This window comes from Rhipicephalus microplus, chromosome X (genome assembly GCF_043290135.1).
Source record: "Rhipicephalus microplus isolate Deutch F79 chromosome X, USDA_Rmic, whole genome shotgun sequence".
NCBI lineage: Eukaryota > Metazoa > Arthropoda > Arachnida > Ixodida > Ixodidae > Rhipicephalus > Rhipicephalus microplus.
Window position 1 is genome coordinate 119,671,644 of NC_134710.1, and position 144,179 is coordinate 119,815,822.

At 45.2% G+C, this 144,179-nt stretch overlaps 3 protein-coding genes and 2 pseudogenes across 4 annotated transcripts; 3 read left to right on the forward strand and 2 right to left on the reverse strand.

Moving 5' to 3' along the window:
* The first annotated feature begins 33,700 nt into the window (after nucleotides 1–33,700).
* On the forward strand, nucleotides 33,701–43,518 carry LOC142776961 (paired box protein Pax-1-like). Its single transcript, XM_075881275.1, has 2 exons — nucleotides 33,701–33,967; nucleotides 43,081–43,518. Exons 1-2 carry the CDS (start codon nucleotides 33,715–33,717, stop codon nucleotides 43,389–43,391), a joined length of 564 nt encoding a protein of 187 aa, XP_075737390.1. The 5' UTR covers nucleotides 33,701–33,714; the 3' UTR covers nucleotides 43,392–43,518.
* Nucleotides 43,519–47,828: 4,310 nt separating this feature from the next.
* On the reverse strand, nucleotides 47,829–48,839 carry Tcs5 (TP53 regulating kinase). The gene has a single exon (XM_075877524.1). It carries the CDS (start codon nucleotides 48,654–48,656, stop codon nucleotides 47,973–47,975), a length of 684 nt encoding a protein of 227 aa, XP_075733639.1. The 5' UTR covers nucleotides 48,657–48,839; the 3' UTR covers nucleotides 47,829–47,972.
* Nucleotides 48,840–49,557: 718 nt separating this feature from the next.
* shrb (charged multivesicular body protein shrub) lies at nucleotides 49,558–88,972 on the forward strand. Of its 2 annotated transcripts, XM_075877526.1 has the most exons (7): nucleotides 49,558–49,880; nucleotides 53,250–53,427; nucleotides 59,474–59,588; nucleotides 61,019–61,142; nucleotides 72,465–72,597; nucleotides 86,490–86,645; nucleotides 86,734–86,936. In XM_075877526.1, the coding sequence occupies exons 1-5, from the start codon at nucleotides 49,697–49,699 to the stop codon at nucleotides 72,539–72,541; spliced, it is 678 nt and encodes a 225-aa protein (XP_075733641.1). In that variant the 5' UTR covers nucleotides 49,558–49,696; the 3' UTR covers nucleotides 72,542–72,597; nucleotides 86,490–86,645; nucleotides 86,734–86,936. The 2 variants fall into 2 exon arrangements, with proteins under 2 accessions (XP_075733641.1, XP_075733640.1); XM_075877525.1 differs by lacking the exons at nucleotides 86,490–86,645; nucleotides 86,734–86,936 and adding an exon at nucleotides 88,668–88,972.
* LOC142775093 (uncharacterized) lies at nucleotides 86,601–99,485 on the forward strand (annotated as a pseudogene).
* Nucleotides 99,486–128,641: 29,156 nt separating this feature from the next.
* Nucleotides 128,642–129,964, reverse strand: LOC142776962 (uncharacterized; annotated as a pseudogene).
* Between the last annotated feature and the right edge of the window lie 14,215 nt (nucleotides 129,965–144,179).

Genomic DNA, 144,179 nt, shown 5'->3' on the forward strand with positions numbered 1-144,179 from the left:
CTCGCTGTCCCAACAATCACATGTGAGGAATGGGTATATTTAGTACTCGAAAGTTACATAATAACGCGGAAGCGTGAGCTATGACGACTGCCACTGGGGCGAGCAAATGATTGCACACAAACACTATCAAGCTGCCATTCACTTTCTTTTTAATATTGAACATACGAGTATGTATAGCGCTAAAAATTATAAACGGGGGGACGATGTCCACTAACACTACCAAAGGGCACGCCTCAGAAACAGGATAGGCGCTGAAGGAAAACGTAAAGTTGCACTTCTCACCAAGAAGCTTATCGAGCTGGGCGAACAAGTCCTGCTCTGATAGCTCCAACACCTGATCGAGCACAGTGATCCCAGCGTGAATTTGCACTAAAAGCAGCTGCAGATCCATTTGAGCGCAATGCCACAGTCAAAGTTCCCTGGACAGTTGTCACGCATAGTTAGGAACCGAAGTTGCGCCCACAGAATCCAGAGCTTCTTCAGACTCCAGGAAACCAGCCGACGTCGCCCAATCTTCGGAGGAGTCCGCAACGCAGCTCCGAGCACTCCGGAAGCCTGGCGAATGGAGGTTCTTCCGAACATTCCTCTCATCAGCTCTATTCTCCTCGTAAAAAAAATCACTGCGTAAACAATGAAAACGCATACGTGCGCTCTCGTTGAACTGATGTTTTGTCGTCTGGAGCCAATGCAACGTACTAGTTGAACAAAAGCTTGATGTAGCTGCATCCTCAACCTTCTGCTTGCATCGGCCGCTGTTCCGAAGCACCTGAAACCTTCAAAAAGCGTCGTCAACATTTCTTTGATAGTGCGCTTGAAGGCGTACGCTTTGCCCTTAGTTTCCTGAATGGTCTTAACGATCACGAAGCTCCGAACTCGATTCGCCTTGAGACTTCGGTAACCAAGCAGTCCGTAGAAGTAGTTGGACTCGGTCTCAGGCGTGGTGCACCGGTTGTCTGCGAAGCGAACACCATAGCCGATGCATGTCATGTGCCTCTGCGGGCTGAAGAGGCCCCCAGCCGAAACATTCCCCGCAAAGACCGCCGACCTAATGGAGGAGAGCAAGCAGAGAACCACCCCGTGTCACCTCGAGGTAGTCAGCCACGACAGTGCAAGCCTGACCCATGGATGGAAGCCTGGCGACCCACTGGTGCAGTTCTTTCATCATGACGCAGACCACTCCGGGGCGCTCTTGCAAGACAGGCATGGCGGGGGCTTTGATGGCACCGCCCGCTGCCCCGGAAGAATAGAAACCACCAAGAAGCGTCGTCAACATCTCCATGGTAGTTCCCTCGATGGCGTACGCATTGCCCTTAATTTCGTCAGGGGCCTTTACGAACATGAAGTTCTTATCCTGCTTGGACGCTACAAGACTTCGGAAAAAAAGCTTTCGGTGGAAGTGGCCATTCTCGGTCTTGTAAATGTGGTCGAACAGGAGGCACCACTTGTCGAGGAGGCGAACAACGTTGCCGGTGCATGTTCCATGGCTGTTCAGGCTGAAGATGCCCCCAGCCGAACTGTCTCTGGCAAAGACCGACGACCCAATGGAGGAGAGCAAGCGGCGAATCACCCCGTGGAGCACCTCGAGGGAATCAGCCACGACCGTGCAAATGAGACCCACGGATCGATACCTGTCGACGCGCTGGTACAGTTCCTTCATCGTGAGGCCGACCGCTCCAGGGCGCTCCTCGAAAACAGGCCTGGTGGAGGCCTTGCTGGCGCCACCCGCTGCCCCGAAGACGCTGAAGCCTTCAAACAGCGTTTCTTTCGTGGTGCGTTCGACGGCGCGAGCATTACCTTTTTCGTATAGGGCCTGGATGAACACGAAGCTTCGTCTTGAGGATTCATCAAGCTTGCTACCCATGGATGCAGAACAGCTCCGCCTCCACCTGGGGTCGAACACTAGGCGCCGGTAATCCTCCTTGGGAACAGCACACATGGTGCCAGCCTCACGGCCGACCTTCGGGCGCACGCGCATTGCCTGTCAACCACCGGACAGCAGGCCCAGTCGTTCGTGGCTTGCTGGTCGAAGACGCAGCCTTTTTGGAACGCCTCGTTCAGTTCGTCGTCGATGAGATGAGGTTGTGCCTCACTTCTGCTGGACTTACAGAGGGAGCGGTGGTTTTGTGGATCGGCTGGACAGGCAGCGGTAGTAGAAACGAGCGTTCGATCCAAGACCGTTTGCTCTTCTGCTTCTTCTCCTTCGCGTGCCCTTGGCACGTTCGCACGCGAGGAACTGGCCAAAGGTAATGACGATGATGATTATGAACATTTATTCCCCGGTGAGCGCCCACTAAGACGGATAGATTAATGTTACCTTTTAAAGCGTCAACTGTATAGAGCTCCCAAACGCTTCACCGCAATAATCCTTCTAGAATCAGAATTTGTCCGGTAGTCGGTGTCGGCCAGGCGCAATTAGGAATAAATCAGCACAGACAAACGGCTAGAGGTCGCGAGAGTAAACGTGGAATACTAACCTGCATCGATATCGGCGTGTAGTAAATATGTTTCTGACCTAAAATTTCGAAGCCTAAATGTATTTATTGATTCGCACAAGTAACTTGGTGTCACATAACTATCCTGGAGGAGCGTCTCCTCTACTTTTTCAATGCCTGGGCGACCGCTTTGTTTAGCCGTCAGCCTTCGCTCCTCCTCCGCTCGCCGCTGCCGCATGGTGGCTCGCGCGAGTAGACTATGGCACTTGAGATCTATCGAACATTTAAGCATGAAATTGCCAAGGAAAGAATCTATGATAATACTCGGGGTACTTCTCTACTGTTTGAGGCCAGGACGGGAGTGTTGCGAAGCAAGACATATCGGGCCAAATACGAAGTGGTAGACACGGTATGCAGTGCATGTGGAGAGGAGGAGGAAACTGCCGAACACTTGATAATGTTCTGTAAAGGGCTTCACCTTATAGTTCAGGATGATGGCGCAGAGTTTTTCAAAGCACTGGGGTTTAGGGACAGGGAGGGCAAAATAGACTTTAAGCGGGTAGAATTAACTAGAAGAAGGTTATCTAATTGGTGGCTAAAGTCAAAGCACGAGTTAAACTTAAACCCTTCACTGCAAAGTACCAGTCCTCAACTTCACTATTTAAAAAAAAGATAAATCTAGTGGTTAGTTCACGTATTATGGCTAGGTGGCGTTAGCCGCCGCCCGATCTAAAGGGTACAGCCACATCCATCCATCCATCCATCCATCCATCCATCCATCCATCCATCCATCCATCCATCCATCCATCCATCCATCCATCCGTTCGTCCGTCCATCCATCCATCCATCCATCCATCCATCCATCCATCCATCCATCCATCCATCCATCCATCCATCCATACATACATACATACATACATACATACATACATACATACATACATACATACATACATACATACATACATACATACATACATACATACATACATACATACATACATACATACATACATACATACATGGGGAGACATGGGGAGAATTTTCGCTCAGCCGCCGATCTCACGACGACACGCCGACGACAGGTCTGCGGGTGCGTTTTGCTGGGGTTTGCGGTCTCTCTATCATGTTACACTACGATGAAATGCTGTCGATGAGGCGTCGTCGCCGCCGTCGTCGCCGCCGGCTGAGTCGGCGGGCGACTCGTCGGCTGATGATTTGCGTCTGCCTCGTGTTTTCGTCTGGTCATGTCAGTGACGTGTCGGTTTAGTGTAAACGCGCCTTAATATGATGAGGGACCGAAAACCCCAGCATTACGCATCCGCAGACCTGTCGTTGGTGTGTCGTCGGCAGATCGGTGGCTGAGCGGAAATTCTTTCCATGTCTTCGCTTTAAACGACCACGAAGCGGGTAATCTTGGGGGAGTTAACAATGCTCTCTCCGAGGCTCCCGCGGCGTCTGAATAGGCAGCTCGAGCACCCAACAGAAGACTTTTCTTCGCTTCCCTATTGTGTGCACGACCCCCTTCCCTCGTTACCATGGATTATGAAGGGGGCTACGCGGCGTAGCAGGAAAGGGACAATGACACAGTAGGGAGCATGGCTGAAAATGAGGTGCGGGTGTGCAAGTTTAGTTGGTGTCATTGCGTATGCCGCCGATGTGACTGCAGAATTGGCCAACGAAAGACTCTGAGCACGACAAACCGCGGGTGGGGTTTTTGCGAGACCACCCGCGGACTGTTTGTTTCTTTGCAGTGTACCTATAGGCCGATGACAAGAGAAAAGACACTTCTAAAGACCGCCCGCAGACTAAAATCAGTGTCTTGTCTCTCTAGTATAAACGCGCCTTCAGAGTGCGGTTCAGGCGCTCGATGAGCCCGTTCGTTTTGGGGGTGGTACGGGGTAGTGATCTTGTGCTCTGTAGAACGGGAGCGGAGTAGGTCATCGACAACCTTCGACAAAAACTAACGGCCACGATCCGTTAGCAGCTGTCGAGGGGCGCCGGGGTGCAGGATGACGTCACGGAGTAGGAAGTCGGCAACAGCTGTTGCGCAGCTGGTCGGTAACGCTCGACCAATGGCATATCCTCTCGCATAATCTGTTGCGATGGTGATCCACTTGTTCCCTTTGGTAGAAATAGAGAAGGGGTCAAGTAAGTCGAGGCCCACACGGAAGCATGGCTTTGGAGGGACTTCAGTTGGCTGAAGCGAATCAGCAGGAGGTAATACAGGCGTATTCCATCGTTGACACAGGTCACAATGAGTGACATAGCGACGCACCGAACGATAGAGACCCGGCCAGAAGAAGTGGTGCCTTACGTGGTCGTAAATGCGAGTGATGCCCATGTCTCCAGCAGTAGGGGCGTCGTGAAGTTACTGGAGCACGGCCAGTCGCAGGTGCTTGAGAACAACTACTAACAGCTTATGATTATGGGACCGAACGTTGCGTTGGTATAAAATGTCATCATGCAATGTGGACATTCGGAGTGAAGGTACAACGCCTTGAGAGCTGCCAATTTGGGCTACGTGCGTTGAAAACAAGTTTATGCCAAGAATGAGATCGTGCGGGCACTGTTCGAGTACAATATATAGAACAGTGGTGTAGTGGCCACCGACGGCAACACGGGCTGTACACATTCAGACAACTGGTGCAGTGCCACCATCGGCGACTCGTACTGTGCTCGTCGCGGCGGGTGTGGGTACCTCCTTGAGCCTTCGGCGGAGAGCAGCGCTCATAGCTGAAATGTTCGCCCTCATGTCGACAATAGATTTCACATGAACACCATCAACTTACTCGTCCAGTAGGTTTCCGCATGTAGGCAAGATCGTAGAGGTTTTGTAGGCCGGGTCGTAGTTGCAGCGTCATTCCCGGGAGCGGCGCTGCCTAGTTTCCCGAAGTGTGCTTTATGATGGGGGCGAAGAGTGGTGCCTGAGCGGTGAACGTGTCCAACGAGCTTGCGGACACGTGGAGGGGCTGGACCTTGGCGGGACACTGTCGACATAGGTGCTCTGACTCGGCGTGTAGGTTGAGAAGGTATGATTGTCCGGCAGCTGGTGGGAGTGACTAGGAGGCGACCACGTAGGAAGTGGCGAAAAGAGGTGTGGCAATGACGGGTGACGTGTCCAATACGGGAACAATTGAAGCAGATGGGTCGATCATTCGCGGTGCGCCACTCGGCTAAGTTGCGGCGGGACGGACGAAATTGTGGCGTCTCAGTGTGAGTGGTCGGGGAAACCTGGTCAGTGTTTACCAGCCGGACCGAGCAGAGTGACGACAAGCCCAAGCTTGGGGTTTCTTCCCGAATGACTGATTGAATAAGGAAGATGGAGGTCACGTTGCCCCTGAAGTCAGAGCGGACAGGTGGAGCGGGAGACATGGCCTAGAGCTCACGGCGAATTAGTTGCGTGATGTCTTCAGGTGCTGTTGGTTGGACGAGCCGTGGTGGGTCGTCGCATTACGAGGTCAAGGCGATATTCGGCAATCCGTCATACACTTAGGCAACCCGGCGGCTTTTAACCTGTTCGAAGCGCCGACACTCCTTGATGATTACATCCACCATTGTACAATCTTTGCACATAAGGAGATTGAAGGTACCTTTTAAAATGTGCCCGATCTTTGTATATCTCGGTGACGCTGTCGTCAGCTTTGGGGCAGAAAGCTAGCTTTTCTTGTATATAGACGACATAGGACTCTGTCGAAGTCTCAGCACGGCCCGTAAGTTCTTACTTTGCTGCCAGCTGACGACCGACCAGTTCGCCAAAGAGCTTAATTTTTCTTTTTTCAGACATCCCAGCACGTGAGGTCACCTTCATGCGTCTCATATTATTGCCGCGCAGTTCTCTTGAGATAGAAAAGCAGGTTCGCTAGCATGTAGGTCGGGTCCCACCTGTAGCTGTCACTCACCCTCTCGTATAGCTTTAGCACCTCTTCGACGTCCGTCTTGTCCGTGCCACGAAATAGCCCAGGGTCTTGCGGATGCGTGAGAAAGACCACTGGCATGAAATGTTGCCATCGTCGCTGGCCCAGACGTCGATGGTTGATTTGCCATCGTAGCGGCAGGCAGATGACGTTCGCTGCGAAGTTCCGTACTGGCACCCCGCACCTCCACCAAATGTTACACGAAGACAGTAGGCACACAAGCGCAGAGCTGGTGTATTTAAGGCCAATATAGCTGCTGCCCAAGCAGCTATAAGAGACGCCGTCTTCTTGTAGTCGGAGCGAGCTTTCTCGTGCTCTTTGCCGCAGCATTATAAACATTATCTGGAACCCCGCTGTTTTGAAATGGCTTTTCTGCATGCATATTCAGCGTACAGTGAAGCAACATTTACAAAAAACGTTGTTGGTTGGCGTTTTTAAGCTTTCACGCTTGCTACGCCTGGAGTTACTCAGCATGACTCCTTGATGGAACCTTCGATGACGGCAGAATAAATGAGAGCTTGAAAGCTGGAAAAGGCAGAAAGCAAGCTGTTACATTAGAATGAGATTGAGGAATCTGCGCCACATGGAGTGGATTAGTGTTTGGCTCACGTGTTGATGGCAACATTGTCTACAAAACACTGAAATTTTCTTACCGTGCATTTTACCAAATATTTCGCATTGTTCCTCTCTCTCTCTCTGTCTCTCTCTCCCCCCTCTCATTCTCTCTCTCTCTCTCTCTCTCTCTCTCTCTATATATATATATATATATATATATATATAACTATTTACCGATGCACGTACGATGCCTGCCGAGTGAGATTTATACAAGAGCGCGGTGAGTGCACGAGTGAAAAATAATCACTGATGCAATAAAGTCAGGGGTTCGGGCCTGAACCCCTGACTTCTACGTGGCTCAGGGGTTCGGGCCCGAACCCCTGAGCCACGTAGAAGGCCAGGGGTTCGGGCCTTCTACGTGGCTGTCAGGTGTTCTACCCCAGAGGCACGTCAGTGCCTGAAAGCGCTTTGAAAAAAAAAAAAAACGCGTGTCGGCACCATGTAATCAAAAAGTTACGTTATGAAATGTAGTATTGCGTTGCAGAAGCGTAGAATTTAGAACCTTGCGTCACACCTTGTGAATTGCTCAACGAGTTGGTAGTTTAAACAGGGGGCGGAAACCTTCTATACCTCCCATTTATTTGCTCTCGGCAGCGACAGCGCCGCTTTTACCACTTGCGTTTGTCGGGCATCCTACTAGAAATAAATCACGAACAGAAAATTTCTCTCATGACGTAACTGGTGACGTCCCGAAATAGAGAGAAAGGATGAAATATCGAGCGGAGGAGGGTTGCCGTGGAAACCCTCCTTTCTCACTTCGCATGCAAGTGGAATTCGCTTGCTCCTCGTTTGAGATCCGCTAGCCGCTTGAGCGATGCGGCCCTTCGCAGCATTTCCTTAATCTTTTTTTTTTGTTCGTATTCTTTGAGGAGGCGAAAGTTAATCTAACTGGTTTCTCAATAAAACAAAACTCGATTGGCACAAATAAAATGAACTTTTCTATCGCACGTTTCGTATAAAAAACAGACATAAACGTAGTGGGAAATTGTGAATGTATAAAAGCAGCTTCAACTTACAACTGACATAAAGACATAATGACCAAACGTTGAACTCCGAATATCCAAACCAACGCAAAAGTTATCAACAATCGTGAGTAGGACACGTCGTATTTGACTTAATCACGTTTGTCATGACAGTGCGCATGGTTTTCTTACAGAACTTGAGTGCCAAAAGAGACTGGAGTTCAGAGGCATGAAGAGGCTTGAAGCAATCTGAAGTTTTTCTAGAAAGAACGTCGCTGGCAACAGGGTTTGGGCAAGTTTACTTTTCTTCGTCAGGGTAACAGCGTTGCCTTGACAAAGGAAAGTTCACTTGTCAAAACGTTGGTTCCGTCGACATTCTTCGTAATAGTTTGTAGAAGCATTTAATTCATCACGGGAACTTGAATGACACTATGGATTACATGTAAAGACTCAGAAATTTTCAAAACGCGGTAACAAAAATTTTATGAACAGGAAGCAGCCCTTAATTACCTCACATCGAATGAACTACACGCCAAAAGTAAATGAAACTAATACAATGTAGCCAAGGCAACTCGAATTGAAGCATTTCAATAAACGCATTTTCCCGACAAGAGCTTGGCTGCCGTCGCCACGAATTAGTCAAGTGACACTCCACTTTTCTCAGTTCTGTCAGGGTAGTCAGAGTTGCAGAGAACTCATATGTACTCATGAAAATTAATACCTGCTCAAATAATGGGTCAAAATTTTCGTGCTCATCTGTTGCATTCAGGAAACGCTGACAAACCTTCGCGGAACTGGAAATTCCCGGATTACCACATCACAGAGCCGTGGAAAACATGTGTTGCCCTTTTAAGCCACATTCGACGAGTGCACGTTTTACTTTTTCGGTGTAGCTCATTGTGGTTTCCGTTCTCTGCCCACCACAACTTGCTGTCTTTATCTTTCCCATAGCTGAGACGGCAACCAAGCGAGATAACTGAGCCGACTGAGCGCAATCGAACTCCCAATATTGCTGAGCGAGGGGCGAGAAGGAGCGGCAGCACGGTGTGGAAGCAAGCGCTATACGAACGCAAGTTAATAACTTCTCGTGCTCCACTTGATTTAAAATTCTCAAAATAAAAATAAGAAAAGACATATATAAACAAAAGAGTAGTTATTTATAGGGGTATAGAATTTTTTTTATTTGTAAAAACTTATGAAAACCAATAAATACGAAGATTTACAACAACGTCACTCCGTTCAACCGGATCTGAGGCTGTCCGGCAACTGCTACGAGCGTAAATGTTCCTTGAAACCGGAATGATGAAATATGTCGGGCACTATGCCACTGTAATTGCAGTTCAGTAACATGCACGCATCCTGCAGTAAGATAATGAACAAGCACGTATAGATGTGGTTTAATAAGACATGTTAAGCAACGTGCGTTTGGGTTCACACTTTTTTATACAATTTTGTTTTTTATTTTCCATTATGCTCTTGCACGTCCACGAAAATGCAGTCGTGTGTATTGCGAGCAGTCTCTACATCTTCTTACGATCTCGTTTACAGTAGTGTTGGGCTTTGCTATACGCCCTCGCTTTAATACCGTACTTCGCGTCAGTGAACGTGCTCGCTTCTAAAAGGCAGTAAAACTGAACTGGGTTGAAGGTTGGCGATATTTTCACGCAACGATTGTGGGTATAGTAGGGGTGAAGGAGACGATGGGAGAATGGTTGTTCAGGGGTGATCCGTTGTCGAGCTATTTGGACGTTGGGTCTCGCTCTCGCCGGTCGCTTATAAATCGGCGTCGGCTAGGAGCAACCTTTCTTGAGTGCAGAGAAACAATCGGTGCTCGAAGGTGCACAAGTAGCGGTGTGCGTCTTAAGGACCCGTTAGTGTCAAGGGTCCACACATCACTGGAGCCATCGGCCGCGGGGTGACGGCACTTGGACCCCGAGAGCCCAAGCACTTCATTGTGAAGTGCACACCACGTACGTAACATTGTTGTGGTATAGTGGAACTGAGGAGGAAGCGCACAATGATCGAAAAGTGCTCGCTATTGGAGATCGACGAACGATGGCAAAACACGAAAACTGTGACGTGAAAATGGTCGTCATGTTTCTATGCATATCGTGCCTGCATTCTCAAACTTAAAGAATAGCTAGAAAAAATTCATCTTTTTTCCTCTGTAGTTCGGCGCATGTCTTAATGAGCCTGCGGTGACGGAAACAACTAGATATCAAGCTTTTTGTTTTTGAAAATAAACGAATGAATGAAGCCACGCCTGCGTGCAACAAGCGTCAATGTTTCAATGCTGACTTCCGAAGAACAACTAGAAGCAGTTTCTTTAACCGCATACCCAGAGCTAATGACAAATTATGGAGCTTTCCGTGCGACATGTGCGAATGAAAGCAAAGTGTGTGTCGGTGGAGGGACAATGCTTAAAGACCTGTCACTTGCACTGTCGATCACACAGCTACTGCTGGAGAATGAAATGGCAACAACTTTGCTATGCAGGCAGCTCGCCGCAAAGATGTCGAAAAACGGGTCGTGAGCGTGGAAAAGAGGGAGACTGTACTACTTTGGCTCATTGCTTCACGGATATACTCGGGGGATCACAATCGTGTCGGATATAGAGCACGCTGACTGCGCTCACATTGTCGAGCGCTCATTCCAAGCTAGTGACCTGAGCCGGAGACGGGCTATCGAAAGCGCGCGTCAGATCACGATGCGCCGCACAGCCGCATCGTGCCGGCAAGCGGGCGGGGGCCGCGGTTAGCAGGCGCGACGTCCTCTCACTCTGACGGCGCTCTCGGATCGCCGCCGACGCCGGAAGATGACGATCAGCGCCGAGGTGGGAGTCTCGGCTTCACCCCAGCCGCAATTTCCTCGGCGGGCTGTCTTCTGGAAATTGAAATATCTTCCTTGTGCGGCGGTGCGGATTTGGGGATCCGCCGGCGCGCCGGTTTGGTTTCTGTTTTTCCGGCCGCGAGCGCTGTCGTCTTTCTCTCGCGGCTGTGTGCCCGCTTAATCCAGCGGCCGGATGAGTCCGGTTCGCCAGGAGATTGGCGCGGCTGTTTGCCCGGCCGGCGGGATCTGGCGCCGCCCCTTCCTTCCTCCTCCGCCAGCATGCGAGAAAGGAGGCGCGCGTTTGAACACAGGAAGAGAACTTCTCACTGTCGCGCACTCTTCCTTCGCATACCACGGTGCGACCTTTGTCGGCACACCGAGTGACAAGGTAAGTAGTATCAAAGAGTTATCATACGCGAAGGATAAAATATGAAAATGTCAAGGAAAAGAAAGAATTGATGACAGCGGACTTGGAAACGGTAAACAAGGAGCTCTCCGACCTTCTTGCTTCGAATCGGTTTTGTTGTAAATATCACTTTTTTTTTTCTTCGAATCACCGATCCTGTCAGAGAATTACTCTCCTATAGACTCGTGCCACCACTGTTTTCACGACAAGCACAGGGGTATACGCATTCGCGGAACGCTATCACCTTGTAGGAGGGACAAACAAACCCGACGGTTCCCGCAGAAGAACTAACCCAGACCGTGGGCGCTATTCCACAACATCCGTCATCTCAAGAAGAGTTAACGCTGAAAAAAAAAAGTTTTCATCACATTTTTTTTTTGGTTTTTCATAAGAAAATTATTTTTGTATTACTGGAGATATCGGAGTTATGCTACAAAATAAACAGAGAGAAACAATATATATATATATATATATATATATATATATATATATATATATATATATATATATATATATATATATATATATATATACATATATATATATATATATATATATATATATATATATATATATATATACATATATATATATATATATATATATATATATATATATATACATATATATATATATATATATATATATATATATATATATATATATATATATATATATATATATATATATATATATATATATATATATATATATATATATATATACATATATATATATATATATATATATATATATATATATATATACAAGCCATTGTAAGCGCTGTCGGTTTTATTTGTTTAATCCTATGTCCAACGGAGGCCTGTAATTTGTTCCGACCACCGCTAAACAAACGTGGACGGAGCCTCGTTAGTGAGACCTCCACGCCATAGTTCCGAACGGGTCGCATGCATGCACAGCGCACTAAAGTTTCCGCAAGATCATCGGGCGCTCAACGGCCTGGTGGACGGCAGCGTTGGGCGCGCATTCTTAGCGGGAGTGCCTCTTCTCCGAAGGTGGAAGGGAACACGCAGTCGAGCGAGTCTGGCGCGGAAGGGAGGATGGCCACGTCGCGATCGCTTGGCCGTAAAGCGCGCCAACCCGACGTGTCCTCCCCAAAGGGAGAGGAACCGAATTACAGCCAGCCGGAGGCAGCAGCAGCAACAAGAGTGAGAGATCTAAGGAAACGGAGACGGAGCGGCGCAGGAAATCTGTTCCGAGGCGCTGAATGCGAAAAGTTTCTCAATCCAATTACCCTCCGCGGCGACCAGATGGAAAGCCACAGCATCTGACGCTTTCCCACGCCCCGGACCCCTATATAAGGAAAAGATGTCGCTCGGGATTGGCGCTTTGTTTGGGACATGTCCTCGACCGGCGCGGCAGCCACCGCTGCCACGGAGACTGCGCAAGCACCGCCCGTCGCCTCCAACCGCAACGGTGAGCGGCGCGCGCTCCTGACACCGCCTTCCGCGGCGCGCATCGCCGTTTGCGTCTCTTTGCGTCATACTATACGCCGGGCGTCAGCGCCTGCTCGCTTCGGTTCATGTGCCAAAGGCGATGGCACTGAGTAAGATTCACGAGGCTTCGGATATCAGACGGAAATGGTCGCTCTGTCACACCTTTGGGAAAGTGAGAGGTTAGTGTCGCGTTTATATTTGGCATCGCGTACAGCCAAAGTGTGAGCGACCTCGCGTGCACATCAGGTGCGGTGTGGGTTAATGCGTGATGCCTTATTGCATATACTTTGCCCAAGAGGCTGGAGTTTTCTAGTGACGGCTGAGGTTCGTTCATGCGAAAAAATTATTCGTGATGTTTGTGTTTTCTTGTTGTGAGTTATTAATAATAATAATTATATCTGGGTAATTCTCACAACCAAAAACAACGATATAATTATGAGAGACGCCGTAGTGGAGGGCTCCGAAAATTTTGACCATTGGTGTTCTTTAACGTGCACTGATATCTCACAGTACACGGGCCACTACCGCTTCACCTACTTGGAAATGCGAACGCCGCGTAAAGGATCGAACACACGACCTTCGGGTCAGTAGCCGAGCACCTTAGCCACTGTTCTACCACGGTGGTCTCCCTCTTGCAAATTGACACTTTTTCCCCCTGTATAAATTACTCGGAGGGCACCTTGTGAATACGACTCAGGCATGGTATAAACAGTGAATGTCACATGAAATAAATGTTTCGGGTTTAATTACCTTGGTTATTACAACTAAATATCCACTAAATGGCATGCGTTGCTCGTTTTTTTCGCATATTTTTTGCATTATTTTATGCATAAACGTTTCTTGTTCAACAATAAGCGTTCATGTGAAACGTACTGTTTTTTTTTGTATTGCTTTTGCATCGTACATCACCGGCATGAGAACGTATTCAAGTAGTTAGGCATTACACGCTTTTAGCTGAGTGTTTGTGATCCAATTTGTCAGACCTGCGTGTGCTAGCGATTTACTCGCGAACATAGGAGGAATTGTAGTACGCGTGCGCAAATGGTCCTGCGAGCAGCAGAACGTAGAACGCATCATCTCGCACCCCCCGTGTGAAATCAAATGAGCCGAGTGTGAAAGTGCACCCATAGGGCTTTGTTTTCGGTTTGCAGCCCACCTGACCAAGTCTCGACAAGACGCACATGTCCAAAACGCGAGATCTGTGCAGTTCTCTGCATTGGCTCGGGCTGCAAATGATGTGCGAAGAAGAGTGTTAGTGATGCCCAAATAAGAGTGTCTGTTGCTACAAAGAAAACTTGTTTTCTGTTCACATGAGATGTTTAATAATGATTAGCGCTGCGCTGTTCCTCCACGTGAAAAAACGCATTTAATGTAGGCTTTCAAAAAGTGATACTCATGACAATGTTTTAGGGGCGAAGCTCCTAATGCTGTGTGTCTATCCATGCGTGCCTGTAACTGGTTTGTAGCCACCTAGTTGTACTGCTCACTTAGCAGGTGGCGCTCGTGTGAGTGACAGACTAGAGTTACTCTATATGCTACCTTTAGGTAGCAAAGTTGCACCATCTTGGGTTCAAATGTCTTGCGGGAAAACCACTCACCACCCGCATAGGGGCAACGCTCGCGCTTCACAGTACTTTTTTTTTGCTTTTTTAAATTCTTCGCTTTTTTGCTATTTTGTTTCTATGAAGGTACGAGCAAAACTCGGTTGCTCCGGTCACGTCTAGAAGCCTTTATTTTATGTTTACGTTCTTCGTATGTAATAATGAAACAAAGTGATCGGCATATATATATATATATATATATATATATATATATATATATATATATATATATATATATATATATATATATATATATATATATATATATATATATATATATATATTGATTGATTGATATGTGGGGTTTAACGTCCCAAAACCACTCTATGATTATGAGAGACGCCGTAGTGGAGGGCTCCGGAAATTTAGACCACCTGGGGTTCTTTAACGTGCACCCAAATCTGAGCACACGGGCCTACAACATTTCCGCCTCCATAGGAAATGCAGCCGCCGCAGCCGGGATTCGAACCCGCGCCCTGCGGGTCAGCAGCCGAGTACCTTAGCCACTAGACCACCGCGGCGGGGCATATATATATATATATATATATATATATATATATATATATATGAGAGAGAGAGTTGTTATAATTATATAGTTGGTCACACAGTAGCTTCATCTTCTTTGCCGCTGTTTTTTCCATTTACAGATGGGAAACTATCTTTGCACTTTTGCTCGTGATCGAGCAAGTTAGGGATGGATTTTTTTCGTCGCATTGGGCTCATTCGTTAACTGTGTGAGGAAGCCAGCTATAGTTCTATAGTCAACTGAACCGAGCTGGATAGCGATCGAGAGTGGCCGTGAAAAGCGTAATACGAGAGCCGCGTTACACAATCGTGGCTCACAATTGATGTGAATCGTTTTTCTACAGCCCTGTCGCGTCCAACATTCCTTTCGCTTAAGGTTTGAAAGCTGCCTTAAATTCACGCACTAGCAGCAACACCTCGCCGATTCAAATAGTTCTAGTTTAACTTCTCCTTTTATTTTCAGCGTTTTACTCGTCAGACCAATTTGGACGTATACAGCCGACACACGCTGACCAACTCTGTTTGTGCAACATATTCATTACAGCATATATGGGTGATACAAATAGAGCAAGTTTTGCAGCGCCGTGGATAGATAAATGAAGCCAAGCGCATGGGTATCAGCAGGGAAGTACAAAAGGGGCACTTGCCCCCCCCCCCCCCCCCTCGATACACAACAGCACTTGCCCTCACTCAAGCTACACCAGTGTTTTCCCTCTCCCTAACCCAACAATGTTTTGCACTTGCCAAGAGAAAATCCTGCCGACGACCATGGCTAAGCGTTTGTTTTCATCACTCAACACTAATCTTTCTACAGCAACACCCGCGTCTATTCACATAGGCTGTACGTAGTACAATTCAACACAGAATGCGCTCCCTACCTTATTTATTGTGACCAACAGGCTACAGGTCAATAGACACTACCCAAGAAGCGCGGCGAGAGTTACAAAAGCCGATGTCAACCACGCTTGATCTGTCGGGAATCTTAGAAGCATCACCGTCGTATGCGTAGCGTTGGCTTCTCCACAGTGCAAATGAACCACCTATGACCACGTGATGGCACTCGGCGAATAGGGGTGCTGAACTCCTGCAGGATGAGTAAGAGGCACCTGGAAAACAGCAACGCAACTCTGCTACCTAAAAGTAACATAACATATACAGTAACTCTATGACAGACAGACGGACAGACAGGCAGACGGATGGACGGACGGATAGACAGACAGGCATACAGACAGACCGAAAGACAGAGAGATGGACGGACTCATGGACGGACGCACGGATGGAAGGATGGACGCATGAACGGGTGCACGGATGGTCGGATGAACGCATAGACACGCGGATGGACGGACGGAGGGACAGACGGATGCATGGACGGACGCTTCGCCCCACTCATAATCATTCCCTCTGTGGATATGCTATGATTTGTTTTATCTCTATTCTTCTTATGTGTGTGTGTGGTATACAGCTTGTTAAGTGGCAGCTGAGCAGCTGTTTTAATAATTTTTTCCGTTATTTAAGCGATTGATAGTGAAGATAAAATCAAGGGGTGACAGTCAACTTAGTATATCCCAAACTAGTTTTGGAAACATTGTTTGGTTTGTCAACGCCTAAATATTACTTGACAAAAGACATCATCTGTATGATTTATACAGGGTGTTTCAGCTAAAAAGCACAACAAGCAATAAAAAAAATAAAAAATGAGTGCTACGCCTCTCCAGCTAGCACAGTATTGGTTTTATCTGTATGTAGCACGTCAAAATATCTTTATCTGCCAAGCACGGTAATGAACAAAGATTGCTTAATGAACTTTTTAAATACTGAATCTAGAGAAAAAATTAATACAAGACTTGTAGCTCTTATCCAGGAATAACCACATTTTGAACTTACGGTAAGATAACAACGCTGGTTACTTTGTTTCCAGAGTTTGTTTAAAGTGCGCGAAATAAAAAAAAAATACCATGTGATTGCCGCTTAACACGCGGCGCTTTGAGTGCCCTCAAATGTAAGTTGAACAAATTAGCGAAGGCTTTTCACGCACGAAGGTCGCTTGAACAGGCTTTCGGTGACTACGATGGACATTAAGCGATGGTTGGATGGTACCATGAAAAAAAAGGGGGTGGGGCGAAAGAAAGAAACGAAGACAATAAAGTTCGACGAATAAGCTGCTGCCACGTGCATTGGGATACCAGACCAAAGGCAGCATTTGGCGCAACGCAGTTTTTTTTTTCTTTGCGGGCTAACGATAAACATAATGGTGGGGGAGAGGGTGACAGTTTTAGAAAGGAAAGATATCAGAAGCACGATGGGAATATATAGTGCGCAGTTTTTTTTCTTTGACACGCTTCGACAAGGGAAAGTCATAGTGTGGAACGATGCGTTTCACTAATGAAGAACGTGCGAATATGGTTATCACCCTAAGCCGAGCGAACGGAAACAGGAGAGAGGCAGTAAGATTATTTCGCAGATGGTATCCAGAAATTCGGGTAAATAGTTCGACATCGGTGCGTAATTACGAAATGCTCAAGGAGACAGGCACGCTCAAAAAGCAGCGTCAGCGCAAAAAAAAAACTGTGACCGAGTCTTTTAAAACAGTCATTTTTGCTTACATGGGAGCCCATCCTCACGCAACGCGACGTGAGTGCTGAGGCCGGCGTTTTCAGCAGCAGTGTTTGGCGCTTACTCAAGAGCGGAGGATTTCACCCATACCATGTTCACCATGCATCAACAGCTGGAAGACAGAGATTTGCAAAGCCGTCTTGGCTTCTGCAACTGCATACTCATACATGAAGAAGGTAATCCCGGCTTCCTGGAGAACATGGTGGTGGTGGTGGTGGTCTGGTCCGCTGAAGCTCACTTCTCTCGCAATGCCTAAGTAAATGTTTACAATGGTCATTACTGGAGTGCTACAAATCCCCACTTACTGTTGCAGTCACAGCACCAGGTGCAGTGTTTGGTGCGGCATATACGACGGCAAAATTGTTGGCCCGGTCTTTTTCGATGGAACACTCACCGCAGAACGCTACATCAGCAAAACACTAAATGGGCCACTGAGTGACTTCACCGGCAACTTCCCTCTAGCACAGCTCGCGAATATCTGGTTCCAGCAAGACGGAGCTCTTTCGAACAGCTGCGTGCGGGATCGAACGTGGCTTGATCGAGAATTTCCCGAGAAATGGATCGGCCGTCTTGGACCTGTAGAGTAGCCCGCAAGATCCTCAGATTTGACTCCGCTAAATTTCTTTCTTCGGGGATACATTAAAGACCACGTCTACACCGAAGCGACGACAACGCCCGCAAGACTGAAGTCTAAAATAGCAGATGTGTGCCACTCTATTACTTTAACAAAGTGCTTGATTGAACTTGTTGGTGCTGCATGGTAGACAAAGAAAGTGCTTAACAGCGCAAACGACAGGAGGGGATAGAAGAGACGAGAACAGAGCGCTGAACTAAGAACCAAAGTTTATTGCAAACCAACTGCAATATATAGGAAAACGGAGTCTGCGCATAACCACGCCACATTAGCGAAATCGCACATACATGTGCCAAACGGCCTACCTAATCAAGAGCCAGTCATATTAGTTGACCCTATATAACTAATTTCACAGCCGTAAGGAAAAATAGAAGGTGCGCTAACACAGGAAGCACCAAATTGTTGAATGTGGAAGGCTTCGCTAATCTCGCGCTCGCACTGATTTTTATATTGCCCCATAATCACACACTTGTCAAGAATTGGCTGACAACCACACGTTTTACAATGGTCCGCCAAGCGGCTGGGAACGGGGCCTTTTAGAGAGTAAGCGTGCTCCCTCAAGCGATCATTAATGCATCGTTTGGCCAATGTAATTTGGCCTGTTTGGCCAATGTAACAGAGCCCGCATGTAAACAATATCTTATATACAATCGCTAAAACACATTTAACATTGCGCGTAGCTTGTTTCTTAGTGCATGCTTCTTTCTTAGGTCCTTCACTGTTAACCCTGCGACATAGCCCTGTGAGCTTGTCGCGTGCGCAGAACACAACTCGTACACCTATTTTGCCAGCGACCTTCTTTAGCCAATGGGAAACCTCGTGTACGCAGGGAATGGCAGCCGTGCTAGAATGTGGCTTGTTGAGTAGGCTGTTGCTTTATCCCTTATCAGGCACTTTTAATGACGTAAGGAGAGTCTCGGCGATGGAAGTTAGCAGGGGATTAGCAAAACCTACTTGTTGGAGGCGGTGAACTTGGTGTGAAAAACTGCATTCTATCTGGTGGTGACAAGAGCGAGTTAGAGCTGCCTTTAGGCAGGAAAAAGCGATGCTACGCCGGACTATATAGAATGGCGGACGTAAAAGGAAGAAGGTTTTAGCGCATCGACCAATTTGACTCACGCTGAACCACCGGAGAAATAGTTGACGTATTTCGGCATGAAATGAGGCAACTAGAATTAATGTCACAGCTTATTTTTGATGATAAGCTACGATTTCTAGACTTAGAAATGTTTTTTTTTTGGTAGACCATGTCTGTTGGTGGTACGAGCCACGCTCAAAGAAAAGCCTTCTACCTTTTACGTCCGCCAATTCTACGTGTCCAGCCTATGTGCACTTCTTGATTTCAACCGTCATATCCTTAACCATGGTTTGTTCCCTGAACAACTCTGTTCTTTTTTGTCTTTTAAGGTTACATCTATAAAGCGCTGCACCTAAAGCAGACATGTTTGCTTTTTTACTTTACAACTACATGGTTGGGCTACTTTGCGTGAAAAGGTTTTTCAAAAATACTCCTCAAGTGTTTCTGCTATTATTCATACGGGCATTGTAATGCAGAAGGACTTGTATTATTCTTACGGGTGTTGTATTATTCACGAATTTTGTTCAGTTTGGTGCTTTATTTTACATGAAATTTAAAAAAGTGTGATTTGATTGATATGTGGGGTCTAACGTCCCAAAACCACGATATGATTATCAGAGACGCCGGAGTGGAGGGCTACGGAAATTTCGACCACCTGGGGTTCTTTAACGTGCACCCAAATTTTAGCATACGGGCCTACAACATTTCTGTCTCCATCGAAAATGCAGCCACGGCAGCTGGCATTCGAACCCGCGACCTGCGGGTCAGCAGCCGAGTACTTTAGCCACCAGACCACCGCGGCGGGGCTTAAATAATAGTGGTGTCATCTTTCATCTTTAACTGGTGATTTACAGAGTTGCTAGATTTTTCCATATTGTAAAAAGAAACTGGCGACATGAATAAGAATCGCGCTTCCGGCTGCCTCGAGATAATAACTTATTCTTTTATATTCTACGAACCAAATCAGATTCTGTGTGACAGTTACCGAAAAAAAACGGTTACTTCGTGGTTGTGTATATCAAAAAAAGCACTCGAGCTAAAGCCTCCTTTTAACGTAAGGCGCTTTTTATTTTGCGTGGTACGCAACCACAACCTCATGCTGTTCTGCGTGAACGCCAATCCCGGAAAAATGTGAGGATTTAACAGTGTCCCCTTAAAACGATGTTTTCATTTCCTCCTAAGTGAAGGACTTACGCTTATCGATTTTTTTTTTATCGCGCGACTTACATAAAAATGCTTTTCATAAATTTATATTTCAAATTATCCATATTTCAAAGGTTTCGAATGCAGGTAACGAACGATAGACGATTGTGGGAGTCATATGGTGGTTTTGGGACGTTAAACCTCACATATCAATCGATCAATCAACGATTGTCGGAGTGCATTACAGAGACAAAAATTGTCTTTTTTTATTTTAAACGCGGTTGAAAATAACGCATGCTCTGCGCACACAACAGGCGCCTGACTAACGCAATCACTACCATGTTTTTTGATTAAAAAGACACTTCTACAAGTTTTTCTGCCGTTTTATTTTAGTCCTACCCGGTATCGAAACACCGTGAAACCTTGAAGCACATGCGCAGGCTTTGCAATGCGCATAAAAATTCGCATTTGTGTTCTTGTTCAAATTATTCGCTTGGCACCTCATTATTTTATTGATGCAGAAACTATACGTGCGTTTTTTGGCGCTCGCTGATAATTACAAGAAATGGTCACATGGTGAAACAGTCATGAAATGAATGTTTGCTCACGTCCGTCATCAAACAAGCAGACAGAGGAAGCAGCAAGACTGCAAAATATACGCAATCTTTAACCACTTTCTTATACTTTGGTAAGCTTCGTTCATTTTGTCGTTTATTTCTCTAAGGCGCATTAGTGATTAGTTCATTTTCAAGCTCTGTGTAAACTAACGATGTTATCATTTTTCCACCAAAATAAATGCGAGAGGCCACGCTGACCTACTAGCTGCATGTGTGTGACTAATAAGGCACATGTGAAAACGGTTAGCAATGTAATTTTTTGGGAAGAGGCGTGGAGCTGGACTACGTAAGCTCAGTATGTCATTGATGTACAGTATTATTCAAAGCTATGCGAGCGTATGTCATTGTGTTAATTTTTGGGAGAGCACCACTAAAACGATTTCGTAGCTTCTTTGCACTCCCGTGCAATGGAACATGTGACAGCCGTTCATCAATGTGTAGCCATAAAAAAGTTTTTTTTAATATTTACTCTACTTCATTAGGCCCATTTCTGACTTTGCATTACCACCAAGGTGGAAAATTTCAATATGTCCTACCACAAAGTGCACCTAGAATGATGCCTTTTGAGACTGCAGTACGTCCGCCATTGTTTATAAAAGTAACATATACGTTGCCAGTGATCATAACTCGTGTGCATCTTAATGTGTTTGCACCATAGGTCGGCAAAAATGGTGGAGCTCACTCAGACTCACTCATAAAATATATTTCTTATTTGGCTCCCTCAGACTAGCACACGTATACATTAGTTTTCCTTAGCCGCCCTCGATCAAACTCACACTAATGGTTTTTTTTTCGACTGGATTCACTTGGACACAAACTCACAAAAATATTACTCACCCAGACTCACGGCTTGATATTAGTCTGAGCGGGTCCGAGTGAGTCAAATCATGAATATACGTTATCCTAAAATTGTGTAGTTTTTGTCCATGTTTTCAATGCACATTAGTACCAATATCTCACCTTATCAGGGCTATTTTTGGTGCCTTTTGATATAGTACATTTGAATACGTGATATGAGTGGTTGCAAATCAGTAAGAAATCTTTCTTGAAAGAAATGACAACATAAGATGTATTTATCAAGAACCTGTGTGGAAGAGTTCCCGGGGGTTGGGGGGGGGGTTATGCCACTCTTTGTGTAATTTACGCATCTGATCAACAAATATTAAAGCCCCGCCACGGTGGTCTAGTGGCTAAGGTACTTGGCTGCTGATCCGCAGGTCGTGGGATTTCGATAGAGGCGAAAATGCTGTAGGCCCGTGTGCTCAGATTTGGGTGCACGTTAACGAAACCCAGGTGGTCAAAATTTCCGCAGCCCTCCACTACGGCATCTCTCGTAATCATATGGTGGTTTAATACCTTAAACCTCACATATCAATCAATCAACAAACATTAAAATAGTGTGTCGACGGTACCGTGTTAGAACATGTGTGAGTAGACGTGAGTATAAACGTGAATCTAGGTAAGGCTGATAGCAAGGCTGAAGATGGATAGATAAGACCGTAGGTTGGCAAAAAAGTGGGACTCGTTCAGACTCACTTATGAAGTATATTTTGCACTTAGGACTTACTCGGACTCAGGCTCACAAAGATTTTCTTGAACCGGACTTACCCGGAATCACACTCGCGAAAATTTCCTTCAACTGGAATGACTCGGACTCAGACTCACCTATATAAAGCTCACGCGGACCAACACAGACTGACTCGATTTGAGTCGGAGTGAGTCCAAATGAGTCGACTAATGGAGGAGTTCACCGACCGATGGCTCGCACACTACATCTGATAACGTAGTGTTGCGGTTGCACGTGCCTGACTCGCTCCTAACCGCTAATGACAGTGACTGTACGCTGTCAGTGGCACGCGTTCAACGTGTGTGGAGAAGGCCCGAGGAAGTCTCCTGGTATTCACTGAAGCATGGTTAGCAGCGAAGGCTCGCTGGCCAGGTGGGCGTGATGTAGCAGTTTTGATCCTACAGCAAAAAAACAGAAGTGCTAATGTGAACAAGCAAGAGATAACACGACTGTGAACTACATATTTCGGTACAACATGGCTTCACAAGAACTTTATTTTGATCTGAAAAAATTGGGGCTCGGAACGAAAGTACCAGACTAAGTCGGTGGCTCTTCCCACACAGACATTGGTAAGCCAAAGGCTTTCTCGATATAGGGCTCTCCGGACACCCATGAGTTGATCTTGGAGGACTTCGCCGGGAATGCGCTGATTCCAGGCCTTCTCGCTGTAGAGATCCGAAGCCCTTTGGTTGGGGTACTTATAATAATGATTGTTGGATTTTAACATCCCAAAAACACAATATGATTATGAGAGACGCCGTAGGGGAGGGCTCCAGAAATTTCGACCACCTGGGGCCCTTAAACATGCATCCAAGTCTAAGTACACGGGCCTCGAGCATTTTTCACCTTCATTAAACGTGCGGCCGCCTCGGCCGGGTTTCGCTCCCGCGATCTTCGGGTCGGCAATCGAGCAACGGTAACCACTAGTCTAGCCCTAGCCAGAATATACAATAAAATAGACATGGAGTGTGTCCACAGCATGTATATATTCAACGGAGAAAATCCCCGTCATTTTTCGCAGTGTCTTTTTCAAGCAGTTTTCTTTTTAAATGCTTATAACATCTCTTCAGCTACCTCCATTTTCATTTGAACCGACCGAACGACCAACCGACCGGCCGGTCGTACAACACCTACTGAATCGTATATGGTGCCCTATTAACTAGATAGCGTGTGTAGGTCGGGTGTGGTGTAGCACGTATGAATCTTCGGTGTCGCGAGAACGGATAGCATCTTCATTGTTAAGAGGGTGGCATCGGTACGCATTATCGTGATGATGTTCAGATTTCCATTTAAAACAAATCATACATCACACACACCTTTACAATACACAATTAATGTCTAAGCCAAAACAGGAGGTAGCGTGGACCTCATCTTCCCATGTAAGTATTAAAAAAATAGAAAAACATTTAATTTCAATCTTTAGCAATCACTGTGCCACGATTGCGGTCGTGGGTGCAATGAATAGCGTGGCTGTTGAGGTTAATGAAAATGTGCATAATCTTTTGTACCATCAATGCTATACGACCATATTACAATCATTGTTAGGGGGTCCCTTCCGCCATCTTTTCTATTGTGTCTCTGATTGCGTTCTCGCAATACTGTCGCGCACGGATGATGTTTTAACCGAGTAATTAAGTATATCTTCGCATTCACTGTCCCGAAACTAATAATAATTTATCGAGTATTACATCCCAAAATCACGATATGATTATGAGGAACACCATAGTGGTGGTCTCCGTAAATTTTGACCATCTGGGGTTCTTTAATGTGTGCTTAAATCTGAGTTCAAGGGCCTAACACAAAATTATGTCACCATCAACAAAGCGGCCGCCACGGCCGGCATTCTATCCCGGGATTTTTCGCGTAGATAGTTGAGGTATATATATTATATATATATATATCAGACAGAGCGCTCCAGCTATCTTTAGCCAGAGTTTTAAAAAATATGCTGACACACGCAATGACGACGCGATTAAATGCATGTTGCTGACTGTTGCCTGGAGTCAGTCACACTGTTTTTTTGTGTTCTGAATAAATTCCTAATTAGGTCACTTTAATTAACTAACTTTTAAAACAACGATACTTGGCCGGAAATTTCAATGAGAAAGTTGTAGACCGGTTTGCAAAATGTCCGATTAGATAGTTTTGAGCTTTATATCAGTTAATTTTTAGTGTTTTTCTACTAACTGCAAATGGCCGCGAAGTGCAAAAAATACGACGTGAAAAGCCCGTTCGCGCTCCAGTGCGCATGATTCAAGTGCTCCCTAACGTTCAGCGCATGAACGAATATCTGCCTGATTGTGCTGTCTCGACAGGGCCGCGACGGTGGCGGTGGCTTTGTGATGAACACGTTTCGCTATCGGCCACAATAACCGCTGTGACTGTGTTACCACTGTCATGAACCGGTGCGAAAGAAGCGTATTGTTCGTACGCGGAACGTTAGGGAGCACCAGAATGATGGCGCGCGTATAGGTGGGCCAATAAATTTGTCCCGTCGTATTTTTTTTTTGTATTTCGCGTGCATTCGTAGTTTGCCGAAAAGCACTGAGAATTAACAGATATAAAGTTCTAAACCGTCTAATCTGACGTTTCGCAAACCAATCTACAACTTTCTCATTGTAATTATTGACACATCTTCGTTCCTTTAGGAATTAGTTGGTTAAAAGTGCAATTAACAATTGATCAGAACAAAATAGTCTGATTCACTCCCATCATTGGCCAGCAACATGCATTTTATCGCGTCGTAATTGCGTGTCGACATATTTTTAAACTCTGGCTATAAATTCTGGCGTCTAGCCAACCTTAAACTCTGGCGTCTAGCCAGCCTCAAGTTACCCATGCACTTTGATTTGTGGGGTTTAACGTCCCAAAGCCACCATTTTGATTATGAGAGACGCCGTAGTGGAGGGCTCCGGAAATTTCAACTGCCTGGGGTTCTTTAACGTGCACCCAAATCTGAGTACACGGGCCTACAACATTTCCGCCTCCATCGGAAATGCAGCCGCCGCCGCCGGGAATCGAACCCGCGACCTGCGGGTCAGCAGCCGAGTACCTTAGCCACTAGACCACCGCGGCGGGGCTTACCCATGCACTTTGTCCGTCTGTACCTACGTTCGGCACGACGACGTATTGCGTGAAGTTTCTCAAGCTCGATGTCAAAATCGGTGCGCTTGTAACTAGTCAAAAGGGAATGCGTGGTATTCTGCAGGACATGTTTTATCGAGTTGTCTAGGGGACAGGATGAGCCGTCGCTACAACCGTCTTTCATTAACACTTTGAATTTTGGCCAATCAGTGTATTTGAGGTCTCTGGAGAACTTGGAGCTGGTGAAACCTTCTATCCTCGGGTAAGTTAGAATACGGTCACTGCCCCGCGTTTCCAGATTCGAAAACCAGTCCACTTTTCTGGTAAATGAGTTAGAAACAAATGTAAGGTCCAGGCAGCTGCTATAGGCTGATCCGCGTAAATATGTAGGGCTTCATTATTACAAACGCAAAGTTCGTACTCCGAGGCAAAGGACACGAACTTTCTTCCTCTACAGTCTCTGGAGCTTCCCCATAGGAAATAAATGGTGGGCATTAAAGTCACCATTGATTTCAGTTAGAATACTTGAATACATTGATGTTAGAATACCGCGTAAGCGCTCGCAGTCGAGGCGGCTTCATGGAGATATGTAAGCTCCGAGAATCGTGAAAGTAACCTTATTCTTCTTCACAGTAAGGCACACATATTGATTCTCTTCATCAGGCGAGACTGTGTGGTGAACGTGAATGAGTTCACAGAGCATAAATACAATAACCTTGCTGCAGTCTCTGTAAGTGGAGGACATAAAGCACTGACATCCTGACAGTTTCATTGAAGCAGATAGGTTGGGTTCGCAAATCACAATCATGGGTAAACGGTTGACAAATACAAACTGTCTAAAGTTAGACATGCGCCACTTGAGACCTCTGGCGTTCTATTGAAAGACTGATGCATTCTTGACTTCCACTGGAAACTACAGTGCCTCGCTGGCCGTGGATTTACCCTAGAGCTGCAAGCACCAGAATCAGGGTGTCCAGCAGTTGCAGTGTGGTCTGCGCAGACGGAGTCTTCATATTGCTCAGTAGGACACGCATGGCACTCATCAGTGATTGCAGCAAACTTATCACTTGATCCTCATTCGTCGCATCACTGGTTCGAGGAGTCGTCGAGGGCGGCGGGATTTGATGCAACTCCCAAGTAGGTTGACTTCGTGGAAGTGAGGGCCACTGTTCGTAAGGTGCGGCTGCGGTTCCTTTCTTCTGTTTGGCAGTATCCGTCTTCAGTGAGTTCGGTGTTTGTGGGCCAGCCACTTTGATAGAGAATTGCATCTCTCTATCGGTAGAGCAGTCTTGTCGTGATGGTCTTCGGCTTCGACGCCATCGTCGGCGAAGTGTATCGGCAGCTTCTCTGTGCGTTGAATATCCCCGCACCATACGCTTGAGTACCGCGTGCTTGTTTCGCACCCACAGGCAATCTTTGGATGAGGCTTCGTGAGCGCCGTGGCAGTTTGAACATCGTCACATAGTGGCACCACAGGCGTCTTTTGAATGAGATTCAGCGCACCACGGGCACACAAATTTGTTTTCACAGACACCTTTTACGTGTCCTATTTTGAAACACTTGTAGCATTGCAGTGACTTCGGTACGTATGGACGTACTGAGGGGCGAAAATGGCAACCTTTGACGTAAGAGGGAAGGCTGTCTCCCTCAAAAACAAGACTCAAGCAGCATGAGTTGCCAAGTCTGGCGATGTGCGTAATGCGAGTGCTTTCTGAAGCTGGCTTTATTAATATTGGCAGGTCATTGGCTGGGTTGGAAATATTCACATCATAAATGATGCCTACAGGGCCATTACAACCTGTAGCGACCATTGGCCAAACTTTCACGTAGCCAATTTCTGTTAAGTGCCGAAGGCTTTGCAGTGCACTATGGTGCATCACGTCTACGGCAAGGACATTCTTCCGTGCATTGATCCTCACCTTGAATTCAGTGAGCATGTTGTGACGAACGGCCGTTTCTGGCAGTCCAACATGAGGACAGGCGTAGATGCGAGGCTTTCTATCGCGGTCTCCGGGTACGCTAGTATATGTTGATCTAAATTGACTTTCTCTTCATGATCACTTGATAGGAGAATGACAGTTTTCGGGGTGTGGTTAAAGACGCGGAACGATCCTTCGTAGGCTTGGGTTAAAGGGGGAACTGGCCAGATCAGGGTGAACTAATTTTGTTTTGTAATGAAAAAGTCGGGGTGTAGTTGACCAGAGGTCCTGAATGCAGCCTAGGAGATGTTGCAGGGTTGTGGCTGGGTTTGCAGCTGCGTTGATGTAAAGACGTCGCTAGGGAGTGACGGAGAACTGCACGATATACATATACTCTGCTACTGAGCACTGTAGGTCTGCGCGGATGACAGCCCGTAAGTACAGGAGGGCCAAGGGTGAAGTATAAACCCAGGTGGCACGTTTAGGCGGTTAGTCATGACAGTCTTCAGTTGTCAGTGAAGGCGTTCCAGTATGCCGTTGATACAGGAATGATGCGCAGCGTTACGGCGATGTCCGACTCCGAGGATGTGATTAAAAGAAGCGAACAGAGAGGATTTAGATTGATGTGCTCTGTCTATTATCACTGTGTCAGGACAGCCGAAACAAGATACCAACGTAGAAATCAACACGTGGAGAAGCACTTCACTAGCGATATCATGAATAGAAGCAGCCTCCGGCCAGCTCGTGAAATGATCGACCACGGTGAGTATAAAACGGTAACCTTTAGACACTGGTACCGGGCCTGAAATGTCAAGATGAAAATGGTCGAAACGATGGTCGCGTGGAAGGAAAGGTCGGGTAGGCGTCTTTGTGGGATGGCAGGCCTTTCTTATTTGGCAGAGTCGGCACATGCGCGTTCAAGCGAGTACGCGACCCTTGATTCCCTGCCAGAAATAGCACTGGTTAGAGAAGGCGCCGAGTAGCCCGAATGCCGGGGTGATAAATGTCATGTATAGAGTGAAAAATGGTGCGTCGTAATGAAGTCGGAACAAAAGGGCGGGGAAGGTCACCTGATACATAGCACCACAGGGGGGTCAAATGATAATAAACGGGGCAGAAAGCGTCGTCGGGGCGAGTGAGATTATAATGGATTGGACACAAGGTGTAGTGGGAGAGAGTGAGTGAGTTGGACCGGAGAGGGCGTATATCCGGGAGGATGTGGGATGACCCAAAAGGTCCATTCGTTTCACCTGCACTTTGTGAACCGGTTCACGGAGGGGCTGTAGTTCGGCATTCGTTTCACAAGTTCAACACGGCGGCCACGGCACCGCAGTACTCGTTTATAAAAAAGTGAAGCTATCGTGCAAGGCTAATTCACAAATTCTCTGCGCCTGCTCGTGAGGTAGTACCGAGTCCGTGCAGCACAAGGTGGCTGCGGCTGCAGCAGATGACACAGCCGATTGCATTCGTGTCTGTTTTAGCAACGTGCGACAAGTACGACAGTGAACATTTACCAATAGACACATGCCAAGCAACGTAAACGGTGCCCTCTTTTACGAATCACAGCCTCCACAATCCTCGAGATAGTCGACGAGTAGCATAGGGCTTGCACGACATCTGCACTCTCCTATTCGTTACCGCGTCTCGTGACTCTCGTCGCTGCTGCTTGCTGAAAAGTCACCTGCATGCCCAGACGGCACCACCGTGAACTAGTTCTCGAAGTGCAGGGTCAATCGAATGGACCCGAAAACGTGAGCGTGGATGCGCCGAAAATACGTTTGTAGGCGTTCACAACAAGGTAGCACTGCTGTAGACGTTAAAACAGAGCGCGTAGATGTTGCTCAGGACCTTCAGGCAAATGGCTGGCAATGACGCATGAAAACACACTATAGAAAGGCACCGTGTGACTTTAGAGACAAACCGCTGGAAGGTTTCGGCTGAATTGAGGAGTCCAAAAAGCATGAGCGCGAACTCAAACAAACCAAAGGACGTCGTAATTTTGACAGGCTCAAGCGGAATTAGGTGGTACGCCTTAAGAAGGTCCACTTTGCTGAAAATGATGCAGCCGTCGAAGCGATGAAAGGGAGGTAGGGGATAGCTGTCATGGACAGTCTTGGCGTTCAACGCTCGATAATCTGACAAGGACGCCAGTCGCCGGGTTCACGCTTTAGCACTAAATGCAGAGGAGAAGCCTAAGCTCCTGACCATGAGCGTGTAATGTTGAGCGGCAGCATGTGGTCAAACTCCCATTTGGCGATAGGTAGGCGGTACGCAGATAAGCGGCGGGGTCAAGCGTTTTCTGGTGAACCATGAGCGACCGTGTGCTGTGTCACGGCATGCTTAGGCGGTTGGGTAAAGTTGCATTGTTTTGATAACCTCGAAAAACTCGCAAAGATATTTTCGAATGAAGTAGAAAGTATTAGAATCTGGATGCCCTTAGGAACAAGGTTGGACTGGACTCCAGAAATGGAAAGACGAGTCTGACCATCTATGAGGCGGCGACGTCGCACAATGACGTCCAAATTGAAATATGAGAGAAATTTCGAGTCGATGATCCTTTGAACCACAGCTGCAGTTACGAAAACCATTCGGAAAATGCAGTGAAGACTGGAGTCAAGGGTGAGAGATCGGAGTCCATACGTTGCTATAGATCAGGCGTTGGCAGCCCGAAGTGACTGTCCAGGGGACTTGGAACGATCAACTCTTGTCTGGGGCATGACGTAAATTTATGCACCTGTATCTATAAAGATATTGGAACCAGATAACTGGTCGGTTACCATGAAAAGCGGCTGAGACGAGAATCGAGACCACACGCACACGTCAGTGATTTCGGTGGACGTTTCCCGGCTACGAACAGAGAGGTGTGCACTTGGGGGATTTTTGTATGGTGTAATAGAATGGGGCAGTGTATCGTCTGCCGCCGAAAGCACGGCTCTTTTTGCGATGACGGCCAGCACTGGTGGAGCTCACCGTACTACTGTGGCGCCACCTGTGGGCCTTCCCTAGAGTAGTTAATGAGAAGCTGAGATACAAAGCCTCCAAGATTGGCAGTTGTAGTTGCCCTGCTGGTCGTAAAATGTATAAGAATAATTAGTAAAACGTGTGAAGAAGTAGCAAAGTATTCGTCATTGGGCCATTTTATTTAATATCGCGACTACTTACTCTTCTGACTCATGCTGGCGAAGGGACGATCGTCGTGAAACTCACCTGATGATGCTCACGTTATCGTTCTGGTCTTCCTCGTTCGTTTCGTCGCAAAAACTTGGATTACACTGACAGCTAGGCAGGCGTACATATGTATGGAATGAACAGCGAAGTGCTTTTTTATTTCTTATGTGGTTATTTCATCTGCATCTTATTTCTTCTACAGTAAGCAAGCACATTATATGTGTCCCCGTTCTGCAATAGGAATTGTGCAAGCTCATACGACGCGGGAACAGCTTGATTTGTATTATAATGCATATAAATGGGTTGAATATGTTTTATTCTTGCAGATATTTTTAGTTTCAACCGTGTGATGTGGCTATTTTACTCAAGAACTGCAGGAAGTTTTGCATTGGTAATTCAAATTACGCGCGCGGGGCACTCCGTTCACTAGGGGCGCCCTTCTGGTGGCATCGTCGCAAAAGCAACCACCACTTTCGCATTGGTTTGCTGCGAAGGCGGCACACTGCCCCATTCTAGTACACCATACTTTTTGTGAGAAACGCCGGTGGTATCGGCAGGTACATGGAGTCGAATTCCAATTTTGTCGTGTGCGTGGAAGAGCGCGATGACTGGAACGATGTGAGTGGGTCAACTGGAGAGAGCACCGTTTCTTTCTTTCTTTCTTTCTTTCTTTCTTTCTTTCTTTCTTTCTTTCTTTCTTTCTTTCTTTCTTTCTTTCTTTCTTTCTTTCTTTCTCACAGCATTTAGCATTCTCGCCAACTGCTCAACATGTTCTTTCTTGTAAAGGTAGCTTCACTGCAAATTTGTTATGTGTGTGGGGAAGCCACAATAAAACAGCTTGGTCATTATAAGTGCTTTTTAAAAGGGGAAAAAGAAGAAATAAGCGCAGTTTCTTTACTGACTCTCTCAACAGAGGGCACCTCCACAGTTATGCACAGGGGATGGGGGTAAGGAAGGATTAAAAAGGATAGGGAGGAATGAAAGGTATAGATATAGGGAAAGGCGCAGGGACAGAGAGAGGTGCAGGGGCAGCCACATACGGAAGTAAGGAGAAGGCAAGAAATATGGACACGGTCGCAGAAGTCCGAGGACGGGGCACCACTCAGCGAGAGCTCTTGTCGGTGTCACATGCCGGCCAGAGCTGCGCTGTCGTCGGAGATCGCGGGGGCACAACCGGTCGGCACGAAATCTAGCGAGTGACTCAGCTTGGTCATTCTTAAGCCCAAACCACATAAGCGCGAAAATGCACGCGACAGCGGCAAGCGACGCGACGTAGATCGGCTTCGCGCGATCAGTCGCTAGCGCAGGCAAACCTCATTCACGCGATGGCTTCAGCGAGCGAATTCCACTGTTGCTGGCATGAGGCCGTCTACTCGCACCAAGAAAACCGCGTAGCGAGCGGTATACAATTTAAAAATAAGATATATTGTTGTGTAATGAAATGGAAAGTGTTTATTATTGCCTTGCAGCACTTTTTTATATGCACATGCGTAGTAAACATTGCGTTATTTCTTGTTGCGCATAAGTGACTCGGGCAGGGTCACGTGCACCTATGTAGTCTTTGTCTTTTCCGGTATTTCGCTATTGGCTGCTTGAGCCCAGCACTTCCGGGCAATGAGCGACGGTTTCCAAATCTGGAAAACCGAGCGATCGCGCGAAAACTACCCCGCGACACGTTGCGCGAACGCCATGTTTCGTCGCTCATATATTGCGTCGCTCGTCGCTGTCGCGTGCAGTTTCGCGCTTATGTGGTTGGGCCCTTACTGTTTCCGTACGGCTTTTATGATATTCATATGCAGGTGGTCTAGATTAAATAAAAATACAGGCACAATAGAGTCCCAAATATTTAAATACTTCAAATACTTAATACTTGATTCAAAATTCGCAGGTACTTTTTTTAACATATCACACATGAAACACGTTATTGCACGTACTTTTCTTTTACAGGGCACATAAAACATCACGCCGCAAATACCATGATTGCAGCATTGGCCATAAATATATTATTTGCAGTGCTGAGGTAATTAGTTAATCAATTTGTGATTCATGACTGTTTATTATACATGTCTGCAGCCGCTCTAGGATGTGTTGTCTCGGAGACGAAAAAACAAAACGAACACAAAATATTGCGATTTCTGAAGCAAAGAAAAGCACGAAGGAGTTATATTTCAAACGCGGTTTAAGAGCAACGCAAAAGAGGCATACTCATACTCCCTGCTGTCTCCATCTCTTAGGAGTATCTTATGAGAATGACTGTGGGGGTGTTCAAAACATCCAAAGGGTGCACAGCGCGTCCGTCATGATTGGAGCTACGGTGAAGTACTACAAAATTCATCTTTGCGTCGGGCTTCTGTAACGAATACTTACATACAAAGTCTTTACGTATATTACTCCTAAGTAATTCAGTTATAAGTCCAACCTGCATTTAGTATCCGCTGCCGCACCCTGAGCGGCCGTGGATGCAAAAGCTACAGCTGATCTTGATGAAGACAATACGCTTGTCGATGGACAGAAGAGTGGGCAGGATGCTTATTCAATGGGATCTTTGATATCGCGTACAGTCTCAACCATAGGTGTTCGCCTTAAGAGTGGGGCAGGGAGGGGGGAGAAGCAGGCGGAATGGCCTCCCTCCCTGCCTCCCCCATTATATAACAGAATGGCGCCTTTTCTACTCCATACTATTATTTAGTCGAATTGTTCAAGTAGATTATAATGCACGGGATTAAAGCGACGCATGTTTTCTTTATCATAGTGGTGACCAAGGACACCTGATTTCGCATTAAATAACTTTCTATGGCGCCTTTACTCTGGATAGTTGAGTACCAACGACAAGCCTTTGTGAGAAACAAGTCTTCGTTTCATTTTTTTTTTTTTTCATTCATTGCGGTGGGAGCAGCTTTCTTTCGAACTTGACCAACTCAGGGAAGGGGGGGGGGGGGTCTCTGCGTTGAAACTCTTCCCAGCCCCCTTTTACGAATAGAAAACCCTTTGCACGCCCATGAACTTCACATTAAAATGAAATCGTTCTGAAAAGTGGCAAACCCTTTATGCAGTACTCATTGGTTTCTGATTGGTGCGACGTTAGCGAGGGGGTGAAATTCCAGAACTCCTTGTCTGCCGCACGCAGCTGCAGTCGAGGTCCGTGCGATGCCGCGTGGTGTGGGAGGAGGACGGAGCGAGCCGTCATCGTCAGCCAGCTGCGGTGGCGTCAACCAGCTGGGCGGCAGTTTTGCCAATGGCAAGCCGCTGCCCTTCCACGTGCGCCTCAGAATCCTGGAGCTGGCCCTGTTCGGCTACCGGCCCTGTGACATCTCGCGACAGCTGCTCGTCTCCCACGGATGCGTCTCCAAGATACTGGCCCGCTTCACCGAGACCGGCTCCATACTGCCAGGGGCCATCGGTGCGCTCACTCGATCATATCACTTCAATGTTTTTTTTTTAGAAAAGACGTTGTGCACTAGTTGTTACAATCACTTGAGTTATGGTTTTCGATCACTTTGCGAGAAGGACTCACTTCCTGCTCCTGAATAATTGTTTGATGTAACCATAACTCCTCCAACCCAATATGTACCATCCTCACACACTTCCTCCTTGCATATCAATCCATCAGAAAGTACCTCACATAAAACGATTTTACACAACACATACCTGTCTAGTAATGTCACCGAGGTATAGCGCAACCAGAATCCTAGTAAGCAGCGGTGGCGCGCTCAGCTTTAAGGGCCGTTCCACGCGCTTCCCGCACAGCCGCAATGCACGTGCCAGGACCCCTACCGCACGCAAGCGGGGGACAAATAAGCCAATTGGCGACGCTCTTTCACAGTAAGCAGCAAAACACAAATGCCCACATTTGTGTTTTGCTGCTTACTACACGGTAAGCCCGCGTGCGCGCCTAAGTGCGCCATGACTGCAGTGCTTCCTAGCGTTCCTCGTGCAAACAATATGCTTCGATGATATTGATTGATTTGTGGGGTTTAACGTCCCAAAACCACCATATGATTATGAGAGACGCCGTAGTGGAGGGCTCGGGAAATTTGGACCACCTGGGGTTCTATAACGTGCACACAAATCTGAGCACACTGACCTACATCATCTTCGCCTCCATCGAAAATGCAGCCGCCGCAGCTAGGATTCGACGCAGTGACCTGCGGGTCAGCAGCCAAGTACCTTAGCCACTAGACCACCGCGGTGGTGCAAATGACATGCTTCCCTCGCGATGGTTCATGACAGCGATAAGCAGACACTGCTGTTATCGCTTGTGTTGCCGCTAGAAAAACGTGCGTCATCGCAAAGCCACCACCATCATCCTAGTGCTGCCGTGGCAGCACACTCAGCCATTTACTAAGGTCGTTTGCACGTGGAATGTTAGGGAGCACTGCAATCGTGGTACTTATAAAGCCCCTTGATCTTTGGACAGTACCGCAATCCACTGTACTCGCCGCCTTGCGCGCGACCTCCTTTCTCCCTCCTCACTCCTTCCGAGTTCCTCCCGTTCTCCGCCGCTGTCTCTGCACGATTATTGGTCTCCTTCGCGGTTACCTGTGGAGGCGCGCAACTCATGCGCTGTGGTGCAGATATTTTTTTTTCTTTTTCGCTCGCGCCATTTTTCGCCGGGGCTATGCGTACCTCGGGTAGCGAACATTGCGCACGCTTTAGTTTCTGCGTTGTTTGTTGGCGCTATGCCTTGTTGTTGCGCCTATAACTATTGCAACCAAAATACAAATGGCTTTGCTTTACGATATTCAAGGTAAACGCGATAGCTTTTGTAAGAAGTAGTATTTGCACTACATCGTCTGAACGAAACTTAATTGAGCCAAAAAACATGTTTTATGCGAGTTACAGCGCTTTTTTTTATTGCTCGTACGAAAGTATCACCGAATGCTGTATGTATTTGGGTATTCTTCCGGCATAATAAAATTAGTTTTTTTTTTGCGGCTAACTGTGCGTTACATAAAAATAGGATTCTTCAGAATTTGGTGAGTATTCTGCCGAGACTCTGTCAAATCGCACGTCGGTAACTTTATTCATTCTGAAACGAACTACAGAAACTGATTTCCACAGCGAACAGTTACCTGCCATAATACAGCTTCTCGATTGCGCCTATCGTGATCGTTGGGATATCTGTTGAAAATTAATGCGGAAAAAATAAGAGAATGAACATGAATATTGAGGTGACACTAGCGATTATAACCAAATGGTGTTCTTTTTTTTTCTGGAGGGTAGCAGGTATTTCACACGCAAAATAATGACACCAGTGTAGAAAAAATAAAAACAAGCACTACCGGAAAAAAATGTCGAGAAACAACATTAACTTCCTAATAGCGAAAATGAGTCCTTATGTCATGTGACGTAAGTTACGTCAGGTGACGGCACTGTGACGTTATTGTGAAACCACAAGTTTCGCGACATGTAATAAATTTACGTCATGTGAGACATGACATCTGGTGATGATTTTTTTTTTGCATCACCTGTTCTTGATGACGCGAGACGCCGACAGTCATATTTTGCATGTGATGAGGCATCTAAGGGTTTTGTATAAACGATAAGCACGCCCATGATATCGCTTATGAGCAGTGTCTGTTGGCGAAAATTGCATTTTTCTTTCAGTTCATTTTTTTACTTTTGAATTTGAATGCCAGCGCGCACATCACTAGGTGCCAAATATTATTTGCTTTTCTCGCAAATACGGATGACGTGCAAGAAGTGTTCACGTGATTGCACTCGCTTGCTGGTGATATCAACTTCGAGGCAGAGGCCTAGAATTCTAGCTCGCTCAATGAGTGCTTTGAAATCACCTTTCTGCCGTTTTTGAGTAACTAAATATTCATTGCAGTGTTGTCTATCTTATGATGACCATTTTTTCCGAATTAGCTACACTACCGGGGTTCACAAGTGGCGCGAAATCACGCGCCTCAATCAGAATTCGGTGGTGCGACGTGGGAGCCCCGGCGAAAAATGGCGTCGGTTGCAGCGCGCGCCGAAGGCGGGAGAGGAGAATCAAGGAGGAATCGAGTCCGCGGAGGAGCGTGTAGTTACTTTCCTAGATCAAGGCACTGCGCCGTGCTCCCGACCGGGTTGCAGAAATTAGGTGCCTTTTCTCATGTACTACCACCACCGGATCGAGGGGCTTTAGAATCCAGTCGGCCAGAGCTGCGCTGACGTCGTCGTAGGGGACCGGTGGTGGAGGTGGCGTATAGGACCAACCCAGTCGGCCAGAGCTGCGCTGTCGTCGGAGATCACGAGCGCACAACCGGTCGGCACGGAATCCAGCGAGCGAGTCGGTGCGCATCAGGTCCCTCCATAGTGTTAGGTGTTCTGTGGTTCCCTCTATCTCTCAAAAATGGCGAAAGGCCTTGATCCAGCTGCCGCGCTCTGCGATAGGCTGGGTGGCGACACGCGACCCTTTCTCCGTCACGCCCCGCTCTATAAGAGTTCAGCGGTCACAGCGCTGTGCCGGAGAGAGGTGCGGATGACTACGCCTTCAAGCGTGGAGTTGGACAATTTCAAAAAGGCGAGAGTACTGCACGCGCCTCTGTTGCAATGTTTACTCGAACTTCAGCAGAAGCGGGGATTAAGTGTTTGAATTGAATGTTTGTAGCGTGACGGGCTAGAATACCGGGTCTCAATGTCTTCGGGTTGCCTCACCGCGCGAAGAACAAAAAAGAAGTTTCTTTTTCCTGTTCCTCGCGCTGACAAAAAAAAAATGCCAAAAGAAGGTATTGCCCCATAAAATCAGTGTCAAAATTTTTACCCGCACAAAGCAGCCGGCTATGCAAAGGAAGTGATTTTTCAATGCTCAGTCCAGCTTCCTTTGTTTTACCGGGGTGACTTCATCATTAGAAAATATCTTAAAGAAAGAACAATCTGTGATTAGTTTTTTAGCCACACCTTGCCGTTTTTTGTCGCGCTACTGCGCGCGCAAGATTGATTAAGACTTTTTCGTTTAAGGATTCCGCGTGATGTTTTCCTTAGGGGACCATAATGCGTTTGGTAAGCTCGAGCAAGCAATACTGTGCCAGGGCGTAGCCGGATATATATCTTTGTTTTTCATGGGGGGGGGGGGGTGAACTGTATCCCCTAACACTTCCCCGCTGGGTATACGCTTCTGATACTGCCTGACAATGGAAGCAAAAAAACTCAGACTATATTTGTGCCGCGAACTTCCAAAGGCAGAACGAACGAACGGAAGCCGCCATGCAAGGGGGGAGGGGAGATCAGTGCTGACAACAAACCCTCGAAAGAAAGAACTGTTATGAATTCATGCAATATAAAACACAATTTTAAAGACGATAGTCTTTCTTGGGGACGTTCGACGGAAAAGTTTGGGACTGTCTGTACATTTGTCTGTTTGTCCGCCCTAACAATACCTCAAACGGCCAATCCCATCCGCAGCGCCCACCAATATTGTTCAAGGTTTAGCGCTCATAGAGTTGTGATTGTCAATTAAAAAGTAATGATTGCGCATATCTGAGGCGCCACTACAACGCTTCGATGTTTTCTATGTCTGCCTTTATACCAGAAGAGGCACACACGAGTAACTCTAAGGAATGTAGCGTTTAATCGCACTACGCTGACAGTGCAACGCGATGCTCAAAAAAGGTGTTTCCAACGCTTTGCTACGACGTCACGGTGGTAGCACGTGCCCGGCGCTTTGCGTTCTACAGCTTATCACCTCCGAGACTGACGCGCATCTTTCTCCGCGGGCTGCACGCCTTCGTTTTCGAACATAACTTCCAGATGCCACTTGTGTCTAACGTGCCTCGATACGCTCGTTCGCCTCTGCTACATGCTCGAGGCACTCTAAAACGCAGCGCCTGCCGAATAACATTCACCGTTTTTTTTTTTTTGCGCAGAACATCAAATAAACGTTTTCTTCACTCTCTCCAGACGCAAGGCTATCGTCTTTCGATGACATTTGTGGTGTAACATGCAGATTTAGAATCAATTTTTTCAATAAGTGCTCTTTTATACTCTTGCAATTACTACGAAAAGTGACCCAAGTCAGCTTTTATAGTTGCATTATGATTTTAGGGCCAGTAACTGTATGCATACCTTGAATTTATTAAGACTGCGAATTAATTTCAACGCCCCTCTACATCTGCGGGCCATCGAGGTGGCGGGGTTAGTAAAACGGGGAATGCTTTGAATAATTTCCTTTCTTTGAAAACAGATAAGCATTAAAATGTGCGAGACACTGGTAGGCATACTGTGTTTTTTTAGGCATGCTGAATTTTTTTCATATATTGAAAGGCGTTTTTGTTGCTCATATTCTACACATGCTGTGCGACGCTTGCTCATAAATAAGCTTATTAGAGTGCCTTATAAACAAAATAGGTGTAATTAAAAATACCGTGTGTTAGCGGGAATCCTTCTAAACACTGACAAATGCAATGAAACCTTTATATTTTGCACTGCACACTACGTGGTACGTGACCCATGAAATTTCTTAAAGTAGCTGTATGCACCCAACTATAGCCCATTTTTTTCTGAACTCGGAAAAAAAAAAGCAGTGCAGCTACTTCAACTTCCGTTGAATTTGAAAACACGCAAAGAACGAAAATAAAAGTACGCTGCATGACAAATGCTGTGGGACCTCGCTCATAAACTGCTTCAGAAAAGCACGCGTTTTATTTCTATAGGTTTAGGGTATACTCCTAGATCGTTAGTTTTTCTCACTGTCGTTTGAAGTTTCCTCAATAGCTTACGCCAGAAATGGCAATAGTTAACCGGTTCAAGCGGGCACAGAAAGCGATTTCAGGCGCCCGCAAAATGCACGCGAGCCAGTGGAGCGTCGTTTGCTAGCGCTGCTTCTTTCCGCGCACAAGCAGGCTTGCCTGTCACGTGGTATTCTATTATTTCGGGGGTATCTCTAGTAAGCAGAAAACACTGATACATAACGCATATAAAATTAGAAACTGTATAATCAGACGTTTTGCTAGCCAATCGACAACTTTCTCATTAGATTTTCTCGGTAATCTTTGGTGCATCAAAGCTTAGTTAATTCAATAGCTAGTTAGGCAAAATGTAAAAAAAAATGCAGCTTACTGCAAGCAATAGTAGTCAGCATGCCTTTTGTTGCGTGTTCATAGAGTGTGTCAGCATATTTTTAAACTCCAGCTAGAAATAGCTGGTGCACCCTAACAGTGATATAATGTCCGGGGTTTTACTGATATGATTATGAGAGACCCCGTAGTGGAAGGCTCCAGACACTTTCACCATCTGGTTTTCTTTGACGCGCACTGACATAACACAGTACACGGGCCTCTATATACGATTTCGCCTCCATCGAAAAGCCACGACTGGGATCGAACTCGCGACCTTCGGGTCAGCAGCCGAGCACCATAAACATACACTGCCCCACCATAGTGGACTTAGAGCACCCTTTATGTGCAGCCGCAATGAAAGAAGTTTCAGTGTTTGCAAAGGCGCAACCCAAGGAAGTGGCTATACGGCTGGCTTCGACGCAAGAATTTGGGTCCGTCTGTCTGTGCGTTTGTCTGTTTGTCCACCCTTAACGGTACCGGGTATTCTAGCCGCCTGCGCTCGGAGCTCAGCTGGTCACGATGTGCCGACGGGCGCTTATCTCTGACGCGTACTTTGCCTCACGCATGTGGAGGGGGGGAGAGGGGGGTTAGATGCTTGTGCGCGCGAGCTTATCCTTCGGTGGGGGGAAAGACGATAGTCTTTCTTGGGCACCTTCGACGCAAAAATTTGGGCCTGTCTGTCTGTACATTTGTCTGGTTATCCACCCTTAACGGTACCGGGTATTCTAAACGGCACCAGCCGATACCCCTAACGGCCGACCCCATCTGCAGGGCCCAACAATGTTGCTCAAAATTCAGCGTTCATACTTGTGTGATTGTCGAATAAAAAGCAATTATTGCGCATATATGAGGCACCATAACAACACGTATATGATCTGCGTGTGCGTCTTTTACTACAAAAGGCATACATAAGTAATTATAGGGACCGCAGTGTTTATCACGCTGCGCTGACCATGCAACGCTTGCATGAAAAGGCGAGCGTTTCCAACGCTTTGCTAAGACGACACGGTGGTGTCACCTATCCATCGCCTTGCGTTCTACACCTTATCACCTCTGAGTCTCGAACGCGCAACGTTTTCCAAGAAAACCGCCAGATGACACTCATGTCTCACGTGTGACGTGACTTGATGCGCTCGTTCGCCTCCGCTGCACGCTCGAGGCACAGCGCCTCCAGAATACCATTCACAGATTTTCTGGTGCAGAACATCAAATAAATGTTTTGTTCACTCTCTCCGCATGCAAGACTATCATATTTCGACGACATTTGCAGATTAACATGCAGATACGGGGCCAATTTTGTTTCCCTCTAGGGTACAGTGTGATGGCAGGATAAAATTTTGAAGTGGGAGCTGATATGCCACCTTCCCTCCCGCCCTCGGCACTACCGTTGGTTGCAGACAATGAAAATACCAAAAACGACGGACTGCTTCGTGTGCATGGGACCCACAGCGATAAAGCGTCCTCTACGGGGCGAGTGTTTGATGGCGGCCATTTGGTTCGGGCAACATCTTGACTTTTGAAAGCATGCGAGCGCTGTTTTCAGCACTTTCTGATTGCCAAAATGAGAAACATGCCACATTTTCTGTTTGCGAATCATGTGAATAGCAGTACGACATTTTCTTCATCGGACAGTTAAGGAACAGTGCATGCTATGCGACATGATTGCATAAGCATCTGCAAAGTAATGCTGTGCTGTTTTGGATTGCATATATGCCTTTGAATTAACAGAAATTCTTCGACTAACTTTCAAAAACATCTTGTAGGCCACTGCTTTAGCAATGTTTCACTCCTTGCTCAACAACTCAAAGAGGTCAAGGTAAACAACCTGCTGTCATGTCTTGCACTATATGCAGTAGTTGATTTAAGGAATGCGCTCTTGCATCTTTATGACAGGCATGGACGAATATTCGAATGAATATTATATCCTTGATTTTGGTTCGACACGACTTTCGCAAATCTCTAACCAATTTTAGTTACGAAAATTTCAAGGTATTTGAAATGAATACAGAGATACTTTTAACCACATCTAGCTTATTGTAAAGGTTCTTTCACTGCAGCTCGCGTAGGCAATGCCGTAAAGTTATCTTTTGCAAGAAAATTTCGAAAAGAATTTTGCGTCGTTTTGAAGTTACGCGTCGAGGTTAAATATACATATATTACCGTCATCTAGAGTAATAATAATTCAATTTTAAGAATGTGTTATACAAGCTTGTTATACAAACTTGTTTGGGCTAACACATAACACCTAATGTATTTTACTGCTTTTAATTTGTACCTTCAAATTTAATTTGCCATATTCAAATATTGTAACTATTCACTCTTGATTCCACATAAATTAGAACCAAGAAAGTGAAATTTATACATGCCTTGAGCCAAATCTCAAAAAATATTGTGTCATAACAAAATACTCATTTTTTTAATATTATATAATTTCTACCATTCAAAATTATTCAAGCAAATTGTCAATCACTTCAAATTTGTTTCAAATCTCGAATTTACTATTTGCGCTGCACACTCCTACTTTACAACTACTTTAGACATGACTATTTTTACACATGGCACCCATCTAGAAAATAGTAGTGAAGTCTTTAAAAGCAATGTACACAGCAAAACTTCAGTCATCAGAACGCTGCAAGCATAAGAAGCTTCTGCTATGGTGCATGGCAGTTACGCCATGGTCATCCTGTGACATCTCTAGTGGCTCCAAATGTGTGGAGTGCCCAGAGCAAGTTCACATCACTTTACTGATACTTAAAGCTTTGGGTGTATATAGTGCTATATAAACTCAAGTACATTGCTGAGCATCTATTATCGTCACTTGTGGAAAAGCCTAAGAGCCTTTGAGTGTGATTGCAAATCAAGAGTGTCCAATACAAGTCTTTAATTACACAGTAGTGCATATCTCTTTAAAGTAATGAAATCAATACACTTGTTGGTTTTCACTTGCATACTTTAAAGTGGATGAACTGATTAATAAATAGTTGACAAAAATTAACTCACAGACTTGTAAACAGTTCTTGCATCCTCTTGCGTAGATGCAGAAGGGGACAATGAGTGGTGGATGCAAAATTTCAAATGAATATCAAGATAAATCTCAAATAACATTCATCAAAGCTTGCTTTCTCAAAAATAAGGGTACTGTTCTGCTCTTTAAATTTACTTTCAAAATATGGCACATTTTTCTTTTATGACCACTAAGCTAGATGAAACTACAGATTACTGAGCTGCTTTAGAAATGTAATAAAAACTTACTTGCTTTTTACTTGCTACTGATTGAATTATTGCTAACAGGTTTATTTCAATGCATGTATCATTTTGGTTCTATGCATCGTTTTAGTTTTGTGCTCTATGCATAAGTATTTATCGAGTCATTCACATTGTCATCTTGTCAATGTGAAAGTATCCTTGAAAAATCTTAACAGTAACAAAACGAAACTGGTAGATACTGAAAATTGCAACACTGTTGCAGGTGGAAGCAAGCCCCGTGTCTCAACACCTCTGGTGATTCGCAAAATTCGCGAGTACAAGCAAGAGAATGGTGCGCTATTTGCTTGGGAGATTCGGGAGCGACTACTCTTTGATGGAGTTTGCCCTCGAGACTCTTTGCCCAGCATATCGTCTATCAATCGGATCCTGCGGCGAACACTGGGGCGGTCAAAACCACAGCGCCTCATGGCACAGAACCGCATGGACACTGAGCAGCACCCACCTGCTTCCATGGGATTAGACACACAGAAACGAACATTCTTTATTAAGGATATCTTAGGCTGGCACATGTAACCATGCCACAACTCTTTTCAAAATGTAGATTAGCAGGAGATGATAAAGCCAATGTGTTAGGCACAACTAATTCTGTTCGTTTCTTTAGTTGTACCTGTGATGTGAAATAAAGTTATAAAAAAATGTTGTCCCTGAGTTTCCCAAAGAGAAGCATTAAAACTAAGCTTGTGCGAATAGTGAATTTCGGGTTTGAAGTGAATTCAAAGCGAATAGTGATTTTCGTCATGTAGTTATGAATCAAATCCGAAGAGTATATATTGCATATTACAAAAGAAAATGCGCATATTTGTCATAACCTAACTAGCCTGCACAATATTTTTATAAATTGTAACAATGCCTGTGTGAATTCCCCCTTTTTTTATTCAAAGAAAATGGAAACAACTTCTAATAGATGGATTTGACTTTCAGTAGAATGTAAAGGATAACTTGTAAAATTTGTGATGTTTTAAAATTTACGATACTTAGAGGAGGTAGACCAAGCTTTCAAACTTTAGAAATGATGAATCTTTGAGGGTAATATCTTCACTTAAACTTAAAATGGAGCTTTGTGGCAGTCTGGATTTTTATTGGCAAGGTGATTTCACAATTTAGCTTTTTTTTCTATCAGTGAAACCTTTTTCACAGAAGAATATACACCTACCTGTTCATTCGAATACCTTGAAATTTTTAATATTTTAAATTCCAATCAAGGCAAATTCAAATACTATAATATTCATTTCAATATTCAAAGCATTCGAATATTCTCAAAAACCTAATTATCACCTATATGAATGGGCTCGAACATTCACTGTTTTCAATGTGCCTGGAATTGAACCTCTAAGCAACATAAAACTTTTACGATTTTAACCTACCAACAAATATTTTCAAGCAATCAGGATGTGTTCATTTCTACTTAAAATACAATAATTAGTCGCTAATGCACTAGCAGGTCATGTGGAAATTTATGTCATTGATAGCTGGACAGTTCAACAGTTGAGATGCATCGAAGAGTTCATCACATAACAAATAATAATACTTTATATATTCTGCAGTGTGTACTGGGATTTAAAGGGAGGTCCATGAAGCAATAAGAACTTGGCTATGCTGTTTGGGCCAAGTGATGATGATGCATTCTTCATCATCAGAGCTGATTTTTATATTTGCCGAATATTTTTTTAATAAAAATTTATCAAGAAAGCTAGGTGACCAGTGTTCAGGTGTAAGTCCTGAACTAGGCAGTTGCAGTGCCACGAGGTGAACATTTTCTTTGTTTACCTACCCAAATGAATGAAATAAAATAAATGTAATAGAAATTCTGAAAATAGTTCAATTGATTTGATAAAAGACCCTTAGCTTACTCTTAAGTATAAAAGTAATAGCAGGTGGTAATAGCAGGTGTGTACCAGTTTAGTGCATACCAGTTAACAGTTTATAGTGTACCAGTGTACAGTGTGTATATACAGTTTGAATTATGTTTTATACAGTACTTTATAACAAAATTGGAGGCTAGAAAAAAATACATGATCACTGAAATTTTTTGCTCTTTTTCACAACTCTCTCCTCTTTGCTACATGCAATGTGCAGTAGTAAAAGCAGGAGGTGACATCCACACACTAGAAGAAAAACTTTTCCGCAGTCCGTCTCTCATTGCCCCCTCAACACTGATTGAATAGAAGCTCCATAAAAAAAATTAATGGTGCATAATGATTGTGCCCCAGATTCCTCACAATATCCAGGCAGCTTTTGTAATGTATATATGATCATTTGTTATCACTTGACCTACGGAAAAGTTTTGGCACTATGACATCAAGTGTGGAATCCCTGCTGGCATCACGACAGGTAAAGAAGGTACAGTTTGGAGCAAAGTGTCAGATTTGTTTTTGAATCAGTAGTGTTTGTGCAGTATATGGCGCTATTACAACGTAGTGAAAAATCACTGCCATAGTGTACTGTACATGCTGCATGTATGAGATGTGTAAAAATTTGATGTGGTTTAATGTCTACTGAGAACACCATCCTATATTAGTTAGATCATCAGGAAGACTTTTGAACAATTTAGATTTTTTTTCAAATGCTAATGGACCGCAATATTTTTCTCAGGTTCTGTTTTGGTAAGAACAAGGTGAACAACGTCATGAACAGAGGGCACTAGGGAGCATCCAGCTTTCTCAGCAACAGCCTGCATGATAACACGACAGTCTGTCGCTTTCTGTACATATTACAATCCTGTTTTGTTGGGAGTACTGATACTGTTTAGCTCTATTGTGGTAAAGTTTATTATTGTTCCTTAAAATGTTGTAACCAACTTGACATCTGTTATGTATGCATAACTGTTGTTTATTAGCAACTGATTTAGCTGGGTGTAAGCACTGCCCAAGCCAGAAGGTGGAATGAATAGTCCGTCAGACGCTTCTGTCCATTGACTCTAAGGGTGGTACCCTGGGTGCTCATGGTTTCTGACCACATTCTCGAGTGAATACACTCGAGAATGTGGAGAATGTGGTTTGAAAAGTCTGGGCATGTTGGTAATTCATATCAATGCAGAAAACAGCGAAAAAACAAACAAATGACACAGATCTTGTCTTATCTCAATCATGTTTTTTTGTGTGTGTGTGCTCTGTCTTCTACAATGATTAATGACATAGTACTTGGGCCGCAAAATATCACAAACACAGAGTAAAGAAACTTAGTCTACTTTAATTGGAAGAGCCGCTAGTGCTTGTCATTGTGTGTTCCTCAACTCTGTGTTTGTGATATTTTGTGGCTAAAGTACGTCCTTAAGCAAGTACCAACTAAGCCAACAATCAGTCTTGATACAATATATTTATACAATGATATTTTGCTGATTCAAGGAGCTGCTGATTATTTGCTGATTCGAGCAGCTGTTTCACCTCTTCAACAATTACCTCATGCAGTGGTGGCTAATGTCATCTAGGCTGCACACTTAAACATGCAAATTTTGATCAAACAGAGGAGCAAAACAGCTGTGGCCCATCTTGGTACACAGTGCAGCAGCAGAAGTTCCTGATCATGAGTTAGCTTGTTGTACCATACCTTTCAATCTTAACATCATGTATGGCATGTGGCATACAGTAGTTACACTGAAGCCGTGGAGTGACAGAGGAAGAAAGGCTAAGATGGAGAGGTTAACGAGAGAATATCTCCAGTTGGCTACCATGTAGTACTTGGGAAGGGGTATGAAAGAGAAGTCTATTATGATGCCATAATCAGTATGCCTATGGTAGCGACCATTCTAGCAAAATGGTCAAAATATGTGGCTGTATAAAATTCCCATTAGCCACATTCAACCATTCATATTCATGAAATGTACATAAGCACTGCAGCAGCACGTTTTCCAGATTTACCTCAGTGAGTTGAAACCACTTCAGCGTCGCTGAAACCTCACTGTGGAGTACCATAACAACTTCGTAGAGCAGTTCCTGAGCGAACATCTTCTCATGCAAATAGTTGTCTATAATCTTGATCGACTTTACTACGTGTTAAATGGAATTGATTTATGCGCAAATACATCCATTTTTACTTATAATTTCTGAAAAGATGAAAGTAAGTTACTGCTCAGTGTTTTGCGAACAGTCCCAAGAGCCGTCACCTCGGATCACCTAGCGTTTTCCTGGAATCTACTATATATTTGTGAATGAATACGACTTTCCCTGCCACTTCAGTTACAGTACTGCAAGCACGAGCAGTGTAAAATTTTGATGCATTTTGTCTATTATGCAGAATTATTGTGATGACACTCTTACCTTCAGAACAACCTAGGGCTTCACTGCATGGTGAAGTGCCTGTGCTTTATAGAGACAATCATTAGGATCCTAGTTTATGGACAGTTAATACAATGCAAGATTTAATAATAGGTCCTTTGTGCTTAGCATCAAATTTATTCTCCACCAAATTTGTAGTAATAGTAGGCTTTGTATTTAACTTTACTTCATATAGATGGCATGCACGTGACGTCATCAACACTGCTTCTGAAACGGACAGGGACTCCCCGATGGCAACTTGGATTACTAACAAATTGCATCCACGTGAAGACGACGTGGCAGGAATACCTCTGGGCATGAGTAATGAAAGTACCTGCATATGGTATTTTGATACCGTTAATGCGACATCTGAAATGTCTCGTTCACACATGCTGGTGCTCCAACATGGCTGTTTTAACAGCGTCAGTGCAAGCATCTATTTAACACTAACTGTTGCTGCGTTGACAAATAGAACTGAAATACTAGGACGCTAGGACAGCATGTTTTCTCAGCAAAATCTGTCTAGTGATTGTATGGGCAGACATAACTTATAAATTGAGCACTGTGCACGGACTTACACAGAAATATATAACAACAAAGTGTAATTTAAAGATGAACAAAGAAACAATAAAAAAATGTTCCCTGTTCAAGCACTCACATAATGCTCATTGTAGTTTATCAAATCAAAGAGCTTGGCTTCTAGCTTTTCCCACAACAGTTGGAAGCTGTTTTATTCATCACAGTTTTTAACACACTAGGTGCATCGTAATGCACACATAGGAAGCAGGCGAAAAGTATTTATCTTTACTGGCACAGCTTCTTCTTGCAAGCCTGTTTGCGTTCAACCAATCATGATCCTTTTTCTACCACGCTGCTTCACTTCCTCGAACTTTTTCCTGACGTTCGCTGCGTTTTCCGGGTAGATTCTTGAGTAGCTGTCCAGAAGTCTTGGGAAAAAGCCTTCGATTCCAGGGTGAGAACCCAGGAATGCCCTTTCTAGAACGTACAAGTCGACACCCTTGTCTTCAACTGCCTCGCTAATAGAACTCAAGCCGAAATCGATCACATAAATTAAAGGTGATTCCGCTTCGCGACGCTGTACCATCAAGTTGGAAGTGGTGAGGTCGCCGTGGATGATGTGACTTTTATGCATTAGTGCAACAACTTCGCCGATCTTGTCCATGAGAAACTGCAAGGTTTCCGCGCGGTACGACGGTTCTTCTATTACCAGAGAAACGATTTTCTCGCGGACTGTCACGGCATTTTCGATGAGTCCGGTCACAATGATTCGCGACGTCAAGTCAATAAAGTAGACGGGCGGCACTGGCACACCAACACTTCTCGCCTTTCGCAGAGCGCGGGCTTCAGCTCGCATGCGCTCAAGGGTGAGGAGTCTGTCCAAGTTGGGGTGCTTGTATTTCTTTTCAAACCTCTCCTTGTAAATAGCGGGCTTTCCAAAATATGTGCCTTTATAGACCTTTGCTTCTGCACCTTGCGTAAACAGAACTGCGTCGAACGCATCCATTACGACAGCAACGCAAAATGAACAGATAAGTGACCACTCGGATAGTCGCGAACGCTTTATAAAGTCGTAAACCGAAGACTCAACGACCCGCACGTGCTTGCACTACGCTGTACTTGCGCTACGCTGACACACTTTTCGTGGCTGCCTCCAATTCATGCTGCCTCCCGCCACCCGGGTGTAAGCACGCTTTTATGGTGGCTTCTGTGCCTGCCGAATGAGCGCGAAACGCCAGTCATCTATGGCGGCGCTGCCTACGTAGGAGTAAGGGTCTTTGTACTTGGCCTTTGAGATCGGCAATTTTGACGTTTGCTACTAATTTTAGAGGATACCTTGTATTAGAAAATTTGCTTGCTAAATGACAATGTGACATAAATTATAATTACGTTTACGCCTTTTTAAAGCTTTTTAACGTGTTTTTGTTGCATATAAGCTCCAAAAAACGTAAAAACTTATTTGTAGACACCCCTACTTGAGTGGCGCTACCACCGTAGTTTCGACGACCGCCGCTTTCCAAGTGACCGCTGATAATCCGGCAGGCACAAGAAATCTAGGAGGCGTTGCTTTAAGAAAAAGCTGACGGCTAGATCAACGTGCGACGAATGTGACGCTGAAGAAAAATAAATTGATGAAAAACCTTGCACATAGGTGTTATTTAAGCTATAAATCAATTGTATATTTTTTGCAGACGTTTTTTAAAAATATAGTGCTTAATACATTAGAGTTGATTGTGCCTGGTACTGTTTACTAAATGAAATTTCAGTCATAACCACAAATAGACTGTTATAATGTATTAATAAAGCATGTATATGTAAACGTTTTACATTTACGTCATAATTTTTTGTGGTGACGAAATCTCATTGTATACGATACTATGGCTAATGTACCGGCTGCAATTTTTAGGTGTAGCATAGGCAGAGTCCTTGGGCGAGTCGAGTGCCTCTGAGAGACTTCGGGTTTCGCTAAAGCTGTCGATTATTTCTCTGTAGTAATAACGTGTCACCACTTCCATCCCCGAGCAGAGGAGCTGCACTAATCCCACAATGAGTTTCTTCGCGAAATTGTTCGGTGGAGGAAAAGCTGGCGAGAAAGCGCCTTCGCCAGGCGAGGCGATTCAAAGGTTGCGCGAGATCGAAGAAATGCTCAATAAGAAACAGGATTTTCTTGAGTCGAAAGTCAAATTAGAGCTAGAAGCTGCCAAAAAGCATGGAACGAAGAATAAGCGAGGTAAGTAAAGTGTTGCTTAATCGGTTATTTCGTATTGGCTCGACATGGGGGGTACCGCTGGTGTTGTGTCATCGCGTTGTCAAGATGCTTGGGACGCAGTTGCCGCCCGCCGCTGTGTCATTGCGTACTTCGTAGCGTTTATGTTAGATAATAAGCCTAAGAATACGAACGACCAGCTGTAGTTTTCGTGTGGCTGAGCGTTGCATGGTTGAGCGCCTCTCATGCGTCCGGTAACGGTGCATTTCAAGCTACACATGACTCACGACCTTTGATACGGAAACAGGTTCATGCGATCAGCGGTGGTCCTACGTGTACGGAAGGGGTTGCCTGCACGGGAAGGGGCTCTTGTGGAGCGAGTTATTTTTATTGCTAACGGCTAATCAGTGTCGTCTCCTCATGTTGAGCTTACAGCTGTTACTTTGGGCGAAGCCGTATGAAAGGTGGAGCCGATGCAAAATGAGGTCACTCATCTGAGCGTTCCTCTCATTCATTTTGCTGAGGACACTGCAAATTGCGGGTTGGGTGAAAAAAAAATAAACATTAAGCGCTTCATTATTATGTGGACATTGTGGTGGTCAGCTGTCGTGTTTACGAACCAGGAGCGTTTAAACGAGGTATTAGGGTTTTTATACCATGTGAGCGGATCGTCGCTGTGATTTCTTTTTTATCTTAATAGCCCATGAAACTTTATACTTGGACAAGTGCGACCATATGTGAAACTAAGTCACTGTCGCCGCTTCTCGTTGAGCTAAACTCTGACGTAATAAGAAAAGACTCGTCACTGATAAGCGAGATTTTTTTGCAAGTTGTGAGTGGGAGCGCCACAGTAACGGCTGTCAACATGCTTAGTTTTTGATTACCCTAAAACTTCGAGCTGTCTTGCAAATATCATTTCCATGACAGCTCGAAAACTCCTCTTACCCCAAATTTATGTTATAGTTACAATTTTTGCCCATGTTTGATGCTGTGACATTAAGACATTTTACATAATTCATAACATCTGCTGCCGGAAGGCTGAGCATGTCACAAAATCATGAATCAAGCTGAATAAAAAAAAAAGCAAATCTATGTCAATTAACAAAAAGGCCAAGACAATAAAACATTGTATTGGTTAATAGCCTACTAGTGAACTTTGTATATTGAAAAACAACTGAAAACATGATTTGAATGGAAGAATGCTAGTACATTATCTCAATGAAAGTTCTTTTCAGTGAACACGGCCAATGTAATATATTTAGCCTTGTATGCAGCACTTGGTTAAAGCATATTACTGTATTTTCTTAATTTGGAGAAAAAGCTGGTTTTGATTTACTGCAGTGTGTGTAATTTAAAATGAGTTTTACACATACAAGTATAAAAATGCATTCAGAATATTTGGACCTATAGCGTATGTGACTTGGGGCTGGTCGAACATAGAAAATATATAAAAGTTAGCAATGTACATAACCATGAACAAGTTTTAGCTTATTAATTTAAATTTGCTGGGTGGGATGTGCTTACATGCACGTTCACTTGTTACTCCTTTCACAGGCACTCTGTTTTATGTTATGGCAACAAAAATTCTAATCGTGCATCATAGACTCTCTTTAAAAAAGGAGATTCAACTTAATTTTACTTGCTTGCCTGGAGATTGCATTTGGGAAGTTGTATTTGGTGTTTGTTAGTGGGAATTTGCAAGTTGTATTTAGTGAACTAAACACATAATTTTATAATTTATTTTAGAGCTATAAAAATAATGCAACATTTTAAAGTGTATTACTACTAGGGTAATGAGCAGAGAAGAATATTATTTTTTTACAGCATGAGTATGTAACTGTAATATAGGCATTGGGTTCTGCAAATTAGGTCCCATACCCCACAGCAGTAACCTAGGTGGGTATGAAATAGAGAAAAGTAAGTCCAACAAAGAACGAGGGAAATATTGCCAGGAACATGCCTTAGCATAGCAGCTTAAAGTCTGTCTTCTATAGGTGGTAAGGGGCACTAGTGCACATGTAGCCATAGCAATGGTTGCGTGCATGGTCGTCACTGTACGACTACAAGTTACTTGGCTGTGCATGTTTTGATATCTTTGCTCATGACACCAGACTGTCTATAGTCCAAGGTTGGGATCAGGCAAGGAGGTTCATTGGAAGAAATAAAACAGGCACTCGCCTTCTCCAAAGCAAAAACAAACATATATTGATTGTTTCGGGCTGTTATGGCCCACGGGTCCTTTGTTTGCAATGAAGAGCATGCAAAAGCATTATGCTGGGTGCTAGACTTCTGCATGGGAAACACATATTTTATTTTGTGAATGGACAATTTTACAAGCAGCAGTTTGGAACAGCGATGGGGGCTTCTGTTTCCGTAGCCTGTGGGAACATTGCTCTTGAAGCACTTCAACATTGCGTGCTTAGCTCATACAAGGTGGCTTCGACATTTTTTGTGTGATACGTTGATGACTGTGTGATCCATCGCCAAGACATAATGCCTCTCCTCAAGCTCTGGAACTCTTTTGTTGCAAGCATCCAGTTGGCTGGCAGTAATCTTTACCTGGCACTGCAAGCTCAGTAAATACTTACTGTAGACAGTGTCAATGCATTTTTTCCAATGCTAGTGGTTCTTAAAGATGGCTCCTAAGTATTTTAATCTATCAGCCCGGTCAAGAATTTAGTTTTTCAGAGTAATATTAAGGATGGTATTGCATAACATTTTCCCACTGAAGTGATATGCAGCGTCTTTAGTTTGCTCAGTGTTTGTCTAGTCTGCTTTTTATGAATCGTTTGCTTATTACCATTTAACTATATCTATAGTGTCATCTAATGGTAAAAGTAAGTCACTCACTTGAGTTAACATGGTGTTTTCAGAATACATTAAAGTGTTTGTAAACTTAAATGTAAGTGATGAGTCACTTATGTACAATGACAATGTAACTTTGCAATACACCACCTATTATGTAATTTAAAGTAGAGGGAAATTTCTTAATTACGTCCTTGTTCTCTATGCGAGTGAAAATAGCCCTAGGTGAATTGAGGCGAGTTTACAATATCAAAGGTTTGTAGCTTTTTAATTCTTTTGTGTGACAGATTGTATGGCATGCTTTTCTATATCAAAGTAAATTTGTGCTTATGCTTTGTGCTGAGCAGTGGTAGCAGATATTGTTTGTGTCATCAATAAGTGGAGAAGAATATTATTTCTATTTACTTCCACTCGCTTGAAGATGTTCTTTCTTTGGTAACTATAATAAGGATGTTAAGTATACATCCTATTTTGATTTTTTCTGAAATTTCTTGTGTTTGAATATTTAAGTAGAATGTAGGGCTGGTGCTAGACATTCAGAAATGTGCTTTACGCACTGTGCAAATGGGTCCTGTTGTGTTTCTTCAGCTGCCCTGGCTGCTTTGAAGCGGAAGCGTAGGTATGAAAAGCAGCTTACCCAGATCGATGGCACACTCACCACTATCGAGTATCAGCGAGAGGCGCTTGAAAATGCCAACACCAATACAGAAGTTCTCAAGATTATGTCCCTTGCTGCAAAGGCCCTCAAGAATGCCCATGAGAACATGTGAGTTGGTCATAAGCAACATTTCATCATTTTTTCAATTCCTATTGACATAATTTTGCTCATTAAACTGGTTGACCTTTTAGTTCTGTAAGTTATACAGGCAAAGAGACAGCATAGATATTTTATTTGGGAGCGTGTAGATCCACAAAATTGGCTCACTTTGCCCCAGGGATTTATGGGACATTTCAAACCTTGACAATTCAAAATGAAAGATCATCATCATCATCATCTGACTATGTCACTGCAGGACAAAGGCTTCTCCCACGTTCCGCCAGTCAACTCGCTCCTGTGCTTGCTGGTGCCAATATATACCCGCCAACTTCTTAAAGAAGCACTGACATCAAATTTACTCATGTCCAGATTTTTGTGTCAACGAGAAGCTATCAATCCCTTAGTAGCGATTCGCAACCTAAAAGGCATCTGAGGTACGATTGAATATCAGTAATATTGATTTATATATCCACTATCAAATGTGGTTCAAAATGGGTCGAAAGCCCGCCAAATTGTAGCGCTGTCAGCGCTACCTTGCAGCCATGTCGAGGCCGCTACACTGCTGGTGCTGCTTTCACAAAAAATGGTGACGTTACCAACACTGGCATTTCGTCTGCTAGGAGTGCACGTGCAGTCAGTCCAGCTGTGTCTCTGATGATGTAGACTAAAACCCCTCCATGCGTTTTCCCCTGGCTAGGTTAAGTAGTGCCAACTCGTTCTTTTCCTCTCCCTTTAGCCCCGGCCTCAAGAAGGGGCCTTGTACTGCCAGTGAAACCCAACTCGTTCGCCAACACAGGATTTACCCTGGAGCAGCTCAGTACAAAGTGAAGCGAGCAAATGCGGCTGTTCTTCTTAGGCGTCCAGTCCCTCTGTCCATCGGCACTTATGAAGCCAACCCACTGGCTGCGTAGAGGTTCGTGGCGTGGAAAGGCATGAAACGCCACGCAATTCCCGTTTTTTCTGTGCCTCGACGTGCAGCTTCTCACTGCGCAGTGGTTCCCCGAGATTCTGGCACGTAGTGTCACTCTGAATGATCATATTCACGCTGTGGAGCACACACTGAATCGTTGATGCAACATGATGAATCGCACGTACGCTTCAACACAGCAAGGAGAGCCATTAGTGAGAGCATGGCCGGGAGTCAGCTCCAAACACAGATCGTCGATGTCATTGTTACTAGCATATTGTCACTCAGGATGGTATTTGTGGAATGTATCGCACCGAACATATAGCACTAGTGTCGATGTCGCAAGGCAGTCTATTTTTCGTTTTTTCTCCTTAGCTTTGCTACGCTGCTTGACATCGAATTAAAGTAACTTCCACACGACGGATGCCATTCAAATTTGACCAAAAAGGCCTATGTATACCAAGCGATCGAATGATGGGCACATCTCAATCTTGAAATTTGATGTCAGTGCTCTTTTTATCTCATTTGCCCATCTAACCTTCTGTCTCCCCCTAAACCCCCTTGCCTTCTCTGGGAATCCAGTTAGTTATCCTTAATGACCAGCGATTATCCTGTCTACACGCTACATGCCCAGTTCATACACATTTTTTTCTTCTTGATTTCAAATATGATATCCTTAACCCCGGTTTGTTCCCTAATCCACTCTGCTCTCTTCTTGTCTCTTAAGGTTACACCTAATTTCCGATGGAGGCGGAAATGTTGTAGGCCCGTGTGCTCAGATTTGGGTGCACGTTAAAGAACCCCAGGTGGTCAAAATTTCCGGAGCCCTCCACTACGGCGTCTCTCATAATCATATCGTGGTTTTGGGACGTTAAACCCCACATATCAATCAAGGTTACACCTACCATTTTCCTTTCCATTGCTCGCTGCGTCGTCCTCAATTTAAGCTGAACCCTCTTTGTAAGACTCCAGGTTTCTGCTTCGTAGCTAAGTACCTGCAAGATGCAGCTCTTATATATCTTCCTCTTGAGAGATTGTGGCAATCTACCTGTCATAATTTGAGAGTGCTTGCCAGATGTGCTCCACCCCATTTTTATTCTTCTAGTTACTTCAATCTCGTGGTTCAGCTGGTTAGGTATTACTTGTCTTAAGTAGATATAGTTTTTTACAACTTAAAGTGCACTATTTTCATCTCGAAGCGCTGTTTTCTTTCGAGGTAGTTGTACATTACTTTCGTTTTCTGCAGATTAATTTTAAGACCTATCTTTCTGCTCGTCTTGTCTAACTCTGTAATCGTTAGTTGCAATTCGTCCCCCGAGTTAGTCTGCAATCCAATGTCATGAAGCGCAGGTTACTAAGGTACTCTCCATTAACTGTTATCCCTAACTGTTCCCATTCTAGGCCTCTGAAAACCTTCTGTGAGCATGCGGTAAATAGCATTGGGGAGATAGTATCCCCCTGCCTTACACCCTTCTCGCTCGTTATTCTGTTGCTTTCTTTATGAAACACTGTGGTAGCAGTTGATCTCCTATAGATTTCTTTCAGGATGTTTATATATGCTTCATCGACGCCCTGATTCTACACTGTCTGTATGACTGCTGATATTTCTACTGAATCATATGCTCTCTCGTAATCTATGAAAGCTATGTGTAGTGGTTGGCTATATTCTGAGCATTTCTCTATTACCTGATTGATAGTAGGAATGTGGTCGATTGTTGAGTAGCCTGTTCGAAATCCTGCTTGTTCTTTTGGTTGATTGAATTCTAATGTTGTCTTAATTCTGCTAGCAATTATCTTTGTAAATAGCTTGTATACTACGAAGAGCAAGCTGATCGGCCTGTAATTCTTCAGGTTCCTGTCATCTCCTTATGTATTAAGATGATGAGATGAAAGATACTTGTTACTGAACCATGATTGGTGCCAGTGAGGGGCAAACGTCTCCTCAAAATTCATGTCTGCTTCTCCTTTGCCCCCCTAAGGACAAACATATGTAAAACACAATGCATAAGATTCTTCTCTTTGTGGCCCCTTGGAAGAAACCAGTTTTTGTGGGTGCTTCCCCTTCCACCCCTTGATTTTATGATTTTTCCAAATAGGCTGATCTCTTTTTCCTTGCAATGGCACACATATTGATTGTTTCCTGCTGTTTTTCATTAGTTGGGGCCATCTCTCTTATGCAAGTAGGCCCAAGGCAACTTTGAATGAAATGCAAAGGTGTAGTTGCATTGTGATTGCTAAGTGAAATAAACATTTTGTTTTTTGGGAAACCTGATACTGCAAAGGTTGACCGTTAAGGTTGATTTTTGTCTGTTGCGATATCATCTGGTAAAAATGACACCATCACATCCTTAGCTTCGTGGTCCAAATCCCACACTGTTGCTGAGCTGAAGGTAGGGATCACTCGGGCTTGGTTGGCTGCCATGTTTATTTTGAGCTTAGGAAGTGTATATGGATTTCAGGAAATAACTTCTTATGATTACAGCCCACTTAAAGAGGCAGTTTTTCTTTGTTAAAGGAGTACTGATGCGAAAGTTTTCAGTCGTCATTTTTCTGTATCAAATGAAAGGCCAAGCAAGAGTCTAGCAAATGTACTGCGAAAAATGAGTACACCCTAAAGGCGTAATTACAGTATATTTTTTAAAGGGGCATTCTATTGTTTTTTTTTGTCAAATGATCGGTTAAGCCCCCGTGAGCATAGACAATGTACCGGTAAATGTGAGTGCACCCTGAAAAATTAATTACATCATCCTTTTAAAAGCTAGTTTCGGTTCCTACTGTATCCTGACGTCACGACATGTAGAGTTACTGTATATGCTTCCTAAGGAAGCAGAGTTATGCATAGGTCCACCATTATGTTCCACCGCTGTGCATTGAAGCCACTCGTCGCGTGCGCAGGAAAAAAATATTGCGCGATGTTCCGGTGTGGGCAGCGTGCCGCAGATTTACTGTATGAGCAGTGCCACAAGGTAGTAGTATGTGCTTGCGCAACTTTTCGTGATGTATCCTCGGCTAGGAGTCTCTTCGTTCGTCTGCTTCATCTCGTCGCCTGCGCGACGCACGTGTGGCAACTGTCACGGCAAAAGGGCACAACGTTGGGATAGCATAACTTTTAAGGCGCAGATTTGTCGACAATTCAAACTCAGTCAGCAACTGCATGTTGCACTTCTACGTGTCTGGAGGGAAGGTCAGTAAACAGAGTAAACTCTGCTTGGTTGGTGTTCAGTCTCCGCCTCGGCCACGTCGCACAGTCGACTCACACTTGCCTCAGCAATGGATCGGACGGGAATCAGTGGAACTTGCATCTATTGTCTCCCGTTTCACTTAGGCAAGTCCTCACAGGGCGAAATATTGGCCCCATCACGACAAATTCGAAATCAAATGATTTCTTTGCCCTCCGATAAGTATATATATTGTACTCACGTGCATGAACACTATTCCAGACTTTGCTAGCTCGCTTCACTTGTACGCTGAACGACTGTATCTGCATGAGTGCAGGGCGCGAGATGATTGTGAAGGTGACGCGCAAGTACCATTCTTTGTGTTTCGGTGCTTGACGTCATCACAACTAGCCAGACTTCTGCGTGAAGTCACCAGGATTAGTATTGTAGCCTGACGTCAAGTTAGTGCCGATGTCGGTAGGTGCGCTGTGAGAAAATTTACTTTAATATCGAAATAAAATATGTTATCAACATTTGCTGAGCGTCACACTTGCTCAGAACTGTCTCTGTATACAGGAGATTTGTATGGCAGAGTAAACTTGCCTTTGAAAAAAGGTCTCAGTACTCCTTTAAAACCTAGTTTCGAATCCTACTGTTCACTGACATTCCAACACAGCTTGAGCTCCTCCTCCTCACATGCTTGCGCAAGACGTCCTGACGTTTTCCGCTTCATGGTTCTATTGGTGACATAGAAGCGGCCATTTTGAATGTTTTAATGATGTACAAGCGGCTATTTTGGAAGTTTTCATGCCGGACATCATCACAACTAGCCCAACTGCTTGCTGTGTGAAGTCACCAGAACTGGTACTGTAGCCGGACATCAAGCTAGTGCCGATGTCTGTAAGTGCACCTGAGGGAAAAATTATTTAATGGTCATCTTGAATATTTTAATGATGTACAAGCGGCTATATTGGAAGTTTTGGTGCTGGACATCATCAAAACTAGCCTGACTAGTGCAGGAAGTCACCAGAATTATTACTGTAGCCTGACATCAAGCTAGGGCCGATGTCTGTTAGTGCACCAGAGGGAAAAATTACTTAATATCAAAATAAAATATTTTATCAGTATTTGCTGAGCTTCACACTTGCTCTATATACATACGGGGGATTTGTATGGCTGAGTAAACTTGGCACCAAAAAATGGTGCCAAGTGGCAAAGGGTGCCTTTATGTGTAAAATATTCCTATTATGTAAAATATAGCTGAATCTTGCGCTAAAGAATCCTGATTGAAGGAAAGTCTCTAAATAAAAAGAAAATACTTTTTTCGCTTCATGCTTCTATTTAAAGGCTCATAATATTGCCTCGATTAATTAAATACTTTTGTAATGCAGTTTTAATACAATGGAAACATTTGCAATTTAGAAAGCTAATGAATATATTGCACAGACATTTAAACACGGTGTTGTATGCTCAAGCAGATAAGGGGAAAAGAAGGAGAGAGAAACATTACTTAGACCCTCTTTGGTTCCCCAGTAGATCATGACATGTGCTATTTCGACATCTAGAGTGATATTTCAACTTCCACAATGATGTTTTGGGGTTTCAAACATACGGACTGTGTGAAAACCAATCAAGACAGCTCCTGTCCTCGTCCGCTGTCACTCGGTCCTTGGCTTGTGTTATGCTCTAGACGCTGACATACAATATCAACCTGTCAAACTTGTGTGATTTCAAGACAATTATTATTTTATTGTAGTTGTGGTAGTAGTGTGTGCAAAAGTAAGTGCTCATACTGCCGGGCATCGCTTCTAAAATCGCTTGTAATATTACATGTGCAGCTATGAAATAATTAGAGGATTTGGAACTTTTGGGTGTGCACAACTTTTATGCTACTGAAACCTCTTAATCACAGTATGACTCTTACATAAAGGTTCAGCTGTAGTTATATCACACTGACATGCATTTTTTAAAATTTTATTTCCTTTCTCAGGGATGTTGACAAGGTGCATGACCTTATGGATGAAGTACAGGAGCAGCAGGAGATTGCCAATGAAATTTCAGAGGCCATATCTAACCCTGTTGCATTTGGCACAGATGTGGATGAGGTAAGTAGGGATGACCATTGTTTCATGAAAACTATAGCTTCACTATAAAAGTATATCTTTGACAGACAGGAATTAAGATGTTGCTTGAGTGACACATTCAAAGGTATATGAGGCTCAATTACACTCGAACTCGGCGTGACTATTTTGCGCAGTCCACCAGGGTATACTACATGAAATCAAAGATCACTGGACACGCATTGATTTGTCAAGTAGGCGTACCACATTTCGCAAAGGTTTGTCTTAAAATATGGGTAAACCGAGTAGATTGGTGCATATTTACGCAGAAAATTCAGCATAAAAGTAGATGACAGAGAAAAAAATGAATAATGCAGCACTCCTTTACGCCTTAATGTATGTTGTGTTCTTTAAAGTGCACTGTCGTCGCACTGTGCCCAGGCCTCTACCATCTTGCCTCCATCGAAATGTGACCACTGCAGTTGGGATCAAACCCATGACCTTTGCGTCAGCAGCTGAGTGCCATAACCACTGCTCCGCTGCGGCAAACCAGTGTCTACATATCAGTAAAAATTGTGGACATTGTTGTCTGAAGTGCTATGGACTTCACATACTAAGTTTCAAAAATTTTGTTGAGCAAATGTGGCCAAAATACGAAAAATACATCTTAAAAAATTGGGACGTCGTGCACAGAGATGTCGGGGCAATATTCAGAAACTAAACTTTAGCCTGTATTTTCTCTTCTAATAATGAACATATGATTGTGAAATTGATGTCATTAGAGCTTTCAGAGTACCATTCATTAATCTAAACAGAATCATTGTTTCACTTTAGTGTCCCTTTCAGAGGGTGTTAGACCCCCCCTCCACCTTGGCTCTTAAAAAAATTTCTGGCTGCACAGCTGCTGTGCTAAATTGTCTGTGTGCAGTGCTTGTGTAATATTATTGGGAACATAGTTATAGCTGGACTGTGAGAAAAAAAAATTCCAAGTGCATCTTACGTGTTATGCTCAGTTTTACATGAAATTGTGGTCTATGAATGGTCAGATTACCTCTCCGCACTGCAGTAAATGGGCGAGAGTCTTCAGTTGCTCTTGACAAGTTTCGGGAAAAAAAGGAAAATCAAAATGCTTTGCGTTTTTAGCTACAATTTACATTCAGTTTTTTTTTTAGATTGATCAGTAGTCATAGTACTTTCAGAAGAATTTACATCATTGTGCAGCACTTGTGCATCCATTCATGAAGTGTGGTCTTGTTATTTAGATGATTTAATTTTACAAAGAAAGATATAGTATTCTCTAAAAAGGTTTAAACTTCTTTTAGCTTATTAAAAGTAAATTCTATGTAAGGAGTTTCGAAGCTTTGGCTCAAGAACAAGCACTAAGTATTTGGGCTTGTGCAATTGGATCGTACTTTGTTGATTATTTATGTTCTTTGGTTGACTTGCCTGATTTCTGTAATTTTTGATTTGTGTAGGATGAATTGCTTGAGGAACTGGAGACCCTAGAGCAACAGGAACTTGATCAGAAACTCATTAATGTGGCTGGACCAGCTGCTGAGGACCTTCCCGAGGTTCCTACTGCAGAACCTGCCAAAGCTCGTGAGTTGTTTCTGTCATAATTTTTTGTTTATCACTATGATGTTTTAAGCTTGGCATTGCAAATGACATGCTAAATATTTTGACTGACATTATGCAATTTTTTATGCTGTAGAACTTTGCTTTGAAAAACGTTGTTGAGTCCCAAGAGAGACAACTCTTCAGATTAATTAGTGAGATACACAACCTAATCAACTCAATATCTATGGCAAATATTGCCAAGAACATACTTAAAGGGATGGTGCATTCTTGTGCATCTTTTGCTGCAAGTGTTTTTTATAGCTTCAGGAGACATGATACATGCACAAAGATTACTTTATTCTCGGTGAATAAATTACTGTTGCCTTTTTTATAGGGACAATACTCGCTTTCGGTTTCTGTGCGCCGAAATGAACTGTGATGTGGCAGCGGGGGTGGCTTGGTCACGAGACCACACAAGAATGTGACACACATCACGCTGTTAATCATCTGCTCTCTCACAAACGTGTCACACAAGCACCTGCAAGACAAACAAATGTACAGCAGCTGCGATGGTTTGACTATATGTATGTAGCAGAGGTCTCCAGCGGTTCCTCACCTCACTACAATAGGCGTACCATGGGTGGGGTAAAAGGGCAGCCACTCTTGTACAGTGAAAGCTCGTTAATTCACACCTCATTAATTCGAAATTTTGGATAATTCGAAATGGTCGCCGCAGTCTGGTCCGTAGTGCATAGGAGACCATGTGTAAAATGATTCGTTAATTCGAACAGGAATTGCTGCCTCTACGGATAATTCGAAGCGCGCGCCGCCGAGCGTCATCATCGTCAAACACTAGTGGAAGCTTTTACGGTCGAACGATAGGTGGCACGACCAGTTTTTTCAAGCTTCAAGTGGCCTCCGAGCAAAGGGCGAGCAAAGTATGGCCTCCAAAACCCAGGGAGCAATTTTTTTTTTTCGTAGCCCTCCCGCTATCTCAACGCCTGGCGCCACTTGTACGCGGGACCCACGGGACGCTGAGGAGTCGGCGGAGTAGTCCTAGCAGTCCTAGGCCGCTCCCGGCAGCGTCACTTTGTTCCTCGAGCACGTTGTTCGTTCATGAATGATTTTGTGCGCGGGCGACAGGAAGGTCTTCGGCATTGCGCTGCTCACTGCCATGCACATGTTGGTGCGCGCATGGGAACAGGTGACCGCGACCACAATCGCAAACTGTTTCCGCCACAGTGGATTTGCAGCTGGAAGTGCGCTGGGTAGTTGTGACGTCGACGTGGATGGGGCTGAGGAGCTCATGCTAGTGGCATTGCGCGAAACTCTTAGGGGCGTACGTTTTGCCGATTATGTTGAAGTTGACACCGGTGCATCGGTGTGTGGTGCCCTGACTGATGAGGATATTATCGCTCAAGTAGCCGGTGCGCAGCCTGATGCTGAAGAGCCAGAAGGTGAGGAAGACGAAAATGACGAAGCGCCTGTGCGCCCATCAGCTTCTGCGGTGATGGAGGCACTTAATGCGGCGCGTCTCTTCTTCAGCTTTGAAGAGGGTGAAGAGGATTCCCTGCGCCGCGTCCGCGCGCTGGAACAGGGAGCCGCAGCTGTGGCATTCAGAGAAAAGAAGCAGATAGTCATCACCGACTTTTTTGGCCAATAAATATTTTTCGTGCACCCACCCCCGAAATCCACCCATTTTTGCTCACTTTCATTATTTCGAATTTTCTTTAATTCGAAATTGCTCAGCGTTCCCGTGGAATTCGAATTAACGAGCTTTTACTGTAGTCACCTACGAGGGGGGTGCAAACACAGCCTCACGCGACATAGTAGGGACAGGGTTCTGCGACTGGGAGAGGGGGGGGGGGCAAAGTCATTTTCATACATTGGCATAATAGGGAGGGGGTGCGCTGCGACAAACATTTGTCCCCCTGAATGGGAAACCTGCTCCCGCCTACAATCACTACAGATCTGGTGTGACGTCACTGCAACTTTCGTTGGCCTTCTTAGAAAGCTATGACAGTTCTGGACGCGCTTGTGATGGATTTCGGTTGGGAGAATGAGCATTTAGGTACACTTTGGAGGTGAATTAAAATATATTCTAAACGTTTGCCGTATTTGGTCATTCGTGTGGAGTGTCCTAGCGTACAGTGGAATCCCGCAAGAGGCTTGTTTTAGCCTCGAAACTTGGTGGCACCACCCCTTTCAAGTCACCTCTAAAAAGTGTGGTAACCTAGCACAAAACATAGCGCCTCCACAAATGGACATCAACTTCTCTTGAATGTAAACAAACTAGAACCATCTGTCATGAATGTCTGATTCTCTGGAATCGTCGTGTAGCCTTTGTTGTCTCTGAATGAAGAAGAGGAGGACAACGTTGGAGGTGAGGACACGGAAAAGTATGCAAGGGCAGAAAACAAACGACAGTCAAACCCCGCTACAACGAAACTGATGGGGTGCGGAAGAAGTTTTGTTGAAGCGAAAATTTCATTGTAGTGAAGTAGAAAAAATATAGCTGATCTGAGCTAGCAAAAAGAAACATTTATTCTCAAAATTAAAAAAAAAATATTTGCTGCTTCCTATTCTTTACGAGCAACGTCACGATGGGATTCTCACCCATGCTTAGCGAGGCCATGGTGAAAAGCACGCTAAAACAACGCCTACATCTGCTTTCGTGAAAGAACCAAACAGTTGCGTTAACACATTAACACCAGCAGCTGTTGGCCGTCGAAGTGTATCCGACAACTCCGAGACGGAGGCAGGTTATTGTGGAGCGGTGACTTTTGCCTTATTCAGTTATCCCACTCCTGAGCCAACTGTGCCAAAGTGCGCCAAATCAGATTTACTGCACTGTCCTGATAGTATCAACGAAAATTGCGTCTAACTGCTCCAAAATCAGATTTGGGAGTGTCTATCACCAGCAATAGCCACGCCGGCGCGTCAAAAGATGTGAATCTTGTTCTCGGGGCCACCAAAGTCACTATCGTGAGCCTAGAATTATTCCTCTGAAGTAACGGCGGTCACGCGTGCATCCTAAGTACAGTTGACGTCCGATTTCCCGGACGCCCGAAATTCGAGACATGCCCAATTTTACGAACTCATCTGTGGCACCGTCAAGTTCCCCATAGAGTCAATGTATTAAAAAGTCCGAAATTCTGGACGCTTATAGCCTTCCGCATCCGATTTCCCGGACTTTTTACTGTTAACCGCCGACCCTAAGTTGCCACTGATGCCACCATTTTGGTTGTTTTCATAGCCTCGAACCCGCCATACTCGCATCGCATGTATGGCCAGCAGCACCGCCGCATTACGCCGCCGCTGCCGTAACCTCGAAACCGCACGTGTCAATTCGTTGCCAGCCATAGCTTAGCAGCTTAGCCAAGCCAAACCTCATTGTGTTCGTTCACGTGTTTTGTCAGCTCTGTGGTCGTGTCTGCGGTTGATCATTTGCTGCTGCACGCTATCTTCAGTGACCACGTTTCCCGACCTTCAGCATCCACCGAGTTCCTAGCTGTTTCGTGCTGCGCTTTTCGTCGAGAGTATTTGCCGTTTACAGCGATGGCACCAACTGCTCTTTCGTCTTCATCCGCGCCTTTGAAGCACACAGAGCCCCCTTGTAGGCTCACGAAAAGAAAGCCGCCATCATTGAACAGGTTCAACGCGGTCGTAGGCAGAGGTAGGGAGGGAGTTACGAATTTTGAAGCAAACTGTTTCGGACTTCATCAAAAACAAGGCGAAGATCTTGAAAGTAGCTGCCAAACGAACCGGGGCTGCAAAGAATGCAAGCCTGGGTGTTTACCCGAAGCTCTAGGAAGCGCTCGTCGTGTGGCTCAGTGCCATGATCGCAAAGAAAATCTCTGTGTCAGGTGACATCCTGAAGCAGAGGGCGGACATTTTCGTGTTTTGGATGGGCGCGAAGGACTTCCAGTTCAGCGATGGATGGCTTTGCAATTTAAAGAGCCGCAATGACTTGGAAGTTCAAGCAGGTGGGGGGGGGGGGGGGAACGGTGCCGTCGGCGATTCCATTGTCACTAATTATCGGGATGGAAAGCTGCAGTGCTTGCTTCAACAGTTTTCCATCTAATGATATTTTCAACTGCAACAAAACTGGACTGTTCTACAGGCTGCTGCCAGAGAAAACGCTTGCATTTGCTAGTGACTCCTGCCACGGCGGCAAGCACCGCAAGAAGCGGCTCACTGTCCTCGTTGGCAGCAGCATGTCAGGCAGCGAAAAGCTTCCGTTTCCGAAAGTTTATTACAACCCCTCTCCCCCTCTCTGCATTCCTAGTTCCTTCCCGCGTTTTGAAAATGGGTGGCGCGTTTCTCTCTGTTTTAGTAACAATTGATGGCAGGCCTGGCACACGGGGTGATGCTATCGCATCCGCGCTCCGTGCAAAGGAGGTAGGTCGGCTTTTTTATTGTGATAGCAATTATATTGACAATCTTGGCTGCTTTTTTTGCCGTCCCCGCCACCGCCGTCATTCACCGTATATGTATATGTATTTATATATATGAAAACTCAAAAAAGAAAAAAAAGCCGCCCGCGCTCGGCGCTGGGCACCAGGAACGATGCGCCGACGAGTGCTTATCTCCCACGCGTACTTTGCCCCACGAATGGGGAGGGGGGAGAGGATAGATGCTTGTGCGCACGCTTGTCCTTCGGTGGGGAGAATCATTTGCCTTCGGCTTGCACCCGAACGATTCCGCTAGTTGCCGGGCCCAACATGAAGGTTACTTAGCTGGCTGCACAGGCACCGTTTGCGAAGAGAGCGTGCTTTTCAAACACAGTCAAGTATAAAAACTGGGGCACTTGTTGATTAGCACTCATGCGTACTTGTGACTTCGTTTCGTGCATCGTTTTTGTTTAAACGACACGTTAAGTGTCGAGCGGTAAACGTTCGTTCGCTTTCATCCTGTTTGTTATTTTTGTGCGTCATTTGTGCGTGAGCAGGGCGCTGTACATTTCGCTTTGCTTGCCGTTGTAAGCATTACAGTCTTAGTTGTAGTTATCGCATTCATTGCTACATGCTTGCGGCGAAACTGTGACTTTTTAATCTCTGCTTTAGCTGCGTTCGTCACCTCTGCTCGCGCGCTTTTGCCGGCTTGTAAAACACACGATGCATGGGGGGATGTTAATGATTGGGATATTAGACAAAACATGACGGTGACGGCCAGTGGCATAGCCAAGGGGGGGGGGGGGGGGGGCACATTGGAAACGTGTTCCTTGTTTTGAAATATTTTTTTTTTGCTATGGATGCATAAATATAGCTCAATATTACCATTTGCAAGCTTTCCCTCCCTTCAGATGAAGGTGCACTCCCGCCCCAAAGAAATAAATTAAAAAAGTTTTACCTACGCCCCTGGCGATGGCAAAGACTGGTCGAGAATAGTCTTGTAATTGCTATCGCATTCAAAACAAAATGACTCTCGCCTTCTAGTCGTCTTAGGCGCATGCATAAGGTACCCTGTGAGGTTCTTTTTTTCTTTATGCACTGCTTTCTACAGGAGGATTTTTGAGTATAGACAGAATGTCCTAGCCACATAAAACATCGCTACAAAAGAATGACGAAGGTTGTTAAATCTTGTAGTTTCAGCTGAGAAATGAGTGCCAGAGGAAGTTTGCTAATGAGACTAGCTAAATGACGTCATGTTAAACCCAGCAGTATAATCGGTTGTGAAGGAAAAAAACATTTCTATATCCTTAGAGAGGTCCAAGGGAAATGCAGTTGTAACTGTGTGTGTCTCTAGTGTTGTACGTCACAGGGTTTGTCTACCATATATACTGATAATTACATAGGTGTATATAATGTTATTTTATAAAGTACAATTTTATTAAGCCAGTATTCTGTTTATTTGCTACGAATATAATCACTTAACAAGTTTTTTCAGAATGGCCAACATAATGATGCCATTATTTTTGCATCGTCAACTAAAATAGAGAGTGCTCTTAAGATGACAGGCTTCATAGGATTTGAAGTGAGTGGCAATATTTCAAGGACTTCACAGGAGACAAGAGCCCCAAAATAATTATTCATGCCCTTGAATATAAACGCAACTTGCTTCTCCTCCAGGATGTGAAGTTAGCTGCTCCAGATTGCTCCAAAATGGAAAATTTTGTTGCTCCAAAGTGCTCCAAAATGCAAATTTTTGCTGCTCCAATGTGCTCCAAAATGAAAATTTCTCTGCTACCAAAATTGCTCCAAATGAGAAGACCTCGGTGGCATCACTGCTTATTCTATGCCATTCTTATCACACACAACTTGCGGATAGCTGATTTTGTTGATAATGCGGGCGAACAGCCGCTGTGATTAGTTACCACATTGGCTAAGCGCGAACAAAATGATAAGCATTGGCATCGGAAAAGGCATCATTCTGCAGTTGCACCCACCAGCTACATGAAGGAAACCATAAACTGAGCGACTGAGCATCATCTTCGAATCGTCTGCGGCTTAAAAGCAAGCCAGTGGCAAAAGCAGGACAGTCTCATTGCCATCACTATCGAGCAATGGCGGCGCCTATGCTTGTTAAAGAGCGGTGGTACTGGTGGTGCCAACAAGTCTTTTGGACTTCGTCAACGTATTTTCAAGTTCTGAAAAATGCATCAAAATGTTATAGATTGTGCTTACTGTGTAGCAATAAATATCTGAGCCTGGAATTGCACCGTGAAATTTCGTTAAAGCGGGATGGCGGAAGAAAAAGTGTTTGTTGTGGGGACAATATTTATTCATTTCCTCCTATGGTCTGCTGACGGGGAATCGTGATTTTTTCTTTGTAGCGGAAATTTTGTTGAAGCTGTGTTCGTGGTAGTGGGGTTTGACTGTATCAACACTGCTCATCTACAAAAGTTTCTGCATATGACACATATGGCGCAGTTTTGTGTGGTCGCATGGTCAGCTGGGTACATTTTGGCCACCCTAGACCCGCCTTTAATGGTGCTCGCTGAAACTGAAACTTCAGCTGGGCACTACTAAAGCAGTTCTAAATAATCAGCTATTGCTTTCTGGAGCATACAAGAGCCCTATCCATAAGTGGGTCATTAGCTACTTATTGCAATGGAAAAAACAAGATGCAAATTGTATTTTGTGTCTCTTCTCATTTTAGAACATGTTCATGAAATAAAGGACCATTGAAGTGCAGTGTGCAGTCAAGAACATGCCAATACCATAAGAATCTGCGTATCGTCTGGACCCGCATATAGTCCGAGGTGTATTTCGGGAATAGCAAATGGGAGAAAAAGTTTTCACCCTAAGATAGCCCGAGGGAAACTGAAACTGAATACATTTATTTGTAGAATTATTCATCGTCGTCTGACGCATTATGTTCCAAAGCTGCTTCGTCAGAAATGTCCTCCTACAGCTTTTATCATCAAATGCGTTTGAAATCGAGCACTTTTTGAAGGCGCGATGAACGAGCACTTCGGGAATGCAGACCCAAGCTTCAGCGATCCATGTGCACAAATTGCTGGTGAGGGCCATTTCAGCCGTCCGGCAGGGGTCACTTCCAGCTCTCCAGACCTCATATGGTCCTTGAATGGTTTATTTAAACACACATCAAGCAGCTGCAGCTGGGATGTCCTCCCGGGGTGACGAGTAGCTCGGCACAAGACTCGCTCATCATGTCTTCACAGAGGGGTCACGAGTATCGATGGGAGCCCCAGCAGTGCGTCATTGCTCTGAACAAAGTCGGTCAATTCCTGTTCAACATCAGAAAATGCTCCTTTTCGGCCTCCGAAAACTTCTCAGGCCGCTGCACTCATTGAGGGCATCCTTTCTTTTTAACAAACTGCGAATGCCACGCTCATCTACTCTCAACTGCCGCTACGCAGCACGGTTTCCAATGGTTTAGGCCAAGGGTTCTCAAAGTGGGTTTCATGGAGCCTAAGGGTTCTGTAGGGCCATCTTCGGGGTTCTGCGAGCCACTGATAAATATTCTCTGGTTCTGCACTCGCCCACTCAACTCACTTAAATGGCCATCCCGAGGTGTGATCGATCTAGGGAACCTCCTTTATTCATGCCCAAGCGTCAATAACATCTCAGTGCGTAACAAAATGTGCAAGCTGCACAGTAAATCCCACCAGCATTTTGTAGCCAGCCAGACTCCGCAAAGGGACGTGCAGTTGATTGAATCTAGGGGGCCTCATATTACGGCCATGTGCATTGAAGATAGATACCGCTAGCATACGCAGAAAATCGGAAGGTTTTAAAAAGAAAAAAAAAGAAAAAAATTGCACTCACGGAATTGCCCCCCCCCCCCCCCCCGGGGGGGGCCCTTTTTAGGTAGAGAGGAGGTTCCGTGGCACTTGATGTAGCATAGCAAGGCTGCTGAGGTCACCTTTCTTTTAAAGGCTTTTAAAGGCAGCGGAGTACTGCTTTTGCAGTGCTCACATAGCGTAGTATTGTGGTTGTCGGGAAGCAGGACTAACACTGGTGCTTTAGAGTTCCCTAACATTAACTAGAGGGAACTTGGGATCATTCAGCCACCATGGTAATGATGGTAGTACACACATTTGCCTAGTCTTCATGCTTGTGGACTTGGAACGCATTTGTGGCTGTGTTTATTGTTGTGTTTTCCTTTTGTTTCGAATAAAATAAGACTCTTCAGTAAAACTTGCTTCAGTAGAACTACTAGAACAGTAGAACTTACTCTTGAGTAGAACTGAAGAGTTACATGTATGTTTTACAATGCAATGTATCACACCAAAGATAACAAATATGTGCTCACGAACTGAGTCTAAGCAGCAGTGGCTGTGAGAGTGAAGATGATGAGTCAAGTTTGTGGCCTGCATAAATAAATGAATAATGCTGTTAAGAAAATGATAAATTAGCTGTTAAGGTGCTGACTGAACAGAGAGGATTACGACAGGTTTCCTACCAGTAGTTGAGAAATAATTCCAACAAAGGTTGTGGTTTTTGTAAGGGGAACACTTTCTTAAAAATAACAAGTACAGTAAAAGCTCGTTCATTCGAATTTCACGGGAACCCTGAGCAATTTAGAATTAAACAAAATTTGAAATAATGAAAGTGAGCAAAAAATATTTATTGCCCGAAAAAGTCAATGATGACCGTCTGCTTCTGTCCTCTGAACGCCACAATTCTGGCTCTCTGTTCCAGCGCGCGGAAATGGGGCAGTGAATCCTCTTCACTCTCTTTAAAGCTGAAGAAGAGACGCGCCACAATAACTGCCTCCATCACCTCAGACGCTGACGGGTGCACAGGCACATCGTCATCGTCTTCCTCGCCTTTTGGCTCTTCAGCAACAGGCTGTGCACCGGCTGCTTGAGCAATAATGTCCTCATCAGTCAGGGCACCACACACCTATTCACTGGGGTCAACTTCAACACAATCGGCAAAACTTACACCCTGAAGAGTGGCGCGCAATGCCACTGGCATGAGCTCCTTAGCCTCGTCCACGCCGACGTCACAACTCTCCTGCGCACTTCCAGCTGCAAGTCCACTGTGGTTGAAACAGTTTGCAATTGTGGTCGCGGTCACCTGTTCCCATGCGCGCACCAACATGTGCATGGCAGTGAGCAGCGTAATGCCGAAGTCCTTCCTGCTGCTCGCGCACAAAATCATTCTCTCCAGCATGTGATGCTTATAAAAGCACTTGATGTTCCTTATCACACCTTGGTTCATTGGCTGTAGGGCGGCAGTCGTATTTACTGGAAGGAACACTAACTTTGTTGCTCTCAGCTCAACGTCGACTTTGTGCACCGAAGAGTTGTCGACGATGAGAAGAATGCGTCTACTGCCCAGTTCCATTTCCCGTTCGCCTGTCGAATTTCAGTAGCCACTTCCTGAATTGGTCACCTGTCATACAGGCTTTCTTGTTTGTGGCCTACTCTGTCGGGAGTGAGCGAATGTTCTTGAAGCTCCGTGGCTTGAGTGCTTTGCCAACCACAAAAAGGGGGACCTCTTCCATACCGGTCATATTTGTGGCGACTAGAACAGTGACACGCTCTTTGCTGCGCTTGCCGTTGGCATAGATGTCTCTCTTGTAAGTGATTGTCTTGCGTGACTGCAACTTGAAAAATAACGCTGTCTTGTCAGCGTTAAACACATCTTATGGCGAGTGGCTCTCCAAGTACTGCTGCAGGGTGTCGCTTCTCCAAGTAGCGCATGTTTTGGCGTCCACTTCCTTTGCCTCGCTCGGTAACGTGCGGAATACGAGATTGTGGCGCTCCCTGAAACAATGAAACCATCCCTCGGAGGTGCCAAAGTCTTCGATGTCCAAACGCATGGTGAAATCGGCTGCCTTGGCCATGATGATAAGGCCGCTCAATGCGATACTCTGGGCTCTCATTTCTTTAACCCAGATAATCAAAGCTGACTCCAGTTTTGGGAATTCCACTGTCCTTAGCTTTTTCTCACTGGCGCCAAAATCCTCGGCTTCATAGGTGTTTTCAATGGTTGTCCTGTTCCGTATGTAGGTTGACAACATGCTTGGAGGTATGCTGTGCTTCCTCGCAATTTCATATTTGCTCGACTTCCCTTCGTCAACCCCTTGCAAAATCTCCTCCTTCTCCTTGACAGTCTTCACACAGTAGTTTCCCCACGACATCTTGCAGCTTCGATGTGGAATAAGACGACTTGACGGCGTGAACGAACAATGTGCTCGAGGAACAATGTGACACTGCTGGGTGCGGCCTAGGACTGCTAGGACTACTCTGCCGACTCCTCAGCGTCCCGTGTATACAAAAGGCGCCAAGCGCTGAGATAGCTGGAGGGCGAAAAAAAAAAGCTCCCTTGGTTTCGGAGGCTATACTTTGCGCGCCCTTTGCTTGGAGGTCACTTGAAGCTTGAAAAAACAGGTCGTGCCACCTATCGTTTGTCCGTTAAAGCTTCCACTATTGTTTGACGACGATGACGCTCAGCGGCGCATGCTTCGAATTATCTGTAGAGGGGGCAATTTCTGTTTGAATTAACGAATCGTTTTACACATGGTCTCTTTTGCACTGCGGACCGGACTGCAGCGACCATTTCGAATTATCCAAAATTTTGAATTAACGAGGTGTGAATTAATGAGCTTTCACTGTATTGCCCTTACTAACTGGAGTCTATACATTGAGGGGATAAAAGGTGCTTCTAGTTTGCAAAAAACTCACAAATATGTAAAAAACTGAATTCAAGTGGCATTCAAATCAAGAACATAAAACCTAAGCACGGCATTCTTCATCTATTTGTTCGCTGCAGTCTCTAACTAACGTTTAACAATGGGATGTTTCCAAGAGGGAACGTGCCGTCAAGATTTTGAGGCCAATGTTATATGTGTGGGACTTGTGTGCTTTCAGGGTGGGTAGTCTGTTGTACTTATGTTACAAGCAATGAAGCCTTCATTTGAATTATGTTATTTTTTTCTTGACAGCTGCAGCCCCAGCCAAGGCAGCAAAAGTGCACGAAGAAGATCCCGACATGATGGAACTTGCTAAATGGGCTTCTTGAACAAATGGCTGCTTTTCACATTGCCTGTTTCTTGATGCCTGCAGGCAGCACTTTCAGTAAGTGGAAACGGGTTTACTTAACCTGTCTTATTTTAATTTAAATAAAAGATGATGAATATTATTAACACAACTAACGTGGGCTTGTAACACTCAAACGATAATTTTTTGGAAATGTTTAGGCTATGCTGCTAACATCTGTGTCAGATGTGGCTGACCTGTGCACAGCAGGAAATGGACAGTAGAGCTAGCTCTATAGTTGACTCGTGCATTTTAGCTAATTGCTATCTCTGCCATCCTTCGTTACACTTGTGGCTATTCTGACTACTGTTGGCCACATTGCATATTATCTCACAAAGAAATTATTGTTGAACAAAAACCAGAAAATCGTCAGGACTATCATCTTCATATGTACTTGCTCAGTTAAGGGGGGACCCGGCTTTTCAAGCCGAAAATCTGCCCAAAAATCGAATTTTCATTCTCTTAATTTTCGTGTTTCTGACGCGTTTCCGCACCTTTCTACAAAATTTGATTCCCAAATTCTGCATATTTTTCCTGTTATTAAGATCTAAAGATGCGGTTTTACGAGCGTTTCTCTCTAAAATGGGCAAAAATACCCTGCATTTTGATCGCGCGCCGCTTGGCAACGGTACGCTCCATCGGCGCCATTTTGGTGTTGTTCAATAGCTTGCGTTTCAGACTTTTTTTTTTTATCCTTTGGCAACCCTGTGCGTCCCTGAGAAACGAGAAAAAAGCACCCGCAAAAAAGAGCTTTCACGCGTTGCCATTGGTCAAATGAGGCACGTGATCAGGATTCTGTCCTCTGATTGGCCTAAGTGCCGCCATCGTGCGCCGCCATTTTGACTCGGACAGCGTGTGCCTACCGCCGTTGTGCTCGATTCGCCGCTCTGTGGATTGCTCGCTTGATCGGCGCACGAAGTTTATCATGCCTGGCGGTGCGAAAAAGTTCCATACGCGCCACCACTTTGGGCGTAAACGACGAAGGGGAAAAGTGCGTGCAAAGGACCCGGCATCGTCGCAGACAGCCGTTCACGGAGCATCGCCTGGCCATGCCACGGACGCCGGCGGTTCATCGGCGCCAGCCTTGCAATGCGATAATGCTTTCGCAACCCACGCTGGTGTTGCGAGATTAGATTCTGCGCTCGTGACCGAGGAGGAAGTGCGGGGGGCGCATGCACGGGAGCAAAAAGTGCTTCGACAGCTTGGATCAACACCAGCGACCGCGCGGAAGATCGAAAACTTCAGCCGACGAAGCGGCGCAGAGACTGTGGCGACGGAACCTGCAGCTCCGTACACCATCGTCGAACTTGACGCTGTCAATGATCTTATTCTTCAAACTATGCGTTGTCACATCTGCCGAGGAAAAGTCAAGCTAACCCGTGGAGATCGTGAGTACGGTTTGGCAGTGAAGCTACACGCGGTGTGCGACAACTGTGGCGATATTGGGGATGCTTGGAGTTCGCGTCGAGTGGAACACTCGGTAAGATCAAGACCATTTGCGATAAATATGCTCGCGGGACGCGCGATGCTTTCGACTGGTAACGGCCAAACTGCGATGAACGACATATTTTCCGCAATGGGGCTGAGCAGTCGCGCAATGCATAAAAAGACTTTTCAGCGGCATCTAAAAAATAAGCTGGAGCCCGCTGCTACGCGAGCAGCTGAAGATTCTATGCAGCAGTGCGCGCGTGAAGTGTCGTCGCTCTACGAGGACTTGTGCTTTGGTCACCGTGGTAATATTGCAGTGTGTTTTGATGGGAGCTGGATGACCCGGGGTCACTCTTCGCACATTGGCGTCGGAGCAGTTATTGAACTCTTCACTGGTTATGTTCTCGATTACGTCGTACTTTCAAATTTTTGTTTGGGCTGTGATGTGGGACTGAAACCCGGTAGCGAGGGTTATGAGCAATGGAAAGATGCTCATAGCTGCCAGAAGAACACCAGTTGTAAATCTGGGCAAATGGAAGTAGAAGAAGGCCTCATTCTTTTTGAAAGGTCCCTTGAGCGGCGCAATCTCCGCTATACGACAGTCTTGTGTGACGGCGATAGCAGAACGTACAATGCTATAAGGGATGCCAAAGTTTATGGTTTTATTGACGTAGAGAAAGAAGACTGCACAAATCATGTGCAAAAGCGAATGGGGACGGCTCTGAGGAACTTAGTTCAAAAGCAGAAAACCGAAGGCCGCAGTCTGGGAGGAAAGGGGCGACTCACTGCCGACCTCATCACCAGACTGAGCACCTACTATGGTCGTGCGCTCAAGTCACATCAAGGGGATGTGGATGAAATGCAGCGAGCTGTGATGGCCACGTACCATCACATCACATCCACTGACGAAAGCTCGAATCACAGTTTGTGCCCCACAGGCGAGCAGTCTTGGTGCCGGCACAATGCCGCAAAGGCAAAAGGTATGCACGAGCCAAAACACAAGTACAACTTGCCCAAAGAAGTTGCAGAGGCATTATTGCCTGTTTACGAACGTCTGTCTGACAGGAGTCTGCTGCAAAGATGTCTAAGAGGGAAAACTCAAAACTCGAATGAAAGCTTGCATTCAGTTATTTGGAGTCTGATCTCCAAAGAGCAGCACTCTTCCCTTTTTGCTGTGCAAGCAGCAGTTGCTGAAGCTGTGTTGCGTTTCAATGCAGGAAACAAACACTCTGCAGCATCAATTCTGCAAGAACTTGGAATGAATGCAACCAACACTGGCAAGATGCGAACAGCAGAGAAAGACAAACGTCGGAGTGCCATGTCCACGAAGAGGCATGCAGCATCAGAAGGACTGAAAAAAAATGTCGCAAAAAAGCATAAAGACTCCATGCATCCTGATTATGCACCTGGGTCATTTTGAATGACTTCAGTGACATTTACACTATTTTTCTGCTAATAAACAACTTTTAAAACGTTTTTCCTCGTTTTCTCAAAATGGCTATTTTGGTGGTTTTGCTATTTAGGAGAAGCGATATTTCAGCTTCTGGTCATGATATTACTCTAATTCTTGTGTTGACAGCTTGGTAAACTAATGTAGATTGAAATAAGACTGAATTGAATATTGTAAGTAATAGACATAATTTTAAAAATCACATTTAACGATTTCATGTCAAGCTGGGATTTCACTTCCAAAAATTTGACATGCCATAACTTTTGTTCAAATGGGCTTAGAACATTCATGTTTGTTTTATTGCATACAGCCATCATTCTAGATTATAGTGGTATGTTGATTTGTTTTGTAACTATCACTGTAAAAAAAACAGACTTCCTCCTTCCAAGGAACCTGAAAAATGTGATATCTCGAAAACTATATAATGCACCAAAAAAAGAATTGCATATTTGAAATCTGCATATCAAAATACATAAGGTGCATAAGTTTCATAAAAATCGGCTTGAAATTAAGCAACATTTATCTCCGAAGCAGGGTCTCCCCTTAAAATAAGGTACAAAGAAACAACTATTTCAAAAGGTGCTAATCAACCATACAATATATAACTTCTTGCCTTTGGAAAATTAGTATGTGCATGTCATGCATACATTTCAATATTCACTAACTCTTGCTTATATAGCATTGCCATGCTTTCCTACCTGTATTAACTTGGGGATACAATCTAAGCAGCTGAAATTAAACCAAACCCTTAAGGTTTGGTTTAATGAGAATCTACTGTACTTCATTTATTTTATATATTCAAGATGAGGTGCTGTGAAAGCTATATGAGAAGTTCAGTATGAAGGCATGTTATCCATACTCTATATATTTTATTGGTCAGGTGGCTTTGACTTTCACAATGAAGTCACAGAAGTGTAGGTCCAAGTGTGTCTTTCTTTTTATTTGTTTCAATGATTAACTCTGTTAACTATGTCTTGTCAGTTCTGTGTGGTGCATTTCACTTATCATAAGAACAGTTCGTGGGATTACATGCATATAGCACCATGAAGTATACACTGCTGAAACATGTTAGGGAGACTTCAGGGAACTGGCCATAGTTGTTCGGTGTTGAGAGGCCAGGCAGCAGCAATAGGATGTAGACGGAAGTCTTTTTTTTTCACGTGGTTGTTTTTTTGCTTGTTTTGGACATCCCTAGGCTGAGGAAATGTCTCGGAAGTTTTCTACATGAGTAAGCTATAGTTTTTTTTAATTCTGTTTATTCTACACCATGGTCAACAACCCAGCTCTGTACTGCAAATATGAAGCTACTTGTTGCGCAGATATCAATTTCTTTCAGTTAGTATTCATGTAGAAAAGTTCTCCGAACACCTGTTCTCATTCGTCGACCGGATGCAGGAGAAGGGCTTTGGGTGGCCTTTCAATGCTCGGCTTGATACAGGATGGGCTCCTCGCAACCTTGAAATGCCGATGTGATAGAAGCACTTAGCATTAATCAATAACCTGATGTTGCCATAGCATAGTCATAATGACTGCCGTAATTTAGGGCAAGGGACAACCCACGAGATGGCCATTTTATGAACAGCATTAGCCATGCACAAACATTGAACTCATTTCCTGTGTGTTTTGATTGTGGTGTTACCATTTACACTTTATTTTGACCGCTTGGACACTTTTGCACAGTAAATTTAGACAAACCTCTTTATAGAGACACTGATAGAACAAAAGATTAGGTATAAGAGATACCAGCGTGCGTGCATAAAAGTAGAGGTTAGTAAGAAAAGTGCAACCGCGGTACCCTGCTTCTGACAGACACCTTATACAAAAGATACTTATTGCTTTTCTGTGCACATATCTTTTAAGGGGGTTCAACTGTATTGTAACAACGTTGAGTAGAATTTTTCTGGTGTAAGCTGATGTTACAGAAACCCATTTTTATTGATGCAAGGGGAGTGCTTGATGGAATATTCTTGATCTAATCAGAACCCATTGATGGCAATGGCGTATTTTAAGGTAACAGCTGTTGTATGACGAAATGGGAAGATGAGCACCATTGGGAAAGTTCTTAAATTTTCTTCCTTAAAAGAAAAAAATGTAATGATAAGATTTGCCATATGATAATAACTGTTTATTTTCTTTCGATTTAAGTATAAAGGTGATTATTATTTGGACCACCACATGGTGCAAGTTGCGTATAAATATGGACAAAAATGACGATTTTGCGAAATCTGTGATTTTTTTCTCGTAAAGTTTAGCAACTCCAGAGGTGTAAAAATATTTTTTCCTTAAAATATACCTTCTGTGAAGTAAGTATTCACTACTCAGATATTCATACAAAGTGCAGTATGGCAATAGAAAAAGTGTAAACATAACACATTTTAGCTAAATTTTTGGAGGCATATGTGTCAGAAAATCTGCAATAATATTGCTGAGTTTCTAATACTTTACACAAGAACCTTTACTTAACATGTATGCCAAATTCAACATAGAAAGAAAGAGCGGTACTTCTAAAATGAATTTTTTTACCAACAACACCCAAACCACATTTCAGGAAGTTCAGAAGGCAGCCACATGACCAAAAAATTTTTTCTCTCGAAAATCTTTTATAGTTTCACTGTTTTTAATGCAGTAATTAGCAAATTTAGCAAATTTTTTTTCGTATACATTTGAGATGGTCGCCAAAAAGCCTGGAACGTTTGGCGTGGAATGACTTATCTGTACCTGTTTTAATACTTTTCCTTCTAATATGTGATCCGCTGCATAAAATTAAGTTACTCTACAACTTCCACTTAGTTCTTTTGGGTTTACACCTGTCCTGTTGAGAGATGGTTCTTGTATAACGTTGACAGAACTGAGGTGAGATGTGACAAATGTTCCTTATAAGCATTTTGTCCTGAGTAGGTGCACTTTGCTCGATTTTAATCCAGTGTATCAGGCTTGTACATTGTCACTGAGATCGGTACTTTCTTTGACAATAAAGGTAATTATGCTTCATGTGTCTGTGAATTAAACACATTCCTGTGTTTAATTTGATTTTGCTGTTTTTGTTGCCACTGTTGCCATGGGGATATAGGGCTTTGTCAAGCTGTTTTATACAGCTTTTTTCCTCTGCCCCAGCCACTTACTGTACAACTGTAAGTGGTAAATAAACTAAACTCAAAACTCAAACTAAAAAAAAAAAACATGGTAATATAATCAGTACTGTTAATTGACTTTATGATAGACTGTTTTGTATTTGGTCCATGACTTTCCTTGTTAAGATATTAAGCATAGAACATTGTTGCTGCACATATGGTGTGGTTTTATGACCCACTGAACTGTAAGCTGATGTTAGCTCCCTGTGGATTACATTGTAATGGACATAAACTAGCCTCAGAATGTCAGTACTACGTTTAGTTGTTCAGTGGCCGAAGCTTCTTGCTATGCTAAATAACAACTGATGTAAGTGTTGGACCTATTGGGGTGTGATTATGAGATTTGGGGTTACCTTTTGTTGTGTGTAGATGACTTAGAAGGTCGACCCTACAAACCTTCATCACTGTACTCCTTTGCAATTCTTTAGTAGTATCGGGCACACCCTGAAAGCCGGATTTTGAAGCATCTAATGTTCTTGAAAGGTAACAAGATCTACTGGTGATGCTCGAGTGCCCGGAGTGCACTCAAGTGCGTGTGTCATCTGCTACACTGTTTACTTAGCATAAATATGTAGTCTTTAAAGGCGTCATGAAGCACCTTTTGCGCTTGGCTTAAAAAACACCTTGGAATGAGTCTGACGCCTCCCAGAAATACATAGCTGAAAGACCTTTTTGAAAAGCTCAAGTAGGACTGGAGATACAGTGATTGCAATATTTGCATGACGCAGACCCCCTCAACTCTATTCATTCCGCAGGAGAAAGCAGCAATGTTCACGGTGCCCCGCTCAGTGCATTAAATCACCTCGCTACAATGTTGTGCAGTTTTCTTTCCGTGTCACATAATGGTACTGATGGCTGCTGGCAACTCATAGTTCCGGTCGGCTGCCTTTCACTGATCTGCAGCTGCTGTAGCTGTGCGCTCTTATGTATTGTGCTCCACCGAAAGAACTGGATAGTGCTTGAGCATGCACTGTTGAAATAACCGCAAGCAGCCATCTTGTCCTGGAAGTGGGCCAGCATTTCTTTTCGTTTGAAACAGTGCCTGCCTGTAACACTGTAAATTGTTCAAGCTGACTAAAAATGTCACCAAGAAACATTTTTCATGAAAATGTACCCTGAAGTTGTATCAAGTTTTGCTCGTTTTACTAGAAAATAAGCAGGGAGGTATGATTGGGAAGCACCTGGATTTTGCTAGCTTTCCTACAAAATGAACTCGAATGGCAAGCTGAGTGTAATCCTTCGCTCTCACCATATGTTGGCAATATAGGTGGCTACATTGCCGGCTTTTTGTGTCTGATTCTGTGGCGGCAGATTCCCTTCGTGAGGTGCCGCTGGTGTAACATCAACAGCATTGGTGTCGCATAAATCGGCAGATACGCTCGCGTTTGCTCATGAGTGCAGGTACCACAATGTGTGCACTCATTACGCGCTACCCTAGTGGAAAACCCAGTGGTTCATAACACCTTTAGCCGACACAATGCCGTGTAACTGCATAAGAGACTTGGACCCTCATCCGAAACACATTATACGCCCACTGGGCCATCAGGGATTGTTGGGAAATGAGGCTGCAGATGTGGCTGCCCGAGCTACCTTCATCAATGCTGATGGAGACTCACGGGAGGGTTGCTTTCTCCTCCGATATAAGAAAATTCTTAAAATTATTACCGACAAAGTCATCGCTGCTACCCTTCCCCTGCAAGAGGATTGAAGAAAGCAGAGGAGTGCATTTTGCTTCGACACCAGACGTGCACAATGCTATTTCCTGCCATAGTCAAGTATTTTGACCCTACGGTCACATTGTTCTATCGTGGCTGAGGAAAGACACGGACGCTGGGACCAGCCAGAAACGAATGCTGCTTTATTGAAGGAATGCTCTGCTTTCGTGATGACGGTCTCACGTCATCGTGACGACGGTTTTACGTCATGGCTCGTTTGATAACCGATATCACACTCTTCCCTTATTAGTGAAACAACAGTCATTTATTTAAACATGCTCTTTTCGTGAAGTCTTTTGCAGCGTACCGCTCAGGAGGCTTTCGCACGCGGGTGCCTCGTCGCGGTAATGCTAACGATGACTCATTGCCTGTAGGAATAGGCTGCTCAACTGCTGGGAGCTAGATCCGGTCTTGTTGAAGCCCTGCATTCCCTCTTTCTGTACCTGATGAGGCGTCTAGAGTTGGTTCAGCTGGTAGGACCTGGGGAGTCTGGTCGTTGCTGGAATCTCTTAACTCTGATGAGGTTGCCTGAGTTGGATCTTGTCTTCTTGGCCAAGGTTCGCTTGACACGTCGCCTTTTGAAAAGACCTCTCGAGAAGACGAATCCTGCAAAAAGCTTCTTGGCACTTTTGATCCTCCTGGGCGGATTCCTCTATCATTCTGCAAACCAGGTGCGGATGCCGCATTACTAGGGACTTCGGTACGTACGCTACGGTCATACGCTAGTTTTCTTCTGTCGCAAGTGATCCATGTGAGTGAACTGTAGTCGCCCTTGAACCCCAATCATGTACATGACTGGGCTGACAACTTGCTCAACAGTACCTTCTTGCCATGATACCGGCTCACCACGTGTGGTCTTTACGTACACTCTGTCTCCCACGCAGAAAAATTCAGCGGGTCCTCTGTGGCCATTACGTTGCTCCGTGTCTTGTTTCAGGTGTTCCGCCATGTCTCCTGCAAAGCTTGGTTTAAGAAGAGACAATGTAATTCGGGGCAGGCGCTTAAGGAAAACTTCAGCAGGCGTCCGGGAATTCATCGAGTGTGGGGTGTTTCTATAAGAAAAAAGAAATTTGTTGAGACGTTCTTGTACTGTATTCTTCACTCTAGCATGTTGATCGTTCAGAACCTGCTTCAAGAGAGCTTCCTTGGTCGTTCTTACTAGTCTTTCTGCTGCTCCATTAGAAGCGGCATGATAAGAAGGGGTCTTAGTATGCTTGATACACCTGTGCCTCAAGAACTCTCCAAAGTCATCCGAAGTAAACTGTGGACCGTTGTCGATTACAATTTCTTCAGGGTAGCCGTATGTGGCGAATAACATGTCCAGTTTTTCCATGGTTCTCGTGGTTGTAGTCGATGGCATGACAAACACTTCAATCCACTTAGAGTACACGTCTACAAGAACGAGTAAGTTTACACCGTATTTGACAGCGTAGTCTGCATGAATCCTCTCCCAGACTTTTGTTGGATACCGCCAGGGTCGTAGAGGACCTGTCGACTTTGCTGGACGAGTTTTTTGGCAGACTTGACAATTCCGGACGGTTTCTTCTACGTCTTTGTCAAGTGAAGGCCACCACACGTACGACCGTGCAAGCATCTTCTTACGACTCATTCCTGGGTGTCCCTCGTGCAGCACTGAGAGAACGTGAGCTTGCAAAGTTTCTGGCACGATCACCCGATTGCTTCGAGTCAAGCACCCCTGCTCTGCAGACAGGTGATCTCTGTGTATGAAAAATGGCCGCAGTTCGTCAGGGTAATGCTGTGGCCATCCTGAAAGAACGTAGTTTAAAACGTGTTAGAACAGTGTCTCGTTTTGTTTCCCGAGCAACGTCTTTCGCTGTCAGCGGGGTTGCGTCGAAAACAGCTAAACACTCCGGTTCGTCGTTCCCAAAACTTGTATCAGTGGCAGCCGTGATAGCGCGTCGGCGACTTCCATTTTCTTGCCGTTCCTGAACTTGAGATCGTACTGATACGCTGTCAACGTCAGTGCCCATCTCTGCATTCGTGCAGCTGCTAATGATGGCAGTGGCTTATCGCGCCCAAGAAGCGGCTGATGGTCGGTGTATAAGCTGAACTTGCGGTCATACAAGTAGTGATGGAATCGTCGCAACCCAAATATGAGTGCGAGGGCTTCTTTTTTCCCTTGAGCATAATTGCGTTCACTGCTGGTTAATGTGCGTGAAGCGAATGCGATCGGTCGTTCGGTTCCGTCAGGCATTTCGTGGAAAATCACAGCTCCCAAGCCGTAAGCGGAAGAATCGCAACTAAGTCCGATTGGTTTTGTGACGTCGTAGAAGGCTAATACTCCGCTGTTCAGAATCATTTCCTTAGTTTCTTCGAATGCCTTCTTGCACTGTTGCATCCATTCCCACTTGCGGTCTTTTTGAAGAAGCTCATAAAGTGGTGCTACCGCAGTTGTCAAATTCCGCAAGAATTTGCCATAGAAGTTTAGAAGAACCAAGTAGGCCCTTAGTTCCGTGATGTTACTGGGCTCTGGCGCATCTTGCACTGCTTTTATCTTTTCAGCGGTGGGGTAGATGCCCTCCTCCGAGACCTCGTGCCCGAGGTAAACCACAGAATCGCGAAAAAATTTGCATTTTTCTTTCTTCAGCGTTATGTTGGGGTCGCTGAGTGCTTTCAGGACTTTTGTGGCAGTTGTGTAGCAGTCTTCTGCAGTGTGGCCAGTGATGATGACGTCGTCTATATAGCATCCTACATTAGGAATTCCTTCTAGGACTTTGTTCATCATGGCCTAAAATAAGGCCGGTGCGCTCGCAATTCCAAATGGAATTCGTACAAGCCTTGATGCGTGTTTATCGTGAGCAGTGGCTTGGACTCTTCATTGAGAGGCACTTGCTGGTACGCCGAGGATAAGTCCAGCACACAAAATAATTTGGCCCCAGCTAGCATCGAATATAAATCCTCAGGAAGCGGTAGTGGATAGCAATCAGTGTTGAGTACTCGATTGATTGTTTGTTACTTTGTAGTCTACGCAAATTCTGATTCCACCTCCACGCTTCGGAACTTGTATGATGGGAGTTACCCACTTGCTCGTAGTTACTTTCTTTAAGATGCCTTGACTCTCTAGTTTCTGAAGTTCTTCGCTGACTGTCTCTTTAGTAGCAAAAGGCATAGACCTGGCTTTGCAGAACACAGGCGTAGCATTTGGGTCTATGGCTATTTTGGCTTCGAAGTTGCGAACTATTCCTGGTGTCGTACGGAAGACTTCTGGAAATTTTTCCCGCAGAGAACTGACATCCGCGCTTTGTGTGACAGCACTGACGGTATTCCAGTCAAGTTGCAACTTTTCAAGCCAATCTCGCCCTAGAAGCGTAGGCATAGCCCTGCCCTGGTCCTCTACTATATGTAGCGGAAGCTCTGTTCTGCAGCCATTATGCTCGACGGTTACAGTCGCCTGTCCTCTCAGCGTTACAGGCTGTCCTGTATAAGTTTTCAACACTGTCTTTGTTGGTTTGCATGCAGTTTGCGAAAACCATTGCTTGAATGTACTTTCAGGCATCAATGTGACAGCTGCGCCCGTATCCAAAAGCATAGAAATAGGCTTCCCTTCAATCCGCAAAGACACTTTGTAGCCTCGTTTCCCATCTCTAGCACACATCACGACGTGATACGTCTGACAATCATTCGATTCCTCGTCTGTCGCTTCACCGTAGTTCACCGGACGTTTTTTTTTCGACACATCGTTTGCAGATGCCCTGTTTTAGCACACGCGCGGCACTTCGCATTGCGATACCAGCACTTGTCTGCATCGTGCCCTTTCCCACAGCGATAACAAGTGGTCTTCGTTTGACCCCTTTCGTTTCTATGTGCCGACGGCCTGGTTTTTGCTTGTGTTTTCCTGCTGACCACATTAATATCGGTCGAGCATTCTGCTTTAGAATGTAGCTCCATGGTTTGCTTGGCAGCAAGTTCTTTTTCAAGTGCAATTTTGCACGCTTTTTCAACGGTTAAGTTTTCAGTTGCAAGCAATATCCTTTGAGTCTCTTGTTCGCGCAGTCCTGCCATGAGTCGATCCCTTAACGCATTGTTTAGAAACGCCCTGAACTCGCAATTACGCGCCAGATGTTTCAATTCTGTCATGAAGACTTTGACACATTCTCCTTCCTTCTGCATGCGTTTGTTGAATTTACAACGCTCGGCGATTACAGAATACTCAGGACTGTAGTGTTGTTCTAGAACCTCCTGTATTTCTGCGAAGGTTTTGTCAGTAGGTTTGTCATGGACTAAAATTTTCTGGAGCTCCCCGTGCACTGTGCTACCTGCTACGTTTAAGAGCAGTCTCAGCTTCTTTGTCTCCGGAACCTCATTAGGTGCCACAAAGTTCTCAAACCTCTCTAAATACGACTTGATGTCGTCGCTGCTCGGGTTAAACTCTGGCATGCTTCCGAAACGTTGCGAAGCTAGTGGAATCGCCATTTTGAAATGCTTGCCTTCTGTGCTTGGGCCAGTCATCCGTTCCGCTTCAACCGCTGTGCCGGTGCTTGCTTCAGGATCGTACTATCATCCCATCTTTGTCGCCAGTTGTTCTATCGTGGCCGAGGAAAGACACGGACCCCGGGACCAGCCAGAAACGAATGCCGTTTTATTGAAGGAATGCTCTGCTTTTAAAGCGCTTTATCGTGACGACGGTCTTACGTCATGGCTCGTTCGATAACCGATATCACACACAGGACAGTGCCAGTACTGTGGGGAGGTGGTAGACACCTACCGCATGGTGTGAGCCTGCCAACATAACGCAGCCATTACTCCTCCTCCAAACCCTAGGCGAGAGGACTGGAAGGCGGCCTTGCTTGCCTGTTAAGACCTTCAGGCCCAGCAGGCCTTGGTCTAGAGAGTCAGGACGGCAGCTTCAACCAATGGAGTCTCGGAATGGAGACTCCACTTAGTCTGTAGCGACCCTTGAAGAGGACCTACACTTATCTTTTGTAATGAATGTTTTCACCGCTATCACTGCCAGTGCCATACTAATTGTTTGACAAGTGTGGTGTAGGTTACTGGACTGCTGGCACATCACACGGCACGCTTGACGCTGGTGCCTGGCACACCAATTTTGGGCTGAAATCGGGCTTTCAAATTGTTTTAGGAAATTCTGGTTAAGGCCAAATTGTAATTCTGACTAAAGCACAAGCACTGTGACAAAGAAAAGAAACAAAGAAAAACATGTCTAATTCCCCTGTATAGGAATCGGTATAACACAAATGTGAACGTGTCTTTACAGAGGTTGTTGGGCGTTTATTGTGCTTATTTAAGCAACAGCAACAAATTCAAGGTCAGGTTCGGAACGCCAAGCAGCTCGAAACTTGCAGCCCACACCTCAAGTAGAGAGCATGCACAAAATTTGCATATATAGGCTGAGCGCAGACTAACAACTGTCACAGCTCGAGACTTGAGCATGCTGTTCAAACAGAAAGACGCACGAAATGAGCGCACGAGATACACAGGACAAGCGAGAACAAGTGTCAACATTCTTCCTGGGTCGTGTGTCAGCAGTGCGCTCCTTTCGTAAACCCGACCGTGGTAGTGCGCGAAGTGATCTTGGTGCTCTCCTGAATTACGAGTCTGATAAGGGCGCATGCAGGAGAGACCATGTTTCATAGACGCGGTGCTTCATGGAGACGACAGCTTTAGAGCACGCCCAACGCAAGCCTGTCGCGCCATCTTGCTACAGATAACAAAAACGCGCTAAAGTTTCGAAACTCTGAGGATTGTCAAATGGTTTACAGTGTATATAAATGGCTTGTCATTAGCATACCAGACAACGTACGCTCTGTTCTGCAGTGGTTAGCACCAAGCGCAGAAAATCGAGAGGTTGCTGGTTTGATTCAGCGTGACAGATGCTTGCTTTCTAGTTTTTTCTTTGCAATCTCTTAGTATATATTTTTCAATGTCACTTCCATAATGGAAGTACGTCAGTGGAGCCGTGGTAGACCCCAGCTTAAAACACCTTAGTGTTAAAAAAGTTTTAAGCCAGCAAGGCTTGAACATAGCCCGTCAACGTACACTGCAATGTGAAGCTGACATGCTACCCGCTATACTACACTTCATAGATGGAGAGTGGTGTTTCTGCTTTATACCCGATTCCAGTGGCCGGTCTTTTAATCACCTTGTTTAGGTATGCTGACTTCTGTCTCTCAGTGCTCGTGACAACCTTACAGAAGATAGTGAATTTGTTTTTTATGTGTTGCCCAGGACCCGAACGTCCATATGGCACGTTACGTTGAAAAACATGGTAGCGTAACTGCAGATGTGAGCTGTATTCAACTTCCAAGCAAAATTTCATGCACGCTAACTCGAACATACATGGGTGTGCTGAGTTCAGCAGACAACAGCTGGCCTCTACCCGAAGTGAGTCATATTTTTGAGAACTCGCAATGAATTTTTTCTGTATTTCAGCCTGCCTATTTAATTATAACGACTGATATGTTGTACGCAGTGTCAACGGGAACAAGAGCATCTGATCTAAACAGTGCTCTCTACGTCTGCATTGGCCAACAATATTTTGCAACGTTCGATGACAGAAACGTGATGTCTGATAACATACACCCACTTACCAGCGAGATTGAGGACAGGCCTCTGTTTGAAAAGGGGGCACTTCAGAAAAGGACACTCTGCACTCCGCTTCTAGCCTTTACGCGGCATGTACAGCTATTATTTTTGGCTGAGCAGTTTATAGCCATGTCTGCTTTCCGCAGGATGTGTTTTTTCTACAATCTGGAGGGGTACTTCGGGTGCTACGGCACTTTTTCATCATGCTGATCCGTAGTTGAGGCTCCTAAAAATGCAAGCAAGACATTATAGCACAGCACGCAAACTGGATCTTACAATTAATTCTCAAAGTGCATTATAAAGTGCTCAGTCTTCTTTCTATAAAATGTATACCCAAGTGATTGTGCCATATAATGGAATTTTAGGCTATTGGCTGTTTGAGCTTTGTGAAATGAAATTACTGTGACTACTGCTGGAAGATGTCACGTGTTCTTGTGCACGCTTGCAATCATAACGAAAGTAAGCGGCACATTTAAAGAAAAAGTGCTCAAGGTCATGACGCAAGTGTGACTACATTCGTCTGTGCCATACTTCCATGCTTTGCATCCAGCACACTCATCTGGGCGAGATATGAGGGGAAGCTATTACAGCGTGTGACAAATCTTTTACTTCAGCTCGTACTAGGCTGATTCCAGAAATTTTTGCAGTGGTTGATTCATGAGCCAATAAACTTCTTCTTTGAAGTTATTTGATGGTTGCTTGGAAGGGTGTTGCTGGGCTCCTTTAAGTAAACTGCTGTGCAATGGAGCCCATTAGAGAAGGGGTTGAGAGTATGCACGTGTGTCCATCGCAGTGGAGCAGCTGCTGACCTGAATATTGCGAGCTTGATCGCGGCTGCAGGAGTTGCATTTCAATGGAGGTGAAATGCCAGAGGCTCTTGTATTGTGTAATGTCAGTGCACGTTAAATAGCACTAGGTAGTTGCAATTTGAGGAGCCCACCAATACGGCATCTTTCGTAATCGTATCATGGTTTTATGATTTAAAACCCCAGATATTACAGGTCTGCTCAGGTGTGCTTTGCGCAACCAAGTGCATGTGTCCTTGGCTATGCAAGGTGGATTCACCTTCTGCAGCGTTATCCACTATTTTTTAAACTTTATTTTTTATTTCTTGGGAATGTCTTTCACCCCGCCGCGGTGGTCTAGTGGCTAAGGTACTCTGCTGCTGACCCGCAGGTCGCGGGATGGAATCTTGGCTGCAGCGGCTGCATTTTCGATGGAGGTGATAATGCTATAGGTCCGTGTGCTCAGATTTGGGTGCACTTTGAAGAACTCCAGGTGGTCGAAATTTCCGGAGCCCTCCACTACAGCGTCTCTCATGATCATATGGTGGTTTTGAAACGTTGAACCCTACATATAAATTAATCAAATTAATGAATGCCTTTCACAGATAATTGCCTAAAGCCACAAGCACCCTTGCACTTGGCTGCTCATAGCATGCATGCGCATACTCCTGATCATTTCTCCTACGTGCTCCGTTGTACAGTGCTGTTTGCTTAATGATGGATATATATCAAGTAGTGATGTAAAGTTGCAACAAACAGTGTAGCAGACAGTGCTCACAGTGCAGTGACCTTCGTGTGCTTGCACATTGTCGGCAGATCTTGTTACCTTTTGAGAATATGAGATGCTACCATATCGCGTGCTTAGTACTCGCACGACACTGTTAAAGAAAGTTCGAAAGTTGTATGTGTAGTGCTGTGGCATTGAAGAACTGTGTTTTTTAAGTTATTGAAATTATTACAAATTTGTGGGGCATTTTCGTTGCACATTGAGTGGAATGACTTCACTTCATCCCTTTCCTTCTTTTTCTTTTTTCAGGAGTAATATCCCTTGCCCCTGGCAACTGCCACTGGAATGATTCATTCACTTTTGTTCATTGGTTAGCTGCAAGAGTTGTGCCAGAGGAAAGCTTATCTGCATGATGTCTAGACACAAACTGACTGCTGTCTAAAAATGCTGCCTTGCTGTACTTGCACAATAGGACTTTGCATGGTAGGGTTTTTTTTTTGTCTAAATCAAATCTTGTACATACAAGCTTCAGTTAATAAATACAGGTTTTTAACCATGGTTCCAGCTTGAGCGGAACTTTGGTTTGCTTGAATAAACTTGGACCTTTCTGGGAACAGTTATTTAATTTGTGCTTTCATGCATAACAAATTTTTTGGAGTCTTACAATGTGCTGTGTATGAAATGATTGGAATGTCTGACTTGATATTTTTGTCACGATGATATTCAAGGCTACATTCCAGAATAATGTGTGGATTTCAGCTGATTGCTGTGTTCCATTTATGGCACGATATTACAAAAGCGCATAAACTGATTGCTTGCAAGATTAGTTTTTGCAAGTGGTTGGCCATTCACAAAATTTGGGCTATGTAAATTATTTATTATATCACAGCTGATTTCTAATCTTGTGATACAAAAGCAGTGTTGATAAAAAGAAGCCATGGAACCTTTGGATGCTTTTTCAGCTTGTTTCACTGCTCCTCTTGTCATTTAATGGACAGGGCACACACCTGTTTTTCTGCCTTTATGAGCAAAAGGAGGCCTGAAACTATGAGTGCCTCTGGATGCTAGTGCTGAGGGTACAAACATGACAGCATGCAACTCTGTGCCATTCTCGTTATCTCCAGTAAGTAGCCTAGCTTTGCTTTGGGCTCATTGGTCGTGATAGTATTTATTCCCTCATTATGTGATAGCATTGAAAAGTTGTCTCAATTTCGATCTTGTGTGTTAGCCCTGTATAACAGTTGGCCGAAAACATCTCACATTGACTATGTTTGTTTAACATAACGCACACTAAACAGTGCAAAAGTCTGAGCACAAGAAAGAAGATAAATGAATGGATGGATGAAAGAACTTTGAGGGCACAAACAATAGCATCGACTTACAACAAAGTTTTGGTGTCAATAACACGCAGTATATATTTGTGCAGTCCTGAAAGAAAGATAATAATAGTACTATATCAGGTTTCGCATCTCAAAACCACGACATGGTTATGAAAGACCCTGTAGTGGAGGACTGTGGAAATTGAGCAAAGTAAGGTACTACTGGTCTAGGTGGTTCTTCATGAATAAAAAACTAATTCAAAATACACAGGGCAAAGACATGAAACGAAGGGGACAAGAAAGTGCAAACTATCATTGGAATTTATTGAAGAAGAAAACTAGGAGAAAAGTCTGCCAGGAGAGGGAAAGATCGGTTTACGATGAAAGTGGAGGATGGGGTGGAAATTTGGCTGAATTGTCTTCAGCTGCTACACATGGGGTCGTCAAAAGCCACATATAGCAGTAGAAACAACATACTCGGGGGAAAAGAACTTTCAGTCACTGCCACATCTTGTAATCGTAATCACCAAACGTGTAGCACCTGGAGGCAGTTCAGCAAGATTGCCACCCCCACCCCCCACTTTCATCGAAAATGGATCTTTTCCTCTCCTGGTAGTCTTCTTACCTTCAAGTTTCTTCAATAAATTCAGTTGATATTTTGCGATTGTATTGTCCACTTCTTTTCATGACTTCTCTCTAACTTTGTATTTCGCATTAACTGTAGTGCAGTTTTTTAATCATGGTGTCCTTTAACTTGTACTGACATCGCACAGTACATGGGCAAGCAAAAGAAAGAAGAAACAATGATAAACAATGATGAAAGCATTGACAAACTATGAAAAAAAAACTATCAGCATCATCACTACTAACCATTGACCTTGCGCATGCAACCATCTGGCATAATCAATTGCCTTGCATGTCAAAGCAGCTGAACAGCTTGTCAAAGCAGCTGTTTAATATACCGTTAAAATCTACATTTTAAAAAATATGTACTTGGTGATGCCTTGTACTGCGGCAATAAGTGGTCTACACCTTTTTAGCTCAGTGCACCTACTGGGCACTGGAATGAATACATATTATCTCACCAGAGTACTTGCACAAATACATTTTTTAAAATCTGATTTTAGAAAAAAAAATTTTGAATATTACACTAATACTGCAAAAGCCAAACAGTGAAACTGGACAATTCTAAAGACTAGCTTGTTTTCTTCTAAGTTGTTTCTAGGCCTTAGCTTGGGATGCAGGTTGTTTCTAGGTCTGTGCTAGGCTTCAGCTAGATGATGCTAGGTTGTTTTTACATTTATTCTCGGAGCAGACAGGCCAGTGTTAAACTATGGACAGTCGCTGACACAACACAGGCATGTCGTGGTCAGCCTAAACCTTCCATAGCTTCGGGTTCTTCTCGGAGCTGCCATTGCTTTTTGCCATTTTTTAGCATTCTCTCTTTGCTTGTATTCAGGGTCTTCAGTTCGCTGCTGTTGCTTTACAGCCATTTGTTGGGCTGACTGTTTCCGTCGTCCTTTTAGAGGTAGTTGGGTGTTGTGGGGTTCGTCCGATTTCTGCATATTACCATTTATGATGGTGATAGCTTTCTAATAGGCCGCACAAGTTAGTGTGGCACAGGCCTGTTCAGTAGGCTAACTGTTGCCCTCATTTTAGTGGACCACAGAGCATGGGGGGAAACGGTGCAACCGCCCTCCTCCTCCCTTCCTGGTCACCTAATGCCCCTGTCACATGACAAGTTAAGTGCACATTGAGCGAGTACACTTCGCCACGAGTGTCATTTGCACATGAGAAAGTTTAGTACCACTCGCTGCAAAGTACACTTTGTGATAAGTGTGCTCCCCAACCTCACTTCACTGCGACAAAGTGTGTAGCCTCGGTACCAGTGGCTTGCACAGAAATACGATGTTGCCTAAAGGTCCTAAAGGGTGCTCGCACTAATTTCATACCATTGTTTTGGTTATAAGAAATACTGCTGTGTAATAAAGCAAGTCATAATACAACAAAAAATGTCGCTACTCTTACTCTCAGGCAGTTTGCAGCCACGTCTACTAGGGGCATGTGGCAGCACATGGTGTGCAGTGGCTGCGTCCTTGCGTTGTTTACTTCCTTGCACACTTGCACATGTGTAGGTGAGTCCTTGTTCAGTCATTTGCGATAGCCTGTGCCACTGGTTCTACTTCCACGAAGACAGCGTGGTTGCACAATGAGGCACGGGCGCATAAATGACAAATATATGTTGCCCTACGAATCCGCCTATTATCACTGCCATCATTTCCAAAGTAACTCTCATTTTCTCATGTAGAAGTGAAATGCTCAAATGACACTTTGTGAGCGTAAGTACACTCACTCAAGGTGCACTTAAGTTGCCACGTGTGATAAAGGTATAAGAGGTGTAGGTGCAAAGTCTGCCCTAACAATAAGATGGGGGAGGGGGGGTTGGGGCGCAATGCAGTGAACCTATGCCCACCATGAAGGAGAACCCTGTTCACACTTGAGGAAAGAGAGAGAGAAAACTTTATTTGCGCATAACGCCGAGCATTCCAAATGGTCGGGCCCCTATTCCAGGGCTCCGCTGGCCCTAGCCATCATCCCTACCCGTTGGACCAGCCAGCGCTGATCAACAATGGCCGAGCTGGACAGCAGCGCCTCCCATTGTTCCTCTGGGTTGTTCATGTTGTGGTCTTCTTCATTGTGATGCGTACACTCCCACGTGATGTGAAACAGAGTTGGTGTGGCCCCACACCACGGACATATATCTTTGTATGCTGTGGGGTAGAATACATGCAGCCTGTATAAGTTCGTGTATGTGTTTGTTTGGATTCTGCGTAATGCCACCGATTCCATTGCTGTGAGTTTCTTATGCGGTGCTGGATACACTTTTCTATTGTCCCTGTAATACTGAAGAATTGTACCAAAGTTAGCATCTAGGGGCGTTGGATCCTCTATTGCAGTGTGCAAGGAAGCTCAGTAATTTGTGAAGCCTCGAGCCGCCTCATCCGCAAACTGGTTCCCGGTGACGCCCTCGTGCCCTGGCGCCCAGATAATGGTTTGGGTGTATTCAATTGGGAAGTCCTTATGACCTTTGGTTAGAATTTGGAAGGCCTTCATACATATTCTACCTTTTTCGTAATTTCTACATGCAGCCTTCGAATTGTGATTATTGTCATTGGGGCTTTTTGCTCCCTGCCCTGCCCCGCCGCGGTGGTCTAGTGGCTAAGGTACTCGGCTGCTGACCCGCAGGGCGCGGGTTCGAATCCCGGCTGCGGCGGCTGCATTTCCGATGGAGGCGGAAATGTTGTAGGCCCGTGTGCTCAGATTTGGGTGCACGTTAAAGAACCCCAGGCGGTCTAAATTTCCGGAGCCCTCCACTACGGCGTCTCTCATAATCATATAGTGGTTTTGGGACGTTAAACCCCACATATCAATCAATCATTGCTCCCTGCCCTCCTTGATTGCCAGCGCGATCGCTATCCCCTCCGCTTCTGTGATAGAGGCTTGGAGTATGGAGGCACAACTTGTGACGTTTCCTTTTCGGTCTGTGACCACGACCACCATGTTCTTTGCATTTGCCTGATATGGTGCAGTGTCAGTAAATCTCGCCGTATTCAAATATTTTGTCTTTTTATCTATGTAAGCGGCTCTAGCTTTACGTCTTCCAGCATGTAAAACTGGGTCCATGTTCTTCAGTAGGGGGCATATTTTGTACCAGGCTCTGACTGAGCACGACAATAACAAAACACTTGGGGACTAACTAAATTTTTGTGGCAGCTCCGTCGAGGTGGTCTTGTGGCTAAGGTACTCGGCTGCTGACCCGAAGCTCACGGAATCGAATCCTGGCTGCGGCGGCTGCATATTCAAAGGAGGCGGAAATGCTGTAGGCCTGTGTGCTTAGATTCGGAGGCCCTAAAGAACTCTTAAGTGGTCGAAATTTCCGGAGTCGTTCACTATGGCATTTCATAATCAAATGGTTATTTTGGGACATTAAACCCCACATATCAAGCAATTAAATTTCTGGGGCACACAATAGTTCGATAGTAACTGCATTCCAAGAAGTCTATTTCTATATGTTTCACTATCAAAAGTTCCTTATTAGCGGAAAAAATCGAGGTTGAAGTTTGTTAAATTTTGTGTCAAAATTTCCCCACGTAACATGAAAAGTTGAACATGTATTTTTCATATTTTGACGACATTGGCACGATATAATTTTGTGAAACTTCGTATGCTAGGTCTATAGCACTCACAGATTACAATCTATGTACTTCATTTTTGTCGATCTGCTAGAGGAAGCTTGTTGCGCCACCAGTGCCACCAAACCGGAAGTTGTCTTGACGCCGTGTGACGGGTCATCTGACGCAGGGAGTTTAGCAACTTACCTAGTTCTAGAAACGTTGCTTCGTAGGACCCAGTATATATGCCTTCAAAATCTATGACGTCATGGTGTGTGGCGAGAGAATCGCAATGTGGGTTCTCCCCGTGCATTTCCTTCTTGTGTTTTTTCCTGCTTACCAAGTGTCGTGTCGCAGTAAGTGTGGAGTTTTCGGGACTGTGAAATTGTACTTTACTAATATGCGAAAAATTGTTTTGTGCTCTAGTGTCCTTTTGAGCAGGCAGCAAGCCTGGGAGTGACGTCGCCTCCAAACCAATGCGTACCCACACATATCAAGACTACACGTTATTTTTCTTCGGGTATGGATATGCCCCTGTTGTAGATAACACACAGCCACACTTGCACACAAGACCACCAATGTACACAACAGCCTGCTCATGCACTTGGTGTGTGCATAACAAACAAACGTGATCTTGGAAGGCACGGCTTTTCGATCTGACTCTGGGGAGCCAACTGGGGACCCAGTGCCACTTTATTCTTTTTCGACTACTGACCCGGAGGTCGTGCAATCGGATCACGGCCACGGTGGCCGCCTTCCAATGGAGGCGTAATGGCAGGGTTTCTGTGTACTTGAACAACTTAAGAGCATACAAAGAAACACTAGATGGTCAAAATTTTCAGAGTCCTCCTCAACGGCATCCATAATACTCGTATCAGAGTTTTAGGGCATATAACGACAACAGCAAATTAATAATTCATGGGCGACATACTACCTTTGTACAGAGCTTGTGTTGTAAAATAGTGGATACTTTTTGCTTGTTTGTTTATTTGGTTGTGTGTGTGTTTAGATACATTTTGATTATGATTTTGTATAGGGTGCATTCAGCATTCGTACCCCATATACCAAAATTTTGTCAATGCTAAAGGGTGTAAATGCTAAACCACCCAACAACCCAAGGTGTAGTGTATACTCCGACGTGCAGCAAATTCAATCACCAACACAATGTTGAGAAGCTGCCTGATAATTCTCGGGAAGGTTGAGCAGGTAATAAGGATAGTGTGAGGAAAAAAAAGCAATTATGAAAAAATTGCACCATATCCACGGAATGAATGATGATCAGTGGGGCGGAGCTTCGGAGGGTTTTATTGGTAAACAGTGAATCCTTCGTTCGTCCCTCAGTCCGCCCGTCCGTGTGTCTGTGTGTCCGTCTGTCTATCTGTCCGTGCATATGCCTGTCTGTGCGCGTCTGTTCGTCCGTCTATCTGTCCGTTCGTCCGTCCGCATCTGCTGAGTGAGTTACAGAACTAGGCAGTCACCTACCAAGTGAGATATGCATGTACAGCCCAGGGCTTAAGGGTATTCGCTCCTTAATGGTGCCTGGGTTTAAGAGGCAAGCGCATTACTAGTAATCGTCAAAATGACCTCATTATCGGAGTTGGTTGCCTCATGAATCGCTAGCCATGTCAGTCTGTGTCATGACATTGAGCATTTTTTCATCTTTTTTCTTAAACGTGTTCGCTCACTTGCGTCATAATGACAAGTTGTAGTTGTGTGATTCGGCAACTAACAATTTATCACAAGCAGCATTTTTCTGAGAAAGACTGGCTGAGCTCCGTCAGTGCCTGTCACCACCGTCACTCTCGTGCCCATACCAATAAATGAGGCTCTTTCAGACGCCTGGGTCTGAAATATTTTGTAGCGGTGCTTTTCTTGTACTTGTGAATTTATGCTATTTGCACTTGGCCACTGGTCATAGCGACGGTCCGTACACGTTGTGGATGGTTTCACTCAGTTGTTGGAGGTGCAGTGCGACTAGCACAAAACTTCGCTACAAAATGCCCACTTCGGTCACGTGGCTCGGGCACGCCAGTTTTCAGTTTCTTAAGAGACTTATCGCCATATTTCACACGTTTCAAGTAGCATGATATATTCGCATACAACGCTCCAGTTTTTCCACTACAGTGGAATCTAGTTGATACGTTTTCCATGGGAACCAGAAAATAAAACGTATTATCTGGAAATCGTGTTAAAACAAAGGTTCAAAAAAAGGAGTACAATTAAGATGCATATTCCGTCTACAATTTACTTTTAATGAGCAACATTGAAGTAGCTGGTCAAGCTGCCCTGCACGGTCTTCTTTTTAACGTTTGAAATTTTTCTCCTGGAAAGCGAAAAATTAAAAAAGAGAGAGAACAAAACTGCTGCAGCTTGCTCACTGAGCTCTGCATTCAGGACGATACGACCAGAGAGTGAACAAACTTTGATTTACACAAGGACAAGAGCTCTTCCGCGTAAAGTGGAGCACCCCACCCCCGTTTCTCGCCATTGGCTCGAACCACTCCACAGGCTTGCTGCAGGTCCATTCCTGCACTTCGTGAACCCGTTCACGGTGGCGCTGTAGTTCGGCATTCGTTTCACGAGTTCAACATGGCGGCAGTGGCACCACAGGACTCGTTTCTAAAAAGTGCAGCTGTCGTGCAAGGCTAATTCACGAATTCTTTGTACCTGCTCGTGAGGTAGTGCCGAGTCTGTGCAGCACAAGATGGCTGTAGCTGTAGTAGACGACACAGCCGATCGCATTCGTGTCTGTTTTGGCGACGTGCAACAAGTACGACAGTGAACTTTTTCCAGCAGACACATGCCAAGCAACGTAAGCGGTGCCGTCTTTTACAAATCACAGCCTCCACAACCCTCGAGACAGCTGACGAGTACCATAGGGCTTGCACGACATCTGCACTCTCCTATTCGTTTCTGCGTCTCGTCACTGCTGCACTTGCTGAAACGTCACCTGCACAAAGACAGCACCCAGACGGCAGCACCGTGTACTAGTCTCTCAGCTGGCCAGCGCTGTCTCCCAGGAGCATTGTGAAGAAGAAGGAATAAGGGTTCAAGAGTCTTGGCTGTTGGGCAAGTTGGTAGGTACTTAAACTCGAAAAAGCCACTATCACGTTGGAAAGGTATAACAAAAACTGTCTGGTAGAAGCAGAGACAGCAGACAGCCACCTCTGTGTTCACTGTCTTTTCTTCTGCCTCTCAGCTTTTTTTCTCTTCCGACGTTTTAGTGGCTTTCTTCCAAGTTTAAGGGTTTAATCCGGTGGCTGTGGACATTCCCAAGTGCAGTGATACACTCTGGGCTTCACTCTATAGTAGGGTCGGTGTGAGGGAGATAGTGTGGGGTGCAAGAGATGTAGTAATAAAAAGGCGGGTGGACGAATTAGTCGGACGCTGCCGCAACGTAACAGCTTGCTCTTGGTTGCGTGATATTGTGTAGTGGTGGAAAGTACATACGGTTTGTTGTCTGCAGTGTCAAGCTACGAAGTGGGTCCAAGCGTTCGAGTGCGTCGCTTGCTGCTGGCAGCGATCCTTTCGCTGCAAAATCAGTGCTGCTGCGGCCTCAGCAGCTCCACAACAGTATATATATATATGACAAAGAAGGTGTGCTTGGATCCAGTGGAAAAATACCAAAAAGTGGAGCACGGGCAAAACGAAAACTTTTTATGAAGGCCGGTCCCCGGCTGAAACGTAGAAAAAATAAAAAGTTTTCGGTTTGCCCGTTCTCCATGTGTGTGCGTGTGTGTGTGTGTGTGCGTGTGTGTGTGACGGGGTGAGATATAGGTTTATCGTATAGCGTCCACAGAGAATCGGCAGTCGAACAAGATGGCTGAGTTGCCTCTTGCGCAAGCGTTTAACGCACAGGCGTCTTCGTCCTCTTCGCCGAGTGCTACGCTTGCTCTTGTCGATGGTGCACTGTAACATCATTCCCTCGCGGAATGTGGTACGGTGTCGACGAACTAGCAGGGTGATATGGTTTGAGTCTGAAAACGTGGAAAACGTCCGTCTGGAGTGAGGGGGTCGAAGAGGCATTGTTTAGGGGTGTTATCTCGTAGTTCACGTCACTGAGCTGTCGTAACACTTTGTAGGGGCCATGATAGCGTGGTAGTAGCTTCTCTGATGAGCCGACTTGGCGGTTTGGTGTCCAGAAAACTACCAGAGACCCCGGCGGGAAGTGCATGCTTTGGTGGCTACTGTCATAACGGTCTTTTACATGCGGAGCATGTTATACTAGGGGCTAGTCATGCGCCGTCGCCGTCCGCAGCCTCCCCTCCTCCTCCGCTAGCCATCTGTGCATCCCTTCCTCCTCTCAACACAGCGCGCGCCGCGCGACCTTTAGTTTTACGTGCGCCAGCTGTATGCTAACGCGCGCATGCGCAGGCCGGGGCCGGCGCTCGCTATAAATAACCGAGTGTCGGGGCGCGCCGCCCTTCGTCGGTTGGTTTGTGTGGTTGCTCCACGTCCGATGTCGCTGGTGAAAATGTATGCTAACGAATCCGCAAACACACTGATGTCCATTCCAATAGCGTCAGCCAATGTGTTGGCGGAACCGCAAGCAATTCCGAAGACACTTCGTCCGTGAACAAGGCCGCGCTGAGAAGAGCTCGTGATGCGGAACGCAAACGTCGGCGTCGAGCGGAAGATCCCCAGCTCCGAGAACGTGAAGCAGCTGCGAGACGTCAGCGTCGAGCGGAGAATCCCCAACGTGAAGCAGCTGCGATGCGTCAACGTCGAGCGGAAGATTCCCAGCTTCGAGAACGCGAAGCCGCTGCGAGGCGTAAGCATCGGCAAGAGAATCCGGACGGTGAAGCCGCGTGCAAGCGTCGACGCCGCGAGGCCGATCTCGATGGCGCCCGCGAGCGCGCCGCGATAGCGGCGTGGTGAGCCAAGAAGTACGCCACGCACAACGCTCGCTTCAAGCGTGACTTCCTCAACCATAGCTTCGGCCACATCTGCAAGGTGTGTGATCGGCTGTGGTTTGACAACAACTTCACGCGGATCGGCAACATTCAGAATGAACTGCATCTTTCCAAACCGTTTTCGGTTCTTTGCGATGCGTTTGGAAGCGACGCCGACGAATTTGCCGACTACGTCGCGTGTGCCACATGCAAGTAGTCGTTAACTGCTGGCAGAATTCCATCGCTCAGCGTGAGTTATGGCTACCGCTACCCGCCCAGACCGGAACATCTACCCGAGCTGAACACTGTCGAAGAACGGCTCATCGCTCCTCGACTCCGGTTTATGAGTACACGACGCTTGACTCACGGCAACGGACAGTGCGGAATCAAGGGCCAGGTAGTGAACGTCCCCATTGAAGTTACAGCCGTCGTTAGGTGTCTGCCTCGCAACATTCCAGACGACGCTGCCATCGACGTCCACGTCAAGCGGAAACTGGTGAGCAAGGCCACGTACAAGCGACGGTTGGTCAAGCGCAGCAACATCCACGCTTGGCTCAAACACTTGGAAAACACCCCGCTGTACAGACTCCTCAACGTTCGCTAGCGTCTGCGGAGTCAACGTCATGACGATGTACTTCGCGCCCAACCTATCGCGTGCCACCGTGAAGAAGTACGTCGACGAATCCGTGGAAGAATACCTGAAACAACGACCGCAACGACGACCCTTCGTGATAGTTGGCGACTTCAACGTCGACGTCATCAAGGACGATTGGGTGGTCGATTACAAGGAGTCGCGGCACTCGCTGAAACGAGCAACACACGACGGCAAACATCATCCGACCACGGTTCGCGGGACGTGCATCGACCACGTCTTTGCAAATTTCGACCTTCGACTGCTGCAACCAGACCCACTCACCCTTCACTTTACGGACCATAAAGCCATCTTGCTCAAAATACCCAAAGCGTCTCATCAATAAACATCGTTTTTCGCAGCATACGTGCGTGCGTGTTCACTCGTGTTCACTCATAACACACACGCATGTCGCAAATTACAAACCACATTTATCGCAGTTCACCGCATGCTAACCAGTGTTTCCACTCGGGAAACTGCGGTCATTTTTGGCGCTCTTGCGACAAGTGCAGCCGATCATGAGCAAGCTGACGGGCTGCATGGGCTCTAGAAACGACATCGCTGGCGTATTCAGACAAGGGGGCAGCGGAAGGAAGGAACGTGTCAAATGGTAACGCTGGATGTCTGCCAAATAGCAAATAAAATGGCGAATAACTAGCTGTGTCATGCCGTGATGAGTTGTACGCAAAGGTGACAAAGGGGAGTGCTTTGTCTCAGTCACGGTGATCTGGTGAAACGTACATTGAGAGCATCTGCGTCAGCGTTCGGTTCAGACGCTCGGTCAATCCATTTGTCTGTGGATGATAAGCGGTGGTGAGCTTGTGCTCAGTGGAGCAGGCGCAGAGAATACCATCCACAACACGTGAAAGGAAGTACCTGCCTCGATCAGTAAGCAGCTGCCATGGAGCGCGGTGATGAATGACTTCATACAAGAGAATAACTTCATACAAGATGTTACGGTGCACCATCGACAGTAGCAAGCGTAGCCTTTATGTAGGCGTCGGTGAAGGTTCGCGCGCGTTACAAAAATGTTCGCTCCAGTATCTATAAGGGATGAAATAGTCACACCATTAACGTCTAACAAACTTTTTCTCCTCAGAAGCGTCAAGAGAGAATTTGTGGAGGAAGTCGATAAAGCAGTGTCACCTCCAGGCGCTGCACCGTTTAGTTTTCCGGATAGGCAGGAGCGGGGTTGAATGGGGACGACGGCCTGCGAGTCTGCGATGGGCAAGACGACTGGCGACATCCTGGAGGTGAACGCGACTGACGATCATGCGGTGACGGAGATCGGCTGTTGAACCTTCTGTAGTTGTTTGGCGAAGAAGGCTGCGGGGCAGATGCAAAGCGGGTGCTGTCCTGTCGGTAGTAACATTCAGACGACGTCCGAGGTGGCGAGGACCAGTGGTAATTGCAGTACCGGACGACATGACCGATACAGTTGCACTGAGAGCAAATTGGTCGATTGTCGGCGGTTCTCCACGCAGCAGGGTCGCGAGATCGAGCCGTAAACTGCTGCTCGTGATAGGACGAGGGTGGACGCCATGGAGCTCACTGCGGGCGCTGGCGAGTTCTTGGCGGACGATGGCTTGATCCATGCTAGCAGTGAGTGGGGTCGTGTCATTTGCAGCAGTGTGAGCCGGAACAGGGGTAATGGCTTCAAGTTCGCACCGTACAATTCGGGTCACCTGATTCTATGAAACTGGAGGTGGCGGCTGTGTTCTTGCACGGTCTTCGCAAGACGACGTTGCAGCCGTATTCGGAAGGCGGGCCAACACGCTGTCAATCCGCCGGCTCTTTGCTTGCTCAAAGCGCCGACATTTATTTATGACATCCACTGTAGAATAATTTTTGCAGATGACGAGGTTGAATGCGTCATCCGCAATCCCCTTAAAAATATGTCCGACCTTGTCAGCCTCCGGCATCTCGGCATTGACTTTGCGACACAATGCTAACACATCTTCTATATACGAGACGTACGACTCCGTCGAGGACTGCGCCCGAGACGCGAGCATTTTGTTCGCGGCTATTTTTCTTCCAATAGGCTTCCCGAACAGGTCCAACATTTTCTCCCTGCGCATTGCCCGACGCCCAAGTTCTGCTTCATGGTTCTCATACCACGACTTGGCGGTTCCCCTAAGATAGAACAACAGGTTTGCCAGCATAAGGGTCGGGCCCCATCGGTATCGAGTACTCACGCATTTGTACTCTGCCAGCCAATCTTCAACGTCTACTTCATCTGGATCGCCGGAACCGCTAAACGTGCCAGGATCCCGCGGGGGTTCGAGCACGAAGGTTGTGGTCGCAGGAGGAGATGTAGTTACCGCATCATCTCCAGCCGCAGGAACACCAGGAGCAGATGCAGACGCCGTATTTTCCGCCATCGTGGCAGAATGACCCTTCAATGACGGCCGCTGCGAAGTTCCGTTGTGAGGCGGTTACCCAGCACCTCCACCAAATGCGACGGGGCGAGATCAAGGTTTATCATATAGCGTCCACAGAGAATCGGCAGCCAAACAAGATGGCTGAGTTGCCTCTCGCGCAAGCGTCTAACGCACAGGCGTCTTCGTCCTCTTCGCAAAGTGCTACGCTTGCTCCTGTCGATGGTGCACCGTAACATCATTATATATATATATATATATATATATATATATATATATATATATATATATATATATATATATATATATATATATATATATATATATATATATATATATATATATATATATATATATATATATATATATATATATATATATTGTGAGAATTCATTGTACGTCATCTTCCTCATCCATCAATAACCATCATCAGTCTTCGCCCCGTTCCTCTTCATCTTCGGCGCCATCTTGCTGTTGCTTGAATAAAGCGTCAGCTGCACCGTTGTATTTCAAGTGGTGGAGGTGCTTCCCGATCTCTTCGACCTCTCTCCATCCAAAGCCAGCTCCTGGAGCTCCGTTCGGGACGTCGCTTGCGCCAGCAGAGCACCATGGCCCAAGAGCAAGCCCAACCGAACCACCCGCCGGCGCAACCACCAGCCGCCAACCCTAGTCCGGTCAACAACCCCCCTCGGGAGCCTCCAATCTTCTCCGGTCTGCCTGGCGAAGATGTCGAAGACTGGCTCGACAACTATGACCGCGTAGGTGTCTACAACAACTGGAACGAGGCATCGAAATTAGCACGCGTCCAGTTTTACGTCTCTCAGGTTGCCAAGACGTGGTTCCTGAATCATGAGAGCGACTTCCGCGATTAGTCTTCCTTCAAAGACCAGCTCCGACGCATTTTCGGTACACCGACCGTCCGTTCAGAAGTTGCTCGCAAGAAACTGGCAGAACGCGTTCAACATTGCGGTGAGTCCTACACTTCCTATATTGAGGATGTGCTTGCACTTTGCCGCCGTATCGACGACACCATGCCAGAAGGTGATCGTGTCCGGCACCTTCTGAAGGGTATCGGACCTACCGATTTCAACGCCCTCGCCGCACACAACCCTTCGACGGTTTCTGACGTCGTCTCGGTATGCCAGCGGCTTGATACCTTGCAGTCAATCCGCCTGCGACCCGACTTCTCTGAGAACCCCCTGGCAAACAGTATGGAGCTCCGATCCATCATTCGAGCCATGATTCGTGAGGAATTGCAAGCCTACACTTTACCTCCTTCTAACAACGTTTCCGCTCAACCCGCCTCCAGTGATCTGCGTGGAATTATTAGGGAAGAAATGTCAGCATTTCAAAGCACCCCCCGTGCTCCACCATGCCCCCAACCCATTTCGTATGCACAGATCGCTGCAATGCAATCCTCGCCGTCTCAAGTACCACCACCTGTACCTGATCACAAACATCTCGCATCTCTAGTCGCCCGTCCACCGAACCCTACCTACCATTCTTCCTGGCGGTTCCCACGTCCTATTTGCTACTACTGTGGAATTCGAGGACACATTTCCCGGGTCTGTCGACGTCGGCAGCAAGATGAACGTCGTGGTTATGCCGCTTTTGAACGAGATGACACAGGTGCTCGAGGTTACTACCGTTATGCCGACAGTCCTTCCAACCACCGATCACCGTCTCCTGTGCGCATTTCCAACACGACCAACAATACACGTGCATCCCGACCACGCTCCCCTTCGCCACTCCGACGCTCTGTTTCACCACTTCGGCCTGTCTCTCAACTGGCTGCCCAGCGATCGAAAAACTAAACAGTGCAGTTTTTCGAGGGAAAACTGCGTCGCGGCGAAATGACCCAAGTCCTCCTGAACGACCGTCAAACATGTTATTGGTAACTGTGGAAGGTGTGCGGGTGTTGGCTTTGGTGGACACGGGAGCAACTATTTCAGTTATGCGTGCCGACTTGTGTTCTCGATTGCGGAAAGTGAAGACACCCTACCTTGGATCATCTTTGATTGGGGCCAATGGAGCAATAATTAGACCATCGGCCCAATGTACAGCGCGTGTCTTCATTGATGGTATTCTTCATCACATCACCTTCGCTGTCTTAATTTCATGTGCTCATGAACTAATTTTAGGTTGGGAGTTTCATCAGCATCTGCATTAATTTCTTGCCGTCAACGTGTAGTCGAAATGACCGATACCGATCACTGCAGCGAATGCGTCGACGAAAAACCATTGCGTTTCTTCACAGCTTCCGAATCCATACTGCTCCCGGGTCAAGAGCAACTCATCACCATCACTTCTCCGAATATTGCCAATGGTGACGTCTTTATCACCCCTTCCAGCAGCTGTCTAGCTCGCGGCGTTGTAGTCCCTTCCAGTCTGGTGCGGTTCAAAGACAGTGCTGCGATAATCTTGGCCTGAACCCTACCCCAGAGCCCGTCCTCCTACCACAAGGTTCTGCAGTGTCATGTTATGTGGATACACAACCGGTATCTTTGGTCTCTCTTGACGCCTTGACAGCTCAGCCACAACAAGCCCAGTCTGTTACTTCCTCCCCCTTTGCTCACGGGATAAATCCTGACCTTTCTGCTTCTCAGCGTGAGGCGTTGCTGAATTTGCTCAGGAAACACCAGGCCTCCTTCGACGCCAATGCTTCGGCACTAGGACAGACCACAGTTGCGCATCATCGCATCGACACTGAAGGTCAGACTGTTGTACGCCGTCGTCCCTACCGAGTCTCCTTGGCCGAGCGCAAAATCATCGAGGAGAACGTGACCGATATGCTAAACAGAAACATCATACGACCCTCTACCAGTTCTTGGTCATCACACGTTGTGTTGGTACAAAAGAAGGATGGATCGGTACGATTTTGTGTTGATTACCGCGCGCTCAACAAGATTACCCGAAAGGATGTATATCCGATGCCCCGTATAGATGATGCACTTGACTCATTGCAAGGCGCCCAATACTTCTCCATTCTTGACCTTCGGTCCGGGTATTGGCAAATACCAATGGATGAAGCAGACAAAGAAAAGACCGCCTTTTCTACGCTGGACGGTCTTTACGAGTTTAACGTAATGCCATTCGGTCTATGTAATGCTCCCGCCACATTTGAAAGGATGATCGACACTGTTCTTCGTGGCCTCAAGTGGAAAACTTGTCTATGCTACCTCGATGATATCGTCGTGTTTTCTTCCACTTTTGATGATCATCTGCAACGCCTAGATCAAGTGCTCACATGTCTCTCCAACACTGGACTTCAACTAAACACAAGGAAGTGCCATTTTGGCAACACAGCTATAAAAGTTCTAGGACATCTCGTTACTAAAGATGGCATCCAGCCCGATCCGGACAAAATTTCCGCAGTCCTCAACTTTCCGCGACCCTTCCGTTCCAAAGAACTACGCACTTTCCTTGGACTCGCATCGTACTTTCGCCGCTTCATTCGCAACTTTGCCACTATTGCCGCTCCTCTCCACAAGCTCCTTGCTAGTACCGGTTCTTTCGATTGGAATGATCAATGCGAAGCCTCATTTCAAGAACTCAAGCAGGCACTGACATCCCCACCGATGCTTTGTTATTTCGATGACAAAACACCTACGATATTACACACTGATGCGAGTGGACAAGGAATCGGCGCCGTACTCCTGCAGCGCGACCATGCCTTTCGCGAGAAATTTGTCGCGTATGCAAGCCGCACTCTGACCTCTGCAGAGAAGAGCTACTCGCTCGATAACCGAACAAGAGTGCTTGGCTGTTGTCTGGTCCATCCAAAAATTTCGTCCGTACCTACATGGTCGACATTTTACTGTTGTGACAGACCACCATGCTCTTTGCTGGTTGTCCACAATCAAAAACTTGTCGGGACGACTTGGCCGCTGGATTCTCCGATTACAATCTTATGATTTTGACGTCATATACAAGACTGGAAGACAACATCAAGATGCCGACGCTTTGTCACGATGCCCTTTGCCGCAGTTTTCGGCGCACGTCACATCCCCTTGTCAAATTGGCTATACGGAGGACGCCTCGTCGATATAATCCATTTCTTCCCTACCTTCATCCACCCGTCCGTCAGTACTTACTACTCACCAGCGAGCCGATTCGTATTGCACTGACATCATTAGTCGGCTTACCGGTGCTTCGTCTTCCCCTAATGCCAGGCTCCGGAAACAACTCCGACTATTCAAGTTGGAGGACGATGTGCTCTATCGATACATTTTCCACCCGGAAGGCCACCGATGGGTTCCCGTCGTACCACGCGCACTACGCACTGAAGTTCTGCGCGCTTCCCACGACGACCCGACGTCAGGACACTTGGGTTACTACAAAACATGCGAGCGCATCCGCAGTCGATTCTTCTGGCCAGGTCTTTCCACGACAGTAGCTAAATATATTGCCTCGTGAGCACTTTGCCAACACCGCAAGCGGCCCACTACTGTTCCAGTCGGTACCCTACAACCACTTACTTGTCCATCAGAGCCGTTCTTTGTCGTCGGAATTGACCTCTTCGGGCCCCTCCCAACTACATCAGACGGCAAGAGGTGGATCGTCACCGCGGTTGATCACTTGACCCGGTACGCTGAGTCGGCCTCAATCACTTCAGGAAGTGCTTCGGAAGTAGCAACTTTCTTCTTGAATGCTATTTATCTACGTCATGGAGCCTCTCGTGTCCTTTTGAGCGACCGGGGAAAGGCATTTCTTTCAAGCACGCTCAGTGAAGTTCTTCAAGCATCAAAAACAGTTCATAAAACAACATCTAGCTATCACCCGCAAACCAATGGCTTAACGGAAAGATTTAATCGCACGCTGTGTGACATGCTGTCCATGTATATCCGACCGGACCATCGCAATTGGGATGCCATACTTCCCTTTGTCACGTATGCATATAATACGTCAGTTCAACGAACCACAGGCTATTCTCCATTTTTCCTAGTATACGGACGCCAACCGACATCACCACTCGACGTTTCATTCTTTTCTGGCCCCGTCAACTCTTCACCATTCGTTTGCGACCAGTTTCTGTCCCGCGTGGCTCGATGCCGTCGTCTTGCCCGTGTAAACACCGAAGCTAGCCAAGAAGATCGCAAACATCGTTACGATGCCACTCACCGCGTCGTTCTCTACCGCCCTGGCGACAATGTACTTCTGTGGACTCCTGCGCGAACGCCTGGCTTATGCGAAAAGTTTGAATCACGCTATCTTGGCCCTTACAAAGTTATCAAACAGACCTCACCGGTGAACTACCGTGTCACACCTGTTCATGTCCCCACTGACCAACGCTGCCGCGGGACAGAGATTGTGCACGTTTCGCGTCTCAAGCCCTATTGTATGCGTTCCACAGCGTAATTCGCGGCCAGGCTGGCCGCTTCCATCGACGGGGGAAATTAGTGTGAGAATTCATTGCACGTCATCTTCCTCTATCAATAACCATCATCAGTCTTCGCCCCGTTCCTCTTCATCTTCGGCGCCATCTTGCTGTTGCTTGAATAATAAAGCGTCAGCTGCACCGTTGTATTTGCACCGTTGTGTTGTATATATATATATATATATATATATATATATATATATATATATATATATATATATATATATATATATATATATATATATATATATATATATATATATATATATATATATATATATATATATATAGGTATGAGATATGGCACAACGGGAGCGTTGTCAACAAGGATAAATATATTTATTTCCCAACAGTTTCGGGAGGGGACCTCCCTTCATCAGGGGATGAGATCCCCTGATGAAGGGAGGTCCCCTCCTCCCGAAACTGTTGGGAAATAAATATATTTATCCTTGTTGACAACGCTCCCGTTGTGCCATATCCCATACCTTCACGAAGACTAACTGGCCCATTGAATTATTACTCCCACTATATATATATATATATATATATATATATATATATATATATATATATATATATATATATATATATATATATATATATATATATATATATATATATATATATATATATATATATATATATATATATATATATATATATATATATATATATATATATATATATATATATATATATATATTTATATATATATATAAATGCGAATGTATATATTAAATGCATAAAATCTCTTGTTCTCGAGGGACGCTGGCCGGGAATCAAATGAAGAACGTATCGAACGAGATTTATTCATCTATGACACTAGTGCCTTGAGACGCGAGGTAACGATGTACCGTCTTCTGAATCGGCTGACATACCCCTTATGAATTTCTCATTGCAGGAAAGTAACGCTATGTGATATACTGTGACATTGCATCGTTTATTTTTTCGTTTTGAGAGCGTCATAGGCTGTAAGCAAGCCGCGGGTGAAGGAATGTTACAACACGTTATTTCACCTATAGCTACAAAAAAAATGTCAATAATGTTTTGGCATAATATCCCGTTGTTGTCATCTTGCTGGCGTATATAATATATATATATATATATATATATATATATATATATATATATATATATATATATATATATATATATATATATATATATATATATATATAAATATATATATATATATATATATATATCCAGAGGAATAACTTCCATTGCCGCAAGGTTATAAACATGAAAGTAGATGCGCTTTCACATAACAACTGTTTATTCTGCCGACGTTTTGACGGGAGCCCCGTCATTTTCAAGGCCTTGAAAAAGACGGGGCTCCTGTCGAAACGTCGGCAGAATAAACAGTTGTTATGTGAGAGCGCATCTACTTTCACACACACACACACACACACACACACACACACACACACACACACACACACACACACACACACACACACACACACACACACACACACACACACATATATATATATATATATATATATATATATATATATATATATATATATATATATATATATATATATATTATGCTGTTGCCGAATTTCCTAAGCCTACTACAGTTAAAGAACTACGGAGCTTTGTGAGCCTGTGCTCCTATTTTCGTCGGTTTGTCCGGAACTTTGCTTCCATCATCGCTCCGCTCACCAAACTCCTTGCTGGCCCTGCAGATCTTTCGATTTCGACAGAAGCCTGTGACGAATCCTTCACAACACTGCGCCAACTATATTACTTCACCACCCGTACTGCGTCATTACGACCCTACTGCGCCGAACGAAGTACACACGGATGCAAGTGGCGTCGGCCTTGGTGCAGTACTCGCGCAACGCAAACCAGGTTTTACGGAGTATGTGGTCGCCTATGCCAGCCGCGCCCTCACTAAGGCAGAAGCCAGCTATTCTGTTACTGAAAAAGAGTGCCTGGCGATTGTGTGGGCGTTAAACAAGTTTCGCCCCTGTTTGTACGGCCAAACTTTTGACGTGGTAACAGACCATCACGCACTCTGTTGGTTGGCTTCACTGAAAGATCCTTCTGGTCGCCTCGGACGTTGGTCACTACGCCTCCAGGAATTCGACATACGCGTCGTCTACCGATCGGGGCGAAAGCACTCTGACGCAGATGCGCTTTCACGATCACCCGTGAAGTCTGATGATACGGAAATATCAGCCCTTGACCTTTCCCTCTCTGCCGTCAGCGTCACAGACATGTCATTCGAACAGCGGAAAGACCCTTGGATTGTCTCGCTCTTGAATATGCTTTCTGACGCATCAAATTCCGGTTACCCGCGGGCTCTTCGCCACCAAGCAACGCATTTCACCATACGAGATGACCTGTTATACCGTCGCAACTATCGAGTGGTGGGTCGTAAATGGCTGCTAGTCATACCCAGCCATATGCGCTCTGCTATCTGCGAATATTTTCATGCTGAGCCGCAACACGCACACGCCGGTGCGCTAAAAACGTATGAACGGATCCGCCAACGTTACTATACTGGTGGGGTATGTACACGTTTGTACGCAAACACATTCGCTCATGTTCCCTGTGTCAGCAGCGCAAGACATTCCCTCATTCACCTGGTCAACTGCAGCCTTTACCATGTCCTGCACGCCCATTTGACCGTGTTGGGATTGACCTATACGGCCCGCTACCGTGCTCTGTCGGTGGTAATCGATGGGTTATTGTGGCTGCCGACCATCTGACAAGGTACGCCGAAACGGCAGCACTACCTTCGGCTGGTGCTCGTGACGTTCCAACCTTCATCTTGCATCGGTTTGTTCTTCGTCATGGTGCAGCACGGGAGCTCCTTAGTGACAGAGGTCGCGTATTTTTGTCCAAAATTCTGCAGCAGCTCTTACATTCATGCCGTACGGTACACCGCACATCAACAGCCTACCACCCTCAGACGAACGGCCTAACGGAACGTTTTTATAGAACCCTCGGAGACATGCTCGCTATGTATATTGATTCCGACCACTCCAATTGGGACGTTGTTCTTCCTTTCGTGACGTATGCCTACAATACGGCGATTCAATCAACAACGGGCTTTTCTCCATTTTTTCTTTTATATGGTCGTGACCCATGCAGCACACTCGACACAATTCTGCCATACAATCCTGATGCCTCCGAGTTCAGCCCAGTTTCTGAAATGGCAGAACATGCCGAAGAGTGTCGTCAGCTTGCACGGTCCTTCACAGCTGATAATCAAGCCCTCCAAACAGATCGCCACGACCGTGATCTTGTTCAGGACACTTTCCCCGTCGGTTCTCTCGTGTGGCTCCGACTGCCTTTCCACTCTCCTGGACTGACTCCCAAGTTTGCACCGACGTATACGGGCCCTTACCGCGTCATACAGCACCCTTCTTTTGTCACCTATGTGATTGAACCGCTCAAGCCATCCATGGACAAGCGCCGCCTTGGTCGTGAGACGGTCCACGTCAGTCGCCTCAAGCCCTGCTATGACCCTCCTGTTCTCTCGTCACCTTGAGTCGCCAGGATGGCTCGTCTTCGTCGCCGGGGTATTGTAGTGGGGAATTCGCAAGGCACTGACTAGTGGGACCATCTCTCTCGGAGTGCGAAGCGCGAGTGTGTGCACGAGCTGTAGACGCTGGACTGCTCGAGCATTTCTGTCCGTACCGGCTGCCTGCCTACTACCTGGCGTCGCTATTAAACTTCCTTGCAATATATATATATATATAGGTGACTAAACTAACGAATTCTTGTGCAAAGTTGTTGGGAATGTTCTCTTTTTTATGCCTGTGTACAGTAGCATATAGCTAGGCCCTCTTCCAGGGGGGGGGGGGCAAGAAAGAGAAGCCTTCTTAAATGTGTGCGTTTGTGTGTGAATCTGAAAGTTGGGATAGGGGGGCTGGTTCGTAAAGCATATTGTTTAAAGAACAATACGCTTCTACCAATAAAACCAATGTCGTCCCACCTCTTCTGTCCTCATTTTACTGCGCTCTCATTTTTTTAACGATACGTTTGAATGTGTACATGTGCACATGCCCACACAAAGTGAACAGTAGAACTTCTTAGGCGAGTTTGTTTACGCGTACACAGCGGTCCACTGTGAAATAGGACATGTGAGTGCGTGGCGGCCACTCGGCACCACCGTCGGCCGGTGGCTGCAAGTACGACCAGAGACCACCTAATCTCGTAAGACCGAAGGCTGGTGCTTACATGCTGATGCGATCTGCATCCAGAAATCAGGTTTGCTCGAGTCACAAAAGCATAACTTAAAAGTGAGAAGTGAATTACCAATTAGATCAAACGGAGTTTTATTTCAATCACTGAATGCGTTAGGCTTCCAGAAAAGCGACGATTTATCTATCTGCAATGTCATTTGTATGTAAATGCGTAGTTAAGAAACTAATCTATTGCAGCAGAATTCAGTTACATGCACAATGTCGTAAAGCTAACTAGTGATGCAGTACGTTCCAAAAGCTGAAACAATAGCTATTCAGAGTTGCTTGTAAATTTATTCCGAACAGATCAACTGCCAACGAACCGCTTTGAATGAGAGAGCTTCATTGTCTGCTCACACTGCAGAACTAAATCGGGCATAATGTCCTTCATGAATCTACTTCAAACTATATATGAATGGGAAGCAAGTTCCCATCGTTGACAAAATACGCGTGTTAGGCACGCACATTCAGTATAACAAACACAATACTTACAGGCTTCAAACGCTTGGTTCCAGCGTAGACCACTCAGCAAGGCTTATAAGAAGAGTCTCCAATAAGTACGGAGGTCTTCGAGAAGCAGATTTTTTAAGACTATAATTCAAGCATTTGCCATCAATGAAATCACATTTTCCCTTCCATATCTTCACCTAACAAAGCTTGATGCGGATAACGTGAATTTGTTGACACGCAAGTTCTACAAGTTTGTTCTTGGAGTGCCGAGCAGAGCCTCTGCTGGGAAAATTTTGGCTACAGGCATGCTTATTACCTTTTGGGAGCTCGCAGAAGCCCACCTTACTGCTCAGAAACGCTTATCGAACACGCACAGTAGTTGGCGTATCGTAAGTTCCCTAAATATTACCCCGCAAGCGATTATCAAGAAGAAATTTAGTATTTACCTTAAGGTTCATGAGTATCTTCACATCCCTCATCTCCCTAAAATTTTTCATCTTGTTCATCACGGCTATAGAAGGCAATAACAAGCTAACTCCCTTCAGAAAAAGTTCTTTTTAACTGCAAGAATGTTGTCTATGTTGCTATGATTTATATGTTAGGTTTAACGTTCCAAAACCACCATATGATTATGAGAGACGCCTTAGTGGAGGGCTCCGGAAATTTCGACCGCCTGGGGATCTTTAAGATGCACCCAAATCTGAGTACACGGGCCTACAACATTGCCGCCTCCATCGAAAATGCAGCCGCCGCAGCCGGGATTCGATCCCGCGACCTTTGGGTCAGCAGCCGAGTACCTTAGCCACTACACCACCACGGCGGGGCAATGTTGATGCCGCAAAGTATTCGTGTGGGCAGAAATTTGCGTTATCAGTTGTTACATCTACTGGCAGTGTTGCAACGGCAGCATCCATTCGAGCTTTGCCTTCGAAAAAAGCGGAGGGGGCTGTCGTGGTACTCACCGCCCCTATTGTTAATTTTCTGTCACTGTAAGTGATTCCACAACTGCCTTATCGAACTTCGGAACGGGTAGGGTTTCAGTACAGCCTTAGCTATTCTCTCCCGAAATGCGCCGTCCCAACCTGTTGCGTTAATCTAGACACCTGCTCACGCAGGCCTAATTGGTAATGAAGCGGCGCACGCAAGCGCTCGAGCTTTAACGATCCGAGCGCTGGCTATAGCCTAGGCAACGCTTCAAAAACCAACAATCTCCCGCCTACATTTACATCTATACAATATTTGTGGATAGTATCGCCTCGGTCGCCAAACCATACCGCCTTTACTGCGTCCTCCCGCAGGCGCGAGGTTTTATGGCTTAGACTACAAACCTGGACTTCTCTCTCCCCTGCCTTAAGCCACAAAATTTACCCGAGAATGGAAATTTTGTGCTGTCAGGAATGTTTACCTTAACCACATTATGTGGCAGTGTCGAAATCACTTCCCTACCCCGAGCCTTCGTAAACAATTAAGCAGTCAGGAGCGTTGGGAGGCTGCCATGCGCAGCTACAACCCCGAACTTCAGGAGGCTACCCTGAGGTGGGCTCTTGCCTTCTCGCATCCTCTTTCTCTTAGGACGGGATGAAGTCCTTTCCCTCTCTATTTCAAACTACACCAACATATACGTTGCATATATTTCTGCCGCTTAATTTGATCATACGTAAAACTGAAGACTGGCCCAGAAAATAAACATGTCCGAAAATCTCGTACGTCCCTAATTTACTGAAGCGCGTTTTCTCAACGAAAATATACTCCACATGAAAGTACAGCCCGCATGATAATAAGTCACGCATACAAATAAATCGTATACACACGGGAGAGAAGTATAAGCGAGTGAGCCCTTTCGAACAAACCAAAGCGTGAGTCCCTTCTTTGCCGATGTGTAAGTTTATAACGCTCGTCATTCGCTTTCCATTGCGCGTTATCTGCTTTTTTCGGAAAACGATAAAACGGTGCGTTGATGCCTTTCCGCCCCGACTACATGCATGTTTGCACACAACATGTATTTAGACATGCTTTTTTTTTTGGATGGTGGTGAAAGATGGGAGAGGGGCTTGTGCATGGCAATTTTTAAAGAACTACGTGGCAGCTTTTCAGCGCGTCGCAATGCGAAAGCTTGTTTCGTTTCACCTTTGGCACTGTATCTGCTGATTCCAGGTTCGCCCGCAAGGCAGTGAGCGCTCACTTGCACTCTTACCAAATCTCTGCGAGTTTCAAAACGGCACTCTATATGATGAGCGAGTATGACAATTCTTGATCTTTCCTGTCGACGGCTGGACTAGTTGGTCTTGATAGCAGCAGCTGCGGGAAAATAAGCGCAACTAAGTCACACTCGCAAAGGAAATGGAACATGTGGTTGTACTCGATTCTTTCTACCTCCCCCAACGCCTTGCCCCGCCCACCTCTAGTTTTTTGTTTGTTCATGCCCTCTTGTTGCGCTGATTCCACATTTTGCCGCACTAAGGAGGGAATTCGAGTCAACCTTAATGAGCAGAGCTCTGTGATATTGAAATATCTTCAATTTACTGGGTTTATATGTTTATTTTCTTATAATTGATGGCAAAAGAGAACAAATGGTTTGCGAGTGGAGCACCATGCATGATTACGACAAGGGGTAGACATGGAATCGTTCTATTGCGCAGGTTGCTGCCTCCGCTGAAATACATCCAGTTTTTCGACACAGCATTGTCAACAGAAATATGGAACATTAATAAGCTTGCGCAAGACGTTGAAAATAGACGTGTGGAGGAGACTAGCATTCTGAAAAAAAAATACTATGAATTCTCTCACACTGTGCTTGAGCTTACAGTTGTATTTCCCAGTGGATTATTTCGTTTATGAGACAGCCTGAGCAGTTTGACATGTCGATATTATTTTGCTCGCTGCAACGCAGCCTGTGTTACCGGACACTGTTGTTACAAAAATCACTGCATTACTGTGTGAGTCTGATAGCATCCGATGCGCTGGGGCACTTACACTTACCTAAATGACAAAACGTGTACAAATTATAACGAGTGCAGCCTTGAAGGGTGATTTGGAAGTCAGGAAAGTGACTTCAGGGGTAAATAAAATAGAGTTACGGTGTTACACGCACGAAATTGGTTTATTTTTATTGCGTGGCTCTGGATCAAAATGCATCTGCTTCACGCTTCTCATTTGATTTAGATTTTTTTTTTCACGAGCTTTGCAATATTTTTTGACTCCACGTGTGCACCAACCGTCAGGAAAGATGGAGAGATGACAAATACAAGTTTTTCTCCACATGAAACTTGGTGCAGATTAGACATTGTACTAATGTCAGTATTGTATCTTTTATATTGTCGAGTAAACATTGATGAGCTTTTTTTTTTTTTTCGAACTGTTGGCTCCTCCCCTGTCGGCGGGTCTGGCCAACAGCAGGGTTCGTGGCGGTGCCTTTGGGCTCTTCGCCGGCTTTATTGTGAAGCACTGTTTTTTTCTTACGGCAAGACGCTTATTTTTTACATTTTGGGGGGACACATACAGCTCTGCATCAGCTACGCCTTAGGGTATGTGGGGTAAACTGCACGGTAGAGGGCTGACGGTGTTGTGGCAGTTTTTTGTGTTTTTACTTTAGTTCAGATCATTGTTCTTTTGCCGAACGGCTGTCTCCGAGTTCGAACTCGATGAAGGACCACCCGCGATTGAATCTATGTCACCCGATTGGGTTTGTTCAGCAGGGACTTCTAATTGGTTCTTTCTAGTTGGTCTATAGCGTGGAGTCTGCATGCTTCGAAAGAATCCCAGGGTAGAATCGCTCCGGAGACACCAAAAGAGCAGGTTGCAGTGAGTGCTGCTTAGATTTGTCAGAGAGTTATGTTGTGTACTAGTGTGTAAAACGTCTAATTAGGGAAACGTAAGCTAAATAAATCAAATTGGGACGATGTCTGTGGATATTCTGTGTGTTCGTGTCATCTCTCCGGCGGCGACAAAGTAGCAAAAAGAACGCCACGCTACATAATGTACTTGTTTCCTTTGCTCACATTTCCGTACTTCACTGGCTTTACAATATTATTAATCACACATTCCCAGAATTTGGGGACATCTGGAAGTGGCACCATCTCTCGGCGGCAGGAACGGTACGTGGCCTGTCATAACTGAACGGGAAACAGGTGAAAAAAAAAAGATATATCTTCAAAAAAAAGCTAGTTATCAAAAACTATTCCGGATTATATGTAGCAGAGACCCACTAGTACATTTTGTTAAAATTGCAGTATCTCACTGCAAAGCCTGCAGCTTCTCAGGACAAACGAACACCACCCATAGAAATACATGGGATCCTATTGTTAAATATTAAACACTGTGGGAAGCAGAGCGGTTGGTAGTGCGACACTGTAACTTTGCCACTCTGTTCAAATAAGTCGCTGCTGTATAAAACCGGAAGTTATTTTTCATAATGAGATTTTTCGTGAGATATGAACTTTATCGCCCGTTTCCCATTCAGTTACGGCAGGCCGCTGCTGTGGCCGATGAGACATGGCTCTACGTGCAGATATCTCCTAGAGATACTGTATATGCTACCTTTAGGTAGTATGTACAGTATGAAGCATATACAGTAACTTCAACTGGATGGATGAATGGATTGATGTGGATGTACCCTTTAGATCGGGTGGCGGCTAACGCCACCTAGCCGTAATACTTAGTGAACCAACAGCTACATTTATCTTTTTTTCCCTTTAAATAGTGAAGTTGAGGACTGGTACTTTGCAGTGAAGGGTTTAATTTTCACTCGTGCCTTGACTTTAGCCACCAATCAGATAACCTCCTTCTAGTTAATTCTACCCGCTTAAAGTCTACTTTGCTCTCCCGGTCCCTAAACCCCAGTGCTTTAAAAACTCTGCTCCATCATCCTGAACTATAGGGTGAAGCCCTTTACAGAACATCATCAAGTGTTCGGCAGTTTCCTCCTCCTCTCCACACGCACTGCATACCGTGTCTACCCCTTCGTATTTGGCCCGATATGTCTTGGTTCGCAATACTCCCGTCCTCGCCTCAAACAGTAGAGAACTACCCCGAGTATTATTATAGAGTCTTTCCTTGGCAATTTCCTGCTTAAAAGTTCGATAGATCTCTAGTGCGGACGTTTTAATCATGCCAATTCCGCATATTGGTCTCCGCTTCCTTCACCTTCTTCTTAACCGATAATTCTTTTTGGTTTGGCGTCTGCTATTGTCTAAGTATTTACCAGTCAATTTTCTGATTCGCTTCCTCCATTTTGTATTGACATTCTTCATGTACAAGTAGCTAAAAACCTTCCAAGCTCAACGCTCGCCCCCCCCCCCCCCTCCCATTTCTCTCGATCGCTTCTGAAATTTTATTTTGCTGCTAGCTTCCCTGCCCTCAAATGATGTCCATCTTATATCACCTTGTACTCCCTGATTTGGTGTATTTCCGTGAGCTCCTAAGGCAAGCCTACCTATTCCACGTTGCTTAATTTCTAATCTTTCTTGAACTTTTGATCTCATACTCAAGACCACATTGCCGAACGTCAGACCAGAAACTATGACCCCTTTCCATATTACTCTGAGAACATCATACCTATTGCAATTGAACAGTGCCCTATTTTTCATTACTGCTGCATTCCTGTTACCTTTAGTCGTCACGTATATTTCGTGTTCCCTCAAATACTCAGCCCCATTGCTTATCCGTACGCCCAGATATTTGTATTTATCTGTTATCTCTAGCGTGAACTCCTGTATTCGAAGCTCACTACCTTCATTATCATTCAAAATCATGACTGCTGATTTTTTCTTACTGAATCTAAAATCTAACCTATCTCCCTCATTACCGAAGATGTCCATCCATCTCTGCAAATCTTCCTTGTTGTTGGCCATTAGCACTATATCACCTGCGTACATTAATGCTGGTAGTGCCTGATCAATAAGTTTTCCTTGTTTGACTAAAGAGAGGTTAAGCCAAGTCCACTTCCCTCTAATTTGGCCTCTAATCCTTGTAGGTACATCATGAATAACAAGGGTGACAAAGGACACCCCTGCCTAAGCTCCAGCTTTACCTCTGTGGGCTTGGATACTTGTTTTTGTCACATTATAACTGCCTTGTTACTTTTATAGATATCCTTTAAAAGAGTAGTCACTCCATCTTCCACACCTAGTGTGTCCAGTATTCCAGACAAGTCCTCTTTAACCACGTTATCGTACGCTCCCTTGATATCAAAAAATGCTAGCTACAGGGGCCTGTGTTCCTTTTCTGCTATTTCGATGCACTGCGTCAGTGAGAACAGATTGTCTTCCAACCTCCTGTGTTTCCAAAACCCATTCTGCAGTTTCCCCAGCACCCCCTCATCCTCTATCCATGCCTGCAGTCCTTCCTTCATCATCTGCATCGCCAGCCTGTAGACCACTGATGTCACTGTTATAGGACGGTAGTTGTTTATGCCAGCTTTGTCCCCCTTTCCTTTATAGATCATGCTCATCCTGCTAAGTTTCCATCCATCAGAGACTTCACCATCGATTATTGTTTTGCTCACTGCCTCTCTCAAAATCTGCTTAGATTTCGGACCCAATGTCTTTATCAGCATAATTGGAATACCACCTGGGACTGTTGATGTACTACTGGGAACCCTCTTCTCAACCCTTTCCCACTCTCCTTGTAAAATTGAAGCCATTGCGTCATTTGACCCGTCCTTGTCTATTGTGGTGCACAAGGCACTTCGTTGAAATTTTTATGTCACCCTTGTTCTTATATATTCAATAGCTTCGTTCCCTTCTAGCCTGGCACCTTGAGCTGTAGTTATAAACCTCTGCTCTAGGCTCGTCTCCTTTCTTCTCGCGGCTACGTCTATTTCTTCCCCGGACTCTACCTATCTTAGATACTGGTGCCTCTTTGGAATCGTATCGGGAGAAGAAGTGTCTCTATAGAAGAACGCTTGTTTCTGCGCTCTGTATTTTTTTAGTGAAACCATCGGTCTTTTGAGGTGCCTCACCTCCCCGTCTTGTGTTGATGGCCGTGAAGCATGCCAGAGGGCCGCCTGATCACAGGTCCTCACACCCGTCAACCACAAGGAAGCGAGCTGTCTCTCCCAGTGACACTGAGGACACCGATCTCTATTCTATGTCGGAGGACAACACATCCGATGGCAGCTTTATACCTGTCCGGGGTAAGAGGGCGAAAAGAAGGACGGCGAATACAGCAGCATCAGCTCCTGCAAGCACAGCGACTGTGCAGTCAAGGCCTGCGCGCTGGCCGCACGTCATCATCTTCATGCCCGAAGATCCATCAAGCAACCTACGGCTTCAGAACAGGCAAGTCCTTCCCGTTGCTCTCGAATGTGCGGTGCCACATCAAATTAAAGACGTACGAGTAAACCCAAGGAAGAACATTCTCACCATAGACGTGCACATTGTGAGTGCGCTAGGACAGCTGCAGCAAATGACCGAGCTAGGTGGCATTAAAATGCGCCCCTTTATCCCGATGGATGATAAATCAATTGCCGGTGTAATTTATGACATCGACATCGCCATTCCTAATGCAGACTTGTCTACCCTCATCAAGCCAGCAAACGAGGGAACTGTCATTACGCAAGTGCGGCGCCTTGGAAATACGCGCTGCGTAAAAGTGTTTCTCAAGGGAGATTGCATACCGTCCCACGTTAAAGTTACACATTTCCAACACCCGGTTCGACCATTCATCCAAAAGCCACTTCAATGTTATCAGTGCTTCAGGCTAGGACACGTCAAGGGCGTATGCCCCAACTTACGACTGTGTCCCCGCTGCGCTGAACCTCATGCTGAAGACGCCTGTCGGGCGACTACTCTGAAGTGCGCCAACTGCAGTGGTCCTCATGCTGCCTCGTCGAAAGGCTGTCCTCGAATCCAAAAGGAGTGCGCGGTTCTCAGACAAATGGCCCGAGACAACTCGACACACAGGGAGGCAGCCGAAGTAGTCGACGTCGGCATTATCGAAAGTCTTCAAAGAAGGTACATTCCCGAGACGCTACTTCCCACTCTTTAGTGGTTCCATCCAGTAGCGCCGCGAAAGGGCCCACCACTTGTACGGAAGAAACAGAGAAGCCTCCTTCTCTGGAGGAATGGCCCACGCTTCCGACGCGCTCTTCTGCCAAGGAACCTCTGCAGGTTGTGGCCACACCAGAGCCGTCTCCAGCCATGGAAGATTTGCCTAAAACTGATCGTCAAGTGATCTCGGTACTGCGTTCCCTCATATAAGCCATCCGAGCGATATTAGTCGACATGAAGACACCATCTGCTCGAAGCGCACTTGAACTATTGGACGCCCTAAGCCCAGTGCTTGAATCTCTCAAATAGGAAGATCGCTACTTACACCTCATCATTTCGTAAAGAAGTCAAGGCTGCATCCGTCATCCAATGGAACGCCAGAAGACTAAAATCACGCCTTTGCAGATTTTCGTCAGTTTGTGTTTACCAACGTGTTTCCAATCATCGTCATTTGTGAACCCAATTTGTCGAAACCAATAAGACTGTCGGGGTACGAAGCTGTCATGTCTTCAAGGAACGGTGCGCGCAGTAAAATCATCGTCTTTGTTCGTCGTGAACTGACGTATGTTGTGCAACCAATTGCACCTCACGATGACAATCAGTATGTCTGCATCACTGTGAAAAAGAAAAACTGATGTTTACTCTTATAGGCGTTTATATATCGCCGTCGAATAATCTCGATTCCGGGAGATTAGCGGATATTTTGAGAGTGTGTCCTGCACCATGGGTCATCATAGGTGATTTCAATGCGCACAATCACGCTTGGGGAAGTACGTGGACAAATGCAAGAGGACGCACGTTAGCAAACATCGCCTACAACTATGGCCTTACTCTCCTGAACGACGGCAGCCCCACTTTTCTTCGAGGGGTGGCATACGGCAGCTGCCTCGACTTTGCCTTTGTCTCCAACTCCCTCGCGAGATACGTCAAGTGGTTTCCAGATGTTGAGACACGAGGAAGTGATCACATTCCAATCTACCTTAACATCAAAGGCTTGTCTAGTTACGGTCCATGGACGACCATTCGAGCAGTCCAATGGACCAACTTCAAATCTGACATGGAAGATGCTTGCAGCGATGGCCTACGATCTGGGTTAGAGCAAACAATTAAGAGCACAATGCAAAACACCACTCGCACGGTGACGATATCTTCCACACGAAACGACTTTGATATAGAGTTGGAGTGACCCCGAGCACTGCAACGCCGGGCGGAGCGTCGGTATCGGCGTACAAAATCAATCCACGATCTTAGGGCAGCCAGGAGGATGCAAAAGAAGATTCGGCGTCGCATGGATAGATTAGCGTCGGAACGATGGACAACGTTTTGCCAGTCACTAGACCCTCGCAAGCCACACTCACACATTTGGAAAACGGTGCATGGTCTGCGTCACCCTACGGAACAGCGCTTTTCATTCAAAGCGCTCGCGCTATTTCAAAGGAGGCAAGACATCAATGTCGCAGAAGATTTCTGTGCGCATATCGCCAACCAAGCCACTAGTCCAAATTCTCCAGTGAGAGGTGACGTCCCCCGTTCCCGTGACTACCACATGGACCTCCCTTTTACAATGGAGGAGCTCGAGGCGGCACTAGCTCTCTGCAGGCGTTCAACTTCTCCGGGCCCAGATGGTATTTCGTACCGAGCCTTGTGCAACCTTGGGGAACGTGCAAGGAGAGAACTGTTGAGCCTCTACAACATCACGTGGCAGGATGGCAATGTTCCTGATGACTGGAGAGTAAGCCGCTTGTTACCCATCTTGAAGCAGGGCAAATCTCCACTCGAACTCACCTCATATATACCGCCCAATAGCACAGGTCAGCTGCGTAGGGAAGATAATGGAACGGATAATACTAGGCCGCCTGGAGTGGTATCTTGAATACTACAAGATTTATCCGAATTCAATGGCTGGTTTCCGACGCGACCACTCTTCTATTGAGAATGTCGTTGATCTAGTTTCGTACGTTCAGCACGAAAGATTCCGTAAGCGACTTTCTGCAGCTTTGTTTCTAGATGTGAAAGGCGCTTATGATAATGTACCACATGAAGCCATTTTGGGTGCTCTTGCGGTGGTTGGCCTTGGTGGTCGAGTCTTTCGGTGGATTTCGAGTTACCTGGCTGCAAGATCATTCTTTGTGTTAACAGAAGATGGCCCAACTACAAGACGCTATACTTCAAGGGGTACGTGTTCCTTAAGGGGAAGTTCTTAGCCCGACGCTATTCAATCTTGCACTAATTGGCCTTGCTGAATACTTGCCAAGCACCATTAAAATCTCAATATACGCAGACGACATCTGTGTCTGGACTTCGGCAGTAACACGTCCTCAGGTACGTTCCCGGCTTCAAAAAGCAGCAACTATGATTGCCAACTACTTGTTAAAACAAGGTCTCAGCATATCACCAGAAAAATGCGCGCTGGTGGCCTTCACTCGCAAAGCAATGACCCCTTATGTCATCTCAATCTGTGGATGACCGATTTCTTACGCCAAAACCCACCGGTTTCTGGGCATCGTTATTGATAGGGACCTCTGTTGGAGTCCGCATGTGACCTATATGAAGAAGCGCCTGACCGCTATTTCCCAACTGTTCAAGTTCCTGGCAGGAAAGACGTGGGGAATGTCAGTAGACGCAATGATTGAGCTCTACAGAGCCCTGTTTCTCGGTTTCCTCAGATATAGCTTGCCCGTGCTTAGCGATACCTGCAAGACCAATGTTCGTGTTCTACAGGCAGTACACGCCCAAGCGCTAAGAGTGTGCCTCGGTCTGCCCATATGTACGTCAATGGAAGCCATAATTGCAATTGCTGGTGAGTATTCGATAGAGACTCACATTGTTGTAGAAGTCCTGAGAACACACATCAGACACTTCGCACGTGCTCCCTGTCATCACCTTGCACTGTTGCCTTCAGAGAGGCGCCAAGCATCGTTCGCCAAAATGATTGTGAAATACAACGATAAACTTCCCTCGGGCTTCACTCCTGCATCTAAACCATCCATACCACCTTGGTGTCTTATTCGACCCACAGTGCATCTTAGTGTACCAGGGATCCGGAGGAAATCAGAGTTTTCGTCGCCCGTGCTGAAACAACTGCCTCTTCTTCTTTTGCACGAGAAATATTCAGACAGCATACATGTATACACTGATGATTCCACGAACCGCCAGTGTTCGTCAGGGGCAGTAGTTGTCCCAGCAAGAGGTGTTACCATCAGCTTTAAGACTGACCACTCCACGGCATCTACAGCAGCGGAACTAGCTGCTTCACGCGTTGCACTCTGTGTGGTCAATCGGGAACCACCGCAACAATGGTCGATTTTCAGCGATTCAAGGGCTGCCCTACAATCTGTGCTCTCCGCACTGCGTCGCGGGCCATACGAACAGCTTGTCTTCGAAATTCGATGCCTTCTCCACACTTCACACGAGAAAGGGCATCATGTGACACTTCAATGGCTGCCAAGTCACTGCGGCATCATAGGGAACGAACATGCCGATACTGCCGTGCGGGCAGCCCTTGAAGGAACACGAGAAGAAGCCATACCACTTTCGCGGACCGACGCTGCCAGTAATCTTCGACGACTTCCGCGTGAAATCCCATTTTCACTATGGTGCCCACCAAACATCGATACGAATCGTCAACACCACCTGTCCTCTTTGATGGCTCTCCGCATGCCCACTGGACTCGACCGAAGAGAAGCCACCCTTCTTCATCGCTTATGGCTAGGAGTGGCATATAGAAAATCTTATTCCTTTGTCATAGGAATGGCCAACAACGCTCTCTGCGATGCCTGTCATTGCGAAGAGACGCTACACCACATCCTGTGTGATTGTCCGTTGTATGAAATCCAAAGACAGTCACTGGCGTCCGCTTTTGCGCGCATGGACAACAGCCAAATGCCTGTGGACACTATTCTGTCAAGCGCCCGAGAAAAGACAATGCAACAGAAGGCGACGAAAGCTCTGTTGAAATTCCTACGCGACACGGACTTGAACAAGCGACTGTAATGGCAATGTCACACACCGCGAAAGACAAGACTGGACTATGACTGAGTGTGCGCACGTGTGCTGCCGAATGTGCTGTGTTTCTCTCTTTTCCCTCTGTTCACAATCTTTCATCTCCCCCATCCCTCTCCCATGCGCAGGGTAGCAAACCGGCTGCCTATAGGCTGGTTAACCTCCCTGTCGTTCTTTCCCCCCTATTTTCCTTCCTTCCTCCTTCCTTGGAATCGTATCTGTCCATAACACCTGTCAAAGAATCTCCCTGGTTGTTTTCCTTGTTACTAGCTATCCTGCACCCAGAAGGGCCCACGTACTCTTCAAAAAAGCTACTGCGCGTCCTGCAAGTCGCCAACCCACCTCATGACCTAGCCTCCCATCGAAGTGAATTCTGTCTCGTTGGAAACCACCCCGCATATGCACCTCTCTGTTTATTTCCACCACCTCAAAACCTTTCTCTCGACTCATCCGCCATATCTTCCGGTTTGCGTTGACAACCGCTCTTTGTAGGTTGTCGTCACACACCGGTACCTCCGGTATCGTGCATATCACTACCTGTACCTTAGGAGAAGTGGTGCGCATGTCATCGACCCCTTTCGCCAATGTGGTCGCTAGTCCTGCCGTATCTTTATTTAAGACATCGATTAAACCGCCTGAAATTATCACGAGGTTTCGTCTATCAGCTGTAGTTTTGAGTTTTGTGCTCGCTTGCCTCATGACTGCTTCAAGCTTGCGTCCTGGGAACGCCCCTACTGCAACCCTCTTGTCACCTCTTACCCTCTCTTTTATGGCTTCTGTGCATCGATTTCAATTCGAGTCCCCGGCGATTATCACATGTTACTTTTCAGCTGGAGCATCCTGCACCTGCGGGTTACTTCCACCTGTGACGCCGACTGCTTTGTCCCCTCCCAGCCCCACCACTGCTTCGCTGAAGCTAGACCTTGCGACAATTGAACCGGCTGAACCTGTTTTTTTCCAAACTTGCTTGCTCTTTCTTTTCCGCCGTTCTTGTTGCCGGTGCCCTACTGTTCTCTCCGTAGGCCGCTTCTTTGTTCAGCTTCACTGGTGCTTCCTCGGCGGACTTCAGCCTTTCTCCGATTGCCCTCGTTTTTTCTTGCTCTGCCGCCAACGCAGTCTCCAGCTCGGTGATTCTCATCAGCAGGTCACTCTTAGCAGCCATCGTTTTTTTTTCCTTGACGGCGGCTGCATTTCCGATGGAGGCGGAAATGTTGTAGGCCCCTGTGCTCAGATTTGGGTGCACGTTAAAGAACCCCAGGTGGTCTAAATTTCCGGAGCCCTCCACTACGGCGTCTCTCATAATCATATAGTGGTTTCGGGACGTTAAACCCCTCATATCAATCAAATCAATTTTTTGCTTGACCTCACATTGCCTACACTTCGCGTCAGCCTCCTCTCTATTTGCTTCTGCAGGCTATCGAAAACGGGCTATCGAAAACGGACGCGATCTAGTAAGCATTGTTGGAATCACCGGAGAGTTGACCTTGAGCGGCGACTAGAAAACTGTACACTGGCAGCAGTGATGGACACGCCGGCTGACGCTGGACAAGGCGCGAGGCTTAGAAGCTTGCCGAGCAAGCTCCTAAAATGACTGTGTTTGGCTGCTAGCTCGAATATAATTAGGAGACCCTAAATCTTCACCTTTAGGAGTTGAACGCGTTAGCGACATCTTGTGCCTACTGCGTACTTCAAACACTTTGCGCATGAAACCTTTTCAAATTTGCTATGCACCCACTACGGAATAGGCGCAGTAGCGTGTGTGCCTTTTGTAGCAGGGTGCCTGCTTTCAACCACGGAGCCACAACGATAATCACATATTCTGAGTGCCCGTTTCATGCTGCATACTGAAGCATGTATACACGACGTTTGTGTTTGTGAAGCATGAAAGCTGCTTTCACTGCATTTCAAAGCAGAGAAAGTTATTTTCACTGTTTTCACAAGTTGAGGCGTGGTTGTGTGGTAGAACATCCGCTTGCCATGGAGGAGACGCGGGTTCGACTTTGACTTGAACCCAAACAAGCCTGGTTCGGTCCTCACTGTGCTCCATGTTTATATATCATTTATTTATTTTATTTACATCGTCCTCGATTTTTCAGTCACGTATAGCATGATGATTTTTCGCTCACAAACAACGATGCCAATGCCGACACCGACGCCGGAATTTCTCCGAAACGAGCTTTATAGCGCTATCGCGTTAAGAGTGGAAGTGTACCCTGATAGTGATGGACTGGTCCTCAAGATGAAAACGTGCTTTCTCCATCACCAGGAACTATCAACCACACCTGGGGCGGCGAATGATGTAGAAAAGGTGATAAAAAACACAGCCGTTGCATATAATCAGGAAACCATTTGGCAAGTAGACTCCCTTAAATATGTGGGTATGTCGTACAATCAAAAACTTAGCTGGAGTCCACATAAAGAATACATAGCGGCTAAGGCTCAACGGGCTTAAGGTTTACTGCGAAATAGAGTAATCACGAATTTGGCGTACGTAGAGATTCTATCTTAATGTTATACAAAATGTATATGCATCCAATATTAGAATTTCGGATGTGTGTTGTTTTCAGGATGACCTTCATACAAAACAAAGCCGTTGGTTCTCTTGGAGCGGGGAGCTTTGCGCTTGTGTCTGGGGCTCCCTAGGTTTGCAGCAACTAATGTTATTTATCAGAAAGCGCGCCAGACTACATCGTTCTGTCGATTACATTTTTAAACAGTACAAACATTGCTAAAGTTTTACAGCTTGCCGGTGAGAAGAGCTGAATATGTTTTCATCAGTGACCCAGATTCTTTTTTTCTCGCTCATTGGCCATGTTTTCATACACTAGAGATATTCTATGTACAAAAGAAACCGGCAAGTATAAATGTTCACATTAGAGAGGTAATTGCATCTGATCATTGAAACTAGACGTTTATTATAGAGTATGATGAGATATTTCCGCCAGAATCTGAATTTCAATTCCGCAAATTCCCAGAGAAAAGGTTAGCAGATTTTCTGGTGCACACACAGGCACGTAACATAATAGTTACAGATGCTTCCGTCAATAAGGAAAAGGCAGGGGTAGGAATAGTGTCCTAATCACTTGGCTGGTCATTTGCCGTGAGGCAAACCAATCTCACTCCAGTTTTTGAAGCGGAGCTCATGGCAGTCATCATGACACTGCGAAAACTTCCGATAGATGAGAACAGGGCAGTAAGAATTACTGATTCGCTCTCGGCATGCACAGCTCTACAGTTTCTCATACATCTCGTGCCATCACGACGTTACAATTTTTAGTTCCGTATCATCCGAAGTACCTAAAATTAGTATGGGTTCCAGGTCACTGTGGGTTAACATTAAAGGAAATGGCCAACGCCTTAGCCCGCTCATTGCTAGATCTCCGAATAGTTCAGGTTCTTCCGGTCGTAGACTACTTCACCGCAATCAGGTATAGAAGATTAGCTATTCACACAGATAGAATGGAACCAATAACCACCTGGACGGAATATAATCACCTAAAATATCCATAGAAGCCGCAGTAGAACAAATCTCGACATTCAGAAGTGACGATCACCAGATTTCAATGTCGTGTTCCCCCATTAAGCTTTTACTTGTACAAAACTGGTCTGACGATAACGCCCCTTTACCAATTCTGCGGAGAACTAGAAAATAGTGAACATTACTTTTTGTAATTTTCAAGACATTTTCGTATTAGAACTCGACTTCTCATTACTCCTCTTGCAAAAAAAAAAAAGGCTTGATCTTATCGGAGGAAAATGTTTTAAGCTTCAGTACCTCAGGTTTGGTATACTGCAACAGGGATGCCTTTGATGTCGTGTGTAATTTCATTATAACTACTCAACGAGTGCCATTTTAATCTGCTATTTAAAATTGCTCGTCATTTCAATGAGGTAATACCTAACTAAGTTTTCAACATTGTTCCCATCAGGTAAATACAGAAGTCTGAAATACAAGCTCAAAAGCATAATACTTGTAGTTTAAACTGAATAGTTTACGTATCATTGTCATTTGATTTCTTTATTTCCGATTTTTAATCACACACCTTACTTAATTTAACATTTACCAGTCTTAACGTCGCATTCTTGGCCAATCTCCAAAAGTGGGTACGTGCCATTTATCGAAACAATCAAACAAACAAACAAACAAACAAACAAACAAACAAACAAACAAACAAACAAACAAAGAAACAAATAAACAAACAAACAAACATACAAACGCAGCTTGCCAGGAGAGTCAAAGAACAAGTAAACACGTTCGATTATGGCGACGTGATAATTTCTGGCTAGTTTTATTATCCCCACCTCTACAACACATCGCCCAGCAATGCGTCGAATGCTTCAAATGAGAGAAGGCGAGAGAAGGAGGATGAATCCATAAATTAAAATTAAATTTCTTGGCGATGCGAGACTCCAACCCGGGTGCCCACACTTCGACGGCGAGCGTCGTAGCCAGTCGACTATCCTGACTCGTTCGACTTGGCAGGCTATATTTCAGCGCAGCTCGACTGCGGAGGTGTGCGCCGACGGCAGCTGCTATGATATGAGCATCCTCGCACCGAAGCATGCGCTTTGTTTCGACAAAAGTGATTGTGCTTTAACGGGAGGGCCAACGTTACGCCGGACCATAAGCTACCATAAGCGTCAGTGTAATAGACGTGCCTGGTAAGCCCTCGATATAGCCGCAAGTATACTTATTTTGGAGAAAGATATTGATACATCTTGCAACGCTTGGAGCAAACCCCCCCCCCCCCCAGAAAAAAAAAACGTCATAGTTGCTTGCCGTCCACTTTGCATGAAATCTATTCTCGCAACAACGAGATCTGCCGGTGTTTTTTTCTTACATTATTCCAAGAATGGCAAGAAAACGCAGGGAAGCTGGCTGTTTTATTTCCCCTTAGTTAGTACTCTGCTCGCTGGCTGCCGTTTCTCACAGAGGACTTACAGAAGTGTCAGGTGGCCGAGGCTGTCGAATCCTGCTCCCTGGCTGCCATTCCTCACAGCGAAGCCAACGGCGTTTGCGCTCAGCCTCTTTTGATTCATGCGCACGAAAAAGAACCTCCACGGGTCGCAGGTGATGACTGCCTTCATGCGAGGAGTAACTATGGTCATAGTTCCTTTGGTGGGAGATGTCCAGATGGCATGCCTTCCCGAGTTCCTGGACACTTTGACGTCACCGCATGTGGCTTGCTGAATGCGCACACCACCGACTAGCCAGACCTCATCGCCATTCTGGTTCCACTGCTTCACTTGGCTCACAATACAGAAACACTCGTCGAATCTCTCGTCGTCATTGAAGTTGAGTTGGAAGATGCTTAAAGGTAGACGTCCTGTCGTCCTGTCGGACGTCCTGTCGTCGACTTTGTACCCTACGCATCCACGAGGTACACGAGTCAGTGATTGTGAGCTGTGAAGATGACGCCACGGCCTGAGATCTTAGCCATCTTGCTTCCTGTGGTAAGGTCCACGGTGACTCCTTGCTGCAGAAAGCGACCGCACGCATGGCACGCGCAGGAGCAGCCACCATCGCCCCCGATAGCAGCCGTGCATTCCTTGTCGAAGTTCACAACCCGTAGGGCACGGTTCATCGAGATGTCGACACGAATGCCGTGCCTGAGCAGCACAGACACCGTGTGATTGTTGGTTACTTCAGGCCCGTAATACCGGCCTTGTTGTCCCGGTCGCAGAAAGGTGGCTGTGGGGTCCAGCAGGGCCTCTCCCCAGCCTTCAGTGCTTACTCTGATGATGGTATTGGTGACTGTGGTGTGGGGCTCGCCGGAACCATTTACGCACACTAGATTGTTTATGCTTATAGAGGTCGAAAGGGCGGCTGGGAAGGCGCATACCCCACGTCTTGGAGCATATAGGTGTTTTCGTGCTGTTAGTATTCATCCCATGGACCTATCACGGGGCGATTGAACCAGGCCGAGTAGACAGGGTCAAAGATGTTTCCCTGTCAGTTAATTACCGAGCCACCTTCGTAAGGGAGCAGCCGGGACTTACGTTGTCGCTGTCGGGCAGCGTCCTTTGATGTGCAGGGGGTCGCTGTCACCTTGTCCACCATTGGTGTCAGCTGCGCTTGCCGCTCGTCGTAGCCTGGGTCTGGCCTGGGGACATGCCTGGTTGTAAGATAGCCACTTCTGCTCAGAGCAGTGTTCTAAGGGGTGGCTAAAGTCTGGACAAGGCCCCTCGTGATGCGGCGCCACGCGCTGCATGCACTGCAGCTCGTAGAAGAGGAAGAGGAAGAACCTGGACTTCGTGGCACACACCCACGCTGGGGGATTGGCCAAGAACCGGGTAGTTCTCACGAAGTACTGTTAATTTGTAAGCTCACGTCGTTTAAAGTGATGAAAGAAATGAAGGAGAAAATATGAGAAATTGGCAATTAAGGATAACGAATATAGAAAATGAAGCTGATAATTTCATCAACAACAATAAATGAATGAATAAAGAAAGCGATTTGGAAATAAGTAATTTAGGAACAATAAAATGTTTTGCAGCCTGAATCTCTTTGAAGCTTTATCAAACTCCTGAAAGGCACCGGCAACTTTCCTTCCCGTCACTGAACCCTAGAGACAAAGCCCCAAAAGAAAGTACATTTGGAGTGTTTAACAGTCTTACTAGACAGAAGATGACATCTAATGTAATTTTGCGCAATGCGGCGTATCGTATCCAATGTATTAGGTAATGGTGTGCTGTCTCAGGGGTTCTACAAAACCAACAATTAAGGGAAGCAGCCAGACCAGCTCTGTGTAAATAAAAGTTAAGATACGGAGTTCAACACCACAGCACACACACACACACACACACACACACATGTATATATATATATATATATATATATATATATATATATATATATATATATATATATATATATATATATATATATATATATATATATATATATATATATATATATATAAGGAAAAGAAGTGTATACCTAAGGGCTCGTTTTTCCGTGTTCTGACACTATATTTATGAGATCTTCTAACAGACAATAATGCCAAGGAATGTATAGGAGAAGTTATTAGAACCAATGTAATCTAAATAAGAAGAAAGAAAAGTTTGTTAAAATTAACTTGCCGTGAGCATGAATCGAACCTACGACCTTCGAATAACGCGTTCGATGCTCTAGCCACTGAGCTATCTCAGTGGTTAGAGCAATGAACCAGATAATGGTTAATGAACGAGATAATCACTCAGAATAGATTTTAAAAGACGGTTTGACAATAGTATTGCTTGTTTTAAAAAAAAAATTCATCAAACTGTGTTTTGATAAAGCTGTTGCTGTCACTGATTTGAGATGTGTCACTAAATGGACAGTTAAGTTGTCAAGAAAGCTCTGTGTATGTAGAACTTAAGGCGTTTGAAATCTCGGCCAGTGGGCTCCAAAGAACAATTCAGGCTGAGAAATGAAAAGTGTTTCGGAATGCCTTACTGGAAATTCATACAGCTTGATTGATATGATTGTACCGCTAACAATTTTAAACGCGAATCAAATAATGAAAGTCTGCCTTCGATATACAAGACTTTAATTGTTACAAATTTCGTAAGGCCTAAACATAGTAAAAAGGCTTGCCTCTGAAGGAATAGAGCATGAAGCTTATAAGCAGGAGTGCCAGCATACAATATGCATTTAAATTGAAGGAACAGCCGAACGTTCATGCAGTATGTTAACAAAAGTGTTTCTTTCGCATGCCAAATTGACTATGACTAATCTTGTATAACAAACCAACCACCCAAACACCCTTTGATGCTATGTATTCGATGTGTGCCTTGCAAGACATACCGGGTGTTCAAAATTAAGCTTTATGATTTTTTTAAAATTAGGCGCTCGAAGGCACGTGAGAACCACTTGTGCAAATAAGTTAAGCGGCCAGGGGGACAGAAAGTTAGATGATAATTATCGCTGTCAGCAGCCCAATTAACTAAAATTTAATAATTAACTTTTTACTGGCTGCGGTAAGTTGGCATGTTTATATTGAAAAAATGTAGGCAGTGGTGTTTGTACACAGTTTCAGTTGGAAGATTTTTTCTAGCACGCCTGTGTTCCGAGATATCCGGCTCCAAAGTTTAATTGTCTTTCGCACGATTACGCATGCAAGAGGGTGAGGGTCCGCGCAAAGCTCCTCCCTAAAGTGACGCATCTGTTGCGTGTGGTGTTTAGTGTGTGAAGAGGGTGGAAGCGTAGGCATAGGTGATAGCAATTACCCTTGCCCTCTTCGGCCGGCGAAATCAAAATGTGACAGCGCGGTGCGCCATGAGCCTTACGCATGATCCTGATGAACGCGATAACAGGAGACCATTTTTCGCGACGTTTTTTCGTGACTTTAGATCACACTGAGACATCTTCTTGTGAACGCGTTAGCAGGACCGTCCTGCACTAGGGTGCCTCCGGTTAGAGCACAGCGTCTCTGCATTGAAGGTCTACCAAGGAAATCCACGTGGAGTCCTTTCGAGCTAATATGGCTGCTTCTGGCGTGAGGTATTCTACCAAAGTAAAAGTAGACGTGGTGCTTGCAATGGCTGAAATGAATGGCAACGCTTCGTTAGCAATGGAGCTTTACGCGTCTCGCCACCCACACCGTCCCCTTCCAACAAGGCCCACTTTCACAAACCTGTTTCGACGCTTCTGCACAACAGGCTCTGTCCACCTTCCGAGACGGACCAGGAAGGCAATCGTCGATGAAGACTTTGAAATCGACGTTGTCGCGTGCGTAACCTCGATGCCAGAGCTCAGCATCCGACAGATTGCCGATCAGTGCGGTCGCAGCATCGGAACAGTCACAAATGTTTTAAGAAAGCACAAGTTCCATCCATATCACGTTTACCTTCATCAGGACCTAAATGAGGCGGACTTTGAAAGGCGAGTTGACTTCTGCAATTGGGGCCTCATCAAAACTGATCAAGAAAATGACTTTTTGCACAGAATAATTTGGACTGATGAAGCTCGGTTTTGCCGAAATGGAAGTGTTAATCTTCACAACGCCCATTATTGGGCACAAGAAAACCCACACTGGCTGAGGCAGCACAAGCATCAAGTTCGCTGGAGTGTGAATGTGTGGTGCGGCATACTCGGGGACAGGATCATCGGACCTCACTTTTTTGAGGACAACTTGAACGGAAAGATGTACACAGAAGAAATATTAGGTGTTGTCATTGATGATCTTGTCTGCAGTCTTTCCCTGAATGACCTGCGCCAAGTATGGTTTCAGCACGATGGAGCACCACCACATTTTTCTACCAGGGCGAAGAACTGGTTGGACAGACGTTTTCCACAACAGTGGATTGGGCGCGCAGGAGCGATGTTTTGGCCACCAAGATCACCTGACCTTTCTCCGCTCGACTTTTTCCTTTGGGGCTACGTTAAAGATCGAGTTTACGTAACAGAGCCCAGCGATGTTAATGACATGAAGGACAGGATAACATCTGCCTGTGCGAGTATTCCTGCAGAAGTACTGCGCCGAGTCATCGAGTCGACGCGACAGCGGTTCATGCTTTGCGTTGCTGCCGAAGGCAGGCATTTTGAACACTTTTTGGGGCATTGACGTCTTGAGAGGTGAAGAGTTTCGATGAGATTTGTGCATGACCGAAATATGCTTATGTAGCAGCAGGAAATATGCGTTAGCAAGGATAAAACTGTTTCAGTTATTATTGGTGGAGTTGTTGCTCTTGTTTCAATAAAAGTTACAGTACTCGGACATCAGCAGTCACGCTATTCGCGTAGCCCAGGCAACGACCACGCATGCTTCTCTAGTGATTATTACGCACGCGCACTGGCATCCAGATTCTCCGCTCGCACCATTATCTCGGCATGGTATCTGCCACTATCGTTAGAGGCTCTGCAGTTGCGTGTTACGACACTGGTTGCAAGCGTTCTTCGATTTTTGATTTCGACGGCCGAAGAGGGCAAGGGTAATTGCTATCACCTATGCCTACGCTTCCACCCTCTTCACACACTAAACACCACACGCAACAGATGCGTCACTTTAGGGAGGAGCTTTGCGCGGACCCTCACCCTCTTGCATGCGTAATCGTGCGAAAGACAATTAAACTTTGGAGCCGGATATCTCGGAACACAGGCGTGCTAGAAAAAATCTTCCAACTGAAACTGTGTACAAACACCACTGCCTACATTTTTTCAATATAAACATGCCAACTTACCGCAGCCAGTAAAAAGTTAATTATTAAATTTTAGTTAATTGGGCTGCTGACAGCGATAATTATCATCTAACTTTCTGTCCCCCTGGCCGCTTAACTTATTTGCACAAGTGGTTCTCACGTGCCTTCGAGCGCCTAATTTTAAAAAAATCATAAAGCTTAATTTTGAACACCCGGTATAGTGTTCGTATAACGTACCAAGGTATTTTATTCACTCTACTTGCGGAATATGCTCTAGATGATAACGAAGCGAAATATAAATGGGGTCTTTCAAGGGAAATGGCAGTACGAAGCATAGTCTGACATTCAGATGCAGGTGTATTTCATCAGGCCACCTGATAAGTATATGACTGTAGCTCCTGGTATACACTGTGAATACTGTCAGCTGCAGCAAAAAATTTGATGTCATCCGCATAAACATATATGTTTGTACATCCTGATGTCGTAGTATATAACTGATTAGTATATTAAACAAAATGGGAGAAAGGACTGCCCTTTGCGGAACGCCTCTTGTTTGCGCGTATACGTAGACGAAGAAAGGTCGCTTTGGGAACAATAGAACGTCCAAAATTTTCAAGAATTCCTCAATTTATGCTTTAGTGTATTTTGGGAACTTCATGCTGTGCAACTGATTAACTAAAACTACATGCTCAACGCTGTCATACGCTTTCGCTATGTACAACGTCACTAATGTGGCATACTTTCTTTCACGCCGACCTAATTGAATGTGACTCTCAATATCTAGATGTGCCTGCCATATAGAGCACCCTGATCTGAAGCCACTTTGAGACAAATTTAGAATATTTTTCTTGTTAAAAAACTTTATTATACGAATGTTTACCACTTGTTCAATCGATTTCACAGAATTTGAGGTTAATGCAATGGGTCTATTGTTGTTCAGTTCATACTCTTTATCTGGATTTTTCTTCAGCGGTATCACCTTAGCTATTTGCAAAGCCAGAAGGAGCCATGCCATTCTTATTGTGTAATTGATAACATCTAACAAAAACTCTTGACATTGTTTATTTAACATTTTCAACATGGTCAATGTGACTCCGTCAGAGCCCGGAGCCGCTGATAAAATGCTATCTACTACATCTGTTAATTCAGACCTGGAAATTTCTATGATGTTCCCAATTAAGGGATGCTTTGGTTATGAGGATAACTTGGGAGAAAAGCGCTGTTCTAACCCCCTACCAATTATATTTAACGAGTATTTGATTTCCTCCGGAGACAAAATAATAGGAAGTGTGCTCATAGCTCGTGGTATCATTTTCTTTTTACAAAGACATCTATAAAGTGCGTGCTTAATGTTTGATTCAGAGAGGTACTCGAACGTCCGAACGTCGTAATTTTGTTTTGCTTGCAAAACTGTTAAAAAAAAACTGCAGCATAAAACTGGTAGTCCTTCCAGTTTTGTGGGTACTGATTGAATAGCAGTTTTTTTACAGGCTGCCTTTCTACGCCCGTATTCTATGGAACAATCATCATTTCGCCACGGTGAATTCTGCTTCATAAATGCGACCATAAATTTAAAATTTTCGCGGGAATTCTTTAGAACTGAACAAATGCTCATAACTTTTGACTCCGTACTTGTATCTGATATAGAAGTTAGTAAGGAAAGCAAACGCTGTTAAAGTTTAGTATTATTTATAAATGTACGTGCATTCGCAGCTACTAACACTACCGGACTTATTATTTCATAAGTAATCGGCATGGGATCACAGTTGCATATTTAACCATGGACCAACCTGGAATGTTAATGGGGCCCTGGAACACTTTGAGCATGGTCAGAAAACGCTGCCTATATTTAGTAGAGGCTCCTGACAACACGCGAGTCAAATATTATAGCCCAGCACGTGGCCTGGAATTCACAATAAATTACCAAAGTCAGCTGAAGTTGCTTTTTCTTCTCTCGACAAATGGCGGAATATGCGCAAAAATCACACGTGAATTACCCATCTGTCAACCATTGGCTGATTTGAAAATGGCGCGCTCGCTCGTTACAGAGATCGTCGCGGGAGGCTGCGACGGTCCACGCGTGCACGCGCGATCACACACACAAAAAAAGCGGCACACTCGAAAGAAAAGAAGCAAAAAGTGTTCAAGGCCACGAGGCGCGTTTGACAATTTTCTGTGGCCCTGCCATCCCTGCCCGCTTAGCTTTCAGCGCTTTCGTCGGGGCGAGAGAAGAGAGAATACAATAGCAGCATGCGACAAACCTTTGTAACTCCACTCGCACTGGACGGATTCTTAAAATTTTTGCGGCGTTTCTATGCTTTCTATGCTGTTCCAGAAAAAACACTCCACGAAGTATTTCAGCACACTGCGCTCGGGCCTGTCACGCACGAACAGTCTGGGAAAGATGTGCTCGCAACATTTTACTGCATGCAAGCCATACAACACGCGCTAAGTTTACGCCCAGACTACAAGTACGCGCTGAAGCGAACCAGCGCTGAGAGCACGCCGCGGAGCGTCTACTGTTTTGCTTGCCCCATGCCGGTTTTTTTGCCCCATACCGCTTTGTTTGCCCCATAAATTTGACGTCACTTCCGCAAACACTTCTCGCAATGCATAGGGATAAGATAGGGCCTCTCCTCAGTTTTTCCTTCTTCTATGGTTGCCAGCGGCGTTCTAAAACAAATGCGCTACTCTGCTATACCTGTAGGCAGCGTATACAGTAACCCTAATATCGCATAGAATTACCGTATATGACACCTTTAGGTAGCAGAGTTGCGCCATAGTACGCAATGTTACCTTTCTAGGTAACCAATCCGTCGGTCGTGCGTGTCCAAAGGGCCTTTGGCGAGGCGAGCCGACGGCCCTAAAGAATTCACGGTATGCTACTGCTGTGCTGTCGCCGATTCTGGACGCCCAAGAAGCGCTGCAAAGCCGGAACCTTTCCACGCCAAGACATGGGAGCCGATCACAAATTATGTCACAACGTGATTGATTGATATGTGGGGTTTAACGTCCCAAAACCACGATATGATTATGAGAGACGCCGTAGTGGAGGGCTCCGGAAATTTTGACCACCTGGGGTTCTTTAACGTGCACCCAAATCTGAGCACACGGGCCTACAACATTTCTGCCTCCATCGGAAATGCAGCCGCCGCAGCCGGGATTCGAACCCGCGCCCTGCGGGTTCGAATATATATATATATATATATATATATATATATATATATATATATATATATATATATATATATATATATATATATATATATATATATATATATATATATATAGTTATATTTTCACCCACTTTTATTTCTTCTTATTTACATTACATTTGGCCTAATAATTTCCCCTATACCTTCCTTGGCATTATTGTCTGTTAGATCTCATTAATATTGTGTAAAAACACGAAAAACGAGCCCTTAAGTATAAACTTGTTTCCTTTACTCATTAACGAGGGTCTCGTACTGGCAGACTTGGTGCCTCTAGGTTGTATACGGAGGACTATTGGTCAGCTGCCAGTTAGTAATAAGTTCACGTGCTACGTGACGCCAAACAGGCTCATAAAGAGTGTGTTACACTTGCCGCCATGGCTACTAGTGGCGCTGACTGACACTCACACGTTTAAATTGACATAGATACCCAATAAACTGGCTGGGGGGATAGCTGTCGTGGTAGCTCAGCGGTAAAGCATCGAACGCGTTATTCGAAGGTCGCAGGTTCGGATCCTCCCCACGGCTAGTTATCTTTTCACCCACTTTTATTTCTCTTTATTTACATTAAATTTGGCCTAATAATTTTCCCTATACCTTCCTTAGCATTATTGTCTGTTAGATCTCATTAATATTGTGTATAAACACGAAAAACGAGTCGTTAAGTATAAACTTGTTTCTCATATATATATATATATATATATATATATATATATATATATATATATATATATATGGGAGTGTGTGTGTGTGTATTAAGGAAAGAAGTGTATACTTAACGAGATCTAACAGACAACAATGCCAAGGAAAGTATAGAGGAAGATATTAGACCGAATTGTAAAGTAAATATGAAGAAATAAAAGGGGGTGAAAAGATAACTTGCCGTGGGCAGGAACCGAACCTGCGACCTTCGAATAACGCGTTCAATGCTCTGCCACTGAGCTACCACGGCGGCTATCCCCCAGCCACGTTGTTGGGTTTATATGTGAATTTAAACGTGGGAGTGTCAGTCAACGCCACCTGTAGCCATGGCGGCGAGTGTGGTACATACACTCTTTTTATGAGCCTGTATGGCGTCACGTAGCACGTGAACTTATTACGCGCGGGCAGCTGACCAATAGTCCCTCGTGTACAACCAAAGGGCACCAAGTCTGCCAATACGAGACCCTCGTTAATGAATTAAGGAAAGAAGTGTATTTTAAGGGCTCGTTTTTCCGTGTTTCACACAATGGTAATGAGATCTAATAGATAACAATGCCAAGAAAGGTATAGGGAAAGATATTAGACTGAATTGTAATGTAAATATGAAGAAAGAAAAGTGGGTGAACCGATAACTTGCCGTGGGCAGGAACTGAACCTGCGACAGTCGAATAAGGCGTTCGATGCAGGCTCGGTCTCGGTTCCTGCTCACGGCAAGTTATCTTTTCTTCCACTTTTTGTTATTCACATTTACATTGCAATTAGGTGTAATAACTTCCCCTATACTTTCCTTGCATTATTGTCTGTTAGATCTCATTATTATTGTGTCTAACAAGAGAAAACAAGCCCTTAAGTATACAGTTCTCTTACTTTCTACGTATACATACATGGTGTTTGAAGAAATGTGCCCAATATTTTTTAAAAATCACAGAAAGGAGGTGCTACTTGCGGCGTTGACTTTCCTGTGGTGGCAGAAGGCATCTTCAGATGCGTACAAACATTAGTTACGGCGGTAATTATCGAAATTAACAAAATTACCTTTTAACCAGTGGAAATAGCCGGTCGAGTCAAATGGGTAAATTCAAGCCATTCCTATGAATGGTCCATCGCCACTTCGATATTTTTGAAAAGTGGCCACTGATAATCACCGCGGAGCGATGCAATCTGGCCAGTTTAGCTGGTGAAACCGAAACCTACGCACCAAACAGCGCATCTACCATTCACTTTGAGAAAACCCTCAATTACGACACTGTTTCCCACGCATTGGGGGAGAAGAATAAGCGAACGTCGATAAGCGGCCTCCAAGCAAAGTGTCTAAATTGACGGTTGACAACGGCGAGAGAAACAGTGTCGTCACTGAGGGCGTTGTCGAAGTAAATGGTACATGCACTGTTTGGTGCGTCGGTTTTGGTTTCGCGAGCTCAATTAGGCTCATTGCATTGGTCCGCGGTGATTACCAGTGGCCGCTTTAATGTCTATAATGTCTCCGAATCCTCCGATTTGCAGTAGCTGCTGTAATGTCACTCTAATGTCACTCCGAATCCTGGTCATGAACGTTACTATAAATGCCTTGTCATTTGCCTCTAGCTGTATTACTTTTGGACACTTAACAGGTTTTATTTCTATTTTTCTACACTAAATGCAATAAGTGTGAGTCAACTGAACACATAACTTCTGAGAAGCAAGAACCGATATTTGTGCTACGCAAAACGTGTCGTTCGACGTTTAGTAGATTGATAATTGTTGTTCCTTGTATTAGGTAATGTTTCAGCAACTGGCAAAGACCCTTCCTTTTGCGCGCTCCCCGTTTTATGAATTTCGTTGTAACATGAGCATGCACGCTATGTCGGTCTTATGTTCGGGTGCACCGCTTTCAGAGGCGGCCAGACTGCCTCGTTGACACGAAAGCGGCGCACCCTGAAAAAGAACAACGCACCAGGTAAATATCATTTTTCAGAAAACTCTGTTTATGGAAGCTTCGTTACACAGAAGAGTACGTGGTGCCATATACATTCGATGCGAAGTTGTTAACCTTGTGCTGCTGGTTGTTCCACGAGGCCTGCTGTCGACGCAAGAGGCGCTTGCGTCTTGGGGCGTGCTACAACACTTGACTGGGTGCTCGAGTAAAGAGGTAACTAAAGTGCGACACTCCGGAATCGTACTGCGCAGCAAGGGCATGCTGTGCTGCCGGAGGAGCTGCAGTTTGAAGCACCCGGGTCAGCTCCTCCGCTTTGTGCTTAGGCAGGTGGATCTCATGGACATCGTATGGCTATGATGATCCTATGACACCGTACACACTATTACATGACTCGACTTCAATACATGAACACAATGACTCAACACGCGTTTGTCGACTACAAGGCAGGGAGCCGAGCGACAAGCGACCAGAGCCGATGGGGTGAGAAAGTGGTGAATACCAGGGAATCGTGCCGTGTTGTTATTCCGTCGCTCGCAGCCGCAGCCGCCGTACACACAGAGCCGTTGTCGGCCTCGTGCGCGCAGTAGTGGTCTGACGGTGGTCACTCGTCGCTCCTGGGGCTCCACATTTGAACGCGTCGTATACACCGACGGAAACATAACACCTACAGCTCGGGTATTTTTGAACACACACAAACACATACCGAGACGATAGCTACATGTGGAACGGTTACACGCACCGGTGCGATGGTCAGGCCTCATTACGTGTTTGCAACGTCGAGCGCCTGTGCCGGGAAAAAGAGAGAAAAAAGAAACTTTGAAATGTAGAGCATTTTGTTTTGCATCACGGGGAGAACGAAAAGTGAACGGGACTGCAGATGAACCTGAGGTTAGAAACCCACTTAGGCCTTACTGAAGCGGAGCTCGAATATCTTAATAATTCACTGTCTTACTGTCTACTAACGACGTCACTGAAACATTGCTATATAAAGGCTTCTTTATTTAGACGATAAAAAAATAGCGTCGGACCGACAGTGTAATTGTAACCATTGAACTTAATTACCCGGACAAAAACTGAAACATAAAAGCAACTAAATACCAGAAGCTTTGTAATTAAATAATGAAGTAATACTTTACGATGCACATGCACAAGTGTGTAGGGTGCAATAAAAAACTTTAGCCGCTGAGTTTGCCAAGGCGAATTCTTTTTGAAGTAATTATGACGGTGACTCCAATATTGATATACATAATTTTGTGTGAGAATTTGTCAACTTGAAGAACGTCTGCCGCTTGCCGTAATCAAGCTCAACGACACAATTATGCTGTATGTCATAGGAGTCTTTTCATACTAATGCATCGGCCAAAAATATCAAAAAAAAGAACATGCCAAGTCTAAGTAACCTCAGTGGTGGTCATATTTATAGGAGCAGCGAGCACTGTTCCCAAACATTTCGAAAAGTGATTTCTATATTACGATGTGCGAAAACCCTGCATTTGGGCAGTGTCAAAAAAAAAAAACCATTCGAAACCAAATCGACTCGGTAGCAGCATAAAAGGCATCGCTCCTTCTTGATACTATACTCACAGCGAGCTTGGCGAGCTTGTCATAAATTCATATTACGGTAAGGCATAAAACTTCCAAATCGTAATACACTGACGAACAGGTGTAATTATGTGATTGTACAACCTTTTGACACCGGGTACCAATACTTGATTAGAAACAATGAGGCTTCCATTTTTAAAGGCGTGGTCAAATCTAAGCTGAAGACAAGATGATTCTCTCTCTTACTCGCAAGTTACTAAGCAAAATACCACTGTAAATACACAAATGTTTATTTTTTTTACGTTTCATGAGACGCGTAACATTGTCCCTGTAACACCTAACACACGTCTCCCATAATATGGCATGACTGACCGACAAGTCGTGGACAACACGAGTCACGACACACTTTCTCAAAAACACGACACCACGTAACGTGCAAGCCTGTTTAGACGTGAACAGACGTGCGGTCGAACGCTTCGTCTGGCCACCTGGCTCGAATGTGAGGGTGCAGGCAACGCGTGAAATATACGTGATGCCTCGGGAACCACCGGCGAACACAAGCTTGAAGCCTGGAACATGGGTGATTATCAGTATCGATATGAACGCTCCTTTTCCACCAAAGTACGGGATTGAAGAAGACGGAAACAAAGGGAGCAGTAGATGTTATAGCAGGCATCGTTGAGAGGGCCAACAGGAAGTTATTTAAATCCCCGTGGGGCCTCTCCTCTGTAGATACCTGCTGTGAATAATAATAATAATAATAATAATAATAATAATAATAATAATAATAATAATAATAATAATAATATTAATAATAATAATAATAATAATAATAATAATAATAATAATAATAATAATAATAATAATAATAATAATAATAATAATAGTGTCAGGCAATAGAAAGGCACAACTAAATCCTCATATATAAAAAAACTGTCGTAAGTAAACCAAGGAACGGATGTGAAAAGATATAATTTTAATAGCACCCCATTCGTGTAATTGTGAATAATGAACTGTCGGGACACAAGCTTTGTCTGCAAATGCAGCCAGGCCGTACAACACAACCACTCTCACTCATCATCCTTAGCGATCGGAAAGTTCGGTGCAAGACAGGTAAAGTATAGGAACGCCGAAATTTTCCAACAATAATCGCGTAATTGATCACGAATAAATACCCGGCGTCCGCAGAATGCTTAGATATATGACTAAAATGATGATCTCGCTGTTTTACTATTGTGTGTTTTTTTCTCACAGTTTTGCCATGGGTTCGGGTGCTTACGTACCGTCGCTGTATTTCCCTTGAATCGGCCTGTCTGGAGTGTTGAATGATAGTACTTAGAAACGGGCGTAAAGAGCTTTTGAGTAATGCTAACCCATACGTCGGTAAACTCGGATTTATGATGCGTACTTTTTAACAACCGTAATATGCACGCACACACAAAAACTGATCCTGCGCGACTTTGACATTGTGTACATTTTGCAGAAAGCAAAAGAAGAAAAAGAAGGAGGAGGAGAATTAGGAAGAAGAAAGCTACTAAGGTAAGCTCAGAGAAATGCGCACACCTTGCGTAAACAATAACATGATTTCTAAACACTTACGTGGTCAAATATGCAAAACCGTTTGTCCTTCTGTGCTTTTAAGTCTTCAGTAATGTGCCGAAAAAATCAGGGTTCACTTCATTCGCACTCTTACAACAAATTCCAGCGTAAGGGCTTTTTCGTGTGTGTGTGTGTCATTACGAACTTGTGGACTGAAAGAAGTAGACGTCTTAAACGAAGGGTGGCGTGCAAACACGGACAGAGAGAGGAGATCAAGACAGCACATACGGTGACGAGTCAAAGGTGATACCGTGCCACTTAACCCCAAAACGTGCTGACAATGGACGCACAGCACGCGAAATTACTGAGAGGCTTTGCGTTTTCTCGCAGTTTTCATAATGTAAGGGTCTGAAAAACTTAAGTCGGGCCTACCGAGGGTGGGCGTGTTTTTATAACTTTGAATGGCTCTAACTAGGCAACTAAACTTCTTTACAGGAGAACTGTAATTCCAAAATGGGGGCGATCAACACTCGCACATATTTTTTAAAGGTTTGAATAGGATCAGTGAAAACTTCTTAGGAAGCAAAGCTAATGTTCCCTCTCAGAGTACTTCTTATGTATTTAGTTTTATTTGTCACACACACACACGCACAAATCTCGTACAACGATTAACGAGAAGCTGCACGTATATTTGTCACGCTTATTCGTTTCGCTTTTATCCGAATAAATGTCCGCTGGGCTGCATCAATATTTTTTTCTTTTCTTAAAATGAATGTTTATCCCCAACATAGAAGAACTAAAAGACTAGCTTCGTTCGTAAGACTTGGGATGGGGCACACAATATGTATTCACGTGTGTCGTATCACAAAAAAGCAGAAGCATGCCACTAATTAACACGGCTAACTAGGTGCTTAAAATGTTGTGCTGATTTACTAAAAAAATGTAGGTATAGTATAGACAAATGAAATATGGACATTAGCATGCATGTAGTCATCATTCCAAATGTACTGCTTTTTAATGTAGATGGGAAGTATTATTGGTACACTTGCATTGTAAACGTGCCGAATTCAGGAAGGGTACTTGAAGGAGGAGGAGGAGGAGGAGGAGGAAGAGGAGGAGGAGGAAGAGGAGGAGGAGGAAGAGGAGGATGGAGAGAAGAAGAGAGAAACATAGGCCGCAAATATTATAAACAAAAGGAGAGACGTGAAGGAAAGCGGACAATTGGTTTGCGCAGTGCGAACTCTTCACAGACAAAGTTGCCGCTTCGCGAGGAGCGATCTGAACAACACTGGGACTCAACAAAAATGATACGTCGAACACTAGGGTTGGCCTCTTTGGGCCTTACACACTTCTTATACGATGGGTTCAACACATG

Bases quoted from the DNA above. Each gene is read 5' to 3' on its own strand.
- LOC142776961 (XM_075881275.1), top strand. From the start codon at position 33,715: ATGCCGCGTGGTGTGGGAGGAGGACGGAGCGAGCCGTCATCGTCAGCC. The intron at 33,968-43,080 runs GTGCGCTCACTC...ACACTGTTGCAG, and splicing joins CATACTGCCAGGGGCCATCG to GTGGAAGCAAGCCCCGTGTC.
- Tcs5 (XM_075877524.1), bottom strand. From the start codon at position 48,656: ATGGATGCGTTCGACGCAGTTCTGTTTACGCAAGGTGCAGAAGCAAAG.
- shrb (XM_075877525.1), top strand. From the start codon at position 49,697: ATGAGTTTCTTCGCGAAATTGTTCGGTGGAGGAAAAGCTGGCGAGAAA. The intron at 49,881-53,249 runs GTAAGTAAAGTG...GTGTTTCTTCAG, and splicing joins TGGAACGAAGAATAAGCGAG to CTGCCCTGGCTGCTTTGAAG. The intron at 61,143-72,464 runs GTGAGTTGTTTC...TTTTCTTGACAG, and splicing joins TGCAGAACCTGCCAAAGCTC to CTGCAGCCCCAGCCAAGGCA.